Source organism: Bufo bufo, chromosome 1 (assembly GCF_905171765.1).
Source record: "Bufo bufo chromosome 1, aBufBuf1.1, whole genome shotgun sequence".
In the NCBI taxonomy this organism is placed as follows: Eukaryota; Metazoa; Chordata; class Amphibia; order Anura; family Bufonidae; genus Bufo; species Bufo bufo.
In genome coordinates, this window is record NC_053389.1 from 162,536,106 (window position 1) to 162,680,284 (window position 144,179).

Here is a 144,179-nt window from a genome sequence, read left to right on the forward strand (position 1 = left end):
CGGATGCACAACTGGCATGTCATCCGTGTCCGCGTACGTGTCTGTTTTTTTCTACAAGACCTTGGTGCAATAAAATGTAATTTTTCATTAACCTTCCTTTTTTTCCCCCCTGTCAGACAAAAAAAAAAGGAAGACACAAGGAAACACAACTGAAGAAAAATCGGACACGGACCACTGAAGCCAAATCACTGACAGTGAAAAAACACTGTCGTCTGCATGAGACCTTAGGCCTCTTTCACACGAGCGTGACGGATTGGCTCCGGATGCGTTCAGTGAAATTCACACTATTTTCAAGCAAGTTCAGTCAGTTTTGTCTGCGATTGCATTCAGTTGTTCAGTTTTTTCCATGCGGGTGCAATGCGTTTTGATGCGTTTTTCACGCGCGTGATAAAAAACTGAAGGTTAAGGCTACATTCACACGTCCGTGGTGTGTTGCGGACCCGCAAATTGCGGGTCCGCAACACACCAGCCCGTCACCCCCATAGAAATGCCTATTCTTGTCCACAAGCTGCGGACAAGAATAGGACATGCTCTATCTTTTTGCGGAGCTGCGGACCCAAAATCGGGGCCGCGCTCCGCAATTGCAGCTGCAGACAGCACACTGTGTGCTGTCCGCATCCATTCCGTCCCCATAGAGAATGAATGGGTTCGCACCCATTCCGCAAAATTGCGGAACGGATGCGGACACATTTTGCGGACGTGTGAATGGAGCCTTACAAACAACATCTCTTAGCAACCATAAGTGAAAAACGCATCGCACCCGCACTTGCTTGCAGATGCAATGCGTTATTTACGCAGCCCCATTCACTTCTATGGAGCCAGGGCTGCGTGAAAACACAGAATATAGAACATGCTGCGATTTTCACGCAACGCAGAACTGATGCGTGAAAAATAACGCTCAAGTACACAGACCCATTGAAATGAATGGGTCAGGATTCAGTGCGGGTGCTATGCGTTCACGTCACGCATTGCACCCGCGCGTAGAACTCGCTCGTGTGAAAGGGGCCTTAGAGAGTGTTACTTTGTGTCACAGTGTTTTTTGTAATTGCAGTAAAACCGCACTGGTTTTCATAAAATGCTCTGTTGCAATTACAAAAATCACCAGAAAAATGCTAACAGACTGGTACTGATACTCATGGAGTTTCCACTGAGCTATAGCCCGACCATACTGTGTAGCACCCGCATGCAGTTTTCTGTCAGGACTTGGTGAAGGAGGACTGTGGCCCAACCCAGATCCAGTGCTGCAATTTCAAAAGTGAGTTTCCATAAATAGCTGCTAAAAATAACTTGCAGTAGTCTGGTCAGGACCACCCACTTGTTGCCTGGTAACGGTTGTTAGGGGGCGGTCCTGACCACACAGCCAGACTCCTATTTCTTATTTCCACTCTTTGCTGTGGCGTCTTCTCCAGGGCAAACGAACATAAAAATCTAATGAACATAAATCACAAATGTGATTATTTTTAGATTAATTAGCACTTTCTAAAAAGTCATATTTAAAGGGATCACCTCCTTTAATACAATACTATAGGCCAGGGGTACCCAAGTACTTTTTGTAAAGGTCCACATACCTGAGTGTGCTGTAGGACAAAAGGGAGGGACAACACCATTGGCATGTAGAGCTGCATTATTTTTTATTTTTTACAATCCACACCTCCAAGCCCACCTAATCTCCTTTCTGCTGACCAAACAGTAAGAATGTCCTTTCAGTGCCCACTAACAATAATGATGCCCCTCAGACAGTATGATATCCCTTTAGTGCTCCACAGAGTATGATACCCCTAAGTGCACCCTCACAGCAGGGTGATCCCTTGGTGCCCCCACACATTATGATGCTCCTTAGTGCCCCTGACACATTGCAATGCCTCTTTAGGCTACTTTCACACTCGCTTTTGGTGCGGATCCCTCATGGATCTGCACAGACGGATCCGTTCAGATAATACAACCATCTGCATCCATTAAGAACGGATCCGTTAGTATTATCTTTAACATAGCCAAGACGGATCCGTCATGAGCTCTATTGAAAGTCAATGGAGGACGGATCCGTTTTCTATTGTGCCAGATTGTGTCAGTGGAAACGGATCCGTTCTGACACAGAATGTAAGTCAATGGGGACGGATCCGTTTTCACTGACACAAACTGGCACAATAGAAAAAACGGATCCGTCCTCCATTGACTTTCAATGGTGTTCAAGACGGATCTATCTTGGCTATGTTAAAGATAATACAAATGGATCCGTTGTGAACGGATGCAGACGGTTGTATTATATGGTATTTGGCTCAGTTCCGTCAGACGGACACCAAAACGCTGCAAGCGGAATGGAGACGGAACGGAGGCAAACTGATGCATTCTGAGCGGATCCTTTTTCATTCAGAATGCATTAGGGCGAAACTGATCCGTTTTGGACCGCTTGTGAGATCCCTGAACGGATCTCACAAACGGAAAGCCAAAACGCCAGTGTAAAAGTAGCCTTAGTTCCTCCCCACAGAGTATGAATACCCTAGTTGCCCCCTCACAGTAGGATGATCCCTTAGCTGCCCCTCATACAGAATGAGCCCCACTTAAAAGCCCCCAGAACAAAGAGATGTTCTCCACATGCCCCCATACGCAGTATGATGTATCCTTAAATGCTTCCCTTAGCAAAGTGATGCCCCTTAAATGTCCCCCACACAGTAGAATGTACCCTTAAGTAGACTTCACACAGTATGATGCCCCGTTAAGTGACCCCCACACAGTGCTGCCCACTTAAGTTCTCCCCACATAGTATGATGCCACTTTAAGTAGCCCCACATACAGTGATGCCCCCTCATAGATTATGCCCCTTTAGATGGCCCCAACATTGATGCCCGCCTAATAATTATGCACCCTTTGGTGGTCCTCCTCACAGAGCTATGCCCAGCTCACCACCCAGTTATGCCCCCTAGCTGGCCCCCAGTTTTGCCCCCTTTAGTGGACCCCCACAGAGTTATACACCTTTAGACGCCTTCCCACAAAGTTATACCCCCACAGTGCTGCCCTCTCCAGTAACTCCAGTGGGACATGCAAGGGTCCGGACAGCTGGCAACCGAATGCAGACCGCGGTCCGCCAGTTGAGTACCACTGAGACCTTTAAGAGGCTCTCTGCTCTGGCTCAAAGAGTCAGGGACTAAAGAGTTAAAGTGGGAATCCCCCCCCCCCCCCTCTGTATGCCCTAATAGAAAAAGGGGTGCTTTACTTTGTACCACATGTCCTCTGTCTGTGTGCATATAATCTGCCATTCTGAACTATCAGACAGGCATTAAAAAATTGAATAAACAGGACAAGCGTTTATGAATCCAGGAACTTTTAGGCCTCTTTCAGACGGGCGTTGCGGGAAAAGGTGCGGGTACGTTGCGGGAACATGCGCGAGTGCAAAACATTGTAATGCGTTTTGCACGTGCGTGAGAAAAATCGCGCATGTTTGGTACCCGAACTTCTTCACAGAAGTTCGGGCTTGGGATCGGTGTTCTGTAGATTGTATTATTTTCCCTTATAACATGGTTATAAGGGAAAATAATAGCATTCTGAATACAGAATGCAAAGTAAAATAGCGCTGGAGGGGTTAAAAAGAAATAAATAATAATTTAACTCACCTTAATCCACTTGATCGCGCTGCCGGCATCGCTTCTGTCTTCTTTCTTTGCTGTGTGCAGGAACAGGACCTGTGGTGACGTCACTCCGGTCATCACACGATCCATCACATAATCTATCACCATGGTAAAAGATCATGTGAGGGACCATGTGATGACCGGAGTGACGTCACCACAGGTCCTTTTCCTGCACACAGCTAAGATGAAGACAGAAGAGATGCCGGGCTGTGCGAGCAAGTGGATTAAGGTGAGTTAAATTATTATTATTATTTTTTTAACCCCTCCAGCGCTAGTTTACTATGCATTCTGTATTCAGAATGCTATTATTTTCCCTTATAACCATGTTATAAGGGAAAATAATACAATCTACAGAACACCGATCCCAAACCCGAACTTCTGTAAAGAAGTTCAGGTTTGGGTACCAAACATGCACGATTTTTCTCACGCGAGTGCAAAACGCATTACAATGTTTTGCACTCGCGCGGAAAAATCGCGCATGTTGCTGCAACGCACCCGCACCTTTTCCCGCAACGCCCGTGTGAAACCTGCGGTTTTGGGGCCATGTTACAGTTTCATTACAAGAGTGAATATGACGCAAATGATGGACTTCTGTGCTAGAAAGAAAGTCCAGGCTCTTGTGGGTTAATGAGTGATAACCTGGACATGATATGGTTAAGTGTTACACTGACACGATTCCATTTATGGTTCCATGTGAATGTGTCTTCCCTGCAGGATTCTGGATTACCCGGCGGCTCTGTGCCGGACTATACGGGCATCAGCTCATCACAGGCCATGCTGTAATGGATTTTTCCGTATACTTAGTTATGTTGATCTTCTATATATACCTGAGCACACCGCGCCTCTCCCTGGCAGGGCTATTTCAGCGACTCTGTGCCCCCCTCTGTCTGCACAGTGCGGGGGGCTGGTCCAGTGTGGTGACTGGAGCCCCTGCCCCTCTCCTCCACTATGTAATTATAGATTCCACAGCCGCTCTGCAGTATAATCGTGTGTACAGAGCACTGCCCCCCAGAATCAGACGTCCAGGAGGCGTTCTCTCCAGATGTTTCGTAGGGAAAGCTGGGTGACAACCATCACAGGTAACCCAGATTTCCCAGTCTGTTCTACTGCAGTGAACGTGGGTGACCATGTATAGGCTTCTCCAAGTACAGCTAAAACATGGGATAATGAAACGTTCTGGAACTTTGTAATATTCAGTTCTTCACCATTTTCAAGCTCTCAAGGGAATGTCTTGGTGACATCCAGAGGCTCACCTTGAACAAGCCCTGCTGACACAGCTGATGGACTCGTTACAATGTATTACTGTGGACAATCCCTCCTGCCCTGGGCTGGATGCTCTTAGCTGTCTTAATACATTGTAACGAAGTCTCATTTTCCTAATGGGCTGTCAGTATCTCAATGTAAACTACTAATGTTCTCGGTACCTTCCCACATACAATCTTCGATCCTCACAAGATCTTCAGGACCTTCTCTCCTCTTATCTCCTCTTCCCACAATTGCCTCCAAGATTTATCCTGTGCATCCCCCATACTCTGGAAATCTGTACCCCAACATATCAGACGCTCAGCTACTGTCGAAACCTTCAAAAGAAACCTGAAAACCAGTGGTGTACCTAGAATAGAGGCAGACTAGGCGACTGCTATGGAGCCCAGGGGATGGGGTGGCCCCACACTGAACTTTATCTTCTCTTCCCTGCATGAAAGCACTGCAGCCGCCACTAGGGGGAGCTCAAACAATAGATTATTACAGCTTCCATGGTAGTTGTATTAACTCCTATGCACTCCCCCTAGTGGTGGCTGAAGGCAGCCAGCCAGCTAGCTTTGTAATAGAATTGAAGGCAGAAGGTTTATCAATCGATGTATGGATGCCAGTTTTCTGGTGTAAATACATTGAGAATAGTGTTGAGCGAACTTGTGTTTTAAGTTCGGCGTCTAAAGTTCGGGTTATCGAAGAATCGCGTTATGGATTCCGCCAACACGGACCATAACTTATGGTCCGTGGTAGCGGAATCCATAACGCGATTCTTCGACAACCCGAACACGAACTTTAGACGGAAACTTAAAACACAAGTTCGCTCAACACTAAGGCCTATTGCACACGGCCGTTTTTTTTCCCCGTTTACTGGCAGTTTTTTGCGTTCCGTATACGGTCCGTATACGGAACCATTCATTTCAATGGTTCCGCAAAAAAAACGGATTGTACTCCGTATGCATTCCGTTTCCGTATTTCCGTTTTTCCGTTCCGTTTTAACATAGAACATGTCCTATTATTGCCCGCAAATCACGGTCCGTGGCTCCATTCAAGTCAATGGGTCCGCAAAAAAAACGGAACACATACGGAAATGCATCCGTATGTCTTCCGTTTCCGTTCCGTTTTTTGCTGAACCATCTATTGAAAATGTTATGCCCAGCCCAATTTTATCTATGTAATTACTGTATACTGTATATGCCATACGGAAAAACGGAACGGAAAAACGGAACAGAAACGGAAACACAACGGAAACAAAAAACGGAACAACGGATCCGTGAAAAACGGACCGCAAAACACTGAAAAAGCCATACGGTCGTGTGCAATAGGCCTAATTGAGAAATATGGCGTCCAGAATGAGCACCTTATTTTTGAAGCACCTGTTTCACTTTTTCCAACATAAAAGTTACATAAAGTATGTGAGACCAAAGACAACTTTTTTTTATTACAATGTGAATTTTATTATAATTTTTATACAAAAAATTTGGCAGAAATCTGCATTGTTCTGGGAGTGATTGATACACGCACACTGTGAAACTAGGTGCAAGGATCCCATACTAAGTTTTGCTGTGTGGCCAGTGTCAGACTGGGGTGTCTGGGGCCCACCAGTAAAATTCATTTTGGGGGCCCAACGTACGAATACATTCAAATATAATAAATAATCTGAACATAGGCTGGTTGAGGTAAGTCTACTGTGTTATGTACCACTTGTGCAGGGGGTGGGAAACTAGGTGTCCACCGGGGGATTCACCTGTACCCCTGTGGGCCAGTCCAAGCCTGTGTGGGACCCTATAAGACCTGGTTACGACCCTGCCGAAAACCCACCTCTTCAGACAAGCCTACAACCAGCGTTGGCTTGGCCCACCAGAGGATCCTCCAGTGGGCCCAGGTTCTGATACTGTAGTGGACCCCAAAGGTTGAGGAGAAAGAAAACATTAGAAGCTACCTTTAGAGATAAATTGCCACTAGGGACTACTTCTTTGAATCAAAACCTATTAGATTTATTTGATAATATGGGGGTTGGGCTCCAAGAATCGTTTCCACTGGTGGGCACAAGGAACCCCAGACCGACCTTGCCTACAACCTACAGTAACCTTGTTGCGCTTTACCGCCATATGACCAGCTTTACTATCTGCCACTGTATCCATCCCCCATCCCTTGTAGATTGTAAGCCAGCGCAGGCAGGGTCCTCTCTCCTTCTTTACCAGTTTGTAACTTGTCTTGTTCATGTTTATTGCTATTGTTTTATATTATGTATGTACAACACCATGGAATCAATGATGCTTTTATAATAACTAACAATAATAATAATTCACTGACAGCAATTAGAGTATGGTGAGGAATTAAAGTATATTAGAAAGTTATAAAGGCTGAAAAACTTCTTGCTCCACATTACCCAATCTGGGGTCTACACATTAGATCTACAGGGTGGGCCATTTATATAGATACACCTTAATAAAATGGGAATGGTTGGTGATATTAACTTCCTGTTTGTGGCACATTAGTATATGTGAGGGGGGAAACTTTTCAAGATGGGTGGTGACCATGGCGGCCATTTTGAAGTCGGCCATTTTGAATCCAACTTTTGTTTTTTCAATAGGAAGAGGGTCATGTGACACATCAAACTTATTGGGAATTTCACAAGAAAAACAATGGTGTGCTTGGTTTTAATGTAATTTTATTCTTTCATGAGTTATTTACAAGTTTCTGACCACTTATAAAATGTGTTCAATGTGCTGCCCATTGTGTTGGATTGTCAATGCAACTCTCTTCTCCCACTCTTTACACACTGATAGCAACACCGCAGGAGAAATGCTAGCACAGGCTTCCAGTATCCGTAGTTTCAGGTGCTGCACATCTCGTATCTTCACAGCATAGACAATTGCCTTCAGATGACCCCAAAGATAAAAGTCTAAGGGGGTCAGATCGGGAGACCTTGGGGGCCATTCAACTGGCCCACGACGACCAATCCACTTTCCAGGAAACTGTTCATCTAGGAATGCTCGGACCTGACACCCATAATGTTGTGGTGCACCATCTTGCTGGAAAAACTCAGGGAACGTGCCAGCTTCAGTGCATAAAGAGGGAAACACATCATCATGTAGCAATTTCGCATATCCAGTGGCCTTGAGGTTTCCATTGATGAAGAATGGCCCCACTATCTTTGGACCCCATATACCACACCATACCATCAATTTTTTTGTTCCAACAGTCTTGGAGGGATCTATCCAATGTGGGTTAGTGTCAGACCAATAGCGGTGGTTTTGTTTGTTAACTTCACCATTCACATAAAAGTTTGCCTCATCACTGAACAAAATCTTCTGCTTAAACTGAGGGTCCTGTTCCAATTTTTGTTTTGCCCATTCTGCAAATTCAGTGCGCCGATCTGGGTCATCCTCGTTGAGATGCTGCAGTAGCTGGAGTTTGTAAGGGTGCCATTTGTGAGTAGCTAATATCCGCTGAAGGGATGTTCGACTAATGCCACTCTCCAGTGACATGCGGCGAGTGCTACGCTGTGGGCTCTTGCTGAATGAAGCTAGGACAGCCACTGATGTTTCTTCATTAGAGACAGATTTCATGCATCCACATTTTGCCAAATCCAACACTGAACCAGTTTCACGAAACTTAGCAAGCAGTTTGCTAACTGTAGCATGGGAGATGGGTGGTCTCGTAGGGTGTCTTGCATTGAAATCTGCTGCAATGACCCGGTTACTGCGTTCACCAGACATCAACACAATTTCTATCCGCTCCTCACGTGTTAACCTCGGCGACATGTCAATGGCTGTAAACAAAGAGAAACTTGTAAATAACTCATGAAAGAATAAAGTTACGTTAAAACCAAGCACACCATTGTTTTTCGTGTGAAATTCCCAATAAGTTTGATGTGTCACATGACCCTCTTCCTATTGAAAAAACAAAAGTTGGATTAAAAATGTCCGACTTCAAAATGTCCGCCATGGTCACCACCCATCTTGAAAAGTTTCCCCCTCACATATACTAATGTGCCACAAACAGGAAGTTAATATCACCAACCATTCCCATTTTATTAAGGTGTATCCATATAAATGGCCCACCCTGTATATTGGCCATACCATCTAATGTGTATAGTGTCCTTCAAACTCTCTTTCGGCACTGATGTTGAGGGAGATAAGGATTGGATATGTTGGAGTTAAGCATGCCCGCTCCTTTTGTTCTCGAGAAGATAGGCCACTGCCAGAGGTATTTCGTACCATTCACTATATATGCCTGCTTGGCTGACAGTTATCTCATATGCATGTCCAGTTTAAAGGGGTATTCCGACTATTGCACGTTATCCCCTATTCACAGGATAGGGTATAATAGATTGGTGGGGGTCCTACCCCTGGGACCCTCACCTATCAATAGAACAGTGATCCTGTACCCCTCAGAACCCCGTGAAATAAATGAAGTGGCAGGTCGGGCATGCACACTGCTGCTCCATTCGTCTCTGTGGAAATTCTGGATATGGCAGATCGGTGTACTCTCCTGTCTCAAAAAATCCCAAAAAGATGAATGAAGCAGCAGTGCGCATGTCCAACCTGACCCTCCGTTCATTCTGGGGGCTCCGAGGGGTACAAGGCTCCTGTTCTCATGATTATGGTGGTCCCAGCCGTAGAACCCCTACCAAACTAATAGTTATGACCTTCAAGTTATGCTTCTGCTCCCAGTCAGTTGTCAGTGCTATGGGACGAGCCTGACAACATGTTTTACAGTGGGATTTATTGCAGATCTGCCACTGTATTTACATGGATAATGACAAGGCTTCTAGCCCACAGATCTCTATATAGAGCCGGGCGGGGAACTCGCTCCCTGTAATTGTCAGGACACCGACCAGGGTCCTCCAGGGCTCAGGCTGCAGGTTTACATGTGGTCAGTAAATTATAAGTTCGCAGCAACAGGAACATTTCAGAGTATTTTTGCTCTTCTTGTATTTTAATGAATAAAGGGATTTATTTTTGGAAGAATTCTCGTCAGTATTTAAGCTCCTGGGAAGGCAGTGGCTGCTGTCAGTCTGAGCCGGGGCTCTGGGTTATTGCTGAGGGACAAACTATTGGGGGGCTTTCTTCTTATTTTTGCTGATTTTCTGGATTTTTGCTGATATTAGTAGCCAACATGTCAATAGCAAACAGAGCAGCAGAGTATATGCTCTCAGATGCTTTACTGCCGGATACCCCTCCAAATAAGAAAGGCCTCCGCCTGGAATTACCCCTGGATTATATCATTAAGGTGGTCTCTGTTGGCCTCCCCCTGCTACTTGTCTCATTGACCTTTGCCCGGGAACTTTCTACAGGTATGTCCTGTATTACTGCTTTTAGATGCCCTCACCCATAGGCGCATATTCCTTATGGGTAATAGCGACAGGGTTCATTTTAAATCTTGTATCATTTGGAGTCACTTTATTTGAGGTTCTACTTATCTTTAGCATCAGAATTTCTGTTCATTCTGTGCCTCCTGGTGCAGAAAGAGAATGCCAGTACTACAGTGAAGACTGACACACAGGGGTAGATCTATCATAACTAGTGTAAAGTAAAACTGGCTTAGTTGCCCATAGCAACCAATCAGATTTCACTTTTTATTTTTTCAGTGCTCCTTTGGAAAATGAAAAGTTAAATATGATTGGTTGCTATGGGCAACTAAGCTAATTTCCCTTTACACCAGTTATGATAAATCTCCCCCGCAGTCTGAGTAGAAGAATAATCCAAGTACATTAGGCTAGAATCACACATGCAGTTTTTGATGCAGTTTTTTTTTTTGTCCATGTGAATCCCAAAAGAAGAAATGTACTATATGGCCACTTTCACACAGTCAGTATTTGTAAGCCAAAGCCAGGAGTGGGTCCAAAACACAGAAGAGGCACTAATATTTCCACAAGACTTTCTCTTTTTAGGTTCCACTCCTGGTTTTGGCTTACAAATCCTGACTGTAATTTCGCCTCTTTTGTATCCACCTCTGTGTTTGGCACAAAAACTGCTTTTTCAGTGTAATTTCAGTCTTTTGCACACAAAGAGGGGACTTTAGAAAAACATGATTGCTTTGTTCCAGAAACAGCGCCATATCTGGCCATGGGTTGTGTCTGGTATTGCAATTTCGCTCCATTGACAGGATTTCCACACAGAAAAAATCCACAAAAGTGTACATGAGATTTGTGTAATCCCATACACTTTGCTGGTACTGTAATACACTGGGGTTTTTCCACATGGGAATCAGCGTGAAAAACCCGCGCGTATACCGCAATGTGTGCAGATGGCCCAAGGGCTCTTTCACACGAGCAGGTTTTGTGTCTGGGTGTGATGCGTGTAGTGAGCACACAGCATCCGGACTGAATCCTGACCCATTCATTTCAATGGGTCTGTTTTTCATGCATCATCTTTGTTTTCAGGAAAAATCGCAGCATGTTCTATATTCTGCGTTTTTCCCGCAGCCCTGGCCCCATAGAAGTGACTGGGGCTTGAGTGACAAAGGGATCTGGATACAATGGGGCACATTTATCAAGCTTACCTGTTTTCACCATAAATTTCACCCGGCTTCTTTCTTTTGCTGAGTATTTATAAGTCACACAGCAGTTGATGGATTAGACTGGCCATATTGTTATTAGACCTCGTTCACATTTCCGTTTTTCACCGACGTGTGTTGTCCACATTTTCTGCAGACAGCACACGTACCCATTGATTTAAATGTGTCTGTCCACATTTCAGTATTTTTTTTACTGACCGTGGGGACATGCACTACTTTGATCCGTGATGCGGACCAAGCACGCCCATTGAAGCCTATGGGTCCAGGAAATCACTGACAGACATGCGTGTTGTGTCCTTGTTGCGTCCATTTTTCACTGAAGACTAATAGGAGATTCTTTCGAAATTTTCAGAGCAACGTCAGTGAATTACAGATGACACACTGGTGGTAAAAACGGACACATGGACCAACCACGGATCTTTCATGGATAGCTTCACGTTAGAAACACGTATGCTTTTTCTCACAGACGTGACACTGAAACGGAATTGTGAACGAGGTCTTAGTCTATAACTTCTGGTGGTTGTTTTTCAGTTAGACAGGTTCATATTTACTAAGACTGGTCTAATTTATTTAGGAATGAAAAAAGTCACATCATTGTGGAGAAAAGTTGCATGCAATAAAAAAAAGTTGCAGTTCACCACTGAAAACAGACTGGGCTGGAGTAGAAATTAGAATGTTTTTGTAAAAAATCTAGGCACCAAAAAAAAAAAAAAAAAAGGTGCACCTACCATACATAGGTCGGAAAAAATTAGAAAACTTGTGAATTAGTCATAATAGTTGAACGAAGTGCAAAAGCCTTCTAAACCGGCACAATTTCAGTAGGAAATGGGACAAAAAAATAAAATAAGACTGTCTAAAACAGCGGGGCACATTTATCATGCTAGTATAATTGCACGCCTATTTTTGCACCTGTTTTATGTTGTTAGAAAGTATCATTTTCTTCAATTTATCATGTGATTCTATGTGGGTTGATAAATAAGTCTGTTGACATTTTTGGACTGGTTAAAGGTGCGTCGTAATTATAAGTGTAATTTATGGCCGCTGTGGTTTTTCAAAGTCGCAAATGTAATGTAAGAAAGTCGCATTTTGGACTGAAAAGTCGCAAATATGTTTTAAAAAGTCGCAAAATTAAATGAAATTAAAAGTGGCATTCATTCATTTTGTGACTTTCACCCTCACTGGCCAAAATTGTGTCACACGGCTGGACACAAAAGGGGACTTGTGACACATTTTACGTCTAAAAGTGTTGCAAGTCCATTAGTAAATGTGCCCCAAGCCATATTGCTTGTGTGAAAGAGGCCTAAGGCCCCTTTACAGTAGCGAACGCATTGCACCCGCGCAGAAAAAATGTAACGCAATCGCAGACAAAACTGACTGAACTTGCTTGCAAAATGGTGCGAGTTTCACTGAACGCATCCTGACCTAATCCGTCACGCTCGTGTGAAAGAGGCCTAAGGGTGGCTGCATTCTTGCGGAGTACCACAGTTTTTCAGCATGGATTTTTGTGTGGAAAAACCCCAGTGTAGTACTGCACCAGCAAAGCGTATGAGATTAGACAGATTTAATGTACACTTTGCTTTTTTTTATTCTGTGTGAAATCTGCAGTATGCCAATTGTGTTTTTGTGCGGATTCTTTTCAATGAAAGGGAGATATCTGCTGAAAGTCCGCATCAAATCTGCACCGAAAATGCGATAAATACTGTGGATTTATTTGTGTGGTTTTGGTTGGATTTCATGCGGATTGGATTTTCTGCCCGTAAAACTGGGGGTGCAATATATATATAGCACATCTGTCAGGTGCCTGGGTGTGTGTGGTATCAAATTACTTTTCCTCTATTACAGGGTCACAAATTATCTGCTTTTCTCCAAGTAATTACACTGAGAAGCAAATGCAGTACGTGGACAAACACTGCTGGCAGTCACTGACGCACCACGACTTCACAGACAACGGCAAACTGTCATCCACATCCTTGTGGATCCATAAGGTAAGAAACCAAGAGGGCGGGCGTCCATACATATTAGGGCTCTACTCACCAGTGGTTGCCCCATGTTGTATAAGGCCCCTTTCACACGGGCGAGAATTCCGCGCGGGTGCAATGCGTGACGTGAACGTATAGCACCCGCACTGAATCCTGACCTATTCATTTCAATGAGTCTGTGTACATGAGCGTTTTTTTTCACGCATCAGTTCTGCGTTGCGTGAAAAACGCAGCATGTTCTATATTCTGCGTTTTTCACGCAGCCCTGGCCCCATAGAAGTGAATGGGGCTTCAGTGAAAAACGCATTGTATCCGCAAGCAAGTGCGGGTGCGATGCGTTTTTCACTGATGGTTGCTAAGAGATGTTGTTTGTAAACCTTCAGTTTTTTATCACGCGCGTGAAAAATGCATCAAAACGCATTGCACCCGCACGGAAAAAACTGAACAACTGAATATAATCGCAGACAAAACTGACTGAACTTACTTGCAAAGTGGTGCGAGTTTCACTGAACGCACCCTGAACGCATCCGGCCCCAATCCGCAACGCCCGTGTGAAAGGGGCCTTAATAAATCTGACTTAGGCCTCATGCACACGACCGTTGTTGGGTTCCGTGTCCGTTGTTCCGTTTTCCGTGGACCCATTGACCCATGGGTCCGTTGAAAACTCGGAAAATGCACCGTTTGTCATCCGCGTCCGTGATCCGTGTTTCCAGTCCGTCAAAAAAATATGACCTGTCCTATTTTTTTCACGGTCAACGGTTCGCGGACCCATTCAAGTCAATGGGTCCATGAAAAAAACATGGAGGCACACAAGATTGTCATCCGCGTCCGTGATCCGTGTCCGTTTTTTTCCTATCATTTTCAAGGCAAACTTGACTTAGATTTTTTTTTCACTTTTCATGTCTGGTCATCCTCCAAAAATGAAGGAAGACACACGTAAAAAAAAACGGACACGGATCACGGAATGACGGAACCCCGTTTTGCGGACCGTGAAAAAATACTGTCGTGTGCATGAGGCCTTAGCCAAAAGTGACTTTAGATATATGTAAAAATGGAGTAAGATGTAAGTGTAATGATTAATCTGGCCCATTCCCTATACACTGCGTGCAGAATTATTAGGCAAATGAGTATTTTGACCACATCATCCTCTTTATGCATGTTGTCTTACTCCAAGCTGTATAGGCTCGAAAGCCTACTACCAATTAAGCATATAAGGTGATGTGCATCTCTGTAATGAGAAGGGGTGTGGTCTAATGACATCAACACCCTATATCGGGTGTGCATAATTATTAGGCAACTTCCTTTCCTTTGGCAAAATGGGTCAAAAGAAGGACTTGACAGGCCCAGAAAAGTCAAAAATAGTGAGATATCTTGCAGAGGGATGCAGCACTCTTAAAATTGCAAAGCTTCTGAAGCGTGATCATCGAACAATCAAGCGTTTCATTCAAAATAGTCAACAGGGTCGCAAGAAGCGTGTGGAAAAACCAAGGTGCAAAATAACTGCCCATGAACTGAGAAAAGTCAAGCGTGCAGCTGCCAAGATGCCACTTGCCACCAGTTTGGCCATATTTCAGAGCTGCAACATCACTGGAGTGCCCAAAAGCACAAGGTGTGCAATACTCAGAGACATGGCCAAGGTAAGAAAGGCTGAAAGACGACCACCACTGAACAAGACACACAAGCTGAAACGTCAAGACTGGGCCAAGAAATATCTCAAGAAGACTGATTTTTCTAAGGTTTTATGGACTGATGAAATGAGAGTGAGTCTTGATGGGCCAGATGGATGGGCCCGTGGCTGGATTGGTAAAGGGCAGAGAGCTCCAGTCCGACTCAGACGCCAGCAAGGTGGAGGTTGAGTACTGGTTTGGGCTGGTATCATCAAACATGAGCTTGTGGGGCCTTTTCGGGTTGAGGATGGAGTCAAGCTCAACTCCCAGTCCTACTGCCAGTTTCTGGAAGACACCTTCTTCAAGCAGTGGTACAGGAAGAAGTCTGCATCCTTCAAGAAAAACATGATTTTCATGCAGGACAATGCACCATCACACACGTCCAAGTACTCCACAGCGTGGCTGGCAAGAAAGGGTATAAAAGAAGAAAATCTAATGACATGGCCTCCTTGTTCACCTGATCTGAACTCCATTGAGAACCTGTGGTCCATCATCAAATGTGAGATTTAGAAGGAGGGAAAACAGTACACCTCTCTAAACAGTGTCTGGGGGCTGTGGTTGCTGCTGCACGCAATGTTGATGGTGAACAGATCAAAACACTGACAGAATCCATGGATGGCAGGCTTTTGAGTGTCCTTGCAAAGAAAGGTGGCTATATTGGTCACTGATTTGTTTTTGTTTTGTTTTTGAATGTCAGAAATGTATATTTGTGAATGTTGAGATGTTATATTGGTTTCACTGGTAAAAATAAATAATTGAAATGGGTATATATTTGTTTTTTGTTAAGTTGCCTAATAATTATGCACAGTAATAGTCACCTGCACACACAGATATCCCCCTAAAATAGCTAAAACTAAAAACAAACTAAAAACTACTTCCAAAAATATTCAGCTTTGATATTAATGAGTTTTTTGGGTTCATTGAGAACATGGTTGTTGTTCAATAATAAAATTAATCCTCAAAAATACAACTTGCCTAATAATTCTGCACTCCCTGTATTGTTATGGGGATAAAATGCATTCTGTAGCAACCAATCAGACTCCACCTTTTATTGCTCCACTGGAAAATGAAAGGTGGAATCTGATTGGTTGCTATGGAAGACAGTTTTCCTTCACTCCAGTTTTGAGAAATATCCTCCTCGTTTTAAACAGCAGGCACCCGGGATTAATCTACGCGATCAACGATAATGTTAATCACATACATTAAACCCCTCAGATGCCGTGGTCAAACGTGACCATGGCATCTGGGAAGTTAAAGACCAGGAGCGTGGCCATGCTCTAGCTCCCGCCAGTGAGGATCGTGTGTGTGTCGCAGCCCTTTACTCAGGAGTGATACCAGGCTGCCACACATTAGTTTCTAAAAGGTGTATGCCTGTGGCAGGGCTCCATAGGAACTAAGGCTGGGTTCAGACCTGAGCGTATTTGATATGCGCGTTTAACGCGTGTTTTTGTCGCGCGTTTTTATGCACGTTTTTTGCAATAGTAAACGCGCGTTTGACGCGCGTTTGTGTGATTGACTGCAGTGTCCTATGGCCACAAACGCGCGTCAAAACGCCCCAAAGAAGCTCAAGAACTTGTTTGAGCGTAGGGTGTTTTTTAGCGCGTTCAAACGCGCTGTAAAACGCTCAAGTGAGAACCAGGGCCATAGGGAAGCATTGGTTTTCATGTGTTGAGCGTTTTACAGCGCGTTTGAACGCGCTGTAAAACGCTCAAGTGTGAACCCAGCCTTAGGCTACATTCACATGTCCGTATTTTTCTACATCCCGATTTTCGGTCCGTTTTTTGCGGATCCGTTGTTCCTGAAAATGTTTCCGTATGTCATCCGTTTTTTGCGGATCCGCAAAAAACGGAAACATATGAAAACTCAAATCCGACAGTATATTCTAACACAGAGGCGTTCCCCTGGTGATGGGGACGCTTCTAGTTAGAATATACTGAGAACGGTGTCCATGACTGCCCCCTGCTGCCTGGCAGCACCCGATCTCTTACAGGGGGCTGTGATCCGCACAATTATTGTGCGAATCATAGCCCCCTGTGAGAGATCAGGTGCTGCCAGGCAGGAGGGGGCAGACCCCCCTCCCTCCCCAGTATTAAACGTGCCCAGTGCGGCCTCACCTCTCCCCCCCCATCATCGGTGGCCAGTGCGGATTCCCAGTATTAATAAATGTGCCCAGTGCGGTCTCACCTCTCCCACCCTCCCCCCCCCCATCATTGGTGGCAGTGCGGATTCCCAGTATTAATAAATGTGCCCAGTGCGGTCTCACCTCTCCCCCCCCCCCCCCCCCATCATTGGTGGCAGCGGAGAGTACCGATCGGAGTCCCAGTTTAAATCGCTGGGGCTCCGATCGGTTACCATGGCAGCAAAGACGCTATTGCAGTCTTGGCTGCCATGGTTACTTAGCAATAAATACAAGCATTATACTTACCTGCGACTGCGAGCTGCGATGTCTGACCGGCCGGGAGCTCCTCCTACTTGTAAGTGAAAGGTCTGTGCGGCGCATTGCTTTTAGCACAGACCTGTCACTTACAAGTAGGAGGAGCTCCCGGCCGGACACACATCGCAGCTCGCAGTCGCAGGTAAGTATAATGCTTGTATTTATTGCTAAGTAACCATGGCAGCCAAGACTGCAATAGCGTCTTTGCTGCCATGGTAACTGATCGGAGCCCCAGCGATTTAAACTGGGACTCCGATCGGTACTCTCCGCTGCCACCAATGATTGGGGGGGGGGGGAGAGGTGAGGCCGCACTGGGCACATTTATTAATACTGGGAATCCGCACTTTATTAATACTGGGACCCAAGGATCCATTCACACGTCCGTTTTTTCTTTCCTGATCTGTTCCGTTTTTTTAGGACACAAGAAACACAAGAAATACATACAAGAAATACATACATATGTGGTTTCATTGTAATCGTAGTGACCCAGAGAATAAAAGTAATAGGTCAATTTTACCGCATAGGAGACTGTGTGAAAAAAAACCCCATAAGGCTCCATTCACACGTCCGCAAATGGGTCCGCATCCATTCCGCCCATTTGGAATTTTTTCAAGAAATACATACATATACACAAGAAATACATACATATGTGGTTTCATTGTAATCGTAGTGACCCAGAGAATAAAAGTAATAGGTCAATTTTACCGCATAGGAGACTGTGTGAAAAAAAACCCCATAAGGCTCCATTCACACGTCCGCAAATGGGTCCGCATCCATTCCGCCCATTTGGAATTTTTTTTCCTGCTTCCCACCACATTGTATGCAACCGTAAATGGTGCCATTAGAAAGTTGATCTTGTCCCACAAAAAAACAAGCCTATGGCTATGTGAATGAAAAAATTAAAAAGTTATGGTTTGGGAGAGCTGGGAGTAGAAAACGAAGAATAAATTACTTCTGTCAATTTTAGAAAAAATATACTTTATTCTATTCCTATAATACATATAAAAACATGTAGGTAGAATAACAGCAGGTGATACCCCAAGAGAGGATAAAGAGGAAACTGCAGAGTCCGTCAGCCTCAGAATATGATCAAACAATTAGGTCACTATCACAGCATGCTGGAGCGCACGACCATTTCTGTTTGAGTCAGGCGCCACGTGATGCGCGCGTCATGGGCCTCGTTATGGGTGCCGTCCAACCTGGCCTCCATTATGTGATACGCCACAGATGTCTTGAATAATTATAAACTGGTAACAGCCTTGTACATTTTAATGATGTTACGTGATGATAAAAGGAGGAGGTGTTCTATTGATTCTTTGTCCCCGGAAGAAGCCTGTGTGGCGAAACGGCGTTGGAAGGAGGCGGCTGCAGAGTCCGCGTGCTACAGATGGTATTGATATGAACGGATTCTCTATCCTGCCCTTATATATGTACTTTAAAAGACTCGTATGTGGCCATTGTGCCCTGGGTGTTAGTAACGGTTTCATCAGGCATACTGTGATAGTGACCTAATTGTCATATTCTGAGGCTGACGGACTCTGCAGTTTCCTCTTTGTCCTCTCTTGGAGTATCACCTGCTGCTATTCTACCTACATGTATTATATGAATTGAATTATATTTTTTCTAAAATTGACAGAGGTAATTGATTCTTTGTGGGGGTTTTTCTAATGGACTTTATTTCCTCTAGTCCATGTATTTATTAACATCTTCGTTTATAATTTGGTGTGTAAAACTACGCTAAAGGAAAACCATGGCAACCAATCAAATTCCACCTTTCATTTTTCAGAGCTCCTCTGGAAAATTAATGGTGAAATTTGATTGGTTGCTATGTATTTTCCTTTACATCTGTGTGATAAGTCTCCCCCATAGTGTTCTGTTCAGTTCTATCCTCTGATTTCGCTAGGTGTTCCCGTTCACGCTGATGGTTGTTGCCATGGTGATGTATGTTCCAGTTGCACTGTGGAGATATATTTCCAAATCTGCATTATACCCAGATCTCCTCTTCATCATTGATGAGCTCGACAAATCCTACAATCGATCCATTAGACTAGTGCAACATTTACTGAAGACCCACAGGACCTGCCCCGACCCGCTGCTGTTCTGGGAGGAGCTGAAAAGGTGCAGTGAGTATAGCACAGCAAATACAGTGGAACATCTCTGGCTTATGGACTTACATTGTAAAGATGTCATTTACTGACAACAAGCAGAGATCTTGAAAATGGAGAATGAACAAAACGGGACATTTATTAAGACCAGCATTTTACATGTTTGTCTTAATCTATCCCACCCACAGCGTAAGATGGGGCAGAACTGAAATCTATACCAGCAAGGGAGCTGGGGTAGATATCAGGTATAAATTATGACTTTTTCATGGCATAGGTTATAATAAATATGCTGGACCTGCCACCAACTCCCTACCCAACCAGTAAAGAGTGGGGCTGAAAAACCCCAAAAAGTCATAAAATATTGCAGGGAAGACAGAAAAATGAGGACCAAGGACCCAATGACGTCAATGCAGCCGCATAACAATGTAGATGCAACACAGACGATATACGTATTTTGAGGATCAGCAATTTGCAGACTGTGAAATACATATGGTTGTGTGCATGAGGCCTAATTCTACAGTACATACAGGAATATTGTTAGGCACCTGAGTGTTTCTTTGCTTCATTAAAGGGTTTTCCAGAAGTTAGAACATTTATGGGCTATTCTCAGGAAAGGTCATCAATATCTGATTGGCAGGTGTCCAACTGCTGGCACTGCCACCCATCTGCTGTTTGAAGAGGCCGTGGAGCTTCTGTTAAGTGCTGCAGCACTTCACTTGAATGGCATGGAGCTGCGCCTGGGCCTGTGATGGCTAACCTCCGGCGCTCCAGCTTGGGTAAAACATACAATTTCCCAAGATGCACACTTGCTTGGTTATTCTCAGAACTCCACAGAAATGAATGGAGCATGCTGGGAGTCATAGTTTCACCACAGCTCGAGTGCCGGAGGTTAGCCATCACTGGCCTAGGCCATAGGACCATGGAACACGACGTCACTGGCCTAGGAAGAAGCTGCAGTGCACACCATGGCCTCTTCGAACAGCTGATTGGCGGGGGAACCTGAAGTCAGACACCCACCCATCCAATATTGATGATGAGGAAAGGTCCTCAATATTCTACTCCTGGAAAAAAAAAAAAACTTTATGGACATTGAACCATGTCTAGTGCTTATGGATTTATACAGGTTTTCATTGACCTCAATAATATATTTGTAAATTATATTGCTGACCTACGCTCAGGATAGGTCATGAATATTTAGATCAGCTATTAAAAGAGACTGGTGCCCCGTGAGTGCCGCGCCCTCTTCCTAGGCTATGTGACGTCACTGTACATTGGTCACATGGCCTAGTTGCAGCTCAGCCCCGTAGAAGTGAATAGGGCTGATCTGCAATACCACATACACTGTGCTTGGTGATCTGCTGGGAGTCCGCAGCCCTCACCAGAGCTCTGGTGAGCGTGGCAGCTCCCTAAAGCAGGCGATTGGTGGGGGTGCCAGGACTGGGACCCCTGCCGATGTGATAAGGATAACTTATCCCCAGGATCCTAGATAACCCCTTTAAAAACACAGCCACCAGTTCCCATTAAACCCTTGAATGTATTGTCATTACTTTGTTTCCAGTGCTCGTCACGTCCGATACTTTGAGTTTCCTCTGCTGGAGAAGTATCTCAGCTGCAAGCAGCGGTCGCACTACATTGCCTTTACCTACATCTTCAGGAACATCCTCCTTTTACTTCTCATCCTCCTCAGCTGCTTCTACCTTGGATTCTTCCATCTTAACATCTTCAACAAGGAAGAATTTATCTGTCATGTGAAGCCAGGAATTCTGGTGTCTGAACCATCCACATCCGAATTTGTCAAGTGCAAATTATTATCTCTGTCCGTCTTCCAGGTGATCAGTGTGGTCAATGCGGCGGTTTACCTGCTGCTGTTGCCCATCATACTGTTCAATATAAGCAAACTGTTTCACTGGGACAAGCAATTCCTGAACGTCTATGAGATGCTGCCCGCCTTCGATCTCCTCACCAACAAGATGCTTGGCTGCCCCATCAACGACCTGAACATCATCATCATGTTCCTCCGCGCCAATATTTCCGAGCTGAAGTCCTTTGGCCGCCTCAGTGTCCTGTGCGCGCTTAAGAAGACAGCCCGGCACAATGAGAAGATCGACACCGTGGTGGACTTCATGACACTGCTGGTGGGAATGGATGAAGATTATGCAACTCCTGATTTTTCATGTGAGGAAAACATGGTGGCGAGTGAAGCACAACCCTCATCAAAACCAAACAGCTTTGGTGAGAATCACCTTGTACTGCTGAATATAACATATTCCTTTAATTTGGCGTATGATACTATAGAAATTCTGATAGTCGGAGTCCGGCTGTCCTCTCTAGCAGGCTGTTCTGGCATTGAATGCCGGGAATCGGCCAGACAAAAACTCTTGCAAGCAGCAGTTTTTGTCCGGTGGATTCCTGGCATATTTGTTGGGTAGTGGCTGGATCTCTGCCGGACCCATCATGATCAATGGGGTCTGACGGGCAGGCAGCAAGATCTGGAAGAACAGTGCCATGTGAAAGTAGCCTAAATCTTAGGCTCCTTCAGACATAGTTTTGGTCCTGGCATTTTTAATTTTTTTCAGGAAGACGAGGAAGGTATAAAAAAATTATATATATATTCCTGACTTGATCAGCACTTTTAGCCATTTAGCACCTGGCATTTTTAATATCTATTTATGTCCCTTCCCCCCCTAGAATGTCACCTCCTCTGCAGAGTTGTATGGGAAAAAAAAATTAAATTATCAAAGCTGACCCGTTAACACATATTGAGACATAGCAATAGAGATTATTTACAAGTGGTCACGTGGACCAATAGTTGTCTCTTGGTTTACAGGTGTTAATTTTACCTCTATAAAACGTAACATTTATTTCCTTTAATAAAAATTTTTCTACTTGTGACTAAAATTTAAAATTCTCAGCTGTGTCTGTGAGTTTATTACTACAATCATTGTCACTAGGATTTGCACTGTTTACCCACAGTGCAAGCTAGTTAAGTGGCTCTAATATCTTTCCTCCCCAACAGGTTCCCCTGTTCGATGCGGTTACTGCCGTTATGACATGTACAAGCGCTGTTATTTCACAGCGCACTAAAGCTAGGAGTCTATCCTCTGCAGTCTGCGCGATAGTCACTTCTCACAGACACACGCTATCTAAAATACATATAAGATTGAATGCATGCGCTATAGAGAATTTGGACTCGCTCCAGGTCATCAGAAAACCCACTAAAACTGAACGCATGCGCAATGGAGGACCAGTGTTCGTCTAATCTACTGTATAAGTCCATTGACATGCGCAGTGGGAGACGTATTTAGAGAAAACCATGTCTACGTTTTAGCGCCTGCGCAAAGAAGGCGAGCATCGATTGGACAAGTGCCCAAAGGGAGTGTTTAGAAGATATAACATCGTAAGAACTCACCTCTGATAGGCTAGAAAAGCGAACATAGTAACAAAATAAACACATCGTAGCTAACGGAATGATGATGCCATCAGAGGGAGGTTTTAAAAGCCTGGGTCCTGCCCCCCTCACCAGCAGACTGCCCAAAACCCCTGAGGACGCCAAGTAATTGGCGAAACATGTCGGGGGGCAGAGTGTGAATAGTATATGCATTTTAGACAGCGTGTGTCTGTGAGAAGTGACTATCACGCAGACTGCAGAGGATAGGAAGACCTGATAAGAGAGAACGCTCCACAGACTCCTAGCTTTAGTGCGCTGTGAAATAACAGCGCTTGTATATGTCGTAGCGGCAGTAACTGTATCGAGCAGGGGAACCTGCTAGGGAGGAAAGATATGAGAGCCTCTTAACTAGCTTGCACTGTGGGTAAACAGTGCAAATCCTAGTGACAACGGTTGTAGTAATAAACTCAAACTCAATTTTAAATTTTAGTCACAAGTAGAAACAATTTTATTAAAGGAAATAAATGTTACGTTTTATAGAGGTAAAATTAACACCTGTAAACCAAGAGACAACTATTGGTCCACGTGACCACTTGTAAATAATCTGTATGGGAAAAAAAAAAAAATCACACATTGCAAGCGATTTATTTTTATTTTTTTGAAAAAACTAGGCAATGGGCGGGAGGGACTGCCAGACCCAGAGCTTGATGCAATTTGAAAAACCATACCCAAAGCTGCAAAAGCCCTCAAAAACATCAGAAGAAAAATGTGAGTGTGGACTCACCCCACCCAAGTAAATTTTTGGATCCTTTTTAATAATCTGGAATATTCAATAATCTGGAACTTGTCAGGTTGCATTAAAGCAAGCGCTGTGTGCTTCTATTGTGTCAAAAAAACTATTTTATAGATATGTAAACTAACCTTAGATGAGTCCGGTCTCCTCCATGTTTGAGAGAGGAGTCCAGTGTTCTCTGACTCAGAGCCCAGCACCGCCCCACATCCTCCGAATCTCCTCCTTGCTCCCCGACGTCACAAAGCTAGAGCGCCGTAATCTCACGATGCGCGAGCTAGCGCATGCGCAGTGTCGCCATAGTGTTCCTTCCCTGTGCTAGCATCAGCCTCAGGGAATGAACTGCGCATGCGCTAGCTCGCGCATCGCGAGATTACGGCACTCTAGTTTTGTGACGTCGGGAGCAAGGAGGAGATTCAAAGGATGTGGGGCGGTGCTGGACTCATCTCTCAAGCATGGAGGAGACAGGACTCATCTAAGGTTAGTTTACATATCTATAAAATAGTTTTGTTTTTTTACAAAATAAAAGCCCACAGAGCTATGGGGACTGGATATTGCGGATGTGCTAGCGGGGATTTGACAGCCCATGTCCTCATCTCTATACACAAAATCCAGGTGACAGGTTCCCTTTAAAGGAATTTTCCTATACTAGTTGTCTAATCATAGTCATCTAATGATGTGTCTGTAGTTTCATATCTATGTACTACATTTTCTTTTATAGTGGACATGCTTTTTGCCCATTAACGTTACTATGGACTTTTTTTTTTTTCAGAGATGGTAAAAAAAGAGGCCAGAGCATAGAAGATCCGTCCAGGTGAAGGAGAGACGTGTTCCCCTCTTCACATTCTATTAGGTTATTTGTGAGGGAGGAGATCATTTGATGTGCCGGATAACACCACCCATCATTTCCAGCTTGTTATAACATCATCTTGGTTGGACATAATCGTCCTCTTTTTTTTTTGGGGGGGGGGGGGGGGGGGGGGGGGAGTTCTGCTGTGGGTGAGACCCCTCCCTCTCTATAGTCACCCCAAAAATGTACCGTACAGTACAAATTCTATTTATGGATTTATGTAAATAAAGTGAAATAGTCATTTTATGGCAGGGTCTGTCCACCACAGGTGTATAGCACCTTTACTGCCTAAAAAAATAAAAAAAATAATCTTAGTTGCCCCCCAACAACCAATCACAGCAAAGCTTTCATTTTATCACAGTAGTTTAAAAAAAGAAAGCGGAGCCCTGATTGGTCACCATCGGCAACAAAAGGTCTTAGAGAATTCTAGTACATTAGGCCCTTTATGTTCCAAGATCTCTGCTTGCTGTATACTGAAACATACTTTGTTTACCTTCAGAGGCTGAAAACCCTATCCTGACCTAGCCCTACCCCCACAGCTGAAGCTTTGTTAAAATGTATCAGTGTACTGCAAATTTCTTCCCTGTCCTGGAGGATAGCGCAGAAGAATTGCTGGACAATGTAAGAATAGGTTTTCAGGCTCTGAGCTTAACCTCTTAAGGACATAGGGCGTACAGGTACGCCCTTGTGCCCTGGTACTTAAGGACACAGGGCGTACATGTACGCCCTGTGTATTTTCGATCACTGCCGTGCGGCTGGCAGTGATCGGAACCCGGTGCCTGCTCAAATCATTGAGCAGGCACCTAGGCTAAATGCGCGGGGGGGTCCCGTGACCCCCCCATGTCGGCGATCGCGGCAAACCGCAGGTCAATTCAGACCTGCGGTTTGCTGCGATTTCTGACGTTTCTGGTCCCCGCAGTCCCTGACCGCAGGGATCAGAAACTTTATATGCCAAAAAAAAAGTTTTATTTACCCCCCCCTGCACCCCCGAATGATTTTTATGGTGGCGGGAGGTGCAGGGGGAGGGTTGCGGGCGGTGTGGGCGGTGCGGGAGGCGGGCGGTGCGGCAGGCGGGATCGCGATCCCCCGCCCGCCTCCCCTTGTATAATCGTTGGTGTCTAGTGGGGATACCAGGGTGCCAGCACATTGCTGGCACCCTGGTATAAACGGCTGACATCTGCGATGCGATGTCAGCCGTTTAACCCTTTCCATACAGCGGTCCGTACGGACCGCTGTATGGAAAAGGTTAACAGCGCAGGGAGCTCCCTCCCTCTCCCATCGGGGGGCTGCTGTGCCTTTGCAGCCCCCCGATGGGGAGGGAGAGAGCCCCCCGAGAGATCCCCTCCTTACCCTTCCCCGTCTGCGAAGTTCTGAGCAGTACTGAGCAGACGGGGAAGGTTCCCATGGCAACAGGACGCCTCTCAGGCGTCGTGCTGTCCATGGTGCTGAACAGATCTGTGCTGAATGGCATAGATCTGTTCAGTGTAAGTAAAATACAGTACAGAACAATATATATTGTACTGTACTGTATTATTCAGACATCAGACCCACTGGATCTTCAAGAACCAAGTGGGTCTGGGTCAAAAAAAAGTGAATAAAAGTGAAAAAAAAGTAAAAATCAAAAAACACATTTATCACTGATAAAAAATGAAAAAAATATAATTCCCTACACATGTTTGGTATCGCCGCGTCCGTAACGACCTGATCTATAAAACGGTCATGTTACTTTACCCGAACGGTGAACACCATAAAAATAAAAAATAAAAAACTATGATGAAATTGAAATTTTGCCCACCTTACTTCCCAAAAAAGGTAATAAAAGTGATCAAAAAAGTCGCATGTACGCCAAAATTGTAACAATCAAACCGTCATCTCATCCCGCAAAAATCATACCCTACCCAAGATAATCGCCCAAAAACTGAAAAAACTATGGCTCTTAGACTATGGAAACACTAAAACATGATTTTTTTTGTTTCAAAAATGAAATCATTGTGTAAAACTTACATAAATAAAAAAAAAGTATACATATTAGGTATCGCCGCGTCCGTATCGCCCGGCTCTATAAAAATATCACATGATCTAACCCCTCAGATGACCACCGTAAAAAAATAAAAATAAAAACGGTGTAAAAAAAGCCATTTTTTGTCATCTTACGTCACAAAAAGTGTAATAGCAAGCAATCAAAAAGTCATATGCACCCCAAAATAGATGCCAATCAAACCGTCATCTCATCCCGCAAAAAATGAGACCCTACTTAAGATAATCGCCCAAAAACTGAAAAAACTATGGCTCTTAGACTATGGAGACACTAAAACATTTTTTTGGTTTTAAAAATGAAATCATTGTGTAAAACTTACATAAATAAAAAAAATTGTATACATATTAGGTATCTCCGCGTCCGTGACAACCTGCTCTATAAAATTACCACATGATCTAACCTGTCAGATGAATGTTGTAAATAACAAAAAAAAAACGGTGCCAAAAAAGCTATTTCTTGTTACCTTGCCGCACAAAAAGTGTAATATAGAGCAACCAAAAATCATATGTACCCTAAACTAGTACCAACAAAACTGCCACCCTATCCCGTAGTTTCTAAAATGGGGTCACTTTTTTGGAGTTTCTACTCTAGGGGTGCATCAGGGGGGCTTCAAATGGGACATGGTGTCAAAAAAACCAGTCCAGCAAAATATGCCTTCCAAAAACCATATGGTGTTCCTTTCCTTCTGCGCCCTGCCATGTGCCCGTACAGCTGTTTACGACCACATATGGGGTGTTTCTGTAAACTACAGAATTAGGGCCATAAATAATGAGTTTTGTTTGGCTGTTAACCCTTGCTTTGTAACTGGAAAAAAAATATTAAAATGGAAAATCTGCCAAAAAAGTGAAATTTTGAAATTGTATCTCTATTTTCCATTAAATCTTGTGCAACACCTAAAGGGTTAACAAAGTTTGTAAAATCAGTTTTGAATACCTTGAGGGGTGTAGTTTCTTAGATGGGGTCACTTTTATGGAGTTTATAATCTAGGGGTGCATCAGGGGGGCTTCAAATGGGACATGGTGCCAAAAAAACAGTCCAGCAAAATCAGCCCTCCAAAAACCAAACGGCGCACCTTTCACTCTACGCCCCGCTGTGTGCCCGTACAGTAGTTTACGGCCACATATGGGGTGTTTCTGTAAACAGCAGAGTCAGGGCAATAAAGATACAGTCTTGTTTGGCTGTTAACCCTTGCTTTGTTAGTGGAAAAAATGGGTTAAAATGGAAAATTAGGCAAAAAAATGAAATTCTCAAATTTCATCGCCATTTGCCAATAACTCTTGTGCAACACCTAAAGGGTTAACGACGTATGTAAAATCAGTTTTGAATACCTTGAGGGGTGTAGTTTCTTAGATGGGGTCACTTTTAGGGAGTTTCTCCTCTAGGGGTGCATCAGGGGGCTTCAAATGGGACATGGTGTAAATAAACCAGTCCATAAAAATCAGCCTTCCAAAAACCAAACGGCGCACCTTTCACTCTACGCCCCGCTGTGTGGCCGTACAGTAGTTTACGGCCACATATTGGGTGTTTCTGTAAATGGCAGAGTCAGGGCAATAAAGATACAGTCTTGTTTGGCTGTTAACCCTTGGTTTGTTAGTGGAAAAAATGGGTTAAAATGAAAAATTAGACAAAAAAATGAAATTCTCAAATTTCCTCCCTATTTGCCAATAACTCTTGTGCAACACCTAAAGGGTTAACAACGTATGCAAAATCAGTTTTGAATACCTTGAGGGGTGTAGTTTCTTAGATGGGGTCATTTTTGGGTGGTTTCTATAATGTAAGCCTCGCAAAGTGACTTGAGACCTGAACTGGTCCCTAGAAATTGAGTTTTTGTAAATTTCGGAAAAATTTCAAGATTTGCTTCTAAACTTCTAAGCCTTATAACATCCCCAAAAAATAAAATATCATTCCCAAAACAATTCAAACATGAAGTAGACATATGGGGAATGTAAAGTCATCACAATTTTTGGGGGTATTACTATGTATTACAGAAGTAGAGAAACTGAAACTTTGAAATTTGCTAATTTTTTTCAAATTTTTGTTAAATTAGGTATTTTTTGGTGCAAAAAAAATTTTTTTTTGGACTCCATTTTACCAGTGTCATGAAGTACAATATGTGACGAAAAAACAATCTCAGAACGGCCTGGATAAGTCAAACCGTTTTAAAGTTATCAGCACTTAAAGGGACTCTGGTCAGATTTTCAAAAAATGGCCTGGTCCTAAGGTGTAAAAAGGCTGTGTCCTTAAGGGGTTTTAAAGGGAATCTGTCACCTGCTTTTACCATTTTAAGCTGGCACCATCGCTATGTTCACTAAAGTACCTTATTTCCAGCAGTCTTCTTTTTACTTTATTTCGTTTTGTAGTTTTGATATAAAAGCGCTTTTTCTGTTATGCTAATTAGGGTCCAAGGTGCCCAGAGGGGTGTTTTTTTTCACTCTCCGGAGCCCAGTGACGCCCCCCTGCAGTGCCCAGCCCGCCTAAATTTGAATTCCATGAACGCCTCCTCATCATCAAATAACCTCCCACAGCCCGGCAAATGGTTCCGCCCCCTCCCCACGTCATAGTCTACCTTATAGAAATGCCCCGTCCTTCTTCCTGTCTGCGGCCAGAAAACTCGCACAGGTGCAGTACTGCCAGCGGCCTGCTCGATCGTCAACATCCTGAGGGCAACAGCGCTCAGGTCACATCACTGGGCTCGGCGCATGCCCAGTGAGACTTTTGTTGCCCTCAGGACGTTGATGATCGCGCAGGCCGCTGGCAGTACTGCACCTGCGCGAGTTTTCTTTACCTTCTATAAGGTAAACTATGACGTGGGGAGGGGGCGGAACCGTTTGCCGGGGCTGTGGGAGGGTATTTGATGATCAGGAGGCGTTCGTGGAATTCAAATTTAGGCGGGCTGGGCACTGCAGGGGGGCGTCACTGGGCTCCGGAGAGTGAAAAAAAACACCCCTCTGGGCACCTTGGACCCTAATTAGCATAACAGAAAAAGCGCTTTTATATCAAAACTACAAAACTAAATAAAGTAAAAAGAAAACTGCTGGAAATAAGGTACTTTAGTCAACATAGCGATGGTGCCAGCTTAAAATGGTAAAAGCAGGTGACAGATTCCCTTTAAACAACATTTCTAGTCACTAACAGCAAGCAGAAATCTTAAGGTTTTAAGATTGACTAATACAAGGGCAATATATCAAAATAAGTGCAAGGGGAAAGTGGATTAGATACCTACAGAAACCAGTCAGAGTTCAGCTTTCATTTTGCAGACGTCACTTGGAAAATGAAAGCAGCGATTTGATTGGTTGTTGCCATGCCACTTTTCCTTTGCACCAGATTTGATATACAGTGGACGAAATTGATCAAAACTGGTGTGAAGGAAAACTGGCTTAGCTGCCCCTAGAAACCAATCAGATTACACCTTTCATTTTTCAAGCTCCTTTGGAAAATGAAAGGATCAATCTGATTGGTGGTCAGGAGCAACTAAGTCAGTTCTCCTTTACACCAGGTTTTATAACTGTCTCCCCATCCCCAATATCTCCTCCTATGTGTTCAAGGGGTTGTCTACTAACAAACCCTTTTTGTTAGACGGGTCCAGCTAATGGGAGCCCCAACAATTGGCTGTTATCCGTGAGTGTACTCGGCATCAAGTGTCCAATTGTCCTGCAGCGCCATCACAGGAGAAGTGAAGCATTGCACAATTGTCATGGAAATCAATGGGTTGTTCTGCCATGTAACAAACAAGTATCCAGCTAATAGATGAAGATCCTAATTTGGAACTCCTTCCTCAACCATAAATTAAAAATTTCCTAGTATGGTGCTTTTTTCCACGAGGCTAGACGAGCCCTATACTAGAAGTAGACCTTTTTTACACTTATTCTATTGCTCACCGATCGATACGGTAAAACATTGTCACATGAGAAGCGAAGACGCCCAGTTAATAATTCCAGGACGCTTTGTGTTTTCATCTTCTATTGTAAAAAATAAAATAAAAACAACACAAAGTAACAGCACCGCTCTATGTACAACACAGAGATCAGCGGCGTGCACACTGTGTCCTCACATTCATAATAAATACGACACACACTTCCAGCAGTTACTCTGGAGACCCCGGAGGGCTGTACTGGTTGGCAGATGGAGACTTCAGGTGCTGGATGTCCCTGGAGAGCCGGGTTGGAGCAAGGAACAACTCCTGATAGGTGGAGACATAATCGTGTGCGGCATGGATTTCTGGGAGGTCTAATGTCCCTAACATAATACAGAAAATGAGGTAAACATTAGAAATATATTTAGTAAAGAAAGATCTAGTAGATTGCTTAGAAGCATTAATACTAAGAGGAGCGGCTGATGTCAGTCACATCTTATTACAGTACAGTAATGAGAAGAGCAGCAGATATCAGTCACATCTTATTACAGTACAGTAATGAGAAGAGCAGCAGATATCAGTCACATCTTATTACAGTACAGTTATACGAGGAGTGGCTGATATCAGTCACATGTTATTACAGTACAGTTATACGAGGAGTGGCTGATATCAGTCACATCTTATTACAGTACAGTAATGAGAAGAGCGGCTGATATCAGTCACATCTTATTACAGTACAGTAATGAGAAGAGCGGCTGATATCAGTCACATCTTATTACAGTACAGTAATGAGAAGAGCGGCTGATATCAGTCACATCTTATTACAGTACAGTTACAAGAGAAGCGGCTGATATCAGTCACATCTGATTACAGTACAGTTACAAGAGAAGCGGCTGATATCAGTCACATCTGATTACAGTACAGTTACAAGAGAAGCGGCTGATATCAGTCACATCTTATTGCAGTACAGTTACAAGAGGAGCGGCTGATATCAGTCACATCTTATTACAGTACAGTTACAAGAGGAGCGGCTGATATCAGTCACATCTGATTACAGTACAGTTATAAGAGGAGCGGCTGATATCAGTCACATCTTATTACAGTACAGTTATAAGAGGAGCGGCTGATATCAGTCACATCTGATTACAGTACAGTTACAAGAGGAGCGGCTGATATCAGTCACATCTTATTACGGTACAGCACCATGAGAGGAGCAGCTGATATTAGTTACACATCTTAATATGGTACAGCAGAATTATAAGAGGAGCGTTATGAATGTAAATGTCCCTGGAGGTTTTCAGCACTGGAAATATGGGACCTGTCTTTTATACCTTTGAAAAACACTACAGCCTGAAATGGCTGACAACAGGAAACAACAGACTGCACTCATCTATCCTACAGTGAGCTTGCCCCCAGCTTGAAATGGCTAATAACAGTGAGGAATATACGGTGTTAATCTTCACATCCCATTTCAAGGGTCCTTTTAAGAAATGTGCACATTTGGCAGATTTGCTGCAGATTTTTGGGGCAGAATCAGCACCAAAAACAAGCAACAAAATTCCAGTACAAGGCATGTGAGTGCGGTTTTAAAAAATCCAATACACATAATTCTAAAAACAAATATGCGCTTTTGAAAAAATTTCCAATCCAGTGTGCCGTTTTGTTTTATTCTTGGATGTGCTGCAGATTTTGCTACATCGCTATTTAGAACGTAAGTGGATTCCAGGTAATTTCTACCACATGAGCACAAAGCTTTGATCTCCACACCTTAAAGCCTGATGATTTCTCCCCTACCTTGTCTTTATATAGCCCCATTCTCTGCATATTATGTATCCACACAATGTAGCAGGGCATTTCCCGTTCACATGTGTATATGGGGAAAACCATACAGATGGAAAGAGAGAAAAAGAAGAAGATGACCGGATGATACCTGTTAGGACGTTGTTCGGTTTAATCTCTGTGAAAGATTGTCTCTGAAAGGCCTCAAAGTTTATGGCCGGGCTGTTCTCAGACAACTCCTGAGGCACTGATCCGTCTCCAGGCTTCCACACTTCAAACCTCACCCACTCATAACTAAAATATAGAAGGGAGCAGCTGCTGGTCACGCTGCATGGACTTAGATAATCCAATGATGTAGAATGATATACAGCTATATACAGTCCTCACCTTACACACTTTCGAGCACCCGGACAACTTTGTATTAAGTTCTGAATGGTGGGATGGGTGAACCCAAAAAAGTATTCACCTGTATTCTCCTGAGCTGTGATAGTCTGCCCACTGGAAAAAAAAATAATGACACGAGGAGCCAGAATTGTGAAAGCTGCTTTGGATGTGACTGGAGTATATGACATGACGTACACCTGAAAACAGCCTATCCAAGATTTTGAGATTCACGGCATATCCTCAGGATACATCTACAGTAAGTAGTTGTACCGTAAATTCATTATAGTTGCTAATCTTGATGTTTGGTTCACATCCAGAGCTGCATTTAGACATTTTAAGCTTTCGATGTGGCTGCAGTATAAAGCCTCATTTACATGTCCGTGTTCAAATCTGTGAGAAGATGGTCAGTGACGCATCCGTGAAGCTGTCCGTGATGGATCCGTGTTGGGTCCGTGTTTCACTGACACTGAGCAGCTTAAAAATAATCTTCAAAGCATCTCTTCCTGATGATACGTGAAACACGGACGCAACACAGATGGCATCCGTGGTGCATCTGTGGCTTTCACGGACCCATAGACTATAATTGGCGTGATGGATCCGTGAACACAGACAAAATAGAGCATGCATCCGTGGTAAAAACACTGATGTGTGAATACACACATTAAAATGAATGGGGACGTGTGCTGTCCGTGGAACACTGACGTGTGAATGAGGCCTAAGGCCTCTTTCACACTTGCGTTGTCCGGATCCGGCGTGTACTCCACTTGCCGGAATTACACGCCGGATCCGGAAAAACGCAAGTGTACTGAAAGCATTTGAAGACGGAACCGTCTTCCAAATGCGTTCAGTGTTACTATGGCACCCAGGACGCTATTAAAGTCCTGGTTGCCATAGTAGTAGTGGGGAGCGGGGGAGCGGTATACTTACAGTCCGTGCGGCTCCCGGGGCGCTCCAGAGTGACGTCAGAGCGCCCCATGCGCATGGATGACGTGATCCATGTGATCACATGATCCATGCGCTTGGGGCGCCCTGACGTCACTCTGAAGCGCCCCGGGAGCCGCACAGACGGTAAGTACACTGCTCCCCTGCTCCCCACTACACTTTACCATGGCTGCCAGGACTTTAGCGTCCCGGCAGCCATGGTAACCACTCTGAAAAAGCTAAATGTCGGCTCCGGCAATGCGCCGAAACGACGTTTAGCTTAAGGCCGGATCCGGATCAATGCCTTTCAATGGGCATTAATTCCGGATCCGGCCTTGCGGCAAGTGTTCCGGATTTTTGGCCGGAGCAAAAAGCGCAGCATGCTGTGGTATTTTCTCCGGCCAAAAAACGTTCCGTTCCGGAACTGAAGACATCCTGATGCATCCTGAACGGATTTCTCTCCATTCAGAATGCATTAGGATAATCCTGATCAGGATTCTTCCGGCATAGAGCCCCGACGACGGAACTCTATGCCGGAAGACAAGAACGCAAGTGTGAAAGAGCCCTTAGACATCACAGTGAATTACATTATGGGAGATGTTTTTTTCCCTCTTCTCTAGATTCAGTTATTGTACAGTCCCTGGTGCAAACAGAATAGGTCTACTGCAAAGCACTAATAAGTTCAGAAGATGGGTGCAATGAGATGTCAGCTCTTGCATTTAAAAATAAAGCTAAAGCTCTGTAAGTGACTAAAGCATATGACATGATGCTGAGATCAATCTAAACACAGCGTAGTTACACTTACTGAATGGCTCCTATGTTCTTCAGAAGAGCAGCGTGACACTCCGCAGCGGAGTTGGCGATTATGGAATTCTGAGGATCATCTTCAGGCACAATCTCAAACTGCAAGAAAGAGGATATCGGCAAAATGAGAGATAGGGCAGAAAGTCCGACATCTCACAGCTAGTTACTTGTGATTTATAGTCTTCTGTCCTTGCCATGATGGATGTCAGCTCTCCTTGCACCGACTTCCTGCTGAGCTTGTGCTTATACACAGCAGACAATCAGAACAAGCAGAGCTGCAGTGTAAGGCATGGGGACGGACAGAGCAGCAGGAGCAGAAAATGACCAGCAATAATTTCTAGAACCCTATGGGTCGTTACCTTGGGTCCAGACCAGCCGTCTTTTATCTGACAAGTATACAAACACTTCTGTTCAGGGCTCCTCATACTGACGTAGACTCTTGTGCTGCAGAAGCCAACTGGATAAATGGCGCTCTTGTCATGGAAACTACTGCGGTCGGACACGATCTGTTGAAGAAATGTAAGATATCAGGATTCTGATATTACAAATGTGTGTGTAAACCACCACTACCAGCAGCCGATGGCTGTCACGGCATGCTGGGATTTGTAGCCGTGGAACCAGTTGCATAGACCTTTAGATTGGAGGCTAGTATAGCAGGAAATCTATAATAACGTTCCTCACCTCACCCAGACTGTAGACAGTCAAACCATCCAATATAATAGGGAATATGGGGCGACCACATGGGTCCAGGAGAATGGGCTGCACCCATCTGCGCATCGCTCCTTCACTCACTTTCTTCTTCTTGGACAATTTCTTCATAACTGAAAAAGAAAACACTAAATATACTTTCTGTCCTTCATAGAGGTCAACACAATCCTCACATCATGATAGTTCTCACCTGAAATACTCTGTGCTGACCATGAACATTCCACTATTTAAGTCTCAGCCTGTGACCTCCAAGAGCAGAACACCCTTTACTGAAATACTCTGTGCTCCTCTCATCTAACAGGCTCAGTTTGTGATCAGCGCAAACCTCCCCTGAATTAGGCCCCTTTCACACGAGTGAGTTTTCCGCACGGGTGCAATGCGTGACGTGAACGCATAGCACCCGCACAGAATCCTAACCCATTTATTCCGATGGGTCTGTGTACATGAGCGTTTTTTCCATGCATCAGTTCTGCGTTGCGTAAACAACGCAACATGTTCTATATTCTGCGTTTTTTCACGCAGCCCTGGCCCCATAGAAGTGAATGGGGCTTCAGTGAAAAACACATTGCATCCGGAAGCGGGTGCGGATGCAATGCGTTTTTCACTGATGGTTGCTAAGAGATGTTGTTTGTAAACCTTCAGTTTTTTATCACGCGCGTGAAAAACGCATTGCGGAAAAAACTGAAAGCAATCACAGACAAAAGTGACTGAACTTGCTTGCAAAATGGTGCGAGTGTCACTGAACGATCCGGACCTAATCCGTCAGGCTCGTGTGAAAGGGGCCAACTCCGATACCGAGAGGATCGTGCTTCTCCCACCAAATAACTCGCACTCTCTGACTGCCAACAAGATCAGCTTGTTTCTCTTCTGAAATACTCTGTGCTGCTTTGTAAATTCCAGTCATGTAATTGGAACATACAGATTTAAACTTCAGTTGCCTATACCCTATTTGGATAAATAGGAATAAACCTAGCCACAAATATATGACCACATGGGGAAATTTTCTATTGCAAAAACAATGGAGGTTATTTATCCAGTGATTTACAACTATTTTAGACGTAAAAACAGTCTTACGGCCCTTTTTTTGACCGGCCGTGCGACAATATGAAGTTGCATGGCCATTGTTGAAAAGTTTTCGACAGTTGGGCGGGAGGACGGGGTGGAGCGAGGGTGTGCCAGAACTCCAGCCCCAGCAAATTTAGTAACATTAGGCGTATATGTTGCCCAAAAACGACACCAGCTACTGTGCCGTGCATGTCGCTGTGTAGGCATACCCTTAGGTCTGGGCTACACTGAGATTATTTTGTAGCGCGACTAATTGATTTTTACTATTGAATGACAGCTGCAGTCCACAAGATTGCACTCAACTGAGTGCATTTATTTGGACTGCAGCTGTAGTTCAATTATTATAATCAGTCGTAAAAAAAAAAAAAAAAATAAAAAAAAAAAAAATAAATAAAAAAAATCGCAGTGTAGCCAGGCCTAGGGGTATGCTCACAAAGTGATATGCTGCACGACACAAAAATATGTGCGACTTTTAGAACTGTCATTTAAAATCTGCACCACAGATCAATTTCAACTGCATTTTTTCTCCACAGCACATGCATGAAATTTTTTAAATTCTATGGAAAGTAGAGTGCAGTCCTCGGAAAAGGATTTGGAGCGGTTGTAAAAATCGCATCCACTGTTACTGTAATGCACTGCAGATCTTCAACTGCAATTCCACAGTGGAAAATCCACAGCGTATCATCACATGTGAACATTCCCCAAGTGTACAGTGCATTGGTCGCACAGTGTAATGTGCTCCTGTGATCCTTGCCTTCTGCCTTGTTTTCTTTGCCCTTCTCCTTGCGGTCTTTTTTCATCTTTTTCCCAGCACCATCATCCACTACGCTGGTCAGGCTCATCTCCAGATTCCCATCGCTCATTCCAGACATGTCAAAGCCGAGAGATAAGTTGGAGCTTTGAGTTCCGGCCGGGTCATCCTCGCTCAGAGCCTGGAGCTGAAGGAGCCTTTTTAATAGAAACCTGGAATACAAAATTAAAATAAAAAACACTTTGACATTCAGTATTAGGCTACATGCACACGACCGTTGTGTGTTTTGCGGTCTGCAAATTGCGGATCCTCAAAACACGGATGGCGTCTGTGTGCGTTCCGCAATTTGAGGATTGGCACGGACAGCCTTTAATATAACTGCCTATTCTTGTCCGCAGAACAGACAAGAATAGGACAGGTTATATTTTTTTTGAGGACCACGGAACGGAGCAACGGATGCGGACAGCACACAGAGTGCTTTCCGCATCTTTTGCGGCCCCATTGAAGTGAATGGGTCCGCATCCAAGCCGCAAAAACTGCGGCTCGGATGCGGACCAAAACCACGGTCGTGTGCATGAGGCCTAAAAAGAACAGAGAACTGTGTGCATTTCAAAATATTATTCTATGATCATCCAAAAACCCACATTTTATATAAATAAACCTTAAAGGGGTTGACACATCTCACGCACACACAAAATGTCACATAGCTGCGGATCCCACATCTAGGACCCACACCTATCTCTAGAACAGAGCCCCCCAAAGTAAAGGAGAGTGCATCGTGCACTAAGCTCTCTATTCAGGCAGCCCCTCATCGGAGCATTTTATGCTGTATCACGCAGGGCAGGGGCTTTTTTGTTTACAAGCTTACACTGCTAGGCGGAGGATTCCGCCTAGCAGTGTTCCCGGTAATGTCACCGGCACTAAAGGCTGGGTGTTACAGGCTAGGGCAGTGCTAAAGCCCACCCATTAGTGTCGGTGATCTCATTGGGAACACTTCTAGGCGGAAGTCTCCCCCTAGCAGAGACCGGTACGTCACCGGACCTAATGAAAAAGCCCATGCCCTGCGCTGAACTGAAATGTTCCGAAGCTTATCTTAGAGGGGCTGTCTGGGTGAAGAAGGGGATATGTCTGGATTCAGCTCTGAACCCAGACAACCCCTTTAAAAGAAATAGTCGAGTCAGTGCTCAGCTACTTTCAGCACCCCATAGAAGTGAATAAAGGGTGGCCACCAGTGTCGGACTGGGGTGCCTAGGGCCCACCAGTAAAATAAATTTGGGGGCCCACTATAAAGCTACATGCAAATACTACATGTAGCAAGACGCTACAATGAATATTACATAATTATAAGGGCCCATGCAGTGACTTCGAGAGGGCAGGTCCATGGGGGAAAGAGGACATGGCTAGCCTAAAAGTCATCTCAGCCACCCAATGTGTCTATAATAATAAACTGGGAGCTTTGTTTTCATATCAACATAGGCTGGTTGAGACGCTCTACACTGCCAATCTATATCTAGTGCTGTCAGTCTACTGGGCCATGTGCCACATAAAAGGGTTGAAGGACTAGGTGCCCACCTTGCTCAGGGGCCCATTGGGGGATTCACCTGTTCCCCTGTGGGCCAGTCCAAGTCTGGTGGGCGCTGTTATGACCTTGCTCACTTTGGGGGCCCCGTTCTAAAAGGAGGCTGACATTGGTGGCATATCCTAGAGATATGCCAGCAATGTGTGAGATGGGCCAACCCCTTTAGAAGGGTTTTTTCTAATTGTTACCTCTGATGGCCTTTTTTAGGATAAACCATCAAAATCTGATTGACAGATGACCGACACCTCCGTTCCCCTACTAATCAGCTGTTTCAGAGTAGCTCTTCCGCCCACCCTACACAGCTCCATCCATTGTGTAGTGGACAGAACCATGTAGTCCCGTCATCGACTTCAGCCGCCAGAGCTACTCTGAAACAGCTGATCAGCAGGGTTTCAGTGTGTCGGACCCCCTACAATCAGATATTGATGGCCTATCCTGGGGACAGGCCATCAATAGTAAAGGAGTGGACGTATTTAATCAAGTTAAACAATAGGAACTCCGGACTGATACATTTATAGCAAACTGTCAGGCCAGAAGAGAGATCTTTGCTGCAGGAGTTTCTAGACTGATACATTGTAACAGCCCCTCAATTGTGGAAAGTAATTTACTTCTGTTCTTGTGATATTCCAAATTAACAGGCCGTTCTGTGCCAGAAACAATTGGAACTATATCATGAGCCGTTGCCCAACATATGGACGCCCCACTGCTTTGTTACCTTCTCTCTTCCTTTGCTCTGGTAAATTTGCTTTCGAGCCGGGCAATTTCATCGCACAGAGCTGCATTCTCCTGAAAAGCACAGAAGACGAAAATCCATCAGGTTCTTATAAAAATGTAATAATTTTTTTTTTTTGTTATATCAATTTCTAGGAAAGCTAGGTGATAACCAATATTGTCACCAATATCTCACATGGGTATTGATGTATACATATTTGTCCTTCAGTAGTGTTCTAAGGTTGGGTGACAACCCAGCAATGTTGTCATCCAGCTTCCCCAGGCTCTGATACAACAATGACACTACGCCACACACAGCATGTGCACTACTCCAGCCACACAGGGTTTTCATTCAGCTTTCCTAATGTTCACAGAGTGGTAATTGTTATGATTCAGTGAATTATCATTAATGACTATTTTATTAACTCAGGAGTAAGGGAAAGCTGGGTGACAGCAAGATCCCCATCCCCAGTATATTAGTTCTCGAGCTGCTTCCTGTCATTTATTTTTAATCAGCTGTTTAAGTTACATTGACACTCAGCTTTTCTAGACTTCTTCACAGTAAATCTGACCAGTTCAACACTGATATGTGAGATTGAAAAACAGCTCCCATTGTTTGAACATTGTTTGTGTGTAGATTAAATTAAAATGTTCTGGACTGACGTTCTGCTGTTTGGCCACAAGATGCTGCTGTTTCCCAGGCACAACTGACTGACTGCATATACATATTTCCATATTAATGAGAGGTGTGGTTTTTCAGAGCATGAAGAAGGAGAACAGGAGCCAAGCTAGCTGAGACTGAGGAGCTGTGTGTGAGCAGATAATCTGATGGATCCAGGAGTGAAAGAACCCCTCAGTGACCACAGCTGCAGCTGAGTGAAGCTGATAGTTTGTCCAAGACCCAGATCCCGTCCAGGGAAAGAAGAATTGTTTCCAGGAATGCTGACAAGAGCTAAGGAACAAAAGCTGCATACTCTGCGGGACCTCATGTTTGCTGGAGAGACTGTGTGTTCGGTTCAGAGTCATCAGTGGATGAAGAGCAGACCCGGGTTGGTAAGATCGTGCACGCAACTACCGCAGTATTGGCGCCTAGAGACTTAGATCAGGCCTGTAGTTAGATAGTTGGGGTCTCTGCTTTGTGTCAGGCCTAAAGTGTTGCTACTGTACTACAAGGACTCCATTACTAAAAGGGACATTGCACATTTAAGAGCTGATAAACACCCCCCCACGAACTCTATCCAGTTCAGAGTTTTGCTCAGGAGTAATAATCAGGCACTTGGTACCAGACTAGTTATGGGAAGAGGAATATTAGAGAGCACGATAAGATTGTAAACTGTTGTGTTGCCCCGCAGGCTAACCCGTACTAAGCACCCAAACAATTGTTAGTGTTTGTTTCAGGGTAATAAATAGGTACGGCAAGGCAGTTTTAGTTGTGCTCGCCAGTAGGTAAATTCCCGCTGGCATCCATCAGGGGGCGCCGTGCTGTGCAACAGAGGGGTCTCAGCCTTTGGGCTGGGTGTATGTAAACCTATTTTATGTTCTCAGCATTTGTGGTTGTGTTTATTATCACATGTTAGTAAAATTCAGTTTTTGCAAAAGCTAGTGTCAGAGTTGCTTTCCTCGTCCGTAACGTCGCTGTATCCTGGGGAGCCTACCCCGGTACACGGCTTACAGGTACACAAAGGCATATGTTCGCCACCACTGCCATATATCACCAGCTCCCATACAAATAGGTAATTAATGAGATTTGCTGTTCAGCCAATACAGGCGCTAAAAGCTTGATCCCGCCTCCCAGGGACAGGAAACAGCAGAAGCCCAAATAAAATAAAAAAATAAAAAAGGACACCTCCTCCTACATAGTCCAGTTAATAACAGAGAACCGAAGATAATTCATAACAGCAGAACATCTTATAAACACACAGTGATTTTTTTTTTTAAACAACCACAAAACGTGAATATAGACCACACACAAAATAAAAAAAATTTGGCGGTGGAAAACCCCAGTGCCGTTGTGGAGGCTACGGGAAATCAAATTACCGGTAAGAGTAATTGTCATCTTTCCCTAACGCCTCCACACCGGCACTGGTAGGAGATTTTCAGAGAAGAGATTGCTTAGGGAGAGACCACAGACGAAAGGACTTTACGTCCAAACGCCAGATCCTGGTTAGACATAACATTAAGTATAATGCATGAAGAAGGTCATGGGGTTAGACCATGTGGCAGCCTTACATATCTAATTCACCAAGGCCACCCCCCTTTCAGCCCAAGAAGTGGACAAAGCCCTCGTGGAATGGGCCTTCAACCCCAAGGGAGGAGAGACCTTCTTTTCTTTATAACAAAGGATGATGGCTATTTTTATCTAACGGGCTATAGAAGGTTTTGAAGCTCCAAGACCCCTGTTTTTCCCCTGAAATTGGACAAGGAGATGGTCTGACTTCCTAAAGGAATCTGTGGCCCTAAGGTACAGTATGCTAGAATACACCTCCTGATGTCTTAATGGTGAAACATTTTTCTTGATCTGAAGATGGGGATGCACAAAAGGGTGGTAATACAATTTCCTGCTGGCAGTGAAACTTAGAAAAAACTTTTGGCAGAAAAGCAGGGAAGTGCCTAAGAATCACCCTATCATCCAGAACAGTGAGGTATGGTTGTTTACAGGAGAAGGCCTGGATCTCCATCACCCTCCTGGCCGCAGTTATAGCAATAAGAAAGGTGGTTTTTAGAGTCAACATGCTTAACCCCTTAAGGACTTAGGACGTACCGGTACGGCATGGTTCCCGAATCCTTAAGGACCCATGACGTACCGGTACGTCATGGCTTTAATTTGCTATTCCGGCGCCGCGGGGGTTAATCGGAACGGGATTTCGGCTGAAATCATTCAGCCGGCATCCCGTAACAATGCAGGGGGGGGGGGGGGTCATTTGACCCCCCCGTATCGACGATCGCAGAAAACCGCAGGTCAATTCAGACCTGCGGTTTTCTGCGTTTCCGGTCCATTCGGGTGTCCTGTCACCCGATGAACCGGAAAAAGACTGCGATCGGTGGCGTAATTATACACCACCTATCGCAGTCCGAGGATTTGGAGAGGCGGTGCTGGCCCTGGTGCTGAACGCCGCTGTCCAGGGTGCTGATTGGTGCAGGGGAGAGAGGCGCGAGATTCAAACTTCCTGCGCTCCTCTCTCCCCTCCTCTTCCTGTCCAGCACCCTGACCGTGCAGCACCGTCCAGCGTCCAGCTCCTGAGTCCCCCTAATCGTAATCCATCACCCTCCTGCACCCATCGCCACCCAGGTAGGTTAGGGTCAGTGAGGGAGAGGCACCGTTAGAAAGGGAAAGAAGGGAAAAGTTAGAAAAAAAAAACTTTTACACTAAACTTTTCTTTCTTTCTGATCCATCTATCAGACCCCAGACCCCCCCCCTGCCACTTGCCCCACACGCACACACACCCATGGCCCGCCGGATGTTCTCGGCCGAGGAGGCATTCGCCCAGATTGCCTCCGACTCCGAGAGCCCCAGTGAGGATGAGGATGACCCCACGTTCCTTTTGTCATCCGCATCCTCCTCATCATCATCGGATGACGATGAGCCACCAAGGCGGCGGAGACGCCGCCAGGCGGAGCCAGGGGCCCCACATGCTAGGGATCCTGTGGCCCACCCTAGTACGAGCCGCCCTGGGGTTCGTACTGGTTTCCCGGCCCACCAAATAAGTCCACCGGAGCCCCCTGCCGATGAACTTAGCTGGTGTCCCCCAGTGGACTTTGAGCCTGAGATTCCGGATTTTGCTGGCAATCCTGGAATCCAGATTCCCACAGTGGGGTTTACTGAAATTGACTATTTTAGTTTTTTTTTCAGTAACCCACTGGTGAATCTAATGGTGGAGCAGACGAATCTGTACGCCCAACAGTTCGTCGCTCAAAACCCAGGCTCATTTTTGGCTAGACCCGGTGGCTGGACGCCGGTCAGTGCAGCCGAGATGAGGACATTTTGGGGCCTCGTGCTGCATATGGGTCTAGTCCAAAAACCCAGTGTCAGGCAATACTGGAGTGGGGACGTCCTATACCAGACCCCACTGTACAGTATGGTTATGACACGTCCCCGGTTTGAGGCCATCCGGAAATGTCTGCATTATTCAGATAATGCAGCATGTCCACCCCGAGGTGATCCTGCCTATGACCGGCTGTATAAGATACGGCCGGTCATCGATCACTTTGGGGCCACATTTCAGCAGGCCTACGTACCTGGAAGGGAGGTCGCGGTTGATGAGTCTCTCGTTGCGTCCAAGGGGAGACTCAGTTTCCGCCAATATATTCCCACAAAGCGGGCGAGGTATGGCGTGAAGCTATACAAAATTTGTGAGAGTACCTCAGGGTACACTTACAAATTTCGTGTGTACGAGGGGCGAGATTCCCGGATTCAACCCCCAGAATGTCCCCCCACTCTGGGTGTTACCGGGAAACTCGTGTGGGACCTTATGTACCCACTGCTGGATAACGGTTACCACTTGTACGTGGACAACTTTTATACCAGCATTCCCTTGTTCAGGTCCCTTGCCGCCAGATCCACGTTTGCTTGTGGGACCGTGCGGAAAAATCAACGCGGCCTCCCTGCCCACCCCCTCCAGGTACCTATCCCCAGGGGTGAGACCCGTGCACTTACCAGTGGAAACCTGTTGCTGGTCAGATATAAGGACAAGAGGGATGTCCTTATGCTGTCCACAATCCACGGTAACAGCACCACCCCAGTCCCTGTGCGAGGTACCGCGGCAACGGTCCTCAAGCCCGATTGTATCATCGACTACAATCGGTATATGGGAGGAGTTGATCTCTCTGATCAAGTCCTCAAGCCATATAATGCCATGCGCAAAACCCGGGCATGGTACAAAAAAGTTGCGGTCTACTTGGTACAGGTTGCCATGTACAACTCTTTTGTACTATCCCGAAGCGCTGGCAGCACAGGGACATTCCTCCAATTCTATGAGGCAGTCCTCAAAGACCTGATCTTTTCGGGAATTGGAGGCGCCCGGATCGTCCCTGGCCAACACTTTCCAGGTGTGGTCCCCCATACTGGAAAGAAGGGACGAACCCAAAAAAGATGCAGAGTGTGTCACAAGAGGGGGATACGGAAGGACACCACTACTCAATGTGACACGTGCCCCGATCATCCGGGCCTCTGCATTATCAATTGCTTCAGGGAGTATCACACTTCCATGGAGTACTAAATTTTTATAATCCCCAACAGTCCACTAGAGAACATAAAAAACTATGGCTCTCAGACTTTGGAGACACGGAAACAATTTTTTTTCCCCAAAAAAATATTAGTTTTAGAGCAGGCATCCTCAAACTGCGGCCCTCCAGATGTTGTAAAACTATAACTCCCAGCATGCCCAGACAACCTACAGCCATCAGCAGGGCATGGTGGGAATTGTAGTTTTACAACATCTGGAGGGCCGCAGTTTTTAGGATGCCTGCTTAGTGTCTCCAAAGTCTGAGAGCCATACATATTGGGCATCGTCGCGTGCGTAAAAGTCGTCGCTATAAAAATAACTTTTGACCAAACGCCTCGGATGAACGGTGTTAAAAATATAAAATAAAAACGGTGCCAAAACACCCATTTTTGGGCAAAATTTCCATTTGAATCCTTTTTGCCGGTAATAAAGCAAGGGTTAACAGCCAAACAAAACTCAATATTTATGGCCCTGATTCTGTAGTTTGCAGAAACACCCCATATGTGGTCGCAAATGGCTATATAGCCGCACGGCAGGGCATAGAACGAAGGGAACTCCATACGGTTTCTGGAAGGCAGATTTTGATGGACAGTTTTTATTTTGACACCATGTCCCATTAGAAGCCCCCCCTGATGTAGCCTAGACTAGAAACTCCAAAAAAGTGACCCCATCTAAGAAACTACCCCCCTCAAGGTATTCAAAAGTTACTTTACAAACTATGTTAACCCTTTAGGTGTTCCACAAAACTAAATAGCGAATGTAGAAACAATTTAAAAAAATTTTTTTTTGTTACATTGCCTCAAAAAAGAGTAATATAGAGCAACCAAAAATCATATTTACCCCTAAAATAGTCCCAAAACAACAACCACCTTATCCCGTAGTTTCCTAGATGGGGTCACTTTTATGGAGTTTCTACTCTAGGGGTGCATCAGGGGGCTTGAAAGGGTACATGGTGTAAATAAACCAGTCCAGCAAAATCTGCCTTCCAAAAACCATATGACGTTCCCCTTCTTCTATGTCCTGCCGTTTAGCCAAATAGTAGTTTACGACCACATATGGGGTGTTTCTGCAAACTACAGAATCAGGGCAACCCATTTTAAGTTTTGTTTGGCAGTTAACCCTTGTTTTACTCCTGGAATAAATTGATTATATTGGAAAATTTTCCAAAAAATTGAAATTTCTAAATTGTTTCTCCATCTGCCAATAACTCTTGTGGAGCACCTAAAGGGTTAACAAAGTTTGTAAACCCAGTTATGAATACCTTGAGGGGTGTACTTTCTTAGATGGAGTCATTTTTTTGAAATTTCTATTCTAGGGGTGCAACAGGGGGCTTCAAATGGGACATGGTATAAACAAAACCAGTCCTGCAAAATCTGCCTTCCAAAACCCATATGGTGTTCCCCTCCTTCTATGTGCTCCCGTTTGGCCAAACAGTAGTTTACGACCACATATGGGGTGTTTTTGCAAACTACAGAATCAGGGCAACCCATTTTGAGTTTTGTTTGGCAGTTAACCCCTGTTTTACTCCTGGAAAAAATTGATTATATTGGAAAATTTTCCAAAAAAACGAGATTTTTGTATAACTTACCAGTAAAATCTCTTTCTCGCTCTTCCTTGGGGGACACAGGAAACCTTGGGTATAGCTCATCTCCATAGGAGGCGTGACACTAAGTGAAAGACTGTTAAGCCCCTCCTCCAGCAGCTATACCCTCAGCCTGGAGCGAGCGACTACCAGTTATGTGCCCAAGTAGTTAAAACAAAGGCAAGGATCAACCAAATGAACACCAACAAGTCAAAACTCCCGTCAGGGCAACCAAAACAATGGGTGGGTGCTGTGTCCCCCAAGGAAGAGCGAGGAAGAGATTTTACTGGTAAGTTATACAAAAATCTCGTTTTCTCGCCCAATTCCTTGGGGGACACAGGAAACCTTGGGACGTTCAAAAGCAGTCCACAAATAGGGAGGGACCACAACCCAAGAAGAATTAAAGCACCATAGGCATTAAGGCACCACCGCCTGCAAGACCAGGCGGCCCAAAGCAGCATCCGCCGATGCATAAGTGTTCACCTTGTAGAACTTGGTGAAAGTGTGCAAAGAAGACCAGGTGGCCGCCTTACACAATTGTTCAGCCGAAGCTCGATTTCGCTGAGCCCAGGAAGCCCCGACCGCTCTGGTAGAATGAGCGGTAACACCAAAGGGCGGTTCCCTGCCCTTAGCACGGTAAGCCTCAGCAATAGCCATCTTGATGAAGCGGGCAATAACCACTTTAGATGCCGCCAGCCCCCTGCGCGGACCCTCCGGAACCACAAATAGAGAATCCGAGCGCCGAAAGGGTCTAGTTACATCCAAGTAGATCCTCAGAGCCCTAACAACATCCAGACGGTGAAGATCCCGTTCCCGAGGATGAGACGGGGACGGGCACAGAGAAGGAAGGACAATATCTTCATTCAGGTGAAAAGCGGACACCACCTTCGGAAGGAAATCCGGAACCGGGCGGAGAACCACCTTGTCCTGGTGAAAAACCAAGAGGGGTTCTACGCAAGAAAGTGCCGCCAATTCAGACACACGCCGAAGAGACGTGATGGCAACGAGGAAAAAAACTTTGCAAGACAACAAGCGAAGGGAAACCCTGCGCAGAGGCTCGAAAGGAGAAGATTGGAGAGCCGTCAGCACAACATTAAGATCCCAAGATGGAACGGGAGCGCGATACGGGGGAGCATAGTGAGCAACCCCCTGAAGAAAAGTCTTAACTGGACCGAGCGGAGCCAGAGGTCGCTGAAAAAGGATCGAAAGCGCTGAGATCTGACCCTTTAGGGTACTGAGACCCAAACCCAAGTCCAGACCAGACTGCAAGAAGGATAAAATCGTGGGGAGAGAAAACCGAAGGGGATGAACATCTAAGGTCTCGCAGAAATTCAAATAGGCCCGCCAGGTTCGGTAATGAATCCTGGACGATGACGGTTTACGCGCACGAATCATGGTACGGACCACGTCAGCAGAAAAGGACCGCGGTTTCAATAGCCACGCCGCTAAACGTAGCGACCCTAAATGCTGGTGGAAGATCGGCCCTTGAGAGAGGAGGTCTTCTCTTAGAGGCAGAGGCAAGGGGGCGTCTGCCAGGAGCAACATAAGGTCGGCGTACCAAGGACGACGAGGCCAATCCGGGGCTATTAGGATCGCAGGCGTGCCCTCCGCCGCGATCTTCCGAAGGACTCGTGGAAGCAGAGGCAGGGGCGGAAAAACGTAGAGGAGAGAGAACTCCGTCCAGGGAAGGACGAGCGCGTCCGCGCCGTAAGCGTCCGGATCCTTGGTTCTGGCCATGAAGGTGGGGAGCTTGTGGTTGAATCTGGAGGCCATGAGATCCACGTCCGGACGACCCCAACGGAGGCAAAGAGACTCGAAGACGTCGGGGTGCAGAGACCACTCGCCCGGGTCGATCGTCGTCCGGCTGAGGAAATCCGCCGCCCAATTGTCCACCCCCGGGATGTAAACGGCCGAAATGGCTGGAACATGAACTTCCGCCCAGCGAAGGATTAGAGACACCTCCCTCATTGCCGCCGCGCTGCGAGTGCCCCCTTGATGATTTATGTATGCCACAGCCGTGGCATTGTCCGATTGGACACGAACAGGGTGACCCTGAAGCAGCGAAGTCCAATGCCGGAGTGAGAGGAGAACCGCCCTCAGCTCCAGAACATTGATCGGCAGTTTGGACTCCGATGGAGACCAAGTGCCTTGTACGGACCGAGGAGGAAACACCCCCCCCCCCCAACCCCGCAGACTGGCATCGGTGGTAATCACCAACCAAGTTATCGGTAGGAAGGACTTCCCTTGGAAAGGGGTCCGTAACCACCAGAGTAGAGAGGAGCGAACCTGGGGGGGGAAGGGGAAAGTGCTGATCCAGACTTTCCTGGGACTTGTCCCATGCGGACAGAATGGCAGTCTGAAAGGTGCGGGAGTGATACTGCGCGTAGGGGATTGCTTCGAAACAGGACACCATCTGTCCCAAGACCCGCATGCTGAACCGGAAGGAAGGACGGCGGTGGTTCAGAAGGCTCCGAACCGACCGATGAAGGAGCTGGCGCTTCTCTGACGGAAGCCGAACCTCCGCTGCATCTGTATCCAGCAGCATCCCCAGAAAGATCAGTTGCCTGGATGGAACAAGAGCGGATTTGGGAAGATTGATAATCCAACCGAACCGGCGTAAGGTTTGTAGCGAGAGGTCCACACTGGCAGATGTCAGTGACAGAGAGGGTGCCTTGATAAGGAGATCGTCCAAATATGGAAGAAGAAAAACTCCCCTGGAACGAAGTAAGGCGAGGACAGGGGCTAGGACCTTTGTGAAAACGCGAGGGGCCGTCGCCAGCCCGAAGGGGAGGGCAACGAACTGGTAGTGGTCGGACCCCACTGCAAAGCGCAGAAAGCACTGATGACACCGAGCGATTGGAATATGAAGGTAGGCGTCCTGGATGTCGATAGAGGCCAGGAACTCCCCTTTTTCCAGAGAGGCCACCACCGACCCGAGAGACTCCATCCGGAACCGCTGAAGACGAAGGAAACTGTTTAACCGTTTTAGATCCAGAATGGGACGAACCGAGCCTTCTTTTTTGGGGACCACAAAAAGGTTCGAATAGAACCCTTTGAATCTTTCCTCCATAGGAACCGGAGCGATGACCCCTTTGTCCAGAAGGGTACGAGTGGCAGTAAAGAAATCGGCCGCCCCTTGGGGATCCCGAGGAACCCGGGAGCGAAAGAACCGAACTGGGGGGAGGGACGCAAACTCGAGTTTGTACCCGGAAGACACCACCTCGAGAGCCCAGGCGTCGGAGACGTGCGCCTGCCAGAAGTCCCTGAACAGGAGGAGACGTCCCCCCACCCGGGTGGGTGGGGGCGCACCTTCAGGTAGGGTTCTGCTTGGTCGCGGGAGGGCGAGCAGGCTGTGACTTGCGCCAGGAGGGCTGGGTCCGAAAAAAAGGTTTCTTACGTCTGTCTTGGACAGGGTTTGAGGATGGACCTGAAGTGGTGCGAGGTGTGGGAGCCCTGCGGGAAGACCTGAAGCGAGAAAAGGTGGGACGGCCTCGAGTGGTGCTCCTAGTCCTGGATTGGGGAAGATGTGTACTCTTCCCTCCCGTGGCTTCAGAGATGATTTCATCCAAGCGGGTCCCGAACAATCGAGAACCAGTGAAGGGAAGGCCAGTAAGAGACCGCTTTGACGTGGCGTCCGCCGTCCAAACCTTTAACCAAAGCTCCCTTCTAGTCGAAACGGCCAGGGCAGATGAACGGGCTATGAGAGCCCCCGCATCCGGGGATGCCTCACAGACAAATTTTCCGGCTTGAACGATAAGTTGGGCCAGAGCCCGGAGGTCCTGAATAGGGACGTCGGATTCAAGCTCCTGATCCAGCTGAGACGCCCATTCTGAAACCGCTTTTCCAGCCCAAGCGGAGGCAAAGACCGGCCTGAGGGCGGAACCGGAGGCTGCAAAGATACCCTTTGTAATGGCCTCTATCCGGCGATCTTCAGTGGATTGTAAGGAAGAACCATCTGCAACGGGAATAGCCGTGCTTTTGGACAAACGGGCCCCAGGGGGGTCGACTTTAGGTGGTGACGCCCAGTTTGTAATGCAATCCGCCGGGAATGGATAACAGATATCCAACTTCTTAGGCGGGGTAAAACGGGCATCAGGACGGGCCCAGGCCTTAGAAACCACCGACGAGAAGTCAGCGTGGAGGGGAAAAACCGCAGACGCCTGTTTTTGGCGAAAAAAGGAAACACTGGTCTTTTCAGAATTAGGAGGGTCATCGTGAATCTTAAAGGTATCACGGATATTGTTAATAAGATGGCCCACGGCAGAAGCCAGCTTTGAAGGCAAGGCCGAGTCCATATCCCAATCAGAATCGGCTAGTTCCCCTTCAGAGGGCATATCCTGTAATGAGGAAGGACCCGACTGAGGGCGCACCCTTGGGGGTGATACCGAAGCATCCGAGGATGATAGGTGCTCCGCCCTGGACCGCTTCTGGGGTTGACGGGCTCTGGAGGTGTCGCCTGGAGAGAGAGACTCAGACGGGTCAGCTAAGGTAGCGGACCCGGAGGGCCCAGCAGGGGAATTATCCGGCTGCGGTAAGGGCAATGCATCTGCAAGGCGGCCCACAACATTAGTGAGACTGACCACAGCCTGGGAAAGGAATCTAGCCCAGTCAGGGAGATCCAAGAGGCCAGGGGGTGACACAGCAGATGGCGGACCCTGTAATGGGGCTTTGCAAGCCGAGCAATGCGGGTCAGGCTGCCCTTGAGGAAGGGGTGCCTTACATGCGGTGCAGGTATGATACCAAGGACCAGCAGGCACTGAGGGGTCAGACATGTCGGCTGGAAGTAATATACAAAAAACGTCCAGACCAGAGGGCTGCAGTGCTAGAAGGGGTCAACAGTCCTACCAGGTCACAGTGGGAGCAGACAGCACAGCAGCGGCAACAGCAGCGGTCCTCAGAGCCCTGAGGTAATCCATCCTGAGAGCAGGCAGGCACGAAGAGGAGGCGGGGCTAGTGAGGGGCGGGAAGAAAGACGTCCGCCCCTTGACTGAAGCCTAACATGTACAGTGGAAACGGAACGAAGCTCCGCCCACCGATGAAACTTTTCGGGCGCGATTCAAAATATTACATGCCGCCGAAAAACCCACAGAATAATGTCCCCCGTTCACCTCCATATAAGCGGAGGCGAACGCACACCGGTGGCCGGACAAGAGCGTGCGCTTGTCAGAATGTCAGCCGGCAGTTGAACACAGCCGCAGTACAAGTGCGCCTGCTATCCAGCAGCTGATAACGAAAGGCGGCCCACGGCCGCCGCACCTGAGGTAAACTGCGCTGTAACTCTCCCCCTCGAGCATCGCTCCGCTTTGCCCCACACACAAAGGAGCCGCAGACTCACAGCTAAGAGAGCTGTAAATTGTAATCGACATGAAGGTCAGGCAGAGGGGGGGGGGGGGGGGGGGGGGGTAGGAACGGCTGCACAGCCACCTCACCATTCGACGTTTTCACCCTCTGCCCATCCAGCAGGGACGCCCCTTCAGCCACTGGCACCGAAGTGGCAGGGAGCTGGAGAGGGGCTTGCAGGTGGGCGACCCTTGTGCTGGCGGGATGCAGGGGAGCTGGGCTGCCCTGGTCCTCCTTTTCTTCTGTGGGGGAGACAGCAGTGCGGATAACCGGCACTGGCGCAGCTCAACCGCGGGAAAACAGAGAGGTCTATTGCGACTCTGTTGTCCCTGTTGAAAAAATAAAATAAAATAAAATAAAATCTTTAGCAAAGACAGCTCTGCAGTGCAGAGAGTGTCTTGCCTCCTTGACACTAAGCAAAAAACTGGTAGTCGCTCGCTCCAGGCTGAGGGTATAGCTGCTGGAGGAGGGGCTTAACAGTCTTTCACTTAGTGTCACGCCTCCTATGGAGATGAGCTATACCCAAGGTTTCCTGTGTCCCCCAAGGAATTAGGCGAGAAATTGAAATTTCTAAATTGTTTCTCCATCTGCCAATAACTCTTGTGGAGCACCTAAAGGGTTAACAAAGTTTGTAAACCCAGTTTTGAATACCTTGAGGGGTGTACTTTCTTAGATGGAGTCACTTTTTTGAAATTTCTATTCTAGGGGTGCAACAGGGGGCTTCAAATGGGACATGGTATAAACAAAACCAGTCCTGCAAAATCTGCCTTCCAAAACCCATATGGTGTTCCCCTCCTTCTATGTGCTCCCGTTTGGCCAAACAGTAGTTTACGACCACATATGGGGTGTTTCTGCAAACTACAGAATCAGGGCAACCCATTTTGAGTTTTGTTTGGCAGTTAACCCTTGTTTTACTCCTGGAAAAAATTGATTATATTGGAAAATTTTCCAAAAAATAGAAATTTCTAAATTGTTTCTCAATCTGCCATTAACTCTTGTGGAAGACCTAAAGGGTTAATACAGTTTGAAAAAAACTGTTTTGAATACCTTGAGGGGTGTAGTTTCTAGAATGGGGTCATTTTTGGGAGGTTTCTATTATCTAAGCCTCACAATATGACTTCAAACCTGAACTGGTCCATAAAAAGTGGGATTTTGAAGATTTGTGAAAATTTCAAAATTTGCTTCTAAACTTCTAAGCCTTGTAACATCCCCAAAAAATAAAATATCATTCCCAAAATGCTACAAACATGAAGTAGACATATGGGGAATGTAAAGTCATCACAATTTTTGGGGGTATTACTATGTATTACAGAGGTAGAGAAACTGAAACTTTGAAATTTGCAAATTTTTCAAAATTTTCGGTAAAAATTGTATTTTTTTTATGCAAAAAAATTAACTTTTTGGACCCAATTTTAGCAGTGTCATGAAGAACAATATGTGACGAAATAACAATCTCAGAACGGCCTGGATAAGTCAAAGCGTTTTAAAGTTATGAGCACTTAAAGTGACACTGGTCAGATTTGCAAAAAATGGCCAAGTCCTTAAGGTGAAATAGGGCTGAGTCCTTAAGGGGTTAAAGATAAATTTGAAAGAGGCTCAAAAGGGCAAGGACATGAGAGCCGAAAGGACAAAAAGTTTAGATCCCAAGGGGGAACTTTCACAAAAGAAAAAAAAAAAAAGAAAAAAAGGGACGTAACCTGCTTGTACCTTTTAGGAATCTACCAAATACAGGAATCTCAGCCACTTTGATATCCAGAAAGGCACTAAGAGCCGAAACCTGAAGGTACTGGTTCTAAGCCCCTTATCAAATTCTGATTGCAAGAACTGTAAAATCAGGCCTACATCCAAACTTCTCTGCGGATCCCAACTGTCACCTGCAAATAACAAAAAAGCATTCCAGGTCCGCAGATAGATCCTTGAAGTAATCTGCTTTCTACTATGTAGTAGGGTAGATATAACAGCCTCAGAAAACCCTTTCTTTTTTTAACAAGCCCCTTTCAATTTCCAGGCCACTAAATGTAGATGCTGCACGTTGGGATGAAGGGCAGGACCCTGAGGCAGAATTCAGGGTTCCCCTGCCGAGAGCTTTTAAAGTAGGGGAAACCAAGACCTCCTCGGCCAAAACGGGGCAATCACTATGACCTGTGCCTCTTCTTCTCGTATCTTCAGAGTACTTGAGATTAGAGAGAAAGGTGGAAATGCGTAGAGGGGACCCTTGTGCCATGGTAACGAGAGAGCATCTATTTGATTTAGATTCTCCCAGGGGCAGATGGAATAGTAATTTTCTACCTTCCTGTTCTGCCTTGACACGAAGAGATCCCAGACTGGAAGCCCCCACATCTGTGAGATTTGATTGAATATGTCCTGATTCAATGACCATTCTCCTTCTCTGAGAGACTGTCTGCTGAGAAAATCCGCTAAGGTATTTTCTTCTCCTTTTAAATGAGCCGCCGAGATGGACTTTAGGTTCTCCTTTCCCCACTTAAATATCATCCTTGAGACAGCCGCACAAGGACTTGCTCCTCGCCCCCCCTTTGACGATTTAGGTATGCCACGGTCGTCGTGTTGTCTGAAAGAACTTTGACATGGTGGTGTTGGATAGTTGGTTTCAGACCTGGGAAGGCTCGGAAGACAACTGTCAATTCCCTCAGATTTGTGGATGCTGAAGACATCTGGAGACCCCATGTCCCCTGTACCAGTTTCATGTAGAGCATGGGCACCCCAACCCTTGCTGCTTGCATCAGTGGTCACTGTAATCTGGTCCTTCGGCCGCCACTGCACTCCTGTTTGTAGATGTTTCTCCACCATCCACCAGCTTAGTGATTTTTTCACTTGGTGAGGGATCTTTATTTTCTTTTCCAAGGAACTCTGTGTCTTGTCCCAAGATGAAAGGAGGAAAGACTGCAGGATCCTGGTGTGGGCCTGAGCCCAATTCACAGAGGCTATTGTTGACGTTAAAAGTCCCAGCAAGCGCATGATGTCTCTTATCGATGATGTCCTTTTGGAACATAAGATTTTTACCTGAGTTACCAGGTTGATCTGTTTTTCTCGGGGCAAAAAGGAAGATAGATGCTGGGTGTCCAGAAGTACTCCCAGAAATAACCTCTGCTGGCTTGGGTTTAGTTTTGACTTTTGGTGGTTGATGAACCATCCTAAGGAACCAAGGGTTTCTTTCACAATTCTGAGATGGTCGAGAAGAAAAGAATAGGAATCTGCGGCGATCAGGTCGTCCAGATAGGGGACCACAATTATTCCTTTCAGGTGCAAGTATCCTACCACATCTGCCATGATCTTTGTGAAAAGATGTGGCGCACTGGAGAGGCCGAAGGGAAAAGCCTGATACTGGAAGTGACCGAGCTCTCCTTATATGTAGACAGCGAATCTGCGAACTTTTTGATAGCTGTAGATAGGATAATAGGCATCTGCCAGATTGATTGTTACCATGTAAAAATTCTGAAAAAGGAGATTTACTGCAGACCTTATAGATTTCATTTAGAATTTTTTGCAAATTACAAACTGATTTAGGCATTTCAGATTGAAGATTGTCCTGAACTTCCCATTTGGCTTTTTTATCAGGAACAAGGGATAGTAGACCCCCTGACCCCGCTGGTCTATCAGAACCCTTGTAATGACGGATTTATTTTTTTTAAAAGGGAAGAGACCTCTGATTCTACAGGGAGTGCAGAATTATTAGGCAAATGAGTATTTTGACCACATCATCCTCTTTATGCATGTTGTCTTACTCCAAGCTGTATAGGCTCGAAAGCCTACTACCAATTAAGCATATTAGGTGATGTGCATCTCTGTAATGAGAAGGGGTGTGGTCTAATTACATCAACACCCTATATCAGGTGTGCATAATTATTAGGCAACTTTTCATTTGGCAAAATGGGTCAAAAGAAGGACTTGACAGGCTCAGAAAAGTCAAAAATAGTGAGATATCTTGCAGAGGGATGCAGCACTCTTAAAATTGCAAAGCTTCTGAAGCGTGATCATCGAAAAATCAAGCGTTTCATTCAAAATAGTCAACAGGGTCGCAAGAAGCGTGTGGAAAAACCAAGGTGCAAAATAACTGCCCATGAACTGAGAAAAGTCAAGCGTGCAGCTGCCAAGATGCCACTTGCCACCAGTTTGGCCATATTTCAGAGCTGCAACATCACTGGAGTGCCCAAAAGCACAAGGTGTGCAATACTCAGAGACATGGCCAAGGTAAGAAAGGCTGAAAGACGACCACCACTGAACAAGACACACAAGCTGAAACGTCAAGACTGGGCCAAGAAATATCTCAAGACTGATTTTTCTAAGGTTTTATGGACTGATAAATGAGAGTGAGTCTTGATGGGCCAGATGGATGGGCCCGTGGCTGGATTGGTAAAGGGCAGAGAGCTCCAGTCCGACTCAGAAGCCAGCAAGGTGGAGGTGGAGTACTGGTTTGGGCTGGTATCATCAAAGATGAGCTTGTGGGGCCTTTTCGGGTTGAGGATGGAGTCAAGCTCAACTCCCAGTCCTACTGCCAGTTTCTGGAAGACACCTTCTTCAAGCAGTGGTACAGGAAGAAGTCTGCATCCTTCAAGAAAAACATGATTTTCATGCAGGACAATGCTCCATCACACGCGTCCAAGTACTCCACAGCGTGGCTGGCAAGAAAGGGTATAAAAGAAGAAAATCTAATGACATGGCCTCCTTGTTCACCTGATCTGAACCCCATTGAGAACCTGTGGTCCATCATCAAATGTGAGATTTACAAGGAGGGAAAACAGTACACCTCTCTGAACAGTGTCTGGGAGGCTGTGGTTGCTGCTGCACGCAATGTTGATGGTGAACAGATCAAAACACTGACAGAATCCATGGATGGCAGGCTTTTGAGTGTCCTTGCAAAGAAAGGTGGCTATATTGGTCACTGATTTGTTTTTGTATGTCAGAAATGTATATTTGTGAATGTTGAGATGTTATATTGGTTTCACTGGTAAAAATAAATAATTGAAATGGGTATATTTTTGTTTTTTGTTAAGTTGCCTAATAATTATGCACAGTAATAGTCACCTGCACACACAGATATCCCCCTAAAATAGCTAAAACTAAAAACAAAACTAAAAACTACTTCCAAAAATATTCAGCTTTGATATTAATGAGTTTTTTGGGTTCATTGAGAATATGGTTGTTGTTCAATAATAAAATTAATCCTCAAAAATACAACTTGCCTAATAATTCTGCACTCCCTGTAGAGCCTCCTGTTTGACAGGATCTAAAAAAATCTTGTTTGTAAGGAATCTTACGGCGCCCCTCTTTGGAAGGAAACGGAACTCTAATTTGTGATCTGATTTTGTGGCTTGGGAACGAAAATGTTTTCTTTGATGAAAAAAAAACAGGATTCAGATGGAAACCCCTTTATCTAAAATATTGTCTAATGTGGACCCAAAGAGCCTATTCACCTCACAGGGAATAGCGCAGAGGAGACTCTTTGAGCCCGCATCACCCGACCAGGACCTTAACCAGATGGCTCTACGGGTAGCGTTTGAAAGAGCAGTAGACCTGGCAGAGAGCCTCACCAGATCTGCTGAGGCATCTGCCAGAAAACTTGAAGCCTGCTTCAAAACTGGGAGAGAAGATATAATTTCTTCCCGGGGGGTATCGGCTGATAAGTGTTTTTTCCATCTGGTTAATCCATACAGACAGGGACCTAGTTGTGCAGGTCGCCGCAATAGCCGGTCTAAACATAGCCGCCCCCGTCTCCCAAGATTTCTTATCCATGGGGTTCTTCAGTAACTCCTCTGTATTTAATATGCAAATGTATTTTATACATTCCTTGAAGGAAAGAAAGGCAACATACATGTCATTACCACAGAACTACTGGCTAGGAAGCCATCAGTCTACTGTATTGAAGAGTTTAAGCAAAAGACAAACAAACAATGTGTTCCACCAAGTTCTTCTGAGCTCTTATAGCAGAGAGCGGTAGTTGGGCAGAAGCCGCTGCCTTCTCCTTTGTGCGCTGATCTTCTGCTGAAGATAGGGCAGTGGGAGGATCCAGGAAGGGGCAGGGGCATTTATTTTAAAACATGATTTCCCTAGCAGAATCCCATAGTCATGTTTAAAGTTTAAGCTAACAATCTGAGTTTACAAGTTTTTATAGTCTTAGCTGAATGACAGCAGTTTTTCAAATGGTTTACAGCTTCAGTCTTGAACTATTGACTATCCATTCCCTTCACTTATACAAGTGTCTAGTCCTGCAAAAAACATATTTACTTGATCAGTTACCAGTGAGAGGCTAGGTTAACCATGGGCGTTGCGTTCCCTGTAACAGCGGAACACAACACAATGGAAAGTACAGTCATGTGAAAAAATTAGGACACCCTTTGAAAGCATGTGGTTTTTTGTAACATTTTTAATAAATGGTTATTTCATCTCCGTTTCAACAATACAGAGAGATTAAAGTAATCCAACTAAACAAAGAAAACTGAAGAAAAGTCTTTTCAAGATCTTCTGTAAATGTCATTCTACAAAAATGCCTATTCTAACTGAGGAAAAAGATAGGACACCCTCACATGTATTCCCTCTTAAATTGGCTCAGATCTCACACAGGTATATCACACCAGGTGCACATAATTAGTAGATCGTTACTCTGCATGTTGAATGAGGCTTGCCCTATTTAAACCTCAGACATTTAGTTTGGTGTGCTCCTGACTGTTGAAGTGAGAGTGAGCACCATGGTGAGAGCAAAAGAGCTGTCAGAGGACTTCAGAAAAAAGATTGTAGCAGCCTATGAGTCTGGGAAGGGATTTAAAAAGATCTCAAAAGATTTTGAAATCAGCCATTCCACTGTCCGGAAGATAGTCTACAAGTGGAGGGCTTTCAAAACAACTGCCAACATGCCCAGGACTGGTCGCCCCAGCAAGTTCACCCAAAGAGCAGACCGCAAGATGCTAAAAGAGGTATCCAAAAACCCTAAAGTGTCATCTCGAGAACTACAGCAGGCTCTGGCTACTGTTGATGTAGAAGTACATGCCTCTACAATCAGAAAGAGACTGTACAAGTTTAACTTGCATGGGAGGTGTGCAAGGAGGAAACCTTTGCTTTCCAAGAGAAACATCGAGGCCAGACTGACATTTGCCAGCGATAAAGTTGACAAAGACCAGGACTTCTGGAATAATGTTCTTTGGACAGATGAGTCCAAAATTGAATTATTTGGACACAACAGCAGAGGACATGTTTGGCGTAAACCAAACACAGCATTCCAAGAAAAGAACCTCATACCAACTGTGAAGCATGGAGGTGGAAGTGTCATGGTTTGGGGCTGCTTTGCTGCAGCAGGACCTGGTCAGCTCACCATCATAGAATCCACGATGAATTCTACTGTGTATCAGAAGGTGCTTGAAGAACATGTGAGACCATCAGTTAGAAAATTAAAGCTGAAGCGGAACTGGACCATGCAACATGACAATGACCCAAAACATACTAGTAAATCAACCAAAGATTGGCTGAAAAAGAAGAAATGGAGAGTCCTGGAATGGCCAAGTCAAAGTCCAGATTTGAATCCCATTGAGATGCTGTGGGGTGACTTGAAAAGGGCTGCACGTGCAAGAAACCCCTCAAACATCTCACAGCTGAAAAAGTTCTGCATTGAGGAGTGGGGTAAAATTTCCTCAGACCGATGTCGAAGACTGGTAGATGGCTACAAGAACCGTCTCACTGCAGTTATTTCAGCCAAAGGAGGTAACACTCGCTATTAGGGGCAAGGGTGTCCTATCTTTTTCCTCAGTTAGAATAGGCATTTTTGTAGAATGACATTTACAGAAGATCTTGAAAAGACTTTTCTTCAGTTTTCTTTGTTTAGTCGGATTACTTTAATCTCTCTGTATTGTTGAAACGGAGATGAAATAACCATTTATTAAAAATGTTACAAAAAACCACATGCTTTCAAAGGGTGTCCTAATTTTTTCACAAGACTGTATAAGTATTGCCGTTCCTTAACTGTGCGTTGCGGGCCATATAGTGAAGCATATGAAAAGCATGCTTCTTCATGGTCACTTAACGTGTTTGTTTTGCGGTAACGTGACGCACTGCATGCATTGGCCTTTATTCTTACAGTAGAGAAGTAATTAATTATAACTTTTAGTCAATTGGGACATTTAAACTTTTTTTTTTTTTAGTAGGAGTCAGAGTCGGTCAGTTTATTTTTCCCGACTCCAGGTACTCAAAATTGCCTCCGACTCCACAGCCCTGGTCCTAGCTTGACACAGGTTGAGGTAACCCCGTTACATTTTCAGATATTTTGACATGTATCTCTGCACTTTTATATGGGACTTGCACCCTGCTCTGGTGAACTTTCTGGTTTCCCTGTTACTGCCTGTGCGTTGCTGGATTTGTAAATGTCTTTATATTACAAAAAATTGAATACAATTTCTTTAAAAAAAGACAGTAATTACTCACAAAGATCATAGCCTTCGCCATTCTCCTGAGTCGCAGACACTTGAGCCGGTATTTCTCCTTGTGACTTCTTTTCTTGGTCCTCATCTTGGCCTCATGATACGAGGAACGAGAGGAGAAAGCAGGATTCATCTCCTGACTAGATTTAAAAATATATATATAAAAATAAATAGCAGAAGTTTATTATAATTTAATGAACTACTACCTCAGTCCTCAACCTCAACAGATATGAAGCTACGACTCCCTGCAAAATGAAAAAAAGAGTAGTACTTACCTTGTGGTTCCCCAACAATCCACAAAAAGGTGGATAAGTATCTTAAACTTAGATGTACACAATTCTGCATCATATAATGACAACATGGGGCAGCGGCCCCTGCTCCCATTCATTTCTATGGGGCAGATGGAAACAGCCGAGCCATCGCTCTGCTATTTTGGCCGGCCCCATAGCAATGAATGGAGGGCGACTGCGCATTATACTCTGTGGTATTTTTAATGCCGGGACCGGTGTAACGTTATATTTTCCTACCTCGTGAGATTTCCCTACCCTCGTCACTTCCGGTCGCACCGGAAATGACGTGAGGAGGTGTTCCGCGCCGGCGCACAACGACGGGGTAGGGAAATTTCACAGCAGAGTTAGCTGGACACCGGCCGACACTGCGCATGCGCCGGGAGCCTCACCAGCGGTTAGGGTAGGGAGAAATTACGGGCCAGTGCGCAGGCGCGGTGATCGGATAGATGTTCTCAGCTGGACACCGGCCGACACTGCGCATGCGCTGGGAGCCTCACCAGCAGTTAGGGAAGGGAAAAATTATGGGCCAGTGCTTTTTCCCTACCCTAACCGCTCCCAGCGCATGCGCAGTGTCGGCCGGTGTCCAGCTGAGAACATCCATCCAATCACAGTGCCTGCACACTGGCGCCTAATTTTTCCCTACCCTAACCGCTGGTGAGGCTCCCAGCGCATGCGCAGTGTCGGCCGGTGTCCAGCTAACTCTGCTGTGAAATTTCCCTACCCCGTCGTTGTGCGCCTGTGCGGCGCGGCACACCTCCTCACGTCATTTCCAGTGAGACCGGAAGTGACGAGGGTAGGGAAATATAACGTTACACCGGCACTAATACATTTCAATGTAAATTAATGCCAGAATTTTGAAACGCTGTTCAGTGACTAAACTGAAGACATCCTGATGCATCCTGAACGGATTTCTCTCCATTCAGAATGCATGGGGATAAAACTGATCAGTTCTTTTCCGGCATTGAGCTCCTAGGACGGAACTCAGCGCCGGAAAAGAAAAACGCTAGTGTGAAAGTAGCCTAATTTGGAGGACTGTAATTGCGGTATTGGTTGACACTCAGCTTTCCCAGAAACAGATGAATGGGAGGCGGGGGTGCGCAGTGACAATATCACAAGGTAATTGTGACGGATGGCACCACCTTTACAGTGCGCACAGAGGACAGGTCAGACATAGCTGATTATATAATACATCCTATATTACAAACCACCAGCTCTACTCACCCAGGTAATGTTTGCAGCAGCTGGAAGTATGGAGGTGGATGGAGAAGCCGCTCTGTACGGACTTCCAGGCAGCTCTATCACCAGCAGAGTTTACCACAACACACGGACATGGGCTAAAGATCCTTTGATGATCTCATGATCATGTGATCAGTTAGAGGAGGAGTCAGGCTCTACTCTGAAAGTTAGCAGCTAGATCCCAGCGGGCTAAAGGACCTTTGATGATGTCATGAACATGTGATCAGTCACGTGTGTCTAGCCTGCAGTATATAAAGCGGACCACAGAGGATCTGCTGCTTGGTTGACTGTCAGGAGTGTGAATTAAACGTCAGCACAAAATCCACACCTCGCCTTTCTTTTGAACATTTTTTTCTAGGAACATGTTAAAGGGGTTGTCTCACTTCAGCAAATGGCATTTATCATGTAGAGAAAGTTAAAGGGCTTTTGTCACCCCACTAAACCGTTTTTTTTTTGTTTACTAATAATCCCTACACTGCGATCTCATCATACATAAGTTAAATAATAATTTTGGTTCAGTAGAATTTGATAAAAAGCTATTTTTATAATATGTAAATTACCTTGCTACCAGCAAGTAGGGCGGCTACTTGCTGGTAGCAGCCGCATCCTCCGACCCTAATGACGCCCCCTCCGCATTGTGATTGACAGGGCCAGGGAACGGAATCGTTCTCTTCTGGCCCTGCCTGTTTTCATTCAAAATCTGGCGCCTGCGCCGCGGCCGTACCTATCTTCAATCTGCGCAGGCGCACTGAGAGGCGGCCGCTCGCTCCTCAATGCGCCTGCGCCGGGTGTAGATGTGACGCACTGAGAGGCGGCCACTCTCTCGGCCGCTCCATCCTCAATGCGCCTGCGCCGATGACGTCACATCTACACCCGGCGCAGGCGCATTGAGGAGCGAGTGGCCGCCTCTCAGTGCGCCTGCGCAGATTGAAGATAGGTACGGCCGCGGCGCAGGCGCCAGATTTTGAATGAAAACAGGCAGGGCCAGAAGAGAACGATTCCGTTCCCTGGCCCTGTCAATCACAATGCGGAGGGGGCGTCATTAGGGTCGGAGGATGCGGCTGCTACCATCAAGTAGCCGCCCTACTTGCTGGTAGCAAGGTAATTTGCATATTTTAAAAATCGCTTTTTATCAAATTCTACTGAACAAAAATGATGATTTAACTTATGTATGCAGAGATCGCAGTGTAGGGATTATTAGTAAACAAAAAAAAAAAACGGTTTAGTGGGGTGACAGAAGCCCTTTAAGGTACTTGCGGCAGTTCCGTATGCAAACTGATGGCATTGAAATGCCGGATCCGTCTCGCCGGTGTAATCCGGAAAAAACGGATCCGGTATACATTTTTTTCGAATGCCGGCAAGTGTTCAGTCTTTTTGGCCGGAGAGAAAACTGCAGCATGCTGCGGTATTTTCTCCGTCCTTAAATGGCAAAAAGACTGAACTGATGCATCCTGAACGGATTTCTCTCCATTCAGAATGCATTAGGATAAAACTGATCAGTTCTGTTCCGGTATTGAGCCCCTAGGACGGAACTCAACGCCGGAAAATAATAACGCTAGTGTGAAAGTACCCTTAGTTCATTTACTTGTGTGCTTTGGGATGTTATCTTATTGGATAACCCTATGTCTCTTCAGGTCATGGACTACTGTCTTTTTATTCCCCTGTAAAATGTTTTGATACAAATTAGAAATCTTTCTTCAATGACTGCAAGATATCCAGACCCTAAGGCAGCAACACAGTCCCAAACCATGATGGTGCCCCCACTATGCTTCACAGTTGGGATGAGATTTTGGTGTTGGTGTGTCTTCTTTTTCCTCTAAACATAGAGATGTGCATTGTGCTAAATATGTTCCACTGTTGTCTGTCCATAAAATATTTTCATACAGGTGTTCTCAGGTGTTTTTTTGTTGGCAGCATTATCTTTCTTTGTGGGGTTTTCCAAAAACACCATTGTTGTTCAGTGTTTTTCTAATAATGGACACATTAAGAGTCCATTCACACGTCCGTTTTTTCTTTCCTGATCTGTTCCGTTTTATGCGGAACAGATCTGGACCAGTTCTGTACCCATTCATTTTCAATGGGTCCTGGAAAAAACGGATGTGTGCTGTCCGTTTCCGTTGTTCCGTTCCGCATGTCCGAAAAAATATAAAACTTGTCCTATTCTTTTCCGCAAAAATCGGATCCTGGACCAATACAAAGTCAATGGATCCGCAAAAAACGGAAGACATTCGTATGTCATTACGTATGTCATCCGTTTTATGCGGATTCCGTTCCTGGAAATTAAATGGCACCTGAGGTAACACATAACTAGACTTTTATTCACTTTTTTTTTTTACATTTTTTTTCAAAGAAATCCAAACAACTTTATTTGCTTATTGAAATTTGACATACGGAAACATTTTCAGGAACAACGGATCCGCAAAAAACGGACCGAAAATCGGGATATAGAAAAATACTGACGTGTGAATGTAGCCTAACAGAGATTTTGCAGTTTGTAGAGTCTTTTGCTGTTACCCTTGGATTCTTTCTTCCTTCCTTCAGGATTGCCCATTGTGCTCTTGAAGTAAACTTAACAGAAAACCCACGTCTAGGGAAAGTAGCGACAGTCCTGAATTTTATACATCTGTAGATAATTTATCTATCCCAGGATTGATGTAAACCCAGGTATTTAGCAATGCTTTTGTAGCATTTTTTTTCCCATTGTGTCTATATAACATGCATTCAGAACCTGGTTGGCACTAAGGCATGGTTCACAATGACCAATCCCTTTAGAAGAACAGATTTGTCAGTCACCAGGTTTTAAGTGTCTATTTAAATGGTCACTAACTGTTCAGACAACTTTTTATAAACCAATAGTACGAGAGACTATAAAAACGTTGTAATATATCAAACAAAAATGCCTTGTTCTAGAGTTATCAGCTGCCCCACCCCCCCTCTTCTAATCTGACTTTGTCTCTGAAATTTATGATTAATGTTATAGATGATAATTTTGTTCTATGGGTGGATACGGTTATGGCGTTACCAAATTTATAATTTTTTTCATGTTTTGCTACTTTTGCAGTATAAAATAATTTTCTTTCATTAAAAATGTTATATTTTGCATCGCCATATACTAACATCCATAAAAAAAAAAAAATTTCAGCAAACACAGCGGTCTGATGGCTTGTTTTTTTGCGAGATGGGCTGTAGTTTTCATTGGTACCACTTTAGAATAGATATGACTTTTTTATTGCTTTTTATTCAATTTTTTAAAGCGGTAACATGAAAAATACAGCAATTCAGTCATGGTTAATTTTTTTTTTGTTTGTTTTACGGCGTTTCCTGCGCGGGATAAGTAATAGATAAGGTCATTACGGACACAGCGATACCAATTATGTGTAGATTATTTTATTTTTAAATCTTTTCATCAATTATAAATGAGCTCCCGGATCTTCTCTGTCGGGGAAAATGGAGACTCTGGTAAGAGTTTGGGAGTAACTGTACCATCAATTACAGAAACTATCATGCAATTTGGACGTACAGTTACGCCCATAGGCGGGAAGGGGTTAAAGGGTGTTCTGTACAGAGCCTAGAACACAGTCCAGCAAAGCATGACCAAATATACCAGAAGAGCTGTGAAAAAAAAATAAAAAATCTAGTGATGGACATTGTACTCTCTAAAGTACACTATTACTAGCATGGTCTACCACCAAAATGCCGCCACTCCGTCCCCATTGACTATAATGGGGACGGGGGTGGAGCTCCGTCGCAGCACGGTAGTTCGCGGTGAGAGGCCACCGGACTAAAAAGTCAGACATGCAGTACTTTTAGCCCGGCGGCCTTTCGCCGCGCTGCGCCGGAGCTCCACCCCCATCCCCATTATAGTCAATGGGGACGGTCCGGCGAAATAGCGGCAGGACGGATCCGACAGGGTGAACAGCCTGTCGGATCAGTCCTGCCGCTAGTGTGAAAATAGCCTAATACTTGGTTTCCCTTAATTCCAGAGTCTAGGCATAGTAGAGTGCATCAGTGTTCCCTTTAATTCAGCTTTTCTGCCATCTACCTGGACAATGCCCTTAAGAAAAAATAATAAGTGGTGGTGACTCTGCAGACTGATGGCTAAAACAAATTAACAGTAGTATGGTGGTGACTCTAGAGCAGTGATGGTAAACCTTTTACAGATCAAGTGCCCAAACTGCAACCCAAAACCCACTTATTTATCGCAAAGTGCCAACACGACAATTTACTCTGAATATTACAGTCCAATATAGTATATCTTCCATGTACTTTATCATTTAGCTATAATAGCCTGCCTACATCCAATGCGCTGCCTGTGCTGTTCATAGTGCGCCCAGCGCTGATGAATGGCAGGAAAAGTCTAAGGGCCCCTTTCACACGGGCGAGTATTCCGCGCGGGTGCAATGTGTGACGTGAACGCATTGCACCTGCACTGAATCCTGACATATTCATTTCAATGGGGCTGTGTAGCTGTGTACATGAGCGATGTTTTTCACGCATCACTTGTGCGTTGCGTGAAAATCGCAGCATGTTCTATATTCAGCGTTTTTCACTCAACGCATGCCCCATAGAAGTGAATGGGGCTGTGCAAAAATCGCATTGCATCCGCAAGCAAGCGCGGATGCAATGCGATTTTCACGGATGGTCGCTAAGGAGATAATGAGATAAGCCCCAGGACCCCATTAAAGTCCATTTACTTTATTATTTTCCATTATAACATGGTTATAATGGAAAATAATAGCATTCTTTAATACAGAATGCTAAGTAAAATGTCCATTAAGGGTTAAAAAATAATAAAAAATGTAACTCACCTCATCCACTTGTTCGCACAGCCCGTTATCCTCTTCTTTGTTCTTCTTGCAAGACCTGCAAAAGGACCTGCGCTGAAGTCATTGCGCTCACCATGTGGTGAGCTCGGTGACGTCAGTGCAGGTCCTGCAAGAAGAAGACTATGATAATGGCTGCGCGATCAAGTGGATGAGGTGAGTCATTTTATTATTTTTTTAACCCTTTAGGCCTCATGCACACGACCATTGTGTGCACCCGTGGCCGTTGTGCCGTTTTTTTTCGCGGACCCATTGACTTTCAATGGGTCCGTGGAAAAATCGGAAAATGCACCGTTTTGCAGCCGCATCTGTGTTTCCTGGCCGTGAAAAAAATATGACCTGTCCTATTTTTTTCACGGCCAACGGTTCACGGACCCATTCAAGTCAATGGGTCCGTGAAAGAACACGGATGCACACAAGATTGGCATCCGTGTCCGTGATCCGTGGCCGTAGTTTACTTTTTATACAGACGGATCCGAAGATCCGTCTGCATAAAAGCTTTTTCATAGCTGAGTTTTCACTTCGTGAAAACTCAGAACCGACAGTATATTCTAACACAGAGGCGTTGGGGACGCTTCAGGTTAGAATATACTAAAAGAACTGTGTACATGACTGCCAGTGGGCCCCCCCCCCCCTGTAGTTAACACATTGGTGGCCAGTGGGCCCCCCCCCCGTAGTTAACACATTGGTGGCCAGTGCGGCCGCCCCCCCCCTCCCTCCCCTGTAGTTAACTCATTGGTGGCCAGTGCGGCCGCCCCCCCCCCCCTCCCTCCCCTGTAGTTAACTCATTGGTGGCCAGTGGGCCCCCCCCCTGTAGTTAACACATTGGTGGCCAGTGCGGCCACCCCCCCCCTCCCCTGTAGTTAACTCATTGGTGGCCAGTGGGCCCCCCTCCCTCCCCTGTAGTTAACTCATTGGTGGCCAGTGCGGCCGCCCCCCCCCCTCCCCTGTAGTTAACTCATTGGTGGCCAGTGGGCCCCCCTCCCTCCCAGTATATTCTAACCTGAAGCGTCCCCATCACCATGTAACTCAAATCCGACGGTATATTCTAACATAGAGGCATTCCCATGGAACTCATTGGTGGCCAGTGGGCCCCCCCCCCTGTAGTTAACACATTGGTGGCCAGTGCGGCCGCCCCCCCCTCCCTCCCCTGTAGTTAACTCATTGGTGGCCAGTGCGGCCGCCCCCCCCCCCTCCCCTGTAGTTAACTCATTGGTGGCCAGTGGGCCCCCCCCCCCTGTAGTTAACACATTGGTGGCCAGTGCGGCCGCCCCCCCCCCCCTCCTGTAGTTAACTCATTGGTGGCCAGTGGGCCCCCCTCCCTCCCAGTATATTCTAACCTGAAGCGTCCCCATCACCATGTAACTCAAATCCGACGGGGTATATTCTAACATAGAGGCGTTTCCATGGAACTCATTGGTGGCCAGTGGGCCCCCCCCCTGTAGTTAACACATTGGTGGCCAGTGCGGCCGCCCCCCCCCCCTCCCTCCCCTGTAGTTAACTCATTGGTGGCCAGTGCGGCCGGCCCCCCCCCTCCCTCCCCTGTAGTTAACTCATTGGTGGCCAGTGGGCCCCCCTCCCAGTATATTCTAACCTGAAGCGTCCCCATCACCATGTAACTCAAATCCGACGGTATATTCTAACATAGAGGCGTTCCCATGGAACTCATTGGTGGCCAGTGGGCCCCCCCCCCTGTAGTTAACACATTGGTGGCCAGTGCGGCCGCCCCCCCCCCTCCCTCCCCTGTAGTTAACTCATTGGTGGCCAGTGCGGCCGCCCCCCCCCCCTCCCTCCCCTGTAGTTAACTCATTGGTGGCCAGTGGGCCCCCCTCCCTCCCCTGTAGTTAACTCATTGGTGGCCAGTGCGGCCGCCCCCCCCCCTCCCCTGTAGTTAACTCATTGGTGGCCAGTGGGCCCCCCTCCCTCCCAGTATATTCTAACCTGAAGCGTCCCCATCACCATGTAACTCAAATCCGACGGTATATTCTAACATAGAGGCATTCCCATGGAACTCATTGGTGGCCAGTGGGCCCCCCCCCCTGTAGTTAACACATTGGTGGCTAGTGCGGCCGCCCCCCCTCCCTCCCCTGTAGTTAACTCATTGGTGGCCAGTGCGGCCGCCCCCCCCCCCCTCCCCTGTAGTTAACTCATTGGTGGCCAGTGGGCCCCCCCCCCTGTAGTTAACACATTGGTGGCCAGTGCGGCCGCCCCCCCCCCCCCCCCTCCTGTAGTTAACTCATTGGTGGCCAGTGGGCCCCCCTCCCTCCCAGTATATTCTAACCTGAAGCGTCCCCATCACCATGTAACTCAAATCCGACGGGGTATATTCTAACATAGAGGCGTTTCCATGGAACTCATTGGTGGCCAGTGGGCCCCCCCCCTGTAGTTAACACATTGGTGGCCAGTGCGGCCGCCCCCCCCTCCCTCCCCTGTAGTTAACTCATTGGTGGCCAGTGCGGCCGCCCCCCCCCCCTCCCTCCCCTGTAGTTAACTCATTGGTGGCCAGTGGCCCCCCCCCCCTGTAGTTAACACATTGGTGGCCAGTGCGGCCGCCCCCCCCCCCCTGTAGTTAACTCATTGGTGGCCAGTGGGCCCCCCTCCCTCCCAGTATATTCTAACCTGAAGCGTCCCCATCACCATGTAACTCAAATCCGACGGTATATTCTAACATAGAGGCGTTCCCATGGAACTCATTGGTGGCCAGTGGGCCCCCCCCCCTGTAGTTAACACATTGGTGGCCAGTGCGGTCGCCCCCCCCCCCCCCCTGTAGTTAACTCATTGGTGGCCAGTGCGGCCGGCCCCCCCCCCCCTCCCTCCCCTGTAGTTAACTCATTGGTGGCCAGTGGGCCCCCCTCCCTCCCAGTATATTCTAACCTGAAGCGTCCCCATCACCATGTAACTCAAATCAGACGGTATATTCTAACATAGAGGCGTTCCCATGGAACTCATTGGTGGCCAGTGGGCCCCCCCCCCTGTAGTTAACACATTGGTGGCCAGTGCGCCCCCCCCCCCTCCCTCCCCTGTAGTTAACTCATTGGTGGCCAGTGCGGCCGGCCCCCCCCCTCCCTCCCCTGTAGTTAACTCATTGGTGGCCAGTGGGCCCCCCCCCTGTAGTTAACACATTGGTGGCCAGTGCGGCCGCCCCCCCCCCCCTGTAGTTAACTCATTGGTGGCCAGTGGGACCCCCTCCCTCCCCTGTAGTTAACTCATTGGTGGCCAGTGGGACCCCCTCCCTCCCCTGTAGTTAACTCATTGGTGGCCAGTGCGGCCGCCCCCCCCCCTCCCTCCCCTGTAGTTAACTCATTGGTGGCCAGTGGGCCCCCCTCCCTCCCAGTATATTCTAACCTGAAGCGTCCCCATCACCATGTAACTCAAATCCGACGGTATAGTCTAACATAGAGGCGTTCCCATGGTGATGGGGACACTTCAAGTTAAAATATACCATCGGATTGGAGAAAACTCCGATCCGATGGTATATTAACTCCAGACTTTACATTGAAAGTCAATGGGGGACGGATCAGTTTGAAATTGCACCATATTGTGTTAACGTCAAACGGATCCGTCCCCATTGACTTGCATTGTAATTCAGGACGGATCCATTTGGCTCCGCACGGCCAGGCGGAGCCTTTTTTTTCATGTCCGTGGATCCTCCAAAAATCAAGGAAGACCCACGGACGAAAAAACGGTCACGGATCACGGAAAAACTGAACCCCGTTTTGCGGACCGCAAAAAAATACGGTCGTGTACATGAGGCCTAATAGACATTTTACTTAGCATTCTGTATTAAAGAATGCTATTATTTTCCATCATAACCATTAAAATGCTTTGCACTCGCACGGAAGAAACTGAACAACGCAACGCAATCGCAGACAAAACCGACTTAAATTGCGTGCGCACTCGCGCGGGCTTCCCGCAACGCATCGTGACCTCTTCAGCGACACCCATGTGAAAGGGACCTAAGGCATATTGGTACACCATAGACTTTTTCCAGAGAGGGCTTGGAGTGCCGCCTCTGGCACCCGTGCCATATGTTCGCCACCACTGATCTAGGGATTGGTGAATAAAACAAAATAACAATTGTGTGCCTCCAGAAGTCACTTTACATCAGTGAGAGGGGGAAGAAATAAGGATTACACCACAAACTAGCGCATCAGTCATATACCAGTGCAGTGTATTGCAACATCTCCAGTTTATTTGCATAGGACATGACAGACTGGGCCAGGACCTATGGCCAACAGCAAGATCCTTCAAAATATGAGATGAGGTTATGACGTTGTTACCGTAGCAGATGTTAAAGGGGTTTCCTGGGGAGGATTTAAACAAAAAACATGTCAGAAAATGTTAAAAATAAAGAAGCATTACTCACTTCCACCGATCCCCTGCCAATGTCACTCTGACACTGCTCTGGTCCCCGCGCTCTCCACCTCTCCACTACCTGTCCCAGCTTAACATGCCTGAAATGCCCACTCAGGTTGAGAGCAGCTAGGACCAAAGCAGCATTGGAATAGCAGGGGTGGGTGACTGGTGGAGATGAGTAATGCTTCTTTGTAATTTGTAACATTTTTTGGCCCTTTCTTTTTAAATTCTCTCTGGAAAGCTTCTTTAATTCTACTCAGTTCAATTATAATTAAAGCAAAATGAAAAGTAAAGGCTTGAAAGGCTATGGACACCTTTGAGTCAATTTTTTATGATTGCATTTTACTCCTTTTGGGCTAATAACTATTGTTTTCAGTTGGTCTTTATTAACAATTTTCAGCCGTTCTTGACACACAAGGGTATGATTTTTAAAATCAGTCTGGTTGCAGAATATCACTTCTCAGTCCCATCATGTGAAGCCTTATATCTGATCTCCTGACCTCATAAAAACTATCAAACTGAGGTCAGGAGCGTCACATGAGCCGTCACTTATAGGAATGAGAAGTGATACTCTGCAAACAGACTGATTTTTAACCCCTGTATCTCAAAAACGGCTGAAAATGTTAATAAGACCTATTTAAAAAATATATTTTTAGCCCAAAATGAGTAAAATGCAATCTTAAAAAAATTCCCCAAATGTGTTCATAGCCTTTAACATATTCTTAAAGGAGACTTCACTTTTATAGCGACATTCCCACTACCCTGAAGCCCAACGCTTCAGCTGTAGATCTACCATCATGAAGCTGTGTGTTTGCAAATCATGTAACCGAGCCTCTGTTCTGATGTCCCCATGACAATACTACCTGTCATGTACTGTGGCATTTCAGTATTGCCACACAAACATTGTTTGGAACCCAATCAGCTTTCCCATCAATGACTATCATAACTACCACTGCTCAAGTTAACTGGATTATAGAAATTGATTGCAATTTAGAGCCACACTATGACAACACTGAATTGATTTTCTGTGCAGTAAAGTTGCTTTTGTCGAATGCTATTGGTAGGTCTCCTTTAAACAAACTGGATAGCACAGCAGTTTTGTTTTATGAAGCAATGTTCATTCTTGTGCTTTTTCCTGCAAATATTCCTCCTGCATTGGAATTACTGAAAAATGTTCCTCCTGCACTGGAATCACCAACGAGTGTCCATCCTGCACTGGAATCACTGACAAACATCCTTCCTGTACTGGAATCATTGACAAACGTCCTTCCTGTACTGAAATCAATGACAAATGTCCCTCCTGCACTGGAATCACTGACAAATGTTCCTCCGGCACTGGAATCACTGACAAATGTTCCTCCGGCACTGGAATCACTGACAAATGTTCCTCCGACACTGGAATCACTGACAAATGTTCCTCCGACACTGGAATCACTGACAAATGTTCCTCCGGCACTGGAATCACTGACAAATGTTCCTCCGGCACTGGAATCACTGACAAATGTTCCTCCGGCACTGGAATCACTGACAAATGTTCCTCCGGCACTGGAATCACTGACAAATGTTCCTCCGACACTGGAATCACTGACAAATGTTCCTCCGACACTGGAATCACTGACAAATGTTCCTCCGACACTGGAATCACTGACAAATGTTCCTCTGGCACTGGAATCACTGACAAATGTCCTTCCTCCATTGTGACCTCTGGCAAATGTCCCTCTTGACTTGATGGCCCTTGCAAAGAAAATTCCTGCATTGGAGTATCCAATAAATGCCCCTCACATGCAGATATCCCTGGTGCATGTTCTTCATGTGCCCATTCCTCTGCTGAAGGTCCCAGGTTCCCCTCAGTGGCTGCTTTCCAGTTTCTTAACGATACAGGGTGTGGAAGACACAGAAACAGGCGGCAGAATTTGTAGGCCTTTGGAGAGGCATAGTACAGATTCAAAGCAAACTCCTTCATGAGGCTGGAGTACTGGGTGACACTGTGCCGCCGGTAACCATTTTTCAGCTGCTGTGTGAACAGAACCTGAGTGAGGCCACTACAGTGCTCTGCAATCACCTGCTCTGGATCTCTCTCCATCATGTTGTTTTTCCGTAAATCAACCAGTGTCTTTTTCAGGCTCTTGATCTTGACTCCTTGGCGCAGAACTTGCTTCTGTAAGGTTTTGATCTTTCTCCGTAATTTAACAACTTGTGGGTCAGCAACAGGGGCGGGGACATCGTTCTCCTTGTCGCCAGAAACAGCAGAGTACGCATGGTCAACAGGAATGTAATCAGCCATGTTCTCACAAGGAGGTCTGGATGGCAGGTTCCAACTAGTCTGGTTCACTACAACTGTCATGTCTGGTAAACGATTCCCAGTCAGTGCCCCTGTCCCCTGCTTCTTGCCCCTTGCCTCCACCGTTTGCTTATCAGCAGGTTGTGTTGTTTCCACCCTTTCACCTTCTGTTACCTGCGCATCCACTTCCTGCTGATCATCGTAGGTTTCTGATTCCATATTTGCACCCCGAGTTTCTACTACCTGAGGCTCATTCGTTGCTACTGCCTTTACGTTCTCACTCTGACCTTCCTCGGCCTGCTTCTCACTCTGTGTTTTCTCCCCATTCTTCTTGTTCTTTATTTCCATTACCTGCTTCTCTTCCTGCCCTTCTGCAATCTGCTTTTTGTCCTGTGTTTCCTCCTCATTTTTCCCTCCTTGTACTTCAACTGTCTGCGCCTCATTTTTTCTTCCCTCCTCAACCTGCAATTCCACTGCCTGCTCCTCAACCTCAGATTCCACCTCCTGCTCCTCAACCTCAGATTCCACCTCCTGCTTCTCACCCCGAGATTCCAACACCTGTTTTTCAACCTGTGATTCTACTGCTTGCTTCTCAATCTGTGATTCTACCACCTGCTTGTCAACCTGTGATTCCACTGCCTGCTTCTCATTCTGAGATTCCACCTCCTGGGTCTCAACCTGTGATTCCATCACCTGCTTTTCAACCTGCAAGTCTATTGGTTGCTTCTCAACCTGCAATTCCACCACCTGCTTCTCAACCTGCTTATCTACTGCCTGTGTTCCATCCTCACTCTTTATCTGCGATGTCTCCACTGTCTGATTCTTGCCCTGTGCCCCTTCCTCCATCTGAGTTCCCTGCTTTTCGACATGTCTTTCTATTACTTTCACTTCACTCTGTGTTTCCATTTCCTCCCCACGGCTGCGGTTCACACCACACTCACTCGGGGTCTCCTGAGTCATATCCCCACCCTTCACTTCCTTGAGTTCTGAATTTTCACTTGCTGTTTTCTTGGTATATTTTCTCTTTTTAGTCTTTTTCTTCCGTTGGATAGGATAGATGGGAGTGGGCACAGCATCCATACGCAAGTAAGGACAGGCAGCACCAGGACGTATCATGTAGTCTTTCTCCGTGAAGTGGTCACTGCAGACTTTGCTGTGAATGGAGGGTTTCCAATCATCTCTCTGGACAGCTTCAATCCACTTAGCGAGACGTTCTGGGTCTTTCATGGGAAACCTGCAGATTAGAAATCACTAATTTATATTGGTTTGAGATATATATATTGTAAGAAGGTACAAGGAATCATCGTAGATGATCGGTATGTGTTACCAAGGTTCCTGGCCTCGGTGGAGTAATAGCCAGTTTTCTGTGTCAGCAGCAGTTGCTGTTTGACACCTTGCTAGCTAGTATGGCTGTAAATAGCTGATCTGGAATGGCTCTTACTGGGAGTAGTCAAAGTGCTGAGTGGGTGACTACTCCCCATGGTCCAGGCCAGGTTTTGACAGGCCTATAAAAAACAGCCAGCAGTGTCAGATGGGTGTATTACTCCTCTCTGACACTGAAGCGGTCTGTAACTCTGCTGACATCTGAGGCCTGTGTGTGGGCTGAAAGCTGAAGACAGTGTGTCGGGCGAGCATGCCGCCTAAAGCCTGCATGTGGACTTTCTGAGGCTGAGCATTCAGCCGGGTGTGGATTAAACACCCAGGATCAAAAGGTGAATGTTTTTTCTGTATGAACTGTTTTGTGTGTGAACTAACACCAATACTGAAAATGGACTGTCATACTGTGAACCTGCAACTAGTGTGAATAAACACTGCCGTTTTTGAGTTACAAACGTGTCTGCCTCTATACTGCACCCGCTTGTCCTGTCTACCAGAGCGAATCCCCACAATATATTTATACACACACAACTTTTTAATAGATTTTTTAAAAATTCTTCATCAAACTCATAGTTGTTGTCAGTGAACATTCTTGTCTACATCCAGAGGCAGAAAAGCTATCACAACCAACTGCAGTTATGTTATCAGGCACTAGCCCAGACAACCGAAGGACACCAATTATCTACCAGAACAGTGGTCCCCAATCTTTTTCACACAAGACATTTTTCACGCGGACCAAGGGTGGGTGCAGTGCGGAGGTTAATCACTCACATAACAAAACACAATAAAGTGCATATTACAAAATACATGGCCAACAATGCCAATAATAAAACTTAAAAGCCAAATAATACCGCTACATTATTTATGACCCAGTCATTAATAATCCCATTTAGGCCCCCACTCAGGTGATGGCTCCTCTGACTGAAGTGGTTCTTTTTTAGCTGTCCTGCACAGATCACCATGATGATGTCTCCTGACAACAACTTCTTTCTGCATAATTGAGTGCACCTATTTAGTAAAGTGCCTCCTTTTATACTCCTACTTAGTAATCATCCCCGTACATAAAATGCCCCCTAGTTGTGGCCGCTTTACATAAAGTGCCCCCTAGTAGTGTTTTTGTTTTTTTTAAATATTGCCCCCCCCCCAGTAGTTTCTCTTTATATGAAGTGCCCCCTAGTAAATAATGCACCAATCTCTCCTCCAAAGTGCCCCCAAAGGAACTAAATACTCACTTTACTCCCGCTGTCTGCACAAGTTATTCTTCCAGCCTCATGGAGGCAATCCGGAGCTGCGGTGCGGAACGGAACGGAGGCACGGAACCCCATGGAAGCACTACAGAGTGCTTCCATGGTGTTTCTGTCCGTGCCTCCGCTCCGCAAAAAAATAGAACATGTTCTATTTTTTTAAGGTGCGGATGGTTCACAGAACCATTCAAGCTGAATGGGTCTCGATCCGTCCTGGCCGCCGCACGGATGTTGACCGTGCATTGGGGACCGCAAACTGCGGTCCCCAATGCACGGAACGGCCGTGTGCATAAGGCCTTAAAGAGCTGTTGGCTGACAGCTATTCCTCCATACATGTATACTCTCAGACTGGCTCGGTGTATACGTGTTCTCAATGGAGAGAGGGGAGTAAGCCGCTGCCAGCTAGATACCTCTGGCCGCTAATCTCCCATGAAAACAAAGGATTTAGCATGCTGAAATCAAACTGCCCAATCCTTCATACACATAAGACAGTTTGTCTGGTCCCCCTAAAATCAGCGAGTTTGGCTCACTAACGCAGACAGTAAAAGGCCAATTGTCTGCAAATTTGTACCTTGTACAAATGTTTGCTAATGAACCCCATTGCGTAAACACACCCTGAAGCTGCCACACTGGTGCATAGATCACCCAGATTTCATTATGGTGTCTATAGAACTAGAAATGATCATTCATGACCAATGTAAATCTGTTCCAATTTTCCAAAAATTCATCATTAGACCATCACTTTAAAGTGGTTTTCCGAGTGTTAGATACTGATAACTCCCGGCATCCCCACCGATCGTCTGTTTAAAGAGGGTGCGGTGCTCATGCAAGCGTCGCGGCCTCCTACCAGCTTAACAAGCACAGCCCCGTCCACTGGATTGCAGCGGTGCTTCATACTTTACTTACATGGGGCTGATCTACGCCTAGGCTACATGATCGATTAATGTGATGTCACTGGTCTAGGAAGAGGCCACAGCACTCACTGGAGAACAGTGGCCTCTCCAAACAGCTGATCAGCAGGCCCCCCACCGATCACATACGGATGACCTTGCCTGAGGGTAGGCCATCAGTAACACTCGGACAACCCCTTTAAATGACTGGTACCTAAAAGAAACAACATGGATGCACAATACGATCCGTGGCCAATAACCGTGAATTATCTAAGATGGATACAACTGCAACAAACACTCAGCTGTGAGATGTAATAGGCCAGGACTGGTTTCCAGCCTCTGCAGGTAAACAAGAATTTTCCTATTCGCTGACAGCAAGAAGTGATTTTGAACTTTACACTACACACTTCCATTTACTGGACGCCCCCGGGGAATTTGCAGGAATTACCTGAAGAAGTGTTTCCCACATCCCTTGTGCATGCGATTCTTACAGCCGAACATGGCGCACACCGTCATCTCGCCACTGCAGAAAACAAAAGTAAATCTGATGACTGTCCCAGAACTCATCACTGTACATCTACCACCAGTAAATGGCTCTCAGTACTGTCTTCACTCCTAGAACAGCCGGGTGACAACCATCATGGCGGCCATTACAGTTCACATGGGACAGTCACACAGTTTTAAAGGGGTTGTCTGGGCTTTTACTATTGATGAGCTATCTTCAATATTAGATTGGCAGGGGTCCCACACCTGGCAACCCCGCCGATCAGCTGTATGATGAGACAGTGTGTGTAGTGCGCATATGCCATCTCCCTTCTCTCATCCTGTCCACTGCTGCTGCTGTCTATGGGAAAGATCATAGACAGCAAGAGCGGACAGGAAGAGAGACGCACTACACGCGCCGTCTCATCGTACAGCTGATCGGCAGGGTTGCCAGGTGTGGGACCCCTGCCAATCTAATATTAAGAATAGGTCATCAATAGTAAAACTCCGGACAACCCCTTTAAATGTGAAAATGATGTAGCAGCGATGTCTGCCATCACTAGGCAGAATAATGAGTCTGGAAAGCTGGGAGGCAGCCATGCTGGTGGTCACACAGCTTCTATTTGTCTTTTACAATGCAAGCAATCACTTGCAGAATGGTATATGGGGAAGGGGGTGGCTGTAAAAGGAGATTTTTGTATAACTTACCAGTAAAATCTCTCTCTCGCTTTTCATTGGGGGACACAGAGACCATGGGTATAGCTATGTCCTCTAGGAGGCGTTGACACTAGTAAAAGCTGTTAGCTCCTCCCCTGGCAGCTATACCCCCTCCAGCCAGGAGAGAGAGCTTCAGTTTGTGAGAAGCAGTAGGAGAAGCAAGAAAACCAACGAAAAAAACGTGTAACAGCAACAATGCCAAGAACCGAACCAGGTTCTAACCAGCAACAGCCACAACTGTGGCCGAACAACAATACTGGGTGGGTGCTGTGTCTCCCAATGAAGAGCAAGAAAGAGATTTTACTGGTAGGTTATACACAAATCTCCTTTTCTCGCCCATATTCATTGGGGGACACAGGAACCGTGGGACGTTCAAGAGCAGTCCATGGGGAGGGAATAACCACAGACCCATGGAAGCAAGCGTCCCTGCTGGTAGCTAAGAAACTGCCGCATGCAAGACCTTGCGGGCTAAGCAGGGGCCTCAGATGCATAGGAATGCAAAAAAAAATTGCATGTGTGTAAGGAGGATCGGAAGCCACTTATACAACTGCGCAGCCGAGGCGCGATGCCTCAGAGCCCAAGAAGCGTACACCGCTCAGGGGAGCGAGCCGTGATACTTAAGGGCAGAACGGTAAGGCATTTGCAGACCGACTCCATCGTGCAATTGCCCCTTGGAGGCCGCCAATTCTTTGCGTGGAACCTCCGAATGACAAAAAAGGGGGGTTCCGTACGCCGGAAGGGACTGGAGGCTGCCAATAATGACGTAGCTCCCTGCCTTAGGGAGTGAAGGAGAGGGGCAGTGAAGGAAGGACAATTTCTACATTGAAGTGGAAGACAGAGACCACCTTCGGGAGAAAAAAGGAATGGGCCAGAGAACCGCCTTATCCTTGTGAAGACCCAGGAAGGGTTCTCTGCAAGAGAGCACCCCCAACTCGAAACACCAGTCTGATAGATGAGAGCCACAAGAACAAACTAACTTCTAGGACAGGAGCCGGAGAGAAATGTCTCCCCAAGGGCTCAAAGGGATAAGACTGGAACTCTGAGAGAACTATAATCAGATCCCAAGGCGGTAAGGGACGGTACGGAGGAAACGTATGTGCCACTCCCTGAAAGAAGGTTTCCATGGGCACCAGGGGAGGCCCCGCCGTCAACCAAGACCCTAAATGCCAATGTAAGACCGGACCCTAAAGGAAGGTAGTCTCTGAGTGGCAGTGACAAGAGACATCTCCTAGAAGGAGAACGAGATCAGCGTACCACGCGCGACGGGGCCAATCCGGAGCGACTAAGTTTATTCAGAATGCCCTCCATCTGATCCTCGGTAGAACCCTGGGTAGGAGAGAAGAAACACGTAAGGAGGGAGAAACTCCCGCCAAGGAGATGTCAGGGCATCCATGTCGTATGTTTCCGGAACTCCTGCTCGGGAGAGAAGGTGGGGAGCTTTCGTATAGATACCGTTAGCACACCCAGACCAATGGAAGGAGTCCCTATAGAAGGAGGGATGTGGAGGGCGCCACAGCCCACCAGTCGGGACCGGAGCGTGCCTGGAATGGAAGGCCACTAAAAAAATACCCCATGCAGGTGCAGATGAGGGAAGGTAGTAACATAGGAACTACCAAGGCATGCGTGTCTATGAATCATGATCCAGAGGAGGAAGGGGACAGGGGAAGAATAGGTCAGGTCCAAGCCCATTTCCCGCAGAGACTGGCGCTATACAGAAGTAGCCAAGAATTTCAGTTGATGAAGAGTCCATCACCTGACGAAAAAACTAAACAGACAGACCCCAAGTATGTAGTGGTATGCAATACCGCTCCCACAGTAATAGCCAGTGCTCGCCCCGTCAGCGCAAAAAACTGAGAGGGAGGCCTGAGACTATCCGTAGAAGCCACGTACCCTAATGCCCCAGTTTAAGTAGAACAACCTTAAGAATTCTACCTGGAACTGCGCCGAACAGGAGCAACTGCCAAGCTGGCGCCAGGGTAGGGCTCCTACCTGAGGAGATGTCCCACTGCAGCGACCCCGAACTCAAGCATTAGCGAAAGGCTGCACCTGTGGAGGAAAACACGCTGTAGTTGCTACCAGAGCGCCAGCATAACCACTTTCCCAGAGAAGGAGGAGTGGTGGATAGAGAATACAGTCAGTGAGCACTTGACTCGTTGGAACGCACTCACCATATATGTGCAATGGTGTACGCACTACTACTGATGCGGACAATATCATGACCGACTGGAACAATGAAGACCCATGGAGATGGGAGTCTCTAGGACACAAGACAGAGGAGTTATAATCATGGCCAAAACCAGTACCAAAAAGAACAGAATAAGAAATAGCCACCGTATCCACTCATGTAGCACTAGAGTAAGAGTACCGGGCACCGTTGAGTACCGAATGTTGAATTGCCGTATCTGAAGATATTCAGTTATTCCCCCGCTAGTGGATCACTTGCGAAAGGGAGTAAGGCAGGCAGGAAGCACAGTGATGTGTAACACTCCAGCTATGGGAGGATAGCGCGACAGTCGGACCGTATCCAATGGTGGTGCAATTACCCCACCTATGGAAGGTGGAATGCGTACGGAGTACTTAAGCCAGTGGTAGGGAAAAGGCCCCACCTATAAAGGAGGGTTAATGCCCACGGCGAGAACTAGTGCATATGGCGAGTCCTGTACCCTGTGGGAGTGCAATTAGCACCTAAGTAAGGGGGTAATGCATACAGCACACCTTGTAACCAGTGATAATGTCATCCTGGCACCTGTGGAAGGAGCTATTGAATACGGCAGGTACTGAACCCAGTGGAGATGCAATTCCGCCACCTACAGAAGGGGGAATGTATACATCCGGCACTGAATCAGTGTTATTGTACTTAGTCCACCTATGACAGGGGACAATGTATAAGGTCAGTACTGTATCCCAAAGTAGTGCAATTACTCCGCCTAAGGAAGGGGGTAATGCCTACGACAAGTGCTGCTGGCCACCGTAGACGCAATCTTAGGAGATTGCTTCGGATTCATGTCAGGGACTGAACCAGTGATTCTCTCCCCCCCCCTCAGACAGACCCGCTCCTGTGAGAGAGGGTGCGCCTGAGCGTGACCCGGGGAGGAAGGGAGGGGGTGCAGAGATGTTCGAGGAGAAGATGACCTGATGTGGTCCGCTAGCGCGCAGGAGGGGGCTTAGCAACCAAACCACCCAGGGGGTGGAATGGGAACAGAGGTCCCGTATAAAATCGCGCCGGCTGAGAATCATCAACCAACGACCCGGGAGGGTGGATTGGGAACAGGGGTTCTGTATAAAATTGCGCCGGCAGAGAACTATCAACCAAACGACCCCAGAGGGTGGATTGGGAAGTTCCAGTTGTCTCCCACTGGAATTGCGCAGGTGGGGAATCATCAACCAAACGACCCAGGAGGGTGGATTGGGAATCCAGAGGTTCTCCACTGTATGGCGCAGGTGGTGAATTATCAACCAAATGGCCCCGGAAAACGGATTGGGAATCCTGCGGAGATCCTTCCTGAATTGCGCAGGTGGAGAATTAGCAACCAAACGACCCAGAGGGTGGGTTTGGAATGCTTCAGCTGTCCTCCACGTGATGTATGAAAACTGAGAATTTTTCAACCAAATGACCTCGGAGGGTAAATTGGAAATTCCAGAGGTTCTCCGCTATATTGAGCAGGTGGAGAATTATCAACGAAAACGGCCCCGGAGGACGGATTGGGATCCTGCAGTGGTCCTTCACTGGATTGCGCAGGTGGAAAATCATGAACCAAAACGGCCCCGGAGGACGGATTGGGATCCTGCAGTGGTCCTTCACTGGATTGCGCAGGTGGAAAATCATCAACCAAAACGGCCCCGGAGGACGGATTGGGATCCTGCAGTGGTCCGTCACTGGATTGCGCAGGTGGAGAATCATCAACTAAAACGGCCCCGGAGAGCGGATTGGGAACCATTAGAAGTCCCCCTTACCCGAGATAGGACACGGGCCCAGTGTGGAACCACACTGACCGGGTGGCCCTGCGGCTGAGGAGGGGGACCCGAATGGAAAGAAAAATTTCCTTTATTATTATTTTATACATTTTCACTAGGAAGCCGGTCTCAATGACAGGCAGGAAGGGGTTAAAATTCTCCACTCATGCACTGTACTTAGAGGGAGGAGCACCAGATCGTCAGGTGCCGGCCAGGAAGGGTTAATGCAGTCAGGAGGACCAGTGACGAAGCTCAGAAGGTGTCTGGGGGAGAAGTGCCCCCCTTCCCAGACGAAAGCTGTGGCATTTCAAGAGAGTGCCCCCCCTCCGCCGAATGTTGCACCGGCTGTGTTAGAGATCGGCCGGACTGACTGGGGGCGTTCACCCCGCAGATGATAGGCGGGTAGGGCAGAGAAGTGCGGGCCGGAACACCGATGCGGTGCACAGCCGATCGCGCTGCATTTAACCCCATCTGGAGTGGTGCGCCGGCGTCCTGCACCAAGGGGTGTAAATTGTGGTAGGTGTCAGGGAGCGGGGGCCTCTCTGTATGTGTGACTGAGCGTCTCGTTACCAGCGGTGCGCTCGGTCCCCACATGCTCCGCCGGCAGCCACAGCCACCAGGAAAAAATCACTCACTCCATGGCATTGCGCCGCAGGCAACTCCCTCCACTCAGCAACCCCTGCAGCCGCCCGTCTCCGTTGCTCTAGGCCTCCGCTGGAGTCGCCGAGCTTAGGCACATCGCAGGGTAGGTGGGTAATATCAGAGATGGTTGCCCACCAGTACCCGAGATAGGACCTGACCGGGTTGCCCTGACTATGTCGGACGCCATCTTTCTGTATAATGGCGCAGGCATTGCCATTAACCCCCGATGGACTGATCAACCAATTGGCCCCTGGCCTGCCTAGTAAGGGGGGAATTAGAAAGCCGCCACAACAGAGACTGCCCCTGGAAGGGTTAAACTAGCTAGAGATACCAGGAGGCAGGTGGCATGCCTTAATCGTAGGTGTGCTTGGAGCGGGCCCCTGAGTGATGATGAACGAGGGAGGGAGGGGGAAGAGGGTTGATACTTACCTATTCCCGTGTACTCACCTCATCCTGCCGCCATCTTCACCCCTCCTCTGGTCCAGCAGGGTCACCCCTTCAGCTACTGGCACCGTAGTGGCAGTACGCTGGAAAAGGGGGGCTTGGATGGGTGACCCCTTGGCTAGCGGGATGCAGGGGAGCGAAGCTGCCCTGGTCCACCTTGTCTTCTGTGGGGGAGGCAGCAGTGCGGGACACCGGCACTGGCGCAACTCGACCCCGGGAGAACAGGGAGGCGAAGCGACCACTGTTTTCCCATCTGAAAAAGAAGGAAAAAAATAAACTAAAATAAAAAATCTTCAGGAGATCCCTGCAGAGCAGGGAGGACTTGCCTCCTGTTGACACTAGAAAAAACTGAAGCTCTCTCTCCTGGCTGGAGGGGGTATAGCTGCCAGGGGAGGAGCTAACAGCTTTTACTAGTGTCAACGCCTCCTAGAGGACATAGCTATACCCACGGTTCCTGTGTCTCCCAATGAATATGGGCGAGAAATTATTTTAGGGTGATATGGGGATGCAGCAGTGTATTATTATAGACCGATGTACAGGGATGAGCAGTGTATTATAACCTAGTGTGATATGGGGGTACAGCAGTGTATGATAGTAGTGTGATATGAGGATACAGCAGTGTATGATAGTAGTGCGATATGGGGGTACATCAGTGTATGATAGTAGTGTGATATGAGGATACAGCAGTGTATGATAGTAGTGCGATATGGGGGTACATCAGTGTATGATAGTAGTGTGATATGGGGGTACATCAGTGTATGATAGTGTGATATGGGGGTACATCAGTGTATGATAGTAGTGTGATATGGGGGTACATCAGTGTATGATAGTAGTGTGATATGGGGGTACATCAGTGTATGATAGTAGTGTGATATGGGGGTACATCAGTGTATGATAGTAGTGTGATATGGGGTACATCAGTGTATGATAGTAGTGTGATATGGGGGTACATCAGTGTATGATAGTGTGATATGGGGGTAGAGCAGTGTATGATAGTAGTGTGATATGGGGGTAGAGCAGTGTATGATAGTAGTGTGATATGGGGGTACAGCGGTGTATGATAGTAGTGTGATATGGGGGTACAGCAGTGTATGATAGTAGTGTGATATGGGGGTACAGCAGTGTATGATAGTAGTGCGATATGGGGGTACAGCAGTGTATGGTAGTAGTGCGATATGGGGGTACAGCACTGTATGATAGTAGTGTGATATGGGAGTACAGCAGTGTATGATAGTGTGATATGGGGATACAGCAGTGTATGATAGTGTGATATTGGGATACAGCAGTGTATGATAGTGTGATATGGGGATACAGCAGTGTATGATAGTGTGATATTGGGATACAGCAGTGTATGATAGTGTGATATTGGGATACAGCAGTGTATGATACTGTGATATGGGGGTACAGCAGTGTATGATAGTGTGATATGGGAGTACAGCAGTGTATGATAGTGTGATATGGGAGTACAGCAGTGTATGACAGTGTGATATGGGGGTACATCAGTGTATGATAGTGTGATATGAGGGTAGAGCAGTGTATGATAGTGTGATATGGGGGTACAGCAGTGTATGATAGTAGTGTGATATGGGGGTAGAGCAGTGTATGATAGTAGTGTGATATGGAAGTTGAGCAGTGTATGATAGTAGTGTGATATGGGGGTAGAGCAGTGTATGATAGTAGTGTGATATGGGGGTTGAGCAGTGTATGATAGTGTGATATAAGGATACAGCAGTGTATGATAGTGTGATATGGGGGTACATCAGTGTATGATAGTAGTGTGATATGGGGGTAGAGCAGTGTATGATAGTAGTGTGATATGGGGGTACAGCAGTGTATAATAGTAGTGTGATATGGGGGTACAGCAGTGTATGATAGTAGTGTGATATGGGGGTACATCAGTGTATGATAGTAGTGTGATATGGGGGTACATCAGTGTATGATAGTAGTGTGATATGGGGGTACATCAGTGTATGATAGTAGTGTGATATGGGGGTACATCAGTGTATGATAGTAGTGTGATATGGGGGTACATCAGTGTATGATAGTAGTGTGAAATGGGGGTAGAGCAGTGTATGATAGTAGTGTGATATGGGGGTACAGCAGTGTATGATAGTAGTGTGATATGGGGGTACAGCAGTGTATGATAGTGTGATATGGGAGTACAGCAGTGTATGATAGTGTGATATGGGAGTACAGCAGTGTATGATAGTGTGATATGGGGGTACAGCAGTGTATGATAGTAGTGTGATATGGGGGTACAGCAGTGTATGATAGTGTGATATGGGAGTACAGCAGTGTATGATAGTGTGATATGGGAGTACAGCAGTGTATGATAGTGTGATATGAGGGTAGAGCAGTGTATGATAGTGTGATATGGGGGTACAGCAGTGTATGATAGTAGTGTGATATGGGGGTACAGCAGTGTATGATAGTAGTGTGATATGGGGGTAGAGCAGTGTATGATAGTAGTGTGATATGGGGGTACAGCAGTGTATGATAGTGGTGTGATATGGGGGTACAGCAGTGTATGATAGTGTGATATGGGGGTACAGCAGTGTATGATAGTAGTGTGATATGGGGGTACAGCAGTGTATGATAGTAGTGTGATATGGTGGTACAGCAGTGTATGATAGTAGTGTGATATGGGGGTAGAGCAGTGTATGATATGGGGGTACAGCACTGTTTGATAGTAGTGTGATATGGGGATACAACAGTGTATGATAGTGTGATATGGGGATACAGCAGTGTATGATAGTGTGATATGGGGGTACATCAGTGTATGATAGTGTGATATGGGGTACAGCAGTGTATGATAGTACTGTGATATTGGGATACAGCAGTGTATGATAGTAGTGTGATATGGGGGTACAGAAGTGTATGATAGTGTGATATGGGAGTACAGCAGTGTGTGATATGGGAGTACATCAGTGTATGATAGTGTGATATGAGGGTAGAGCAGTGTATGATAGTAGTGTGATATGAGGGTAGAGCAGTGTATGATAGTAGTGTGATATGGGGGTACATCAGTGTATGACAGTGTGATATGAGGGTAGAGCAGTGTATGATAGTAGTGTGATATGGGGGTACATCAGTGTATGATATGAGGGTACAGCAGTGTATGATAGTAGTGTGATATGGGGGTACATCAGTGTATGATAGTAGTGTGATATGGGGGTACAGCAATGTATGATAGTGTGATATGAGGGTACAGCAGTGTATGATAGTAGTGTGATATGGGGGTAGAGCAGTGTATGATAGTAGTGTGATATGTGGGTAGAGCAGTGTATGATAGTAGTGTGATATGGGGGTACAGCAGTGTATGATAGTAGTGTGATATGGGGGTAGAGCAGTGTATGATAGTAGTGTGATATGGGGGTACAGCAGTGTATGATAGTAGTGTGATATGGGGGTACAGCAGTGTATGATAGTAGTGTGATATGGGGGTACAGCAGTGTATGATAGTAGTGTGATATGGGGGTACAGCAGTGTATGATAGTAGTGTGATATGGGGGTAGAGCAGTGTATGATATGGGGGTACAGCACTGTTTGATAGTAGTGTGATTTGGGGATACAACAGTGTATGATAGTGTGATATGGGGATACAGCAGTGTATGATAGTGTGATATGGGGGTACATCAGTGTATGATAGTGTGATATGGAGTACAGCAGTGTATGATAGTACTGTGATATTGGGATACAGCAGTGTATGATAGTAGTGTGATATGGGGGTACAGCAGTGTATGATATTGTGATATGGGAGTACAGCAGTGTGTGATATGGGAGTACATCAGTGTATGATAGTGTGATATGAGGGTAGAGCAGTGTATGATAGTAGTGTGATATGAGGGTAGAGCAGTGTATGATAGTAGTGTGATATGGGGGTACATCAGTGTATGACAGTGTGATATGAGGGTAGAGCAGTGTATGATAGTAGTGTGATATGGGGGTACATCAGTGTATGATATGAGGGTACAGCAGTGTATGATAGTAGTGTGATATGGGGGTACATCAGTGTATGATAGTAGTGTGATATGGGGGTACAGTGTATGATAGTAGTGTGATATGGGGGTACATCAGTGTATGATAGTAGTGTGATATGGGGGTAGAGCAGTGTATGATAGTAGTGTGATATGGGGGTACAGCAGTGTATGATAGTAGTGTGATATGGGGGTACAGCAGTGTATGATAGTGTGATATGGGAGTACAGCAGTGTATGATAGTGTGATATGGGAGTACAGCAGTGTATGATAGTGTGATATGGGAGTACAGCAGTGTATGATAGTGTGATATGGGGGTACATCAGTGTATGATAGTGTGATATGAGGGTAGAGCAGTGTATGATAGTAGTGTGATATGGGGGTACATTAGTGTATGATAGTAGTGTGATATGGGGGTAGAGCAGTGTATGATAATAGTGTGATATGGGGGTACAGCAGTGTATGATAGTAGTGTGATATGGGGGTACAGCAGTGTATGATAGTGTGATATGGGAGTACAGCAGTGTATGATAGTGTGATATGGGAGTACAGCAGTGTATGATAGTGTGATATGGGAGTACAGCAGTGTATGATAGTGTGATATGAGGGTAGAGCAGTGTATGATAGTGTGATATGGGGGTACAGCAGTGTATGATAGTAGTGTGATATGGGGGTACAGCAGTGTATGATAGTAGTGTGATATGGGGGTAGAGCAGTGTATGATAGTAGTGTGATATGGGGGTACAGCAGTGTATGATAGTGGTGTGATATGGGGGTACAGCAGTGTATGATAGTGTGATATGGGGGTACAGCAGTGTATGATAGTAGTGTGATATGGGGGTACAGCAGTGTATGATAGTAGTGTGATATGGGGGTACAGCAGTGTATGATAGTAGTGTGATATGGGGGTAGAGCAGTGTATGATATGGGGGTACAGCACTGTTTGATAGTAGTGTGATATGGGGATACAACAGTGTATGATAGTGTGATATGGGGATACAGCAGTGTATGATAGTGTGATATGGGGGTACATCAGTGTATGATAGTGTGATATGGGGTACAGCAGTGTATGATAGTACTGTGATATTGGGATACAGCAGTGTATGATAGTAGTGTGATATGGGGGTACAGCAGTGTATGATAGTGTGATATGGGAGTACAGCAGTGTGTGATATGGGAGTACATCAGTGTATGATAGTGTGATATGAGGGTAGAGCAGTGTATGATAGTAGTGTGATATGAGGGTAGAGCAGTGTATGATAGTAGTGTGATATGGGGGTACATCAGTGTATGACAGTGTGATATGAGGGTAGAGCAGTGTATGATAGTAGTGTGATATGGGGGTACATCAGTGTATGATATGAGGGTACAGCAGTGTATGATAGTAGTGTGATATGGGGGGTACATCAGTGTATGATAGTAGTGTGATATGGGGGTACAGCAATGTATGATAGTGTGATATGAGGGTACAGCAGTGTATGATAGTAGTGTGATATGGGGGTAGAGCAGTGTATGATAGTAGTGTGATATGGGGGTACATCAGTGTATGATAGTGTGATATGGGGGTACAGCAATGTATGATAGTGTGATATGAGGGTACAGCAGTGTATGATAGTAGTGTGATATGGGGGTAGAGCAGTGTATGATAGTAGTGTGATATGTGGGTAGAGCAGTGTATGATAGTAGTGTGATATGGGGGTACAGCAGTGTATGATAGTAGTGTGATATGGGGGTAGAGCAGTGTATGATAGTAGTGTGATATGGGGGTACAGCAGTGTATGATAGTGGTGTGATATGGGGGTACAGCAGTGTATGATAGTGTGATATGGGGGTACAGCAGTGTATGATAGTAGTGTGATATGGGGGTACAGCAGTGTATGATAGTAGTGTGATATGGTGGTACATACAGCAGTGTATGATAGTAGTGTGATATGGGGGTAGAGCAGTGTATGATATGGGGGTACAGCACTGTTTGATAGTAGTGTGATTTGGGGATACAACAGTGTATGATAGTGTGATATGGGGATACAGCAGTGTATGATAGTGTGATATGGGGGTACATCAGTGTATGATAGTGTGATATGGGGGTACATCAGTGTATGATAGTAGTGTGATATGGGGGTAGAGCAGTGTATGATAGTAGTGTGATATGGGGGTACATCAGTGTATGATAGTGTGATATGGGGGTAGAGCAGTGTATGATAGTAGTGTGATATGGGGGTACATCAGTGTATGATAGTAGTGTGATATGGGGGTAGAGCAGTGTATGATAGTAGTGTGATATGGGGGTAGAGCAGTGTATGATAGTAGTGTGATATGGGGGTAGAGCAGTGTATGATAGTAGTGTGATATGGGGGTAGAGCAGTGTATGATAGTAGTGTGATATGTGGGTAGAGCAGTGTATGATAGTAGTGTGATATGGGGGTAGAGCAGTGTATGATAGTAGTGTGATATGGGGGTAGAGCAGTGTATGATAGTAGTGTGATATGGGGGTAGAGCAGTGTATGATAGTAGTGTGATATGGGGGTACAGCAGTGTATGATAGTGGTGTGATATGGGGGTACAGCAGTGTATGATAGTGTGATATGGGGGTACAGCAGTGTATGATAGTAGTGTGATATGGGGGTAGAGCAGTGTATGATAGTAGTGTGATATGGGGGTAGAGCAGTGTATGATAGTAGTGTGATATGGGGGTACATCAGTGTATGATAGTAGTGTGATATGGGGGTAGAGCAGTGTATGATAGTAGTGTGATATGGAGGTAGAGCATTGTATGATAGTAGTGTGATATGTGGGTAGAGCAGTGTATGATAGTAGTGCGATATGTGGGTAGAGCAGTGTATGATAGTGGTGTGATATGGGGGTAGAGCAGTGTATGATAGTAGTGTGATATGGGGGTACATCAGTGTATGATAGTAGTGTGATATGGGGGTACAGCAGTGTATGATAGTAGTGTGATATGGGGGTAGAGCAGTGTATGATAGTAGTGTGATATGGGGGTACATCAGTGTATGATAGTAGTGTGATATGGGGGTAGAGCAGTGTATGATAGTAGTGTGATATGGGGGTAGAGCAGTGTATGATAGTAGTGTGATATGGGGGTACATCAGTGTATGATAGTAGTGTGATATGGGGGTAGAGCAGTGTATGATAGTAGTGTGATATGTGGGTAGAGCAGTGTATGATAGTAGTGTGATATGGGGGTACAGCAGTGTATGATAGTAGTGTGATATGGGGGTACAGCAGTGTATGATAGTAGTGTGATATGTGGGTAGAGCAGTGTATGATAGTAGTGTGATATGGGGGTAGAGCAGTGTATGATAGTAGTGTGATATGTGGGTAGAGCAGTGTATGATAGTAGTGCGATATGTGGGTAGAGCAGTGTATGATAGTAGTGTGATATGGGGGTAGAGCAGTGTATGATAGTAGTGTGATATGGGGGTAGAGCAGTGTATGATAGTAGTGTGATATGGGGGTAGAGCAGTGTATGATATGGGGGTACAGCAGTGTATGATAGTAGTGTGATATGGGGGTAGAGCAGTGTATGATAGTAGTGTGATATGTGGGTAGAGCAGTGTATGATAGTAGTGTGATATGGGGGTAGAGCAGTGTATGATAGTAGTGTGATATGTGGGTAGAGCAGTGTATGATAGTAGTGCGATATGTGGGTAGAGCAGTGTATGATAGTAGTGTGATATGGGGGTAGAGCAGTGTATGATAGTGGTGTGATATGGGGGTAGAGCAGTGTATGATAGTAGTGTGATATGGGGGTACATCAGTGTATGATAGTAGTGTGATATGGGGGTACAGCAGTGTATGATAGTAGTGTGATATGGGGGTAGAGCAGTGTATGATAGTAGTGTGATATGGGGGTACATCAGTGTATGATATGGGGGTAGAGCAGTGTATGATAGTAGTGTGATATGGGGGTAGAGCAGTGTATGATAGTAGTGTGATATGGGGGTACATCAGTGTATGATAGTAGTGTGATATGGGGGTAGAGCAGTGTATGATAGTAGTGTGATATGGGGGTACAGCAGTGTATGATAGTAGTGTGATATGGGGGTACAGCAGTGTATGATAGTAGTGTGATATGGGGGTAGAGCAGTGTATGATATGGGGGTACAGCAGTGTATGATAGTAGTGTGATATGGGGGTAGAGCAGTGTATGATAGTAGTGTGATATGGGGGTAGAGCAGTGTATGATATGGGGGTACAGCAGTGTATGATAGTAGTGTGATATGGGGGTACATCAGTGTATGATAGTAGTGTGATATGGGGGTACAGCAGTGTATGATAGTAGTGTGATATGGGGGTAGAGCAGTGTATGATAGTAGTGTGATATGGGGGTACATCAGTGTATGATATGGGGGTAGAGCAGTGTATGATAGTAGTGTGATATGGGGGTAGAGCAGTGTATGATAGTAGTGTGATATGGGGGTACATCAGTGTATGATAGTAGTGTGATATGGGGGTAGAGCAGTGTATGATAGTAGTGTGATATGGGGGTACAGCAGTGTATGATAGTAGTGTGATATGGGGGTACAGCAGTGTATGATAGTAGTGTGATATGGGGGTAGAGCAGTGTATGATATGGGGGTACAGCAGTGTATGATAGTAGTGTGATATGGGGGTAGAGCAGTGTATGATAGTAGTGTGATATGGGGGTAGAGCAGTGTATGATATGGGGGTACAGCAGTGTATGATAGTAGTGTGATATGGGGGTACATCAGTGTATGATAGTAGTGTGATATGGGGGTACATCAGTGTATGATAGTAGTGTGATATGGGGGTACATCAGTGTATGATAGTAGTGTGATATGGGGGTAGAGCAGTGTATGATAGTAGTGTGATATGGGGGTACAGCAGTGTATGATAGTAGTGTGATATGGGGGTACAGCAGTGTATGATAGTGTGATATGGGAGTACAGCAGTGTATGATAGTGTGATATGGGAGTACAGCAGTGTATGATAGTGTGATATGAGGGTAGAGCAGTGTATGATAGTGTGATATGGGGGTACAGCAGTGTATGATAGTAGTGTGATATGGGGGTACAGCAGTGTATGATAGTAGTGTGATATGGGGGTACAGCAGTGTATGATAGTGGTGTGATATGGGGGTACAGCAGTGTATGATAGTGTGATATGGGGGTACAGCAGTGTATGATAGTAGTGTGATATGGGGGTACAGCAGTGTATGATAGTAGTGTGATATGGTGGTACAGCAGTGTATGATAGTAGTGTGATATGGGGGTAGAGCAGTGTATGATATGGGGGTACAGCACTGTTTGATAGTAGTGTGATATGGGGATACAACAGTGTATGATAGTGTGATATGGGGATACAGCAGTGTATGATAGTGTGATATGGGGGTACATCAGTGTATGATAGTGTGATATGGGGTACAGCAGTGTATGATAGTACTGTGATATTGGGATACAGCAGTGTATGATAGTAGTGTGATATGGGGGTACAGAAGTGTATGATAGTGTGATATGGGAGTACAGCAGTGTGTGATATGGGAGTACATCAGTGTATGATAGTGTGATATGAGGGTAGAGCAGTGTATGATAGTAGTGTGATATGGGGGTAGAGCAGTGTATGATAGTAGTGTGATATGGGGGTACATCAGTGTATGACAGTGTGATATGAGGGTAGAGCAGTGTATGATAGTAGTGTGATATGGGGGTACATCAGTGTATGATATGAGGGTACAGCAGTGTATGATAGTAGTGTGATATGGGGGTACATCAGTGTATGATAGTAGTGTGATATGGGGGTACAGCAATGTATGATAGTGTGATATGAGGGTACAGCAGTGTATGATAGTAGTGTGATATGGGGGTAGAGCAGTGTATGATAGTAGTGTGATATGTGGGTAGAGCAGTGTATGATAGTAGTGTGATATGGGGGTACAGCAGTGTATGATAGTAGTGTGATATGGGGGTAGAGCAGTGTATGATAGTAGTGTGATATGGGGGTACAGCAGTGTATGATAGTGGTGTGATATGGGGGTACAGCAGTGTATGATAGTAGTGTGATATGGGGGTACAGCAGTGTATGATAGTAGTGTGATATGGTGGTACAGCAGTGTATGATAGTAGTGTGATATGGGGGTAGAGCAGTGTATGATATGGGGGTACAGCACTGTTTGATAGTAGTGTGATTTGGGGATACAACAGTGTATGATAGTGTGATATGGGGATACAGCAGTGTATGATAGTGTGATATGGGGGTACATCAGTGTATGATAGTGTGATATGGAGTACAGCAGTGTATGATAGTACTGTGATATTGGGATACAGCAGTGTATGATAGTAGTGTGATATGGGGGTACAGCAGTGTATGATATTGTGATATGGGAGTACAGCAGTGTGTGATATGGGAGTACATCAGTGTATGATAGTGTGATATGAGGGTAGAGCAGTGTATGATAGTAGTGTGATATGAGGGTAGAGCAGTGTATGATAGTAGTGTGATATGGGGGTACATCAGTGTATGACAGTGTGATATGAGGGTAGAGCAGTGTATGATAGTAGTGTGATATGGGGGTACATCAGTGTATGATATGAGGGTACAGCAGTGTATGATAGTAGTGTGATATGGGGGTACATCAGTGTATGATAGTAGTGTGATATGGGGGTACAGTGTATGATAGTAGTGTGATATGGGGGTACATTAGTGTATGATAGTAGTGTGATATGGGGGTAGAGCAGTGTATGATAGTAGTGTGATATGGGGGTACAGCAGTGTATGATAGTAGTGTGATATGGGGGTACAGCAGTGTATGATAGTGTGATATGGGAGTACAGCAGTGTATGATAGTGTGATATGGGAGTACAGCAGTGTATGATAGTGTGATATGGGAGTACAGCAGTGTATGATAGTGTGATATGGGGGTACATCAGTGTATGATAGTGTGATATGAGGGTAGAGCAGTGTATGATAGTAGTGTGATATGGGGGTACATTAGTGTATGATAGTAGTGTGATATGGGGGTAGAGCAGTGTATGATAATAGTGTGATATGGGGGTACAGCAGTGTATGATAGTAGTGTGATATGGGGGTACAGCAGTGTATGATAGTGTGATATGGGAGTACAGCAGTGTATGATAGTGTGATATGGGAGTACAGCAGTGTATGATAGTGTGATATGGGAGTACAGCAGTGTATGATAGTGTGATATGAGGGTAGAGCAGTGTATGATAGTGTGATATGGGGGTACAGCAGTGTATGATAGTAGTGTGATATGGGGGTACAGCAGTGTATGATAGTAGTGTGATATGGGGGTAGAGCAGTGTATGATAGTAGTGTGATATGGGGGTACAGCAGTGTATGATAGTGTGATATGGGGGTACAGCAGTGTATGATAGTAGTGTGATATGGGGGTACAGCAGTGTATGATAGTAGTGTGATATGGTGGTACAGCAGTGTATGATAGTAGTGTGATATGGGGGTAGAGCAGTGTATGATATGGGGGTACAGCACTGTTTGATAGTAGTGTGATATGGGGATACAACAGTGTATGATAGTGTGATATGGGGATACAGCAGTGTATGATAGTGTGATATGGGGGTACATCAGTGTATGATAGTGTGATATGGGGTACAGCAGTGTATGATAGTACTGTGATATTGGGATACAGCAGTGTATGATAGTAGTGTGATATGGGGGTACAGAAGTGTATGATAGTGTGATATGGGAGTACAGCAGTGTGTGATATGGGAGTACATCAGTGTATGATAGTGTGATATGAGGGTAGAGCAGTGTATGATAGTAGTGTGATATGAGGGTAGAGCAGTGTATGATAGTAGTGTGATATGGGGGTACATCAGTGTATGACAGTGTGATATGAGGGTAGAGCAGTGTATGATAGTAGTGTGATATGGGGGTACATCAGTGTATGATATGAGGGTACAGCAGTGTATGATAGTAGTGTGATATGGGGGTACATCAGTGTATGATAGTAGTGTGATATGGGGGTACAGCAATGTATGATAGTGTGATATGAGGGTACAGCAGTGTATGATAGTAGTGTGATATGGGGGTAGAGCAGTGTATGATAGTAGTGTGATATGGGGGTACATCAGTGTATGATAGTGTGATATGGGGGTACAGCAATGTATGATAGTGTGATATGAGGGTACAGCAGTGTATGATAGTAGTGTGATATGGGGGTAGAGCAGTGTATGATAGTAGTGTGCTATGTGGGTAGAGCAGTGTATGATAGTAGTGTGATATGGGGGTACAGCAGTGTATGATAGTAGTGTGATATGGGGGTAGAGCAGTGTATGATAGTAGTGTGATATGGGGGTACAGCAGTGTATGATAGTGGTGTGATATGGGGGTACAGCAGTGTATGATAGTGTGATATGGGGGTACAGCAGTGTATGATAGTAGTGTGATATGGGGGTACAGCAGTGTATGATAGTAGTGTGATATGGTGGTACATACAGCAGTGTATGATAGTAGTGTGATATGGGGGTAGAGCAGTGTATGATATGGGGGTACAGCACTGTTTGATAGTAGTGTGATTTGGGGATACAACAGTGTATGATAGTGTGATATGGGGATACAGCAGTGTATGATAGTGTGATATGGGGGTACATCAGTGTATGATAGTGTGATATGGGGGTACATCAGTGTATGATAGTAGTGTGATATGGGGGTAGAGCAGTGTATGATAGTAGTGTGATATGGGGGTACATCAGTGTATGATAGTGTGATATGGGGGTAGAGCAGTGTATGATAGTAGTGTGATATGGGGGTACATCAGTGTATGATAGTAGTGTGATATGGGGGTAGAGCAGTGTATGATAGTAGTGTGATATGGGGGTAGAGCAGTGTATGATAGTAGTGTGATATGGGGGTAGAGCAGTGTATGATAGTAGTGTGATATGGGGTTAGAGCAGTGTATGATAGTAGTGTGATATGTGGGTAGAGCAGTGTATGATAGTAGTGTGATATGGGGGTACAGCAGTGTATGATAGTAGTGTGATATGGGGGTACAGCAGTGTATGATAGTAGTGTGATATGGGGGTAGAGCAGTGTATGATAGTAGTGTGATATGGGGGTACAGCAGTGTATGATAGTGGTGTGATATGGGGGTACAGCAGTGTATGATAGTGTGATATGGGGGTACAGCAGTGTATGATAGTAGTGTGATATGGGGGTAGAGCAGTGTATGATAGTAGTGTGATATGGGGGTAGAGCAGTGTATGATAGTAGTGTGATATGGGGGTACATCAGTGTATGATAGTAGTGTGATATGGGGGTAGAGCAGTGTATGATAGTAGTGTGATATGGGGGTACATCAGTGTATGATAGTAGTGTGATATGGGGGTAGAGCAGTGTATGATAGTAGTGTGATATGGAGGTAGAGCATTCTATGATAGTAGTGTGATATGTGGGTAGAGCAGTGTATGATAGTAGTGCGATATGTGGGTAGAGCAGTGTATGATAGTGGTGTGATATGGGGGTAGAGCAGTGTATGATAGTAGTGTGATATGGGGGTACATCAGTGTATGATAGTAGTGTGATATGGGGGTACAGCAGTGTATGATAGTAGTGTGATATGGGGGTAGAGCAGTGTATGATAGTAGTGTGATATGGGGGTACATCAGTGTATGATAGAGGTGTGATATGGGGGTAGAGCAGTGTATGATAGTAGTGTGATATGGGGGTAGAGCAGTGTATGATAGTAGTGTGATATGGGGGTACATCAGTGTATGATAGTAGTGTGATATGGGGGTAGAGCAGTGTATGATAGTAGTGTGATATGTGGGTAGAGCAGTGTATGATAGTAGTGTGATATGGGGGTACAGCAGTGTATGATAGTAGTGTGATATGGGGGTACAGCAGTGTATGATAGTAGTGCGATATGTGGGTAGAGCAGTGTATGATAGTAGTGTGATATGGGGGTAGAGCAGTGTATGATAGTAGTGTGATATGTGGGTAGAGCAGTGTATGATAGTAGTGCGATATGTGGGTAGAGCAGTGTATGATAGTAGTGTGATATGGGGGTAGAGCAGTGTATGATAGTAGTGTGATATGGGGGTAGAGCAGTGTATGATAGTAGTGTGATATGGGGGTAGAGCAGTGTATGATATGGGGGTACAGCAGTGTATGATAGTAGTGTGATATGGGGGTAGAGCAGTGTATGATAGTAGTGCGATATGTGGGTAGAGCAGTGTATGATAGTAGTGTGATATGGGGGTAGAGCAGTGTATGATAGTAGTGTGATATGTGGGTAGAGCAGTGTATGATAGTAGTGCGATATGTGGGTAGAGCAGTGTATGATAGTAGTGTGATATGGGGGTAGAGCAGTGTATGATAGTGGTGTGATATGGGGGTAGAGCAGTGTATGATAGTAGTGTGATATGGGGGTACATCAGTGTATGATAGTAGTGTGATATGGGGGTACAGCAGTGTATGATAGTAGTGTGATATGGGGGTAGAGCAGTGTATGATAGTAGTGTGATATGGGGGTACATCAGTGTATGATATGGGGGTAGAGCAGTGTATGATAGTAGTGTGATATGGGGGTAGAGCAGTGTATGATAGTAGTGTGATATGGGGGTACATCAGTGTATGATAGTAGTGTGATATGGGGGTAGAGCAGTGTATGATAGTAGTGTGATATGTGGGTACAGCAGTGTATGATAGTAGTGTGATATGGGGGTACAGCAGTGTATGATAGTAGTGTGATATGGGGGTAGAGCAGTGTATGATATGGGGGTACAGCAGTGTATGATAGTAGTGTGATATGGGGGTACAGCAGTGTATGATAGTAGTGTGATATGGGGGTAGAGCAGTGTATGATAGTAGTGTGATATGGGGGTAGAGCAGTGTATGATATGGGGGTACAGCAGTGTATGATAGTAGTGTGATATGGGGGTACATCAGTGTATGATAGTAGTGTGATATGGGGGTACATCAGTGTATGATAGTAGTGTGATATGGGGGTACATCAGTGTATGATAGTAGTGTGATATGGGGGTAGAGCAGTGTATGATAGTAGTGTGATATGGGGGTAGAGCAGTGTATGATAGTAGTGTGATATGGGGGTAGAGCAGTGTATGATATGGGGGTACAGCAGTGTATGATAGTAGTGTGATATGGGGGTACATCAGTGTATGATAGTAGTGTGATATGGGGGTACAGCAGTGTATGATAGTAGTGTGATATGGGGGTACAGCAGTGTATGATAGTAGTGTGATATGGTGGTACATACAGCAGTGTATGATAGTAGTGTGATATGGGGGTAGAGCAGTGTATGATAGTAGTGTGATATGGGGGTAGAGCAGTGTATGATATGGGGGTACAGCAGTGTATGATAGTAGTGTGATATGGGGGTACATCAGTGTATGATAGTAGTGTGATATGGGGGTACATCAGTGTATGATAGTAGTGTGATATGGGGGTACATCAGTGTATGATAGTAGTGTGATATGGGGGTAGAGCAGTGTATGATAGTAGTGTGATATGGGAGTAGAGCAGTGTATGATAGTAGTGTGATATGGGGGTAGAGCAGTGTATGATATGGGGGTACAGCAGTGTATGATAGTAGTGTGATATGGGGGTACATCAGTGTATGATAGTAGTGTGATATGGGGGTACAGCAGTGTATGATAGTAGTGTGATATGGGGGTACAGCAGTGTATGATAGTAGTGTGATATGGTGGTACATACAGCAGTGTATGATAGTAGTGTGATATGGGGGTAGAGCAGTGTATGATATGGGGGTACAGCACTGTTTGATAGTAGTGTGATTTGGGGATACAACAGTGTATGATAGTGTGATATGGGGATACAGCAGTGTATGATAGTGTGATATGGGGGTACATCAGTGTATGATAGTGTGATATGGGGGTACATCAGTGTATGATAGTAGTGTGATATGGGGGTAGAGCAGTGTATGATAGTAGTGTGATATGGGGGTACATCAGTGTATGATAGTGTGATATGGGGGTAGAGCAGTGTATGATAGTAGTGTGATATGGGGGTACATCAGTGTATGATAGTAGTGTGATATGGGGGTAGAGCAGTGTATGATAGTAGTGTGATATGGGGGTAGAGCAGTGTATGATAGTAGTGTGATATGGGGGTAGAGCAGTGTATGATAGTAGTGTGATATGGGGGTAGAGCAGTGTATGATAGTAGTGTGATATGTGGGTAGAGCAGTGTATGATAGTAGTGTGATATGGGGGTAGAGCAGTGTATGATAGTAGTGTGATATGGGGGTAGAGCAGTGTATGATAGTAGTGTGATATGGGGGTAGAGCAGTGTATGATAGTAGTGTGATATGGGGGTACAGCAGTGTATGATAGTGGTGTGATATGGGGGTACAGCAGTGTATGATAGTGTGATATGGGGGTACAGCAGTGTATGATAGTAGTGTGATATGGGGGTAGAGCAGTGTATGATAGTAGTGTGATATGGGGGTAGAGCAGTGTATGATAGTAGTGTGATATGGGGGTACATCAGTGTATGATAGTAGTGTGATATGGGGGTAGAGCAGTGTATGATAGTAGTGTGATATGGAGGTAGAGCATTGTATGATAGTAGTGTGATATGTGGGTAGAGCAGTGTATGATAGTAGTGCGATATGTGGGTAGAGCAGTGTATGATAGTGGTGTGATATGGGGGTAGAGCAGTGTATGATAGTAGTGTGATATGGGGGTACATCAGTGTATGATAGTAGTGTGATATGGGGGTACAGCAGTGTATGATAGTAGTGTGATATGGGGGTAGAGCAGTGTATGATAGTAGTGTGATATGGGGGTACATCAGTGTATGATAGTAGTGTGATATGGGGGTAGAGCAGTGTATGATAGTAGTGTGATATGGGGGTAGAGCAGTGTATGATAGTAGTGTGATATGGGGGTACATCAGTGTATGATAGTAGTGTGATATGGGGGTAGAGCAGTGTATGATAGTAGTGTGATATGTGGGTAGAGCAGTGTATGATAGTAGTGTGATATGGGGGTACAGCAGTGTATGATAGTAGTGTGATATGGGGGTACAGCAGTGTATGATAGTAGTGCGATATGTGGGTAGAGCAGTGTATGATAGTAGTGTGATATGGGGGTAGAGCAGTGTATGATAGTAGTGTGATATGTGGGTAGAGCAGTGTATGATAGTAGTGCGATATGTGGGTAGAGCAGTGTATGATAGTAGTGTGATATGGGGGTAGAGCAGTGTATGATAGTAGTGTGATATGGGGGTAGAGCAGTGTATGATAGTAGTGTGATATGGGGGTAGAGCAGTGTATGATATGGGGGTACAGCAGTGTATGATAGTAGTGTGATATGGGGGTAGAGCAGTGTATGATAGTAGTGCGATATGTGGGTAGAGCAGTGTATGATAGTAGTGTGATATGGGGGTAGAGCAGTGTATGATAGTAGTGTGATATGTGGGTAGAGCAGTGTATGATAGTAGTGCGATATGTGGGTAGAGCAGTGTATGATAGTAGTGTGATATGGGGGTAGAGCAGTGTATGATAGTGGTGTGATATGGGGGTAGAGCAGTGTATGATAGTAGTGTGATATGGGGGTACATCAGTGTATGATAGTAGTGTGATATGGGGGTACAGCAGTGTATGATAGTAGTGTGATATGGGGGTAGAGCAGTGTATGATAGTAGTGTGATATGGGGGTACATCAGTGTATGATATGGGGGTAGAGCAGTGTATGATAGTAGTGTGATATGGGGGTAGAGCAGTGTATGATAGTAGTGTGATATGGGGGTACATCAGTGTATGATAGTAGTGTGATATGGGGGTAGAGCAGTGTATGATAGTAGTGTGATATGGGGGTACAGCAGTGTATGATAGTAGTGTGATATGGGGGTACAGCAGTGTATGATAGTAGTGTGATATGGGGGTAGAGCAGTGTATGATATGGGGGTACAGCAGTGTATGATAGTAGTGTGATATGGGGGTAGAGCAGTGTATGATAGTAGTGTGATATGGGGGTAGAGCAGTGTATGATATGGGGGTACAGCAGTGTATGATAGTAGTGTGATATGGGGGTACATCAGTGTATGATAGTAGTGTGATATGGGGGTACAGCAGTGTATGATAGTAGTGTGATATGGGGGTAGAGCAGTGTATGATAGTAGTGTGATATGGGGGTACATCAGTGTATGATATGGGGGTAGAGCAGTGTATGATAGTAGTGTGATATGGGGGTAGAGCAGTGTATGATAGTAGTGTGATATGGGGGTACATCAGTGTATGATAGTAGTGTGATATGGGGGTAGAGCAGTGTATGATAGTAGTGTGATATGTGGGTACAGCAGTGTATGATAGTAGTGTGATATGGGGGTACAGCAGTGTATGATAGTAGTGTGATATGGGGGTAGAGCAGTGTATGATATGGGGGTACAGCAGTGTATGATAGTAGTGTGATATGGGGGTAGAGCAGTGTATGATAGTAGTGTGATATGGGGGTAGAGCAGTGTATGATATGGGGGTACAGCAGTGTATGATAGTAGTGTGATATGGGGGTACATCAGTGTATGATAGTAGTGTGATATGGGGGTACATCAGTGTATGATAGTAGTGTGATATGGGGGTACATCAGTGTATGATAGTAGTGTGATATGGGGGTAGAGCAGTGTATGATAGTAGTGTGATATGGGGGTACAGCAGTGTATGATAGTAGTGTGATATGGGGGTACAGCAGTGTATGATAGTGTGATATGGGAGTACAGCAGTGTATGATAGTGTGATATGGGAGTACAGCAGTGTATGATAGTGTGATATGAGGGTAGAGCAGTGTATGATAGTGTGATATGGGGGTACAGCAGTGTATGATAGTAGTGTGATATGGGGGTACAGCAGTGTATGATAGTAGTGTGATATGGGGGTACAGCAGTGTATGATAGTGGTGTGATATGGGGGTACAGCAGTGTATGATAGTGTGATATGGGGGTACAGCAGTGTATGATAGTAGTGTGATATGGGGGTACAGCAGTGTATGATAGTAGTGTGATATGGTGGTACAGCAGTGTATGATAGTAGTGTGATATGGGGGTAGAGCAGTGTATGATATGGGGGTACAGCACTGTTTGATAGTAGTGTGATATGGGGATACAACAGTGTATGATAGTGTGATATGGGGATACAGCAGTGTATGATAGTGTGATATGGGGGTACATCAGTGTATGATAGTGTGATATGGGGTACAGCAGTGTATGATAGTACTGTGATATTGGGATACAGCAGTGTATGATAGTAGTGTGATATGGGGGTACAGCAGTGTATGATAGTGTGATATGGGAGTACAGCAGTGTGTGATATGGGAGTACATCAGTGTATGATAGTGTGATATGAGGGTAGAGCAGTGTATGATAGTAGTGTGATATGAGGGTAGAGCAGTGTATGATAGTAGTGTGATATGGGGGTACATCAGTGTATGACAGTGTGATATGAGGGTAGAGCAGTGTATGATAGTAGTGTGATATGGGGGTACATCAGTGTATGATATGAGGGTACAGCAGTGTATGATAGTAGTGTGATATGGGGGTACATCAGTGTATGATAGTAGTGTGATATGGGGGTACAGCAATGTATGATAGTGTGATATGAGGGTACAGCAGTGTATGATAGTAGTGTGATATGGGGGGTAGAGCAGTGTATGATAGTAGTGTGATATGTGGGTAGAGCAGTGTATGATAGTAGTGTGATATGGGGGTACAGCAGTGTATGATAGTAGTGTGATATGGGGGTAGAGCAGTGTATGATAGTAGTGTGATATGGGGGTACAGCAGTGTATGATAGTGGTGTGATATGGGGGTACAGCAGTGTATGATAGTAGTGTGATATGGGGGTACAGCAGTGTATGATAGTAGTGTGATATGGTGGTACAGCAGTGTATGATAGTAGTGTGATATGGGGGTAGAGCAGTGTATGATATGGGGGTACAGCACTGTTTGATAGTAGTGTGATTTGGGGATACAACAGTGTATGATAGTGTGATATGGGGATACAGCAGTGTATGATAGTGTGATATGGGGGTACATCAGTGTATGATAGTGTGATATGGAGTACAGCAGTGTATGATAGTACTGTGATATTGGGATACAGCAGTGTATGATAGTAGTGTGATATGGGGGTACAGCAGTGTATGATAGTGTGATATGGGAGTACAGCAGTGTGTGATATGGGAGTACATCAGTGTATGATAGTGTGATATGAGGGTAGAGCAGTGTATGATAGTAGTGTGATATGAGGGTAGAGCAGTGTATGATAGTAGTGTGATATGGGGGTACATCAGTGTATGACAGTGTGATATGAGGGTAGAGCAGTGTATGATAGTAGTGTGATATGGGGGTACATCAGTGTATGATATGAGGGTACAGCAGTGTATGATAGTAGTGTGATATGGGGGTACATCAGTGTATGATAGTAGTGTGATATGGGGGTACAGTGTATGATAGTAGTGTGATATGGGGGTACATTAGTGTATGATAGTAGTGTGATATGGGGGTAGAGCAGTGTATGATAGTAGTGTGATATGGGGGTACAGCAGTGTATGATAGTAGTGTGATATGGGGGTACAGCAGTGTATGATAGTGTGATATGGGAGTACAGCAGTGTATGATAGTGTGATATGGGAGTACAGCAGTGTATGATAGTGTGATATGGGAGTACAGCAGTGTATGATAGTGTGATATGGGGGTACATCAGTGTATGATAGTGTGATATGAGGGTAGAGCAGTGTATGATAGTAGTGTGATATGGGGGTACATTAGTGTATGATAGTAGTGTGATATGGGGGTAGAGCAGTGTATGATAATAGTGTGATATGGGGGTACAGCAGTGTATGATAGTAGTGTGATATGGGGGTACAGCAGTGTATGATAGTGTGATATGGGAGTACAGCAGTGTATGATAGTGTGATATGGGAGTACAGCAGTGTATGATAGTGTGATATGGGAGTACAGCAGTGTATGATAGTGTGATATGAGGGTAGAGCAGTGTATGATAGTGTGATATGGGGGTACAGCAGTGTATGATAGTAGTGTGATATGGGGGTACAGCAGTGTATGATAGTAGTGTGATATGGGGGTAGAGCAGTGTATGATAGTAGTGTGATATGGGGGTACAGCAGTGTATGATAGTGGTGTGATATGGGGGTACAGCAGTGTATGATAGTGTGATATGGGGGTACAGCAGTGTATGATAGTAGTGTGATATGGGGGTACAGCAGTGTATGATAGTAGTGTGATATGGGGGTACAGCAGTGTATGATAGTAGTGTGATATGGGGGTAGAGCAGTGTATGATATGGGGGTACAGCACTGTTTGATAGTAGTGTGATATGGGGATACAACAGTGTATGATAGTGTGATATGGGGATACAGCAGTGTATGATAGTGTGATATGGGGGTACATCAGTGTATGATAGTGTGATATGGGGTACAGCAGTGTATGATAGTACTGTGATATTGGGATACAGCAGTGTATGATAGTAGTGTGATATGGGGGTACAGAAGTGTATGATAGTGTGATATGGGAGTACAGCAGTGTGTGATATGGGAGTACATCAGTGTATGATAGTGTGATATGAGGGTAGAGCAGTGTATGATAGTAGTGTGATATGAGGGTAGAGCAGTGTATGATAGTAGTGTGATATGGGGGTACATCAGTGTATGACAGTGTGATATGAGGGTAGAGCAGTGTATGATAGTAGTGTGATATGGGGGTACATCAGTGTATGATATGAGGGTACAGCAGTGTATGATAGTAGTGTGATATGGGGGTACATCAGTGTATGATAGTAGTGTGATATGGGGGTACAGCAATGTATGATAGTGTGATATGAGGGTACAGCAGTGTATGATAGTAGTGTGATATGGGGGTAGAGCAGTGTATGATAGTAGTGTGATATGGGGGTACATCAGTGTATGATAGTGTGATATGGGGGTACAGCAATGTATGATAGTGTGATATGAGGGTACAGCAGTGTATGATAGTAGTGTGATATGGGGGTAGAGCAGTGTATGATAGTAGTGTGCTATGTGGGTAGAGCAGTGTATGATAGTAGTGTGATATGGGGGTACAGCAGTGTATGATAGTAGTGTGATATGGGGGTAGAGCAGTGTATGATAGTAGTGTGATATGGGGGTACAGCAGTGTATGATAGTGGTGTGATATGGGGGTACAGCAGTGTATGATAGTGTGATATGGGGGTACAGCAGTGTATGATAGTAGTGTGATATGGGGGTACAGCAGTGTATGATAGTAGTGTGATATGGTGGTACATACAGCAGTGTATGATAGTAGTGTGATATGGGGGTAGAGCAGTGTATGATATGGGGGTACAGCACTGTTTGATAGTAGTGTGATTTGGGGATACAACAGTGTATGATAGTGTGATATGGGGATACAGCAGTGTATGATAGTGTGATATGGGGGTACATCAGTGTATGATAGTGTGATATGGGGGTACATCAGTGTATGATAGTAGTGTGATATGGGGGTAGAGCAGTGTATGATAGTAGTGTGATATGGGGGTACATCAGTGTATGATAGTGTGATATGGGGGTAGAGCAGTGTATGATAGTAGTGTGATATGGGGGTACATCAGTGTATGATAGTAGTGTGATATGGGGGTAGAGCAGTGTATGATAGTAGTGTGATATGGGGGTAGAGCAGTGTATGATAGTAGTGTGATATGGGGGTAGAGCAGTGTATGATAGTAGTGTGATATGGGGTTAGAGCAGTGTATGATAGTAGTGTGATATGTGGGTAGAGCAGTGTATGATAGTAGTGTGATAAGGGGGTACAGCAGTGTATGATAGTAGTGTGATATGGGGGTACAGCAGTGTATGATAGTAGTGTGATATGGGGGTAGAGCAGTGTATGATAGTAGTGTGATATGGGGGTACAGCAGTGTATGATAGTGGTGTGATATGGGGGTACAGCAGTGTATGATAGTGTGATATGGGGGTACAGCAGTGTATGATAGTAGTGTGATATGGGGGTAGAGCAGTGTATGATAGTAGTGTGATATGGGGGTAGAGCAGTGTATGATAGTAGTGTGATATGGGGGTACATCAGTGTATGATAGTAGTGTGATATGGGGGTAGAGCAGTGTATGATAGTAGTGTGATATGGGGGTACATCAGTGTATGATAGTAGTGTGATATGGGGGTAGAGCAGTGTATGATAGTAGTGTGATATGGAGGTAGAGCATTCTATGATAGTAGTGTGATATGTGGGTAGAGCAGTGTATGATAGTAGTGCGATATGTGGGTAGAGCAGTGTATGATAGTGGTGTGATATGGGGGTAGAGCAGTGTATGATAGTAGTGTGATATGGGGGTACATCAGTGTATGATAGTAGTGTGATATGGGGGTACAGCAGTGTATGATAGTAGTGTGATATGGGGGTAGAGCAGTGTATGATAGTAGTGTGATATGGGGGTACATCAGTGTATGATAGAGGTGTGATATGGGGGTAGAGCAGTGTATGATAGTAGTGTGATATGGGGGTAGAGCAGTGTATGATAGTAGTGTGATATGGGGGTACATCAGTGTATGATAGTAGTGTGATATGGGGGTAGAGCAGTGTATGATAGTAGTGTGATATGTGGGTAGAGCAGTGTATGATAGTAGTGTGATATGGGGGTACAGCAGTGTATGATAGTAGTGTGATATGGGGGTACAGCAGTGTATGATAGTAGTGCGATATGTGGGTAGAGCAGTGTATGATAGTAGTGTGATATGGGGGTAGAGCAGTGTATGATAGTAGTGTGATATGTGGGTAGAGCAGTGTATGATAGTAGTGCGATATGTGGGTAGAGCAGTGTATGATAGTAGTGTGATATGGGGGTAGAGCAGTGTATGATAGTAGTGTGATATGGGGGTAGAGCAGTGTATGATAGTAGTGTGATATGGGGGTAGAGCAGTGTATGATATGGGGGTACAGCAGTGTATGATAGTAGTGTGATATGGGGGTAGAGCAGTGTATGATAGTAGTGCGATATGTGGGTAGAGCAGTGTATGATAGTAGTGTGATATGGGGGTAGAGCAGTGTATGATAGTAGTGTGATATGTGGGTAGAGCAGTGTATGATAGTAGTGCGATATGTGGGTAGAGCAGTGTATGATAGTAGTGTGATATGGGGGTAGAGCAGTGTATGATAGTGGTGTGATATGGGGGTAGAGCAGTGTATGATAGTAGTGTGATATGGGGGTACATCAGTGTATGATAGTAGTGTGATATGGGGGTACAGCAGTGTATGATAGTAGTGTGATATGGGGGTAGAGCAGTGTATGATAGTAGTGTGATATGGGGGTACATCAGTGTATGATATGGGGGTAGAGCAGTGTATGATAGTAGTGTGATATGGGGGTAGAGCAGTGTATGATAGTAGTGTGATATGGGGGTACATCAGTGTATGATAGTAGTGTGATATGGGGGTAGAGCAGTGTATGATAGTAGTGTGATATGGGGGTACAGCAGTGTATGATAGTAGTGTGATATGGGGGTACAGCAGTGTATGATAGTAGTGTGATATGGGGGTAGAGCAGTGTATGATATGGGGGTACAGCAGTGTATGATAGTAGTGTGATATGGGGGTACAGCAGTGTATGATAGTAGTGTGATATGGGGGTAGAGCAGTGTATGATAGTAGTGTGATATGGGGGTAGAGCAGTGTATGATATGGGGGTACAGCAGTGTATGATAGTAGTGTGATATGGGGGTACATCAGTGTATGATAGTAGTGTGATATGGGGGTACATCAGTGTATGATAGTAGTGTGATATGGGGGTACATCAGTGTATGATAGTAGTGTGATATGGGGGTAGAGCAGTGTATGATAGTAGTGTGATATGGGAGTAGAGCAGTGTATGATAGTAGTGTGATATGGGGGTAGAGCAGTGTATGATATGGGGGTACAGCAGTGTATGATAGTAGTGTGATATGGGGGTACATCAGTGTATGATAGTAGTGTGATATGGGGGTACATCAGTGTATGATAGTAGTGTGATATGGGGGTACATCAGTGTATGATAGTGGTGTGATATGGGGGTACATCAGTGTATGATAGTAGTGTGATATGGGGGTAGAGCAGTGTATGATAGTAGTGTGATATGGGAGTAGAGCAGTGTATAATAGCAGCGTGTTACAGTAGTGTCCCCGGCCACACACATACCAGGAGCGGTCAGTATATCCACTCTACTTCCAGGTGCTGTGTCTTCCCCAATATGTCCGCCGCCTAGCGCTCTCTAGTGCTCGCCATTACCTCTGTCAAGTGGCCACACGTTACCAACTCTCGCGAGATCTCCTGGCTCCGCAGCTAGCCCCCTGAGCCCCGCCCTCCATAACTTCTCGCGGGATCTGGCAGGATCTCCCTCTTTCTTTCGCTGCCTCCGTCATGGTAGGTGTCTGGGCCGGAGTGCGGAGGTTACAACCGGGAGAAAGAGGAGGTAGAGGCCGCTGGTTTTCGGGTTGACTTGGTGTGTCGCCTGTGGGTGTCCTGGGGAGTTCGGGGCCTGCACGGCTTCTGTTGTGCTTGTGGGATGACGTGTGGAGAGCGGCATGTGGTCGGAGCTGGAGGCCTGGGCGAGGATGGCAGCCATGCTGGTTCATTGCTGAGAGCCCGAGTTCTCAACCGCACTGTGCGGCCGCAGAGTGATGTGACCGCGTGCGGCTGTGTGTGAAATGGGATATAGATGTATGGGGTACAGCCGAGGGTGTGGGGGTACAGCCGAGGGTGTGGGGGTGCAGCCGAGGGTGTGGGGGTGCAGCCGAGGGTGTGGGGGTGCAGCCGAGGGTGTGGGGGTGCAGCCGAGGGTGTGGGGGTGCAGCCGAGGGTGTGGGGGTGCAGCCGAGGGTGTGGGGGTGCAGCCGAGGGTGTGGGGGTGCAGCCGAGGGTGTGGGGGTGCAGCCGAGGGTGTGGGGGTGCAGCTGAGGATGTGGGGCCCCTCCTAGCTGGATGTGGGGGTGCAGCTGAGGATGTGGGGCCCCAGCAGCGGTTGCATGTATAGATACCATTAATGTGTGTTGGGTACAGTGGGGGGTTCATTCTAGCTGTGTATATGGGGGTACAGCTGAGTGAGTTTGTACTAGTTGTATTATGGAGGTACAGCAATGGATATTAATATAGATGTTAATGGGTATTTGGGGTACACCTGGGTATAATATGGGGGTACACCTGGGTATAATATGGGGGTACACCTGGGTATGTGGGTCCTTTCTGGCAAAGCCTGGTTATGCACTGAACCAAACTGAGTAATAGGCCTATATGTTGAGAAATCGCAGCATAAGGATTTTAAGGAGACAAAAATGAGTTTAGTGGAGTGACAGAAGCCCTTTAAAGGGGTATTATGTTTTTATATTTTTGTATATAATAGGAAATCCTACAATTTTCGAATATCCATGTAGGGTATTTCTAATTCTGCATATATATCTTATATCAGGCAATGACCCCCTATATGCAGAAGAATATAATAGTCTGCAAGATTTTTTTTTAAATGAATGTAAATTAGAAAATTGTTTAACATCTTATTGTCTAAAGAGAGAAATCTCATTACAAACTAAATACCCCTTGGCATCTTTAGATGTGGCCGGTCATGTGACCATCCCTTGGGGCTCTTGATTGGCTGAGATGATTGGGAGTCATCATTCTGTAAACGGTCATTAGTATCCTCTATCAATATCTCCTAGCAGATACTATCTCTGCTTGCTGTTTCATTGTCATCTATATGGGCTGGCTGTATATGGAATGGGTGTTGCTATTCACCCCCCGAGACTAGAGTCACATGCTGGGCGTACCGTGCCCTGGGTGTGCTAGAGTCCTCGGAGATCAATCACTGCGCTTTATTCACTGGTTGGCCCTCGCTGTGGCGCAGCCAGTCACCGGCTCAGTGACATTTTAATACTGAAACTTCTTGTTAATATGAAATTCTCATTGCGTTTCTTTTTTTTTTTAACAGCCGACCAAACTAAGGAAGACCAGGAAGCTCCGTGGACATGTCAGCCATGGCCACGGCCGTATTGGTAAGTATTGATTTTACCGCATACCCGTGTGGTATTCACTGGCGGTACTAAGTGCGATCACATTATGGACCCACAAGCATGACAATGGCACCATTTATTATTGCATACAGTGTAGTGGGAAACGAACTACATTCCAAATGGGGTGGAATTGCGGGAAAAAAATCCAAATCCGCCATAGTTTTAAGGTTCTGTAATAATGGTACTACGTTTGTCAGATACAATTCTAAGGCCCCTTTCACACAAGCAAATTTTCCGCGCGGGTACAATGCGTGACAAACGCATAGCGCCCGAACTGAATCCTGACTCATTCGTTTCAATGGGTCTGTGTACATGAGCGTACTATTCACGTATCAGTTCTGCGTTGCGTAAAAAAAATGCAGCATGTTCTATATTCTGCGTTTTTCACGCAGCCCTGGCCCCTTAGAAGTGAATGGGGCTGCGTGAAAAACGCATTGCATCCGGAAAAAAGTGCGCATGCGATGCGTTTTTCACTGATGGTTGCTAAGAGATGTTTGTAAACCTTCAGGGGGGTTTTTATCACGTGTGTGAAAAACGCATTGCACCCGCACGGAAAAAACTGAACGCAATCGCAGACAAAGCTGACTGAACTTACTTGCAAAATGGTGCAAATTTCACTGAACGCATCCTGACCTAATCCGTCACGCTCGTGTGAAAGAGGCCCATAGAGGACCCGTCGCAACAAAATGCAAGCTGACAGCACCATGTTATAGAGCAGGAGAAGCTGAGCAGATTGATATATATTTTTGTGGGAAAACATTCAGTAAAACTTGTAATTTTTACATTTCTCATTTCTATCGGTAAGGGGAGGAAGATTTACCAGTGACGGACAGCTATCTCTTATGGGCACTTATACACAATGCCATCAATCACTGATCACCCCTCCCTCCTGTACCAATAGCTGTTCATGCAGGTTTTGCAGAATCTTTTCCCACCATTATATATCTGCTCAGCTTCCCTTGATATACAGGTGAAACTCTAAAAATTAGAATATCGTGCAAAGTTCATTTATTTCAGTAATGCAACTTAATATGTGAAACTAACATATGAGACACATTACAGGCAAAGCGAGATATTTCAAGCCTTTATTTGTTATAATTTGGATGATTATGGCTTACAGCTTATGAAACCCCAAAGTCACAATCTCAGTTCCCCTTTGCTCAGGGGGTATGGATTAATTAGATGACTAGAGTGTGATACTTTGAGCCCAGAATATTGAACCTTTTCACAAAATTCTAATTTTAAGTTGCATTATTGAAAGCAATGGACTCTTGCACAATATTCTAATTTTTCGAGTTTCACCTGTATAACGTTATGCTGTCAATTTGCACTGCATTTTGTGGTGACGGGTCCTCAGTTTACAAAACTGAAAAACACATCCCCTCTTCAGGTAATGTACAGCATTTGGGTACCTGATATATCATAAAGGTGTGCACGTTCCGGCTCAAAATCATCTGATAGAGGATGCTGATGGGGCCCATTTACCTAGAGCAAACCAAAGTGAATAAATAAGGGGCATGTCCTTCCCCTACGCCTCCTACCCAACCTTTTAATGCTGGTATATGAAGCCCCTGAGAATGTCTCTCTACAAGCCCCAAATCTTATTAAACTTAGAGCTCTGCGCTTCTGATATACTCCCCATCCAATCTAAGGGCTCTTGAGCATGAACACATTCTGGACGGGACCGTGCTGCGGACTGCAATGCACGGGCACTGAATGTGTGCCCACCGCCTGCAGAGGTGGACCTATTCACTGAAATGGGGCCCGCGATCCGCACCTGGCGGTTAGCACCACAGAAAAGTAGTCCATGTGCTACTTTTTTGCGGTGCAGATCCACGGACAGAAACCCCATGGAAGCACTTCGTAGTGCCTCTGTGGGCTTCCGATCTGTGCCTCCTTTCCACACCGCACTGTATAATCGGGATTGCAGACCCATTCAAGTCTCGTACGGTGCGCACACGGCTGGTACCCATGTGTGCAGTCTGCAATACTGGCACGGCAGGGCAACAGCTGTGAGCTTTGCAATTAAGCCAGTGCTTGGCTATTAGTTTCCTGTAGTGAATACATTGGATGCAAGTTTGACACATTCATCCGCAGCCACCTCCTCTGCCTAAGACGCATACCGAAGAGGAGTAATGTTACTTCTGATCCCCCGAGACTAGAGTCTCATCCTGGCTGGTCTGTGCCCTGGGTGTGCTAGAGTTCTCGGAGAGCAATCACTGTGCTTTATTCACTGGCGGGCTCTCATTGTGGCCCAGCCAGTCACCGGCTCAGTGACACGTCGTCGTCCCAGCACCCTGAACACTGTGCTGGCGATCACCAGATAACCAATCCGGATATTCCACACACGAACAGACCACAGCATCACAGCGGTTTGTAGAAAAACTCCCAACTGATTTAAACAATTGGGTGCACTGTTTTGGCAGCATGCAGCGCTTTTCTCAAATGGTGTATACTGCCAAAATATTATTTTTTTAAAGAATAAAATGGCTTGGAGTTTTTACTGACCGCTGTGTTCTGCAAAGAACATATTTCTAGATGTTTGAGACCTGTTTGTCAATGACATTCCTATGAATCCCCGGTATAACGGTTTCTTGGCACAGCAGCTTATGTAGTAGTGGTTTGGTCATGATTTTGTTTGCTGCAAATTCTCACAATGTGATGATCTTTCCAGGCAAACACAGAAAGCATCCTGGAGGTCGCGGTAATGCCGGTGGTATGCATCACCACAGAATCAACTTTGATAAGTAGTAAGTATTACGAGAAGTGATGGCAGTCTCTGTACAACACTGATTAAAGGGCGATGGCACTATATAAATCAATAAAATAAGTAATGGCTGCCATTAGTTTGTCCATGCAGATGTTGCGCACGGGGTTAGTGCCTAGAAGGGGAGCGATGTACACAAATAGGTGGATGTCTTATCCATTTCGGTAGATGGGGAACAGTTGGGCTCCCCCATTTGTTGTGATGCTGACAGTTGTCTGTCTAGTGTTATACCTGAGAAGAAGGCCCTCTTATAGCAGTCACCACATTTAACTCTTTGCCTTACATTCTGAGATTTCTTCAGATCAGCTTCAGTCTTTCTATGACTGCCCTGGGACTTCATAACCCTGTTATTTCCGGAAGGCACTTGTTTCCCATTGAACTTGTTTTATTGTTGTACAATATCGTCCCAGACAATAACCCTGGCTCCTTATCTTCTGCCAGCCACCCTGGTTACTTCGGTAAGGTCGGTATGAGACATTACCACTTGAAGAGGAATCAACAGTTCTGCCCCACAATCAACCTGGACAAACTGTGGACCTTGGTCAGTGAGCAGACCAGGCTGACCCATGCTAAGAACCTTGAAGGCCCAGCACCCATCATCGATGCCGTGCGTGCAGTAAGTGGGAACCCTTTATTAATCTTGTGAAATCAGCAGCTATTACTACCCTGTATATCTTTAGGATATTCAACGAAGATAACCACTTGCTCAGATGTGAGGATCTGGCACCCAAATTTCCTAGAGCCCAAAGTTGCTAAGCTACATGGCCATTCCTCTGCCTTGTATTGACTTACGACTTGAGGAGAGCTGGGTGACCACCCTGGCTTTTAATTGCACACCTTTACCATGGCATGTTAATACTGATTACTTACACACTGCTCCTTCCTTTCTCGCCAGGGTTACTACAAGGTTCTCGGAAAAGGCAAACTCCCCAGACAGCCAGTCATCGTAAAGGCAAAGTTCTTCAGCCGCCGAGCAGAGGAGAAAATCAAAGGAGTTGGTGGTGCCTGTGTGCTGGTAGCATAAACTGCACAGAAAACTATTAAACTTCCATTCTTTACACTCTGTGGTTGATTGTTCCTCTGTGTAAATCAGTGGCAGATCTGCAGGCAACAGTAGTCGTGAGTCATGTCCAGCTCGGTCTGTCTCTATTTCTTGATAACCTGTGGAGGAGTAACACGACTGCTGGGTCAGACTACACATGGAGATGAAACTTATTTTTATGGTTTGAAATCTCACCAACTACATATTCTAATACATTCCTAGTAAAAAGCAGTTCTGCAGTTCTTTTCATTTAGAAGCTGATCACATTTGGAGGCAGTATGGTCTGCAGCATGATGTAGGTGAGGAGTATGTACAGCTCCCTCCAGCAAGGTGCCAACCTGAGGCCTTTATTCCTATAATAATACAGGGTAGTAGCATATGTTTTTGCTATGGTGAATGCACCAGTTAATGTACAGTGACTTAAAGGGTTTTTACCACCTCATTTTGACCTAATTAGCTCTCTGACACTAGCGATCTGCTAGTGTCTGATCTACCTAACAATGCTATTCTCAGACCTGTGTGTGGATCCGTTTCACTAAAAAACGAACTTATTAATATGCTAATGAGCCTCTAGGTGCTATGGGGGCGTCTTTTCAGCACCTAGAGGCTCGGTCTACTCACATTGTATGCCGCCCCGCTCGTCCGTTAAGCCTGCCCATCTCCTCTTGAATGCCATCCTCCATCTGAGCCAGTGGACAAATTCTCGCGCCTGTGCCGTGTGCGTCTGTATTCTGCGCCGAATGCAGGCGCGAGAATTCGTCCACTGGCTCAGATGGAGGATGGCATTCAAGAGGAGATGGGCGCGCTTAACGGACGAGCAAGGCGGCATACAATGTGAGTAGACCGAGCCTCTAGGTGCTGAAAAGACACCCCCATAGCACCTAGAGGCTCATTAGCATATTAATAAAAGTTTGTTTTTTAGTGAAACGGATCCACACACAGGTCTGAGGATAGCATTGTTGGGTAGATCAGACACTAGCAGATCGCTAGTGTCAGAGCTAATTAGGTCAAAATGAGGTGGTAGAAACCCTTTAAGAGTATATTCCCCTCTTCCCAGCTTCTTCCATACTTGCATGTTTGAGATCATGGAACTAATTTTAGGTCCAGTAGGGCTGAACAGCTTTTCCTGTGAAAAAGGAATGGTCCCCATAGCTATTAATTTAACCAAATCCCCTTGATTCAGTTAAATTTTGCTGGGCACACCCAGGCATGATTGCCGCCAGCCCTGTTGAATTTAAAGGCCTATTTTCACTGACAGATTTAGCAGATATATAAGGTACGAATACATGGCAACACGTCGCGTGACATTGGTGTCGTACTAGTCTATGGTGTCGCAGTATGACGCAGTGCGACACGTGGCCTAGTAGCCTTAGACAGCACGATCTGCTGCTGACAATCAGTGGCACCTTTACACTAGCACTTCATCGCTAACTAGCGTTCTGGCTGATTCTAGCCTAGTGTAAACGGGACTTTAATCCCACTTAAATAGTAACCTATTTGCCAATGTGAAGCTGGTCTCAATGTGGCACGTGATGCCACATTCTAAAGAGTTTCAAATACAGATGAAAAGGGTCATTGAAATCTACCAGTCTGGAAATGATAAATTGATGGCTAAGGCCAGACGCACACGAGTGCGTTCAATGCAATGTGAGGTCCTGTGCTGACCTCTGCTCCTCTGACAGGATCATGCGCAACATAATTTCTAGTGCTGTTTACCCCTGAGTCCAGAAATCTGTTGTATTAGACTGACAGATTTTCTGACAGATGATTACTAACAAGCGTTCGTAGTAACTCTTGTTGGTGATCATCTGGCATTTTAATACTGCCGCTTATTACTAGATGAATGAGCAAACGCTGGTTTATCGGGCGATCATGATCTTTCAAGCGGCAGATTGTGCTGTCTAATCCTGATCTGCTGGCAAATACTGTAACAGCATGGGGATGAGCAATGGTATAACAATCGCTCCTCCCCATACTGCGGAGGAGATCACTGTATGTAATAGAAGAGATCTCCTGCTAGCAGCAATGTAGAGAATATAACCCACTAAGGCCTCTTTCACACAAACATGTGTCCATGCTGCAAATTGCGGTCCACAATGCATCGGCACCGACTGTGGGGAAGCCGCATGCATATCGCGGACCCATTCACTTGAATGGGGTCTGCGATCCGTCCGTTCCGCAAAAAGAACAAGTTCTCTCTTTTTGCAGAACGGAACACCACAGAAGCACTCTATAGTGCTTCCGTTCCACACCGCATCTCCGGATTTGCAGACACATTTAAAGTGAATGGGTCTGCATCTGTGATGTGGAATGCACACAGCCGGTGCCCCGTGTATTGCGGAACTGGCGTATGTGGGCCGCAATACGGCCACGGTGGACACACATTTTGTGTGAAAGAAGCCTAAGGGCTGTTTAACACGAGTGGATGCCGTGAGTGACCTCTGCTGCGTGAATGACAGCCAAGACCCGCCACGGACAGCAGAAGCACGGAGCATTTACATGATTGATAATGCTCTGTGTCTCATCTTTTTACTAGAAAATCATGGTGACAACTTTATCTCACTGTAATTTTGTAGTAAAAAGATCAGAGGCACGGAGCATTATTAATCATGTCTGCAGCCGGTCTTGGCTGTCATTCACGCAGCGGATGTCATGCACAGCATCAGATTGTGTGAAACAGCCCTAAAGGGCTTGGAGTGCAGTACAGGTGCAAGTCAAGTGAGAACAATTAACCACAAGGAACAATGTCTTACAAGAGTTCACTGATGACTCATTCAGGAACTCACAAGAACCCTTAAACATCTGACAAACTGCAGGTCTCACTTGCCTCAGCTAAGGGAATCATTTACTAGTCTACAATAACACACTGGGCCAAAATGGCATCCATGTGAGGGTTAACAGGCAAACCACTGCTGAACTAAAAAAAAGCTCTTGTTGCATTTACCAAATAAAAACATCTAGATTAGGCCAAGATTTTTTGACTCAAAGGTGTCACTTTTTGTAAGACTTCTATTACATCTGGCTCAAAGCTAATACTACATGCACACGACCGTTGTGTTTTGCGGTCTGCAAATTGTGGATTCGCAAAACATGGACAAGGACAGCACACGGAGTGCTGTCCGCATCTTTTGCGGCCCTATTGAAGTGAATGGGTTCGCATTCAAGCTGCAAAAACTGCAGCTCTGATGTGGACCAAAACAACGGTTGTGTGCATAAGGCCTTACCATCAATTGGTGGTGGCCTGGAGCTGCTTTGTTTCTGCAGGACCTGTATGACTTAATTGATGGAACAATTAATTCTTCTCAGAAAATACTGAAGGAGAATGTCTTAATGAATGACTTAAAGGGGGTTGGCTACTTTTGACCAAAGTGCATGTAAGAGGACTATATGACGCTCGCTAATATAGCCATTGTTGTATTTCTGAGCCGGAAAGTGGCCAACCCTTTAAAGGGGTTTTACCATCACACACAATGGAGGCATATCGCAAGGATATGCCCCCATTGTCTGATAGGTGCATGTCCCACCTCTGGGACCCGCACCTACAATGAGAACGGTGCGGGGAAATGAACAGAGGGTGCACTGCGCATGCGCAGCCGCCCTCCATTTATTTCTATGGGCTGCCGAAAATAGCCGAGCGCCGGCTCGTCTATTTCCGTCTGCCCCCATAGAAATAAATGGGATCAGGGTCTGCACGTGTACGGTGCGCTCCTATTCACTTCTATGGGAGCAGCGCTTGGTGGTGAACAAAATCCGGGGTCCTCCAGCCACAGCTGTCCCTGCTCTGTTCTCATTGTAGGTGCGGGTCCCAGAGGTGGGACCCGCACCTATCAGACAATGGGTGCATATCGTAGCGATATCCCCTATTGTATGTAATGGGAATATCCCTTTAAAGCTTAAGCAAAGTGGGGTTGTACAATATGATCCACAGCACAAAAAGTATCTCCACCTCTGGTTCAATAGAAACAAAATACCAGCTTTTAGATATTGATAACCTATTCTCCGGTTTAATCATCATATTGAATCAGTGGCACCCCCATCAATCCGCTGTTTTTGGCAGGCATTGTAATTAAACAGTTGATGGCGCTGGAAGCAGAGGGCTCTGTCCATTGTGTAGTGGCTATGCAGGCACAATGACGCTCAGTTACAATTCACCGGCACAGCTACTACACAGTGGATGGAGTCTTCTGTTTCTGGTGTCGCCCACTGTTTTCGGTGCCATGTCCAGCCAAAATGCTTAGGCTACTTTCACACCTGCGTTTAGGTCGGATCCGTCTGGTATGTGCCTAGACGGATCCGCACCTATAATGCAAACGTTTAGATCCGTTCAGAACGGATCCGTTTGCATTACCATGAACAAAAAAAAAAAAAAAATTTTTTTTTTTTTTTTTTTTTTGTTCATGATAATGCAAACGGATCCGTTTTGACTTTACATTGAAAGTCAATGGGAGACGGATCCGTTTGAAAATTGAGCCATACTGTGTCAACTTCAAACGGATCCGTCCCCATTGACTTACATTGTAAGTCTGGACGGATCCGTTTGCCTCCGCACGGCCAGGCGGACACCTGAACGCTGCAAGCTGCGTTCAGGTGTCCGCCTGCTGAGCGGAGCGGAGGACAAACGGAGCCAGACTGATGCATTCTGAGCGGATCCGCATCCATTCAGAATGCATTAGGGCTGGACGGATCCGTTCGGGGCCGCTTGTGAGCCCCTTCAAACGGAACTCACAAGCGGAGCCCCGAACGCTAGTGTGAAAGTAGCCTTAATGAGATTATTGGCCTCCCTCAGATACTCATGACCTAATCAGAAAAAAGGGTCATCAATATCTAAAAGATGGGAATACACTTTTAAAGGGAACCTCCATATTGAACATGGTGCCTGAGCTGCAGGATTTACTGAGCAGATTTATACACTGCTCAAAAAAATAAAGGGAACACTTAAACAACACAATGTAACTCCAAGTCAATCACACTTCTGTGAAATCAAACTGTCCACTTAGGAAGCAACACTGAGTGACAATCAATTTCACATGCTGTTGTGCAAATGGGATAGACAACAGGTGGAAATTATAGGCAATTAGCAAGACACCCCCAATAAAGGAGTGGTTCTGCAGGTGGTGATCACAGACCACTTCTCAGTTCCTATGCTTCCTGGCTGATGTTTTGGTCACTTTTGAATGCTGGCGGTGCTTTCACTCTAGTGGTAGCATGAGACGGAGTCTACAACCCACACAAGTGGCTCAGGTAGTGCAGCTTATCCAGGATGGCACATCAATGCGAGCTGTGGCAAGAAGGTTTGCTGTGTCTGTCAGCGTAGTGTCCAGAGCATGGAGGCGCTACCAGGAGACAGGCCAGTACATCAGGAGACGTGGAGGAGGGCAACAACCCAGCAGCAGGACCGCTACCTCTGCCTTTGTGCAAGGAGGAACAGGAGGAGCACTGCCAGAGCCCTGCAAAATGACCTCCAGCAGGACACAAATGTGCATGTGTCTGCTCAAACGGTCAGAAACAGACTCCATGAGGGTGATATGAGGGCCCGACGTCCACAGGTGGGGGTTGTGCTTACAGCCCAACACCGTGCAGGACGTTTGGCATTTGCCAGAGAACACCAAGATTGGCAAATTCGCCACTGGCGCCCTGTGCTCTTCACAGATGAAAGCAGGTTCACACTGAGCACATGTGACAGACATGACAGAGTCTGGAGACGCCGTGAAGAACGTTCTGCTGCCTGCAACATCCTCCAGCATGACCGGTTTGGCATTGGGTCAGTAATGGTGTGGGGTGGCATTTCTTTGGAGGGCCGCATAGCCCTCCATGTGCTCGCCAGAGGTAGCCTGACTGCCATTAGGTACCGAGATGAGATCCTCAGACCCCTTGTGAGACCATATGCTGGTGCGGTTGGCCCTGGGTTCCTCCTAATGCAAGACAATGCTAGACCTCATGTGGCTGAAGTGTGTCAGCAGTTCCTGCAAGACGAAGGCATTGATGCTATGGACTGGCCCGCCCGTTCCCCAGACCTGAATCCAATTGAGCACATCTGGGACATCATGTCTCGCTCTATCCACCAACGTCACGTTGCACCACAGACTGTCCAGGATGCTTTAGTCCAGGTCTGGGAGGAGATCCCTCAGGAGACCGTCCGCCACCTCATCAGGAGCATGCACAGGCGTTGTAGGGAGGTCATACAGGCACGTGGAGGCCACACACACACACTACTGAGGCTCATTTTGACTTGTTTTAAGGACATTACATCAAAGTTCGATCAGCCTGTAGTGTGTTTTTCCACTTTAATTTTGAGTGTGACTCCAAATCCAGACCTCCATGGGTTGAAAAATTTTTGATTTCCATTTTTTTATTTTTGTGTGATTTTGTTGTCAGCACATTCAACTATGTAAACAACAAAGTATTTCAGAAGAATATTTAATTAATTCAGATCTAGGATGTGTTATTTTTGTGTTCCCTTTATTTTTTTGAGCAGTGTATATGGTTTGTAGTAAAAGATCCAGTATAAGGCCCTTTACATCAGGGATTGTGAGCCAAAACCAGGGCTGGAGGCAACAGATAAAATGTTTAATTTTGCACCCGCGCCTCATTTTAGCTCACAATGACATCGCTTGCTGAGCAGCTATGGAAGAAATCAAATTTTAAGGCCTCTTGCACACAAATGTTTTTTTTTTACGTTCCGTTTTTTGCGTTCCGTATACGGAACCATTGATTTCAATGGGTCCGCAAAAAAAACTGAAGGTACTCCGTATGCCTTCCGTATCCGTATTTCCGTTCCGTTTAGGGCTGCAACGATTAATAAAAGTTATCGATAATATTCGATAACTGGATTCTTAACCGGCAGTAACTTTTACTTGAACTTTAAATCAGTGCTATGATCTTTATTTCCTTACAATGAAGCTCCGGTAACAGGCAGAGCGGGTGGCGTAATGTCACTTACTCACGTGACGTTCCTGCTTCATTCATAAAGTGGGCGGAGCAGGCGCGTCACGTGAGAGAGTGACGTTACGCCGCCGCCCGCTCTGCCTGTTACCGGAGCTTCATTGTATTTGTAAGATCATAGCGTGGCTTCAAAGTCCAAGTAAAATTCACTGCCAGTTAGGCCTCATGCACACGACCGTTTTTTTTTCACGGTCCGCAAAACGGGGTTCCGTTGGTCCGTGATCCGTGGCTGTTTTTTCGTCCGTGGGTCCTCTTTGATTTTTGGAGGATCCACGGACATGAAAAAAAAGTCATTTTGGTGTCCGCCTGGCCGTGCGGAGCCAAACGGATCCGTCCTGAATTACAATGCAAGTCAATGGGGACGGATCCGTTTGACATTGATACAATATGGTGCAATTTCAAACGGATCCGTCCCCCATTGACTTTCAATGTAAAGTCAGGAGTTAATATAACATAGGATCGGAGTTTTCTCCAATCCGATGGTATATTTTAACTTGAAGCGTCCCCATCACCATGGGAACGCCTCTATGTTAGAATATACCATCGGATTTGAGTTACATCGTGAAACTCATATCCGACAGTATATTCTAACACAGAGGCGTTCCCATAGTGATGGGGACGCTTCTAGTTAGAATATACTACAAACTGTGTACATGACTGCCCCCTGCTGCCTGGCAGCACCCGATCTTTTACAGGGGGCTGTGATAAGCACAATTAACCCTTCAGGTGCCGCACCTGAAGGGGTTAATTGTGCGTATCATAGCCCCCTGTAAGAGATCAGGGGCTGCCAGGCAGCAGGGGGCAGTCATGTACACAGTTTGTAGTATATTCTAACTAGAAGCGTCCCCATCACTATGGGAACGCCTCTGTGTTAGAATATACTGTCGGTTCTGAGTTTTCACGAAGTGAAAACTCAGCTCAGAAAAAGCTTTTATGCAGACGGGTCTTCGGATCCGTCTGTATGAAAGTAACCTACGGCCACGGATCACGGATGCAGCATTTTGACGGACAGGAAACACGGATCACGGATGCGGCTGCAAAACGGTGCATTTTCCGATTTTTCCACGGACCCATTGAAAGTCAATGGGTCCGCGAAAAAAAAACGGAAAACGGCACAACGGTCGTGTGCATGAGGCCTTAAGGAATAGTCTAGATATTATTCTATATATTCTGATGTGAGCGGCGGGGACGGTGTATTGGGAAACACTGTTATGGGGGAGATCTGTAGATGACACATATAGCATAAGATGCTATATAGTGCCATCCACAGATCCCCCTCCCCATAACAGTGCCATCCACAGACCCCCCTCCCCATAACAGTGCCATCCACAGATCCCCTCCCCATAACAGTGCCATCCACAGATCCCCCTCCCCACAACAGTGCACAGATCCCCCTCCCAAACAATGCCATCCACAGATCCCCCTCCCCATAACAGTGCCTCCATAGATCCCCCTCCCCATAATAATGCCATCCACAGATTCCCCCCCCCCATAACAGTAGCACTGCCATGCACAGATCCCCCTCCCCATAACAGTGCCACCCACAGATCCCCCCCATAACAGTGCCATCCACAGATCCCCCATAATAGTGCCATCCACAGATCCCCCATAATAGTGCCATCCGCAGATCCCCCATAATAGTGCCATCCGCAGATCCCCCATAATAGTGCCATCCACAGATCCTCCATAACAGTGTGTCATCCACAGATCCCTCCATAACAGTGTGTCATCCACAGATCCCCTCCATAACAGTGTGTCATCCACAGATCCCCTCCATAACAGTATGTCATCCACAGATCCCCTCCATAACAGTTTGTCATCCACAGATCCCCTCCATAACAGTGTGTCATCCACAGATCCCCTCCATAACAGTGTGTCATCCACAGATCCCCTCCATAACAGTGTGTCATCCACAGATCCCCTCCATAACAGTTTGTCATCCACAGATCCCCTCCATAACAGTGTGTCATCCACAGATCCCCTCCATAACAGTGTGTCATCCACAGATCCCCTCCATAACAGTGTGTCATCCACAGATCCCCTCCATAACAGTGTGTCATCCACAGATCCCCTCCATAACAGTGTGTCATCCACAGATCCCCTCCATAACAGTGTGTCATCCACAGATCCCCTCCATAACAGTGTGTCATCCACAGATCCCCTCCATAACAGTGTGTCATCCACAGATCCCCTCCATAACAGTGTGTCATCCACAGATCCCCTCCATAACAGTGTGTCATCCACAGATTCCCCATAACAGTGTGTCATCCACAGATCCCCTTCTATAACAGTGCCATCCACAGATCCCCCATAACAGTGTGTCATCCACAGATCCCCTTCATAACAGTGTGTCATCCACAGATCCCCTCCATAGCAGTATGTCATCCACAGATCCCCTCCATAACAGTATGTCATCCACAGATCCCCTCCATAACAGTGTGTCATCCACAGATCCCCTCCATAACAGTGTGTCATCCACAGATCCCCTCCATAACAGTGTGTCATCCACAGATCCCCTCCATAACAGTGTGTCATCCACAGATCCCCTCCATAACAGTGTGTCACCCACAGATCCCCTCCATAACAGTGTGTCATCCACAGATCCCCTCCATAACAGTGTGTCATCCACAGATCATCTCTATAACAGTGTGTCATCCACAGATCCCCCATAACAGTGTGTCATCCACAGATCCCCTTCCATAACAGTGCCATCCACAGATCCCCCATAAGTGTGTCATCCACAGATCCCCTCCATAACAGTGTGTCATCCACAGATCCCCTCCATAACAGTGTGTCATCCACAGATCCCCTCCATAACAATGTGTCATCCACAGATCCACTCCATAACAGTGTATCATCCACAGATCCCCTCCATAACAGTGTGTCATCCACAGATCCCCTCCATAACAGTGTGTCATCCACAGATCCCCTCCATAACAGTGTGTCATCCACAGATCCCCTCCATAACAGTGTGTCATCCACAGATCCCCTTCATAACAGTGTGTCATCCACAGATCCCCTCCATAACAGTGTGTCATCCACAGATCCCCTCCATAACAGTGTGTCATCCACAGATCCCCTCCATAACAGTGTGTCATCCACAGATCCCCTCCATAACAGTGTGTCATCCACAGATCCCCTCCATAACAGTGTGTCATCCACAGATCCCCTCCATAACAGTGTGTCATACACAGATCCCCTCCATAACAGTGTGTCATACACAGATCCCCTCCATAACAGTGTGTCATCCACAGATCCCCCATAACAGTGTGTCATCCACAGATCCCCTTCCATAACAGTGCCATCCACAGATCCCCCCATAACAGTGTGTCATCCACAGATCCCCTCCATAACAGTGTTTCATCCACAGATCCCCTCCATAACAGTGTCACCCACAGATTCCCCATAACAGTGTGTCATCCACAGATTCCCCATAACAGTGTGTCATCCACAGATCCCCTTCTATAACAGTGCCATCCACAGATCCCCCATAACAGTGTGTCATCCACAGATCCCCTTCATAACAGTGTGTCATCCACAGATCCCCTCCATAGCAGTATGTCATCCACAGATCCCCTCCATAACAGTATGTCATCCACAGATCCCCTCCATAACAGTGTGTCATCCACAGATCCCCTCCATAACAGTGTGTCATCCACAGATCCCCTCCATAACAGTGTGTCATCCACAGATCCCCTCCATAACAGTGTGTCATCCACAGATCCCCTCCATAACAGTGTGTCACCCACAGATCCCCTCCATAACAGTGTGTCATCCACAGATCCCCTCCATAACAGTGTGTCATCCACAGATCATCTCCATAACAGTGTGTCATCCACAGATCCCCCATAACAGTGTGTCATCCACAGATCCCCTTCCATAACAGTGCCATCCACAGATCCCCCATAAGTGTGTCATCCACAGATCCCCTCCATAACAGTGTGTCATCCACAGATCCCCTCCATAACAGTGTGTCATCCACAGATCCCCTCCATAACAGTGTGTCATCCACAGATCCCCTCCATAACAGTGTGTCATCCACAGATCCCCTCCATAACAGTGTGTCATCCACAGATCCCCTCCATAACAGTGTGTCATCCACAGATCCCCTCCATAACAGTGTGTCATCCACAGATCCCCTCCATAACAGTGTGTCATCCACAGATCCCCTCCATAACAGTGTGTCATCCACAGATCCCCTCCATAACAGTGTGTCATCCACAGATCCCCTCCATAACAGTGTGTCATCCACAGATCCCCTCCATAACAGTGTATCATCCACAGATCCCCTCCATAACAGTGTGTCATCCACAGATCCCCTCCATAACAGTGTGTCATCCACAGATCCCCTCCATAATCATCCACAGATCCCCTCCATAACAGTGTGTCATCCACAGATCCCCTCCATAACAGTGTGTCATCCACAGATCCCCTCCATAACAGTGTGTCATCCACAGATCCCCTCCATAACAGTGTGTCATCCACAGATCCCCTCCATAACAGTGTGTCACCCACAGATCCCCTCCATAACAGTGTGTCATCCACAGATCCCCTCCATAACAGTGTGTCATCCACAGATCATCTCCATAACAGTGTGTCATCCACAGATCCCCCATAACAGTGTGTCATCCACAGATCCCCTTCCATAACAGTGCCATCCACAGATCCCCCATAAGTGTGTCATCCACAGATCCCCTCCATAACAGTGTGTCATCCACAGATCCCCCATAACAGTGTGTCATCCACAGATTCCCCATAACAGTGTGTCATCCACAGATTCCCCATAACAGTGTGTCATCCACAGATCCCCTTCCATAACAGTGCCATCCACAGATCCCCCATAACAGTGTGTCATCCACAGATCCCCTCCATAACAGTGTGTCATCCACAGATCCCCTCCATAACAGTGTGTCATCCACAGATCCCCTCCATAACAGTATGTCATCCAGAGATCCCCTCCATAACAGTATGTCATCCAGAGATCCCTTCCATAACAGTGTGTCATCCACAGATCCCCTCCATAACAGTGTGTCATCCACAGATCCCCTCCATAACAGTGTGTCATCCACAGATCCCCTCCATAACAGTGTGTCATCCACAGATCCCCTCCATAACAGTGTGTCATCCACAGATCCCCTCCATAACAGTGTGTCATCCACAGATCCCCTCCATAACAGTGTGTCATCCACAGATCCCCTCCATAACAGTGTGTCATCCACAGATCCCCTCCATAAGTGTGTCATCCACAGATCCCCTCCATAACAGTGTGTCATTCACAGATCCCCTCCATAACAGTGTGTCATCCACAGATCCCCTCCATAACAGTGTGTCATCCACAGATCCCCTCCATAACAGTGTGTCATCCACAGATCCCCTCCATAACAGTGTGTCATCCACAGATCCCCTCCATAACAGTGTGTCATCCACAGATCCCCCATAACAGTGTCATCCACAGATTCCCCATAACAGTGTGTCATCCACAGATTCCCCATAACAGTGTGTCATCCACAGATCCCCTTCCATAACAGTGCCATCCACAGATCCCCCATAACAGTGTGTCATCCACAGATTCCCCATAACAGTGTGTCATCCACAGATCCCCCATAACAGTGCCATCCACAGATCCTCCATAACAGTGTGTCATCCACAGATCCCCTCCATAACAGTGTGTCATCCACAGATCCCCTCCATAACAGTATGTCATCCACAGATCCCCTCCATAACAGTGTGTCATCCACAGATCCCCTCCATGACAGTGTGTCATCCACAGATCCCCTCCATAACAGTGTGTCATCCACAGATCCCCTCCATAACAGTGTGTCATCCACAGATCCCCTCCATAACAGTGTGTCATCCACAGATCCCCTCCATAACAGTGTGTCATCCACAGATCCCCTCCATAACAGTGTGTCATCCACAGATCCCCTCCATAACAGTGTGTCATCCACAGATCCCCTCCATAACAGTGTGTCATCCACAGATCCCCTCCATAACAGTGTGTCATCCACAGATCCCCTCCATAACAGTGTGTCATCCACAGATTCCCTCCATAACAGTGTGTCATCCACAGATCCCCCATAACAGTGTCATCCACAGATTCCCCATAACAGTGTGTCATCCACAGATTCCCCATAACAGTGTGTCATCCACAGATTCCCCATAACAGTGTGTCATCCACAGATCCCCTTCCATAACAGTGCCATCCACAGATCCCCCATAACAGTGTGTCATCCACAGATCCCCTCCATAACAGTGTGTCATCCACAGATCCCCCATAACAGTGCCATCCACAGATCCTCCATAACAGTGTGTCATCCACAGATCCCCTCCATAACAGTGTGTCATCCACAGATCCCCTCCATAACAGTATGTCATCCACAGATCCCCTCCATAACAGTATGTCATCCACAGATCCCCTCCATAACAGTGTGTCATCCACAGATCCCCTCCATAACAGTGTGTCATCCACAGATCCCCTCCATGACAGTGTGTCATCCACAGATCCCCTCCATAACAGTGTGTCATCCACAGATCCCCTCCATAACAGTGTGTCATCCACAGACCCCCTCCATAACAGTGTGTCATCCACAGATCCCCTCCATAACAGTGTGTCATCCACAGATCCCCTCCATAACAGTGTGTCATCCACAGATCCCCTCCATAACAGTGTGTCATCCACAGATCCCCTCCATAACTGTGTGTCATCCACAGATCCCCTCCATAACAGTGTGTCATCCACAGATCCCCTCCATAACAGTGTGTCATCCACAGATCACCTCCATAACAGTGTGTCATCCACAGATCCCCTCATAACAGTGTGTCATCCACAGATCCCCTCCATAACAGTGTGTCATCCACAGATCCCGTCCATAACAGTGTGTCATCCACAGATCCCCTCCATAACAGTGTGTCATCCACAGATCATCTCCATAACAGTGTGTTATCCACAGATCCCCTTCCATAACAGTGCCATCCACAGATCCCCCATAACAGTGTGTCATCCACAGATCCCCTCCATAACAGTGTGTCATCCACAGATCCCCCATAACAGTGTCATCCACAGATTCCCCATAACAGTGTGTCATCCACAGATTCCCCATAACAGTGTGTCATCCACAGATCCCCCATACCAGTGTGTCATCCACAGATCCCCTCCATAGCAGTGTGTCATCCACAGATCCCCTCCATACCAATGTGTCATCCACAGATCCCCTCCATACCAGTGTGTCATCCACAGATCCCCTCCATAACAGTGTGCCATCCACAGATCCCCTCCATAACCGTGTACCATCCACAGATCCCCTCCATAACTGTGTGCTATCCACTGATCCCCTCCATAACAAAAATAATTGTGCTAAGCTGATACTGTGCCAGGGTGCCCACCAAAGTAACAGTGCTCCCCAAAATCCCACTAATAGAAATAATTATCTACCAGACAATACATAGTAGTAATAGTGCCCCTACAGTAATAATGTCCCCACTGTTTCCCAGAAGTAATAATGCTCCTATAGTGCTCATACTAGTATTTAAGTTCCTCATAGTCCCTCAACTATAATAAAGTCCACCATAATGCCCCCGGTAGTAATAATTATTTTTATAACTCTTTGTGTTACAGTATAAAAATGCCCCTTATAATGTGCGCCAGTACATAAAAGTGCCCTGTTGTGTGGCAGTATAAAAAAAATACCTCCTCTTAGTGCCCCCTATAGAGCCAATGTTCCCATAGTACCCTCAAAATGTGTGCCCAAAAAACTCTCTTAGTGCCCCCAGTTGAGCCAAAGTCTCAATAATGCCCTATAATTTGCGCCAGTATAAAATACTCCTATATCGTGCACCTCCCCTTGTCCCTATGGTGACTGACAATGTGCCAGTATAAAATGCCCCCATAATGTGTGCCAGTATAATGCCCCTATATAATGACCCCAATGGTGCTCCTTTTCCCCCATTCTCCATAGTGGCCCCCATGTGTGCCAGTATATGAGATAGGGTCCCCATAGTGCTCCTCCCCCTCCATAGTGCCCCCCATGTATGCCAGTATATAATATAGAGCCCCCATATTGCTCCTCCCCCTCCATAGTGCCCCCCCATGTGTGTCAGTAAATAAGATAGGGCCCCCCATAGTGCTCCTCCCCCTCCATAGTGCCCCCCATGTGTGCCAGTATATAAAATAGGGCCCCAATAGTACTCCCCTCAGACAGCGCGATGATGTCATTGCGGCGCCTGCGCCGGCCTCTGATAGGCTATAGGCATTAGGCCTGCAACCTATGAGAGGACTGGGGAAGGGAGACACCTCTCCCCTGCCCCGCCACAGCATCCATCTGTATCGCCGTCCTAAGGACAGCGATACAGATGAATAGAGATGAGTGCTTCTACAATGGAAGCGCTCATCTCCCCCTGCCTCCGGTAAGAAGGGGCCCCCTCCTGCTCTGGGCCCCTGTGCAACGAACCGGCTGCACATGTGGTATGTCCACCCCTGGCCTCTTCCCTCTGCCAGTCTGGCTCCCTATTGCCCAGCGAATTCAGTTTAAAATACGAACAATTACATATAAGGCTGTCCACAACCTGTCCCCTCCTTACATCTCTGAGCTACTTTCCAGATACACCCCCACACGTAATCTCTGATCCTCACAAGACCTCCTTCTCTCCTCTTATCACCTCTTCCCACAATCACCTCCAAGATTTCTTCTGTGCATCCCCCATACTCTGGAACTCTTTACCGCAGCACATCAGACTCTCACCTACAGTGGAATCCTTCAAAAGAAACCTGAAAACCCACCTCTTCAGACAAGCCTACAACCAGTGACCCTGCTGCTGCTATACTGCCATGACCTGCTTTACCCCCACCTACTGTGTCCTTCCTCCATACCTTGTAGATTGTAAGCCCTTTGGGCAAAAAAACTGAATTTTGCAGCCTTTGCTGCATATGTCATTTTGGGCAAAAATCTTTAATTGCAGCCTAGTCTGGCTCTGTACGTGTGAGATACACCCTTTAGATACTGTGGTTCTATTCTGCTATTAGCAAAACAACCATTTTGGGCAAAATACACAATTTTACAGCCCTTGCTGCATCTGCACGTGTGAAATTCAAGGGTTATATACTGCTGTCATATTCTGTTATAAAAAAAACACAAATTTTGGACAAAAAACAAAATTTTTCTGCATATGTCATTGTGAGATACACCATTTACATACTGCAGTTCTATTCTACTATTAATAAAACACCCATTTTGGGCAAAAATCTTAATTTTGCAGCCTTTGCTGCATATGTCATTGTGAGATACACCCTTTAGATACTGTGGTTCTATTCTGCTATTAATAAAACACCCATTTTGGGCAAAAATCTTTAATTGCGGCCTAGTCTGGATCTGTACGTGTGAGATACACCCTTTAGATACTGTGGTTCTATTCTGCTATTAGCAAAACACCCATTTTGGGCAAAAATCTTTCATTGCGGCCTAGTCTGGATCTGTACGTGTGAGATACACCCTTTAGATACTGTGGTTCTATTTTGCTATTAGCAAAACAACCATTTTGGGCAAAAATCTTTAATTGCGGCCTAGTCTAGATCTGTACGTGTGAGATACACCCTTTAGATACTGTGGTTCTATTCTGCTATTAGCAAAACAACCATTTTGGGCAAAAAAATAAATTTTGCTGCATATGTCATTGTGAGATACACTCTTTACATACTGTGGTTCTATTCTGCTATTAATAAAACACCCATTTTGGGCAAAAATCTTTTTTTTTTTTTTATAAATTTTTTTATTTTCCTTTTTTAAATACAAAGTGAAAAACAACACACATTATAATAGAAAAGACAACTAATGCAAGATAGCCATTAAGGGGAATAGTAAACTACCCCATGAGAGAGAGCAAAATCCTGCATAAATTATGAATATCACAATTGATTCAGGAATAATATAGAAAAAATAAAACTATAACTCCCCCCCCCTCCCCAATTAGCTGTCATCACTACAGCTCGATCAAATACAGCTATAATTACGATGATTGTGTCTTAACAGTCAATAAAACACCCATTTTGGGCAAAAATCTTAATTTTGCTGCATATGTCATTGTGAGATACACCCTTTAGATACTGTGGTTCTATTCTGCTATTAATAAAACACCCATTTTGGGCAAAAATCTTTAATTGCGGCCCAGTCTGGATCTGTACGTGTGAGATACACCCTTTAGATACTGTGGTTCTATTCTGCTATTAGCAAAACAACCATTTTGGGCAAAAATCTTTAATTGCGGCCTAGTCTGGATCTGTACGTGTGAGATACACCCTTTAGATACTGTGGTTCTATTCTGCTATTAGCAAAACACCCATTTTGGGCAAAAATCTTTAATTGCGGTCTAGTCTGGATCTGTACGTGTGAGATACACCCTTTAGATACTGTGGTTCTATTCTGAAACCCCTTCCTCAGGTGCGAGTAGGCGACAGAACTTGCAGCGGTATTTGGTCGGGCCTAATGCGGCTCTACGAATGGTGAGGCCAGAACAAGTACAGGCGATAGTAGATTGGGTTGCTGATAGTGCCTCCAGTTCCTTCACATTGTCTCCCACCCAGTCTCCTGCTGAAAGATCAGAGTTGGCACCTGCAGCCGATGTCCATCAGTCTTTCACCTCACCCCCTTGCAAATCAGCCATGCAGTCTGAGCCCCAAGTCATGCAGCAGTCTCTTCTGCTTTTTTATGACTCTGTTAGCAGTGTTTCCCAGGGCCATCCACCTATCCCTGCCACAGAAGTGGAAGAGATTGAGTGCACCGATGCCCAACCACTTATGTTTCAAGATGAGTATGGGAGGACCATCGCAGCACATCTCGGATGATGACGAAACACAGGTGCCAACTGTTGCAGCTTTCTGCAGTGTGCAGACCTACAAGGAGGGCAGGGGTGAAGACTGGGTGGAAGATGATGTGGAGGACGATGAGGTCCTCGATCCCATATGGAATTAAGGTCATGCGAGTGACCTGTGTAGTTCGGAGGAAGAGGTGGTGGTTGCACAGAGCCACCAGCACAGCAGAAGAGGGAGCAGGGTGCAAAAGTGGAGCTGCCGTCCCCTAGACAGTACGCCTGCTACTGCCCACCGCAGCAAGGGACCGAGCACACAAAAGCCAGCTCCAAGGAGTTCCCTGGCGTGGCAGTTCTTCAGACAATGTGCTGACGACAAGACACGAGTGGTTTGCACGCTGTGCAATCAGAGCCTGAAGTGAGGCATAAACGTTCTCAACCTGAGCACAACCTGCATGACCAGGAATCTAAGTGCAAAGCACGATCTGCAGTGGAGTAGACACCTCAAAAACCAAGAAAGGTCTCTGGCTCCCCCTGCTTCCTCTTCTGCTGCAGTCTCGGCCTCTTCATCCACCTCTGGAGTGACAGTGGCACCTGCCACCCCGCAAACAGATGATCTGCCAGCAACACCACCACCTGGGTCACCAAGCATCTCCACAATGTCCCACGGAAGTGTTCAGCTCTCCATCTCCTGGAGTGGAAGTGGAAGTACCCCCCTACCCACCTGCGATCCTTGATCCTGAATGCCAGCATTTCAATATTACTGGCCTTTGAAATGCTGTCATTCCGTCTGGTGGAGACAGGGAGTTATAAAGGCCTTATGGCTGTCCCACAGTACGTCGTGCCCAGCCGCCACTACTTTTCCAGAGGGGCCATCCCTTCCCTGCACAACCAAGTGGGGAACAAAATCAGGTGTGCACTGCGCAACGCCATCTGTGGAAAGGTGCACCTCACTACGGATACGTGGACCAGTAAGCACGGTCAGGGACATTATATCTCCATAACAGCACACTGGGTAAATGCAGTGGCGGCCGGGCCTGAGGCGGATAGCAGTTTGCCGCATGTCCTTCCACCACCGAGGATTGCAGGGCGCTTCAGTTTGCCTCCTGTTGCTTCCTACTCCGCTTCCTCATCCTCTACCGCCTCCTTATCCAGTCAGCGTAACACCTTCACCACCAACTTCAGCACAGCCAGGGGTAAACGACAGCAAGCAGTTTTAAAACGTATCTGTTTGGGGGACAAACCCCACACCGCGCAGGAGCTGTGGACGGGCCTTGAACAACAGACCGATGAGTGGTTGGTGCCAGTGAGCCTCAAGCCCGGCCTGGTGGTGTGCGATAATGGGCGAAATCTCGTAGCAGCTCTGGGACTAGCCGGTTTGACGCACATCCCTTGCCTGGCGCATGTGCTGAATTTGGTGGTGCAGAGATTCCTTAAAAATGACCCCAATATGTCAGAGCTGCTCCATAAAGTGCGGGCTGTCTGTGCGCGCTTTCGGCGTTCTCACCCTGCTGCTGCTCGCATGTCAGTGCTGCAGCGTAACTTCGGCCTTCCCGCTCACTGCCTCATATGCGACGTGCCCACCTTGCACATGCTGGCCAGACTGTGCGAGCAGCAGCAGGCGATAGTGGAGCTTCAGCTGCAGCACGCACGGGTGAGTCGCTCTGCGGAACAGCACCACTTCACCACCAATGACTGGGCCTCCATGCGAGACCTATGTTCCTTGTTGCGCTGTTTCGAGTACTCCACCAACATGGCCAGTGCCGATAACGCCGTTCTCAGCGTAACTATCCCACTTCTATGCCTCCTTGAAAAAACGCTGCTGGCGATGATGGAAGAGGATGTGGCACAGGAGGAGGAGGAAGAGGGATCATTCGTAGGTTTTCCGGCCAGTCATTCACAAGTGGCTCCGAAGGTGGGTTCCTGCACCCACAAACGCCAGGTACACAATTGTCCAGCCAGGGCACAGTTCTGGAGGATGACGAGGTGGAGGATGAGGAGAAACCATGTTTACAGCAGGGTGGCACCCAGACCAGCTCATGGCCATCACTGGTGCGTGGCTGGGGGGATACAGAGGACACAGACGATACACCTCCCACAGAGGACAGCTTTTCGTAGCCTCTGGGCAGTCTGGCACACATGAGCGATTACAAGCTGCAGTGTCTCCGCAACGACCGCTAAGTTGCCCACATTCTAACTTGTGCTGATTACTGGGTGGCCACGCTGCTGGATCCCCGTTACAAGGACAACGTACCATCCTTAATTCCGTCACTGGAGCGTGATCGTAAGATGCGCGAGTACAAGCGCACGCTGGTAGACGCACTGCTGGTGGCATTCCCACCTGACAGTGGGGGCACAGCGGAAGCACAAGGCGAAGGCAGTAGAGGAGGAAGAGGTCGCCAATGCAGCTGGGGCACCGCCAGCACCTCAGAAGGCAGGGTTAGCATGGCCGAAATGTGGAAAAGCTTTGTCAGCACGCCACAACAACCAGCACCACCAGCTGATATGGAACGTTTTAGCAGGAGGCAGCATTATACCAACATGGTGGAGCAGTAGGTGTGCACACGCCTACACGTACTGAATGACGGGTCTGCCCCCTTCAACTTCTGGGTCACCAAATTGGGCACATGGCCTGAGCTTGCCCTTTACGCCTTGGAGGTGCTGGCCTGCCCTGTAGCCAGTGTATTATCTGCACGTGTGTTTAGCACGGCAGGGGGGCGTCATCACAGACAAGCGCAGCCGCCTGTTCACAGCCAATGTGGACAAGCTCACGTTCATTAAAATGAACCAGGCATGGATCCCTCAGGACTTGTCCGTACCTTGTGCAGATTAGACATGTCTACCGGCACTAACCAGCCATTGTTATACTGCAGCGCAATTGCTCATTCTTGTATTTTGGATATTCCACACTCTTTTGGAGTGTACCCTAATTTAAAAAATATAGAATTAAAACCAAAAACCAGTGTTGGCTACCTCATCCTCCTCCACCGCTGCTTCCACCTACACTGCTACGTCCACCGCCTCCTCAAACTCCTACTCCATATGGACCTCCACCTCATAAATCAATTTATTTTATTTATTTATTTATTTTTGTACGTATTTTATTTTATGTCATTTCACTAATTTGTCTGTTACATTTTCGGGTGAAATTCACCAATTTTTGGGTGTGATATACCACTGCTATACCTTAAAAAACTTATAAACGAACACTGAGAGTTGATAAGCTATAAAAATAATATTTATTGAAATACATGAATAAAAAAACATACAGTACGAGATGACAGACAAATCAATGACGAAAGTGCGGTACAACCCTGGGAGAGTTTGGTAAAACAAGCGACAAAAATGGAGCCTTAGGATATGAATCTATTGCATAAATCCAAGAAATGTGGATATCTTAATCGATGGAGGCAAAAAATGCCATATGTAAAAAGTGCAAGTGCAAACCGCAAGTAAGCAGTTACATAGTAGCAGCTCTACAGGTACATATATCATCAATCGAGTAAATAACTATTTAGTAAAGTGCAACAGATATCATGATAAAGTGCATGTGCAAGCCACATATGAGTGGAAAGAGAACATGATAAAATCCTATCAAAGGCTTAACAATGATAATGGATGCAATGTAAGCATAAAAAGTCACATACCGTAATTTGAAGTAGTAACTCCACAGGAGGACCGCACACCCCGACGCGCGTTTCGGTGGAAACCTTCCTCTGGGGGTACGGTTCTTCCTACTGGAGAGGCTATATTTAAGTAGGTGCTCCTCCAATCAGGTTACACCGACTAGTATAAAATAGAGACAGATGGTATCAATGAAACCATCTGCCCTATTGCCGTCCTTTTAGGAGGTGGAGTCACAGGCGGACCGTGCTGTGGCCAATCGCACGGACACGACTGCGCTCACCAGACAAACTGTTAAGGACCTTGGGTGACGTAATAATCCTGCGAGACAATCGTCGATCACGTGATGGCCTGTCACCTTTCTTCATTGTTTATGGATTAATTCATTTTCACATTGTATTTTTATTGTCACACACCCCTTACTATTTTCGCAGCACCTTAATTTTGTATTCACCATTTTTTCTTTTATCATATTTTTTGCTTTTACCTTTTCTGGCGTGTTTTTCATCTTTTGGAACGTGGTTGATCGTGTGATCGTGATTCGTGATCATGTGACCCACTCTGTTGCGTTCCATTTTTCAACTTCTGAGCGCTGCCGATTATGTGACGAGCTTTGCCGATCATGTGATCGCGATTTGTGATCATGTGATCTATCCCACTGACTTTGCTGGCCACGTGACAGGCCATCACGTAGTCATGGGAGATCAGGGAGTCTATATGGGGGGATCACCCCCCTGTCATTGATCACCCCCCTGTAAGGCTCCATTTAGATGTCCGTATGTGTCTTGTGGATCCGATCCATGGATCCGTGGATCCGCAAAACACATACGGACGTCTGAATGGAGCCAGCCTTACAAGGGGGTGATCAATGACAGGGGGGTGATCAGGGAGTCTATATGGGGTGATCACCCCCCTGTAAGGCTCCATTCAGACGTCCGTATGTGTTTTGCAGATCCGATCCATGGATCCGTGGATCCGTAAAACACATACGGACGTCTGAATGGAGCCTTACAGGGGGGTGATCAATGACAGGGGGGTGATCAGGGAGTCTATATGGGGTGATCACCCCCCTGTAATTGATCACCTCCCTGTAAAGCTCCATTCAGATGTCCGTATGTGTTTTACGAATCCGATCCATGGAGCCGCAAAACACATACGGACCTCTGAATGAATCCAGCCTTACAAGGGGGTGATCAATGACAGGGGGGTGATCAGGGAGTCTATATGGGGTGATCACCCCCCTGTAAGGCTCCATTCAGACGTACGTATGTGTTTTGCGAATCCGATCCATGGATCCGTGGGTCCGTAAAACACATACGGACGTCTGAATGGAGCCTTACAGGGGGGTGATCAATGACAGGGGGGTGATCAGGGAGTCTATATGGGGTGATCACCCCCCTGTAAGGCTCCATTCAGATGTCCGTATGTGTTTTGCGGATCCGATCCATGGATCCGCAAAACACATACGGACCTCTGAATGGAGCCAGCCTTACAAGGGGGTGATCAATGACAGGGCGGTGATCAGGGAGTCTATATGGGGTGATCACCCCCCTGTAAGGCTCCATTCAGACGTCCGTATGTGTTTTGCGGATTCGATCCATGGATCCGTGGATCCGTAAAACACATACGGACGTCTGAATAGAGCCTTACAGGGGGGTGATCAATGACAGGGGGGTGATCAATGACAGGGGGGGGGATCAGGGAGTCTATATGGGGTTATCAGGGGTTAATAAGGGGTTAATAAGTGACAGGGGGGGGTGTAGTGTAGTGTGGTGCTTGGAGCTACTTATTACAGAGCTGCCTGTGCCCTCTGGTGGTCGATCCAAGCAAAAGGGACCACCAGAGGACTAGGTAGCAGGTATATTAGACGCTGTTATCAAAACAGCGTCTAATATACCTGTTAGGGGTTAAAAAAAACGCATCTACAGCCTGCCAGCGAACGATCGACTCGCTTACCTGCAGTTCCTGTGAACGCGCGCGCCTGTGTGCGCGCGTTCACAGGAAATCTTGCGTCTTGCGAGATGACGCATAGATGCGTGACTCTGCCTGAGACTGCCGCCTCCGGAACGCAATCCTGCGTTAGGCGGTACGGAGGCGGTTAATAACTTTTCCCATATTTCCGCTCGATCAAAATTTTATTTCATCCATTTATCTCCCTTTGATGTGGTCTCTCTTTCTCACGCTCCCTCTCCAGCGTGGAACCCTGATTCGCCGATAACCGTGATCAACATGGTAGGCTTAGGAAAGAACATCGAAAGTTGATAGAGAAGATATCCAAATGGATGGTGGACGTCACAGGGACGTGCGATCGGGCAGAAGTTATCTAGAGTCAACGAAGCGGCAGCAAGGCCTCTCCTGGCTAACGTTTCCAAATCCAAAATAATTTTTTATTAATCATTCAAATAACAGGGCATCTTAAGAGTCCTGTATTGTTATTTATCGTCACTACCTCCCTGAGTAGGGAGTGGGTAATTGCCGCGCGCCCCCTCCTTTCCTTCAATTCTTCCGTTTTATTAGCTTCTCCCACATCTCCCTTGGATGTGGTCTCTCTTTCTCACACTCCCTCTCCGGGGTGGAACCCTGATTCCCCGCCACCCGTGATCACCATGGTAGGCACAGAAAAGAACATCGAAAGTTGATAGAGAAGATATCCAATTGGATCGTGAACATCACAGGGACGTGCAACATGGTGGGGCAGTATGTTTGCACACGCCTATATGAACTGACTGATGGTTCTGCCCCCTGCAACTTCTGGGTCTCCAAATTGGGCACATGGCGTGAGCTTGCCCTTTACGCCTTGGAGGTGCTGGCCTGCCCTGCAGCCAGTGTATTGTCTGAACGTGTGTTTAGCACGACTGGAGGGGGTTATCACAGGTTATATTTCCCAATGTTTTGGGGTGTACCCTAATTTAATTTTTTTTTTATAAATTTAAAACAAAAAAATAGTGTAGGCTACCTCCTCCTCCACCGCCGCTTCCACCTACACCACCACATCCACCGCCTCCTCAACCTCCTACTCCATATGGACCTGGTCCTCCTAGATCAAGATTATAATTTTTTTATTTTTACGTATTTTATGTTATTTAAAGTCATTTCCCTATCCACATTTGTTTGCAGAGCACTTGCCATGCTCTTAACCACATGTTGATGCCATTTGCAGCCCTCTAACCCTTTCCATGACATTTTTAGAGCCATTTTAGTGCTCAAAAGTTCGGGTCCCCATTGACTTCAATGGGGTTCGTGTTCGGGGTCAAGTTCGGGTCCCGAACTAGAACTTTTTTGTGAAGTTCGGCCGAACCCGTCAAACCCGAACATCCAGCTATCCGCTCAACTCTAGTCTTGTTCATGCTTATTGCAGTATTCTGCAGTTGTCTGTATTATGTGCACCCCTTATCATATTTACAGAGCAATGGAATGAATGGCACTTTAATAATAAATAATAATAATAATGTTTGATGGAAATCACTGATCAACCACTGACTGTGTGAAAGCCGCCTAAGCCTCATAGTGTCCATGTTGTGGTCTGCATCATACAGATACCTTCCATGTGCATTCCATATTCTTGCACCCATCACTAGAAATGACTATTCTCGCTTACAGTTCATTGTTTTAAAAGCACTCCCAGCACCCCCACTGATCAGCTGATTGAAGAGAATGCAGTGCTGGTATGAGCCCTGCCTTCTGTTCACTGTTTACCTGCTTGCCATCACGAATCCCACTGGTGAGCAGGTGTAATTACAACTCTGTGGGAAGAGGCAGTTACACTCGGTAATTACATTTGCCCACCAGTAATTGTAGCGGCACTGTGTTCTCAGCAAACAGCTGATCGGCAGGGTGCCAAGAGTCAGACCACCGCAGATCTGATATTGATGACCTATTCCGAGGATAGGTCATCAGTATAGGAATCTCTCCAACCCCTTTGATGACCAAACAATTTTTTTCATTTCCTTCCAAGAGCTATAACTTTTTATTTTCTTGTACTGCTCATGCAGTACAAAAAGCTATTCTCTTTTGTTGTGTAGTATAAGTTGGAGCTTTCTATATCTCTCCACCCGTAACTGGGATTTTGTGATACCTTTACAATGGAAGCTGGGATCACGAGTTATATCTTCGCATCCATTTCTCTAAAATGTATTTGCGTACATCAAATGTGATCGTCTGAATGTATACAACTACTGTACACAGCCTCGATTTGTAATCGGGCTGTTTTCATTGTACTGCTCTTATATTGGCTCTTACCAGTGCTTTAAGTGGGCCAAAAGAGGTGCCAGTACTCTATTAGGCGCCGGTGCTCCCCCCCCCAATACTGAATTAATGTGTGTGTGTGTGTGATGAGGGGGGGGTCTGATGTGCAGGGGGGTACTGGTTCAGAGAGGAACGAATGTGCGGTGGTGGGGGGGGGGGGGGGGTCCTGGTACATAGAGGAACTAATATATATATGTGTGTGATGGGGGGGTCTGATGTGCAGGGGGCCCCTGCACATCAGACCCCCCCATCACACACATATATATTAGTTCCTCTATGTACCAGGACCCCCCCCCCCCCCCCCCCTGGCAGGGGGGGACTGGTACAGAGAGGAATTAATGTGTGTGTGTGTGATGAGTGGGGGGGGGGGGTCTGATGTGCAAGGGGGTACTGGTACAGAGAGGAACGAATGTGCGGTGGTGGGGGGGGTACTGTACTGGTACATAGAGGAACTAATATATATATGTGTGTGATGGGGGGGTCTGATGTGCATCACACACATATATATTAGTTCCTCTATGTACCAGTACAGTACCCCCCCCACCACCGCACATTCGTTCCTCTCTGTACCAGTACCCCCTTGCACATCAGACCCCCCCCCCCCCACTCATCACACACACACACATTAATTCCTCTCTGTACCAGTACCCCCCTGCCAGGGGGGTACTGGTACAGAGATGAATTAATGTGTGTGTGTGTGTGATGAGGGGGGGGTCTGATGTGCAGGGGGGTACTGGTTCAGAGAGGAACGAATGTGCGGTGGTGGTGGTGGGGGGGGGGTACTGGTACATAGAGGAACTAATATATATGTGTGTGATGGGGGGTCTGATGTGCAGAGGGGTACTGGTACAGAGAGGCGCTAATGTGTGGTGGTGGTGGGGGGGGGGGTACTGGTAAAGAGAGGAACTAATGTGTGTGATGAGGGGGGGGGGGGTCTGATGTGCAGGGGGGTACTGGTACAGAGAGGAACGAATGTGCGGTGGTGGGGGGGGGGGTCCTGGTACATAGAGGAACTAATATATATGTGTGTGATGGGGGGGTCTGATGTGCAGGGGCCCCCTACACATCAGACCCACCCATCAGACACATATATATTAGTTCCTCTATGTACCAGTACACCCCCCCCCCCCCCCCGCACATTCGTTCCTCTCTGTACCAGTACCCCCCTGCACATCAGACCCCCCCCCCCCCCCCTCATCACACACATTAATTCCTCTCTGTACCAGTACCCCCCTGCCAGGGGGGGGGGGGGGGTACTGGTACAGAGAGGAACTAATGTGTGTGGGGGGAGGGGGGGTGCCTGTCACTCACCAGTACTCTTCAGAAGTTGGATTCCAAAGCAAAGTCGATGTTCTTTGCTGCACCGTCCGACTCCTGACTCCAAGGAGGACCAGTCACTGGTCGCCGCACTGATCGCTCCACACAGGCGCGCGGGAAGGAGTTGACGTCACCTAACGTGAGGTCAACTCCCTGCCTGCGCCAGCCTGAGCCGTACTCTGCAACGACCCGCCCCCCTCCACTAGCTGCCCAGCCAACGACATTAGGGAGGAGATACTGCCAGCTCTCCGCTGCGCTCCGGTACCGGAAACCCACGTACTGGGCGCACGGAGAGGTGCTGGTACTCTCCAGGGCAATTTTTGGAAGTGGCGGTACTGAGTACCGCCGCGTTCCGGCCCACTTCAAGCACTGGCTCTTACTAATAAAAGAATTTGAACAACAAAAAGCTATTCTGACAGTCACCAGCAGGCTGCGCCAGAGAGGCACAACTTTCTAGAATACTGGGGCCTATATTAGGTTCCAGGCTGAGTGCTGATCACGACATCTAAGGGGTTAAGCGTCCCAGATTGGTGCCTCTGTCGGTCCGGGCTGTCTGAGGTAAGACCAGTGGGCCGCTGTAAAAAGGCAATGGCTCAGCCTAAGGCCCCTTAGTGACCGCCGTAAAAAGGCGATGGGTGGTCATGAAGCATTTAAAATTAGATGATTTAAAACACTTAAAGGGGTTACGCCATGATTGATGTATAAAAGGAAAATCAGACATATAGTACATAACTCTCTGTACCTCACAACTCTCTGTACCTCACATGGATTCAGTGATCTCCACATTCTCTGCTCGAATTGCTAGATTATCATCAACCTGGCAGCTCAGGGAGTGTGTCATTTCTGCTGCAGTTCTCTCCCGAGTTTTCCGCGCGAGTGCAATGCGTGAGGTGAACGCATTGCACCCGCACTGAATCCAGACCCATTCACTTCTATGGGGCTGTGCACATGAGCGGTGATTTTCACGCATCACTTGTGTGTTGCATGAAAATCGCAGCATGCTTTTTTCTCGCAACGCAGGCCACATAGAAGTAAATGGGACTGCGTGAAAATCGCAAGCTTCCGCAAGCAGTGATCTTAACTCCAAGCCATCTTAACTCACAAGTCCGGCGATGCACAGGTAAGTCCTTACCCGTGCCTGTGCCGGGAGCCGGTCTGAAACAAATGCGGTCACCGGGAGCAGGCAGTTCCGAGAACAGCCAGATGAAGGCCCCCGGCGGCTGTTCTCAGAACTGCCTGCTCCCGGTGACCGCATTTGTTTCAGACCGGCTCCCGACACAGACACAGGTAAGGACTTACCTGTGCATCGCCGGACTTGTGAGTTAAGATGGCAGCTCTCATGTGTTCGCCGGCGAACACTGCGAACTGGCCATCACTGTCCGCAAGCAAGTGCGGATGCGGTGCGATTTTCATGCATGGTTGCTAGGTGACGATCAGGATTGGGGACCCGATCTTTATTATTTTCCCTTATAACATGGTTATAAAGGAAAATAATTGCATTCTTAATACAAAATGCTAAGTAAATTAGGGATGGAGGGATTAAAAAATAAAATTAAACTCACCTCATCCACTTGTTCGCGAAGCCTGGCTCGTCTTCATTCTTCTTCTTTGAGGACCTGGGAGAAAAGGACCTTTGGTGACGTCACTGCGCTCATCACATGGTCCATCACCATGGTGATGGACCATGTGATGAGCGCAGTGACGTCACCAAAGGTCCTTTTCTCCCAGTTCCTCAAAGAAGAAGAAAGAAGACAAGCCGGGCTTCGCGAACAAGTGGATGAGGTGAGTTTAATTTATTTATTTTTTTAACCCCTCCATCCCTAATTTACTAAGCATTCTGTATTAAGAATGCAATTACCATGTTATAAGGGAAAATAATAAAATTTATACAACACCGATCCCAAACCCGAACTTCTGTGAAGAAGTCCGGGTTCGGGTCTGGGTACCAAACATGCCGATTTTTCTCACGCGTGTGCAAAACGCATTAAAACGCTTTGCACTCGTGCGGAAAAAAAACGCGCAATTTCCCGCGACACACCCGCATCCTATCCAGCCCCCACACGTGACGCCCGTGTTAACCACCTCCGGACCGCTGTACGCACAGACGCGTCCTGGAGGTGGTTGATTCATTCCTCCTGGACGCGCCGGCGCGTCCTCTCGCGAGACGCGAGATTTCCTGTGAACGCGCGCACACAGGCGCGCGCGCTCACAGGAACGGAAGGTAAGAGAGTGGATCTCCAGCCTGCCAGCGGCGATCGTTCGCTGGCAGGCTGGAGATGTGTTTTTTTTAACCCCTAACAGGTATATTAGACGCTGTTTTGATAACAGCGTCTAATATACCTGCTACCTGGTCCTCTGGTGGTCCCATTTGTTTGGATCGACCACCAGAGGACACAGGTAGCTCAGTAAAGTCCCACCAAGCACCACTACACTACACTACACCCCCCCCCCCCGTCACTTATTAACCCCTTATTAGCCCCTGATCACCCCTAATCACCCCTGATCACCCCATATAGACTCCCTGATCACCCCCCTGTCATTGATTACCCCCCTGTCATTGATCAACCCCCTGTAAAGCTCCATTCAGATGTCCGCATGATTTTTACGGATCCACTGATAGATGGATCGGATCCGCAAAACGCATCCGGACGTCTGAATGAAGCCTTACAGGGGCATGATCAATGACTGTGGTGATCACCCCATATAGACTCCCTGATCACCCCCCTGTAAAGCTCCATTCAGATGTCCGCATGATTTTTACGGATCCACTGATAGATGGATCGGATCCGCAAAACGCATCCGGACGTCTGAATGAAGCCTTACAGGGGCATGATCAATGACTGTGGTTATCACCCCATATAGACTCCCTGATCACCCCCCTGTCATTGATTACCCCCCTGTAAAGCTCCATTCAGACGTCCGCATGATTTTTACGGATCCACTGATAGATGGATCGGATCCGCAAAACGCATCCGGACGTCTGAATGAAGCCTTACAGGGGCATGATCAATGACTGTGGTGATCACCCCATATAGACTCCCTGATCACCCCCCTGTAAAGCTCCATTCAGATGTCCGCATGATTTTTACGGATCCACTGATAGATGGATCGGATCCGCAAAACGCATCCGGACGTCTGAATGAAGCCTTACAGGGGCATGATCAATGACTGTGGTTATCACCCCATATAGACTCCCTGATCACCCCCCTGTCATTGATTACCCCCCTGTAAAGCTCCATTCAGACGTCCGCATGATTTTTACGGATCCACTGATAGATGGATCGGATCCGCAAAACGCATCCGGACGTCTGAATGAAGCCTTACAGGGGCATGATCAATGACTGTGGTGATCACCCCATATAGACTCCCTGATCACCCCCCTGTCATTGATTACCCCCCTGTCATTGATCACCCCCCTGTAAAGCTCCATTCAGACGTCCGCATGATTTTTACGGATCCACTGATAGATGGATCGGATCCGCAAAACGCATCCGGACGTCTGAATGAAGCCTTACAGGGGCATGATCAATGACTGTGGTTATCACCCCATATAGACTCCCTGATCACCCCCCTGTCATTGATTACCCCCCTGTAAAGCTCCATTCAGACGTCCGCATGATTTTTACGGATCCACTGATAGATGGATCGGATCCGCAAAACGCATCCGGACGTCTGAATGAAGCCTTACACGGGCGTGATCAATGACTGTGGTTATCACCCCATATAGACTCCCTGATCACCCCCCTGTCATTGATCACCCCCCCTGTCATTGATCACCCCCCCTGTCATTGATCACCCCCCTGTCATTGATCACCCCCCTGTCATTGATCACCCCCCTGTCATTGATCAACCCCCTGTCATTGATCAACCCCCCTGTCATTGATCACCCCCCTGTCATTGATCACCCCCCTGTAAGGCTCCAT

The 144,179-nt window shown here is 46.3% G+C and overlaps 3 protein-coding genes, 1 long non-coding RNA gene and 2 other non-coding genes across 8 annotated transcripts; 5 read left to right on the forward strand and 1 right to left on the reverse strand.

The window, feature by feature from the left end:
- The first annotated feature begins 9,900 nt into the window (after positions 1–9,900).
- On the forward strand, positions 9,901–25,261 carry PANX3 (pannexin 3). The gene is made up of 5 exons (XM_040431283.1): positions 9,901–10,179; positions 13,245–13,387; positions 19,386–19,600; positions 21,146–21,819; positions 24,538–25,261. Exons 1-5 carry the CDS (start codon positions 10,002–10,004, stop codon positions 24,564–24,566), a joined length of 1,239 nt encoding a protein of 412 aa, XP_040287217.1. The 5' UTR covers positions 9,901–10,001; the 3' UTR covers positions 24,567–25,261.
- Positions 25,262–30,039: 4,778 nt separating this feature from the next.
- Positions 30,040–107,762, reverse strand: TBRG1 (transforming growth factor beta regulator 1). 3 transcript variants are annotated; one of them, XM_040431264.1, is made up of 11 exons: positions 107,658–107,762; positions 76,721–76,795; positions 59,780–59,915; positions 39,213–39,283; positions 36,922–37,130; positions 35,076–35,215; positions 34,754–34,900; positions 34,396–34,493; positions 32,673–32,783; positions 32,437–32,579; positions 30,040–30,889 (listed from the first exon to the last, which is right to left on the reverse strand). In XM_040431264.1, the coding sequence occupies exons 2-11, from the start codon at positions 76,786–76,788 to the stop codon at positions 30,738–30,740; spliced, it is 1,275 nt and encodes a 424-aa protein (XP_040287198.1). In that variant the 5' UTR covers positions 76,789–76,795; positions 107,658–107,762; the 3' UTR covers positions 30,040–30,737. The 3 variants fall into 3 exon arrangements, with proteins under 3 accessions (XP_040287198.1, XP_040287207.1, XP_040287189.1); XM_040431273.1 differs by lacking the exons at positions 76,721–76,795; positions 107,658–107,762 and adding an exon at positions 61,287–61,418; XM_040431255.1 differs by lacking the exons at positions 30,040–30,889; positions 32,437–32,579; positions 32,673–32,783; ... (4 more) ...; positions 39,213–39,283; positions 59,780–59,915 and adding an exon at positions 70,801–73,995.
- A 37-nt stretch (positions 107,763–107,799) lies between these two features.
- On the forward strand, positions 107,800–113,352 carry RPL27A (ribosomal protein L27a). The gene is made up of 5 exons (XM_040431293.1): positions 107,800–107,882; positions 109,441–109,504; positions 112,197–112,272; positions 112,731–112,905; positions 113,185–113,352. Exons 1-5 carry the CDS (start codon positions 107,880–107,882, stop codon positions 113,311–113,313), a joined length of 447 nt encoding a protein of 148 aa, XP_040287227.1. The 5' UTR covers positions 107,800–107,879; the 3' UTR covers positions 113,314–113,352.
- Positions 107,940–109,083, forward strand: LOC121000704. The gene is made up of 3 exons (XR_005778881.1): positions 107,940–108,206; positions 108,393–108,613; positions 108,967–109,083. It is a non-coding gene; the product is annotated as an uncharacterized LOC121000704 (long non-coding RNA).
- LOC120987479 lies at positions 109,250–109,380 on the forward strand. The gene has a single exon (XR_005776077.1). It is a non-coding gene; the product is annotated as a small nucleolar RNA SNORA3/SNORA45 family (small nucleolar RNA).
- Positions 111,674–111,804, forward strand: LOC120987481. The gene has a single exon (XR_005776079.1). It is a non-coding gene; the product is annotated as a small nucleolar RNA SNORA3/SNORA45 family (small nucleolar RNA).
- Positions 113,353–144,179: the final 30,827 nt, after the last annotated feature.

Bases quoted from the DNA above. Each gene is read 5' to 3' on its own strand.
- PANX3 (XM_040431283.1), top strand. From the start codon at position 10,002: ATGTCAATAGCAAACAGAGCAGCAGAGTATATGCTCTCAGATGCTTTA. The intron at 13,388-19,385 runs GTAAGAAACCAA...TGATTTCGCTAG, and splicing joins CATCCTTGTGGATCCATAAG to GTGTTCCCGTTCACGCTGAT. The intron at 19,601-21,145 runs GTGCAGTGAGTA...CTTTGTTTCCAG, and splicing joins TTCTGGGAGGAGCTGAAAAG to TGCTCGTCACGTCCGATACT.
- RPL27A (XM_040431293.1), top strand. The intron at 112,273-112,730 runs GTAAGTATTACG...ATCTTCTGCCAG, and splicing joins AGAATCAACTTTGATAAGTA to CCACCCTGGTTACTTCGGTA. The intron at 112,906-113,184 runs GTAAGTGGGAAC...CTTTCTCGCCAG, and splicing joins TCATCGATGCCGTGCGTGCA to GGTTACTACAAGGTTCTCGG.
- TBRG1 (XM_040431255.1), bottom strand. From the start codon at position 76,788: ATGACGGTGTGCGCCATGTTCGGCTGTAAGAATCGCATGCACAAGGGA. The intron at 73,996-76,720 runs GTAATTCCTGCA...TCTAATCTGCAG, and splicing joins TGTGGGAAACACTTCTTCAG to GTTTCCCATGAAAGACCCAG.